At 46.5% G+C, this 144,179-nt stretch overlaps 1 protein-coding gene and 1 long non-coding RNA gene across 3 annotated transcripts; one reads left to right on the plus strand and one right to left on the minus strand.

Moving 5' to 3' along the window:
* The first annotated feature begins 12,046 nt into the window (after positions 1-12,046).
* On the plus strand, positions 12,047-85,627 carry GNGT2 (G protein subunit gamma transducin 2). 2 transcript variants are annotated; one of them, XM_078645289.1, is made up of 3 exons: positions 12,047-12,067; positions 73,642-73,731; positions 83,786-85,627. In XM_078645289.1, exons 2-3 carry the CDS (start codon positions 73,648-73,650, stop codon positions 83,909-83,911), a joined length of 210 nt encoding a protein of 69 aa, XP_078501415.1. In that variant the 5' UTR covers positions 12,047-12,067; positions 73,642-73,647; the 3' UTR covers positions 83,912-85,627. The 2 variants fall into 2 exon arrangements, with proteins under 2 accessions (XP_078501415.1, XP_078501414.1); XM_078645288.1 differs by lacking the exon at positions 12,047-12,067 and adding an exon at positions 65,514-65,648.
* Positions 78,453-110,178, minus strand: LOC144755903 (uncharacterized). The gene is made up of 2 exons (XR_013594993.1): positions 110,043-110,178; positions 78,453-79,029 (listed from the first exon to the last, which is right to left on the minus strand). It is a non-coding gene; the product is annotated as an uncharacterized LOC144755903 (long non-coding RNA).
* Positions 110,179-144,179: the final 34,001 nt, after the last annotated feature.

The raw sequence follows: 144,179 nt of genomic DNA on the forward strand, positions 1-144,179 counted from the left end.
GGAAGACGAACCAACCTGAAGTTGTGCAGGGTAAGCTACCTGTGCAGAGTTACAAAGAGGGGTTGAGAAATCTTCTTCTGAACGAAAATGTCTGATTCAAATGGGAATGGAAGGCCTAGACGCAATTGTTGCAAAACATGCTGCAAAGTATGTATATGTAGTATAGCTATAGTGATAATAATATGGATAGGACTAACAGTTTTTATTCCTTTTATGGTGAGCAAAAATACTAATATTGACCCTACTAAGACTGCGACCACTGACACTGAAGAACTGACAACACGAAGTGTAGAAAGACGTAAAAAGGCACTCAGACAAACAAAACGAGACTTAGAAGCATCAGATGAGGAAGGACTACATTATCATGGAGTTAAAAACCAGACACAATTAAATGTTTTCGCTAATCTTTTAGTGCATTATCTAGAAACCATGGAAATAGAAGACTGCTATGTCTGCATGAAGCTACCTACTTCTGTAGCTGAAGGCGTGACTTATCATCACCTACCCTTGACTTATGGAATTTCCTGTAGTATTTTAGCAAGCTTATTTTACAAAAGAGGACCGTTACAGTACTACTACTCTAACGCAGACGTAATATTTTCGGAACTTCCTATACGTGGAAATCTAAATCCTGTACGTACCAAAAGTGACGTTACACGTTATATGGGAGAATACTTTCTGACTATAGGTACTATAGACTTAAATGAAGCACACAGAGACAACTTGACCTGTTCATTACATGAACAAGAGAAAATATTTTTAAACATGGCAGAGAAAAGAAGGGAGAGTTTCCAAAGAAAGGCAAATGACAAGAGACAGAAAACTCCTAAATGGTCTGAAAACATGGAAAGCACCTCAAATGGTGGGGCTGGTCCTGCTTTGTTGCTAGATTTCGAAAGGAAAGGGAAACTCTGTCTTCACCGCGAAAGAACTAGTTATTATAATAACATTTTCATTGGTTCCAGTCAATGTGAACACAATTACAAGGTAATTGGAGGTTGGGGTTTCAAAAATGGGTCAGAACCTGTGTTTCCCGGAATTTATTATATATGTGGAAACAAGGCTTACTTCAAATTGCCGGATCACTGGTATGGAAGCTGCTACTTTGGCATTGCCTTCCCAAAAATATACCATGTGAATGAAATTGCTGGAAGAAATGAAAACACTAATGGCTTAGTGCGTAGTAAAAGAGAAAGTGTAGGTGAAATAATGGGTAGTATTTTTAGTGCACTGATACCTGGAGTGGGAGTGGTTCTGAACACACACAGAATTTGCAAATTATCCACAATAGTGGATGTGTTGTCTACTGACACAGCTCATGGATTTCTGCTGGTCAATACCGAAATGGTTGCGATCAGATCAATGGTTTTGCAGAACAGACTTGCTCTTGACACCTTATTAGCAAAAGAGGGCGGAGTCTGCCGGATGTTGAAAGCGCAACATTGTTGCACTTACATACCGGACAAAAGTGTACAAATCAAAAAGTATGTGAAGAACATTACTAATTTGGAAAAAGAACTCAAACCACTGGAGGTTGATAGTGCCTGGAAGAGACTTACTGATGGTCTCTCCGCTGTAGGTCATTGGTTTGCTAAGTTAGGTAAAGGTTTAGTGTTTAAGGTACTGATGCCAATTGGAGTGATAGGGTTCGTCATATTCCTCATATTTGTCTGTTGCAAATGTCGCAAACACACAAAGAAGTACACTGTGAATAAGAGAGGTGTGAAACGGAGTCTGGATGAACTTGAATTGGAAGACTTAAATAATCAGATTTACAAAAAGGCGAAAAATTCTCACCCTGATAAAGATGTGAAAGAGAAATTGAATCGAATGTTGGAAGAGATGGAGATGTACAAAGTGTGAGAAAAGTTGGCATCTGGTTCCATTAATTTGTGATGATAGTAAATATCATCAAAGAGGGGATTGATAGAGCAAGATTTTGCATATTTCGCGACTTGCTTGAGTCATGTTTACAACAAGGGGTGGTGAGGGACAGAGTCTCTGAATTAAGCAGAATACTCTCACCCTGTCAAGAGATCAGGGCTAGATCCAACACCGTTTTTTAGCTCACTGCACCATCCCAGTTTCAGAACCTGGCTGTATGCAAATTAGTCTGTTCCTGTCCCAGTGCATGATGGGAACAGGGCAAACCAAACTACAAAAGCCAATTCTTACACTGGGAAGGAAACAAGCTTCCGGGGACCGGTTTCTGGCATTACAGCCGTCTTCGGCCCGGCTTGCTTGAATCCTGATGGTGCAATGAGCAAGGGACTCATGTCTGAGTATACCCTTCCACGCTTAGGGTGGACAAAAATATTTACAACAAGGGGTGGTGAGGGACAGAGTCTCTGAATTAAGCAGAATACTCTCACCCTGTCAAGAGATCAGGGCTAGATCCAACACCGTTTTTTAGCTCACTGCACCATCCCAGTTTCAGAACCTGGCTGTATGCAAATTAGTCTGTTCCTGTCCCAGTGCATGATGGGAACAGGGCAAACCAAACTACAAAAGCCAATTCTTACACTGGGAAGGAAACAAGCTTCCGGGGACCGGTTTCTGGCATTACAGCCGTCTTCGGCCCGGCTTGCTTGAATCCTGATGGTGCAATGAGCAAGGGACTCATGTCTGAGTATACCCTTCCACGCTTAGGGTGGACAAAAATATTTACAACAAGGGGTGGTGAGGGACAGAGTCTCTGAATTAAGCAGAATACTCTCACCCTGTCAAGAGATCAGGGCTAGATCCAACACCGTTTTTTAGCTCACTGCACCATCCCAGTTTCAGAACCTGGCTGTATGCAAATTAGTCTGTTCCTATCCCAGTGCATGATGGGAACAGGGCAAACCAAACTACAAAAGCCAATTCTTACACTGGGAAGGAAACAAGCTTCCGGGGACCGGTTTCTGGCATTACAGCCGTCTTCGGCCCGGCTTGCTTGAATCCTGATGGTGCAATGAGCAAGGGACTCATGTCTGAGTATACCCTTCCACGCTTAGGGTGGACACAAATATTTACAACAAGGGGTGGTGAGGGACAGAGTCTCTGAATTAAGCAGAATACTCTCACCCTGTCAAGAGATCAGGGCTAGATCCAACACCGTTTTTTAGCTCACTGCACCATCCCAGTTTCAGAACCTGGCTGTATGCAAATTAGTCTGTTCCTGTCCCAGTGCATGATGGGAACAGGGCAAACCAAACTACAAAAGCCAATTCTTACACTGGGAAGGAAACAAGCTTCCGGGGACCGGTTTCTGGCATTACAGCCGTCTTCGGCCCGGCTTGCTTGAATCCTGATGGTGCAATGAGCAAGGGACTCATGTCTGAGTATACCCTTCCACGCTTAGGGTGGACAAAAATATTTACAACAAGGGGTGGTGAGGACAGAGTCTCTGAATTAAGCAGAATACTCTCACCCTGTCAAGAGATCAGGGCTAGATCCAACACCGTTTTTTAGCTCACTGCACCATACCAGTTGCCAGAAACCGGTCCCCGGAAGCTTGTTTCCTTTCCAGTGAAGAATTGGCTTGGTAGTTTGGTCTGCCCTGTTCCCATGATGCACTGGGCCAGGGACAGACTAATTTGCATATAGCCAGGTTCTGAACTGGGATGGTGCAGTGAGCTAAAAAACGGTGATGGATCAAGCCCTGATCTGTTGACTGGGTAGGAGTGTTCTGATTAACTCAGATACTCTGTCCATCACCACCCCCTTTTTGTAATTATTTTGGCCACCATGAGTGTGGAAGGGTATGCTCAGACATGAGTCCCTTGCTCATTGCACCATCAGGATTCAAGCAAGCCGGGCCGAAGACGGCTGTAATGCCAGAAACCGGTCCCCGGAAGCTTGTTTCCTTTCCAGTGAAGAATTGGCTTGGTAGTTTGGTCTGCCCTGTTCCCATGATGCACTCGGCCAGGGATAGACTAATTTGCATATAGCCAGGTTCTGAACTGGGATGGTGCAGTGAGCTAAAAAACGGTGATGGATCAAGCCCTGATCTGTTGATTGGGTAGGAGTGTTCTGATTAACTCAGATACTCTGTCCATCACCACCCCCTTTTTGTAATTATTTTGGCCACCATGAGTGTGGAAGGGTATGCTCAGACATGAGTCCCTTGCTCATTGCACCATCAGGATTCAAGCAAGCCGGGCCGAAGACGGCTGTAATGCCAGAAACCGGTCCCCGGAAGCTTGTTTCCTTTCCAGTGAAGAATTGGCTTGGTAGTTTGGTCTGCCCTGTTCCCATGATGCACTGGGCCAGGGACAGACTAATTTGCATATAGCCAGGTTCTGAACTGGGATGGTGCAGTGAGCTAAAAAACGGTGATGGATCAAGCCCTGATCTGTTGACTGGGTAGGAGTGTTCTGATTAACTCAGATACTCTGTCCATCACCACCCCCTTTTTGTAATTATTTTGGCCACCATGAGTGTGGAAGGGTATGCTCAGACATGAGTCCCTTGCTCATTGCACCATCAGGATTCAAGCAAGCCGGGCCGAAGACGGCTGTAATGCCAGAAACCGGTCCCCGGAAGCTTGTTTCCTTTCCAGTGAAGAATTGGCTTGGTAGTTTGGTCTACCCTGTTCCCATGATGCACTGGGCCAGGGACAGACTAATTTGCATATAGCCAGGTTCTGAACTGGGATGGTGCAGTGAGCTAAAAAACGGTGATGGATCAAGCCCTGATCTGTTGACTGGGTAGGAGTGTTTTGATTAACTCAGATACTCTGTCCATCACCACCCCCTTTTTGTAATTATTTTGGCCACCATGAGTGTGGAAGGGTATGCTCAGACATGAGTCCCTTGCTCATTGCACCATCAGGATTCAAGCAAGCCGGGCCGAAGACGGCTGTAATGCCAGAAACCAGTCCCCGGAAGCTTGTTTCCTTTCCAGTGAAGAATTGGCTTGGTAGTTTGGTCTGCCCTGTTCCCATGATGCACTGGGCCAGGGACAGACTAATTTGCATATAGCCAGGTTCTGAACTGGGATGGTGCAGTGAGCTAAAAAACGGTGATGGATCAAGCCCTGATCTGTTGACTGGGTAGGAGTGTTCTGATTAACTCAGATACTCTGTCCATCACCACCCCCTTTTTGTAATTATTTTGGCCACCATGAGTGTGGAAGGGTATGCTCAGACATGAGTCCCTTGCTCATTGCACCATCAGGATTCAAGCAAGCCGGGCCGAAGACGGCTGTAATGCCAGAAACCGGTCCCCGGAAGCTTGTTTCCTTTCCAGTGAAGAATTGGCTTGGTAGTTTGGTCTGCCCTGTTCCCATGATGCACTGGGCCAGGGACAGACTAATTTGCATATAGCCAGGTTATGAACTGGGATGGTGCAGTGAGCTAAAAAACGGTGATGGATCAAGCCCTGATCTGTTGACTGGGTAGGAGTGTTCTGATTAACTCAGATACTCTGTCCATCACCACCCCCTTTTTGTAATTATTTTGGCCACCATGAGTGTGGAAGGGTATGCTCAGACATGAGTCCCTTGCTCATTGCACCATCAGGATTCAAGCAAGCCGGGCCGAAGACGGCTGTAATGCCAGAAACTGGTCCCCGGAAGCTTGTTTCCTTTCCAGTGAAGAATTGGCTTGGTAGTTTGGTCTGCCCTGTTCCCATGATGCACTGGGCCAGGGACAGACTAATTTGCATATAGCCAGGTTCTGAACTGGGATGGTGCAGTGAGCTAAAAAACGGTGATGGATCAAGCCCTGATCTGTTGACTGGGTAGGAGTGTTCTGATTAACTCAGATACTCTGTCCATCACCACCCCCTTTTTGTAATTATTTTGGCCACCATGAGTGTGGAAGGGTATGCTCAGACATGAGTCCCTTGCTCATTGCACCATCAGGATTCAAGCAAGCCGGGCCGAAGACGGCTGTAATGCCAGAAACCGGTCCCCGGAAGATTGTTTCCTTTCCAGTGAAGAATTGGCTTGGTAGTTTGGTCTGCCCTGTTCCCATGATGCACTGGGCCAGGGACAGACTAATTTGCATATAGCCAGGTTCTGAACTGGGATGGTGCAGTGAGCTAAAAAACGGTGATGGATCAAGCCCTGATCTGTTGACTGGGTAGGAGTGTTCTGATCAACTCAGATACTCTGTCCATCACCACCCCCTTTTTGTAATTATTTTGGCCACCATGAGTGTGGAAGGGTATGCTCAGACATGAGTCCCTTGCTCATTGCACCATCAGGATTCAAGCAAGCTGGGCCGAAGACGGCTGTAATGCCAGAAACCGGTCCCCGGATGCTTGTTTCCTTTCCAGTGAAGAATTGGCTTGGTAGTTTGGTCTGCCCTGTTCCCATGATGCACTGGGCCAGGGACAGACTAATTTGCATATAGCCAGGTTCTGAACTGGGATGGTGCAGTGAGCTAAAAAACGATGATGGATCAAGCCTTGATCTGTTGACTGGGTAGGAGTGTTCTGATCAACTCAGATACTCTGTCCATCACCACCCCCTTTTTGTAATTATTTTGGCCACCATGAGTGTGGAAGGGTATGCTCAGACATGAGTCCCTTGCTCATTGCACCATCAGGATTCAAGCAAGCCGGGCCGAAGACGGCTGTAATGCCAGAAACCGGTCCCCGTAAGCTTGTTTCCTTTCCAGTGAAGAATTGGCTTGGTAGTTTGGTCTGCCCTGTTCCCATGATGCACTGGGCCAGGGACAGACTAATTTGCATATAGCCAGGTTCTGAACTGGGATGGTGCAGTGAGCTCAAAAACGGTGATGGATCAAGCCCTGATCTGTTGACTGGGTAGGAGTGTTCTGATTAACTCCGATACTCTGTCCATCACCACCCCCTTTTTGTAATTATTTTGGCCACCATGAGTGTGGAAGGGTATGCTCAGACATGAGTCCCTTGCTCATTGCACCATCAGGATTCAAGCAAGCCGGGCCGAAGACGGCTGTAATGCCAGAAACCGGTCCCCGGAAGCTTGTTTCCTTTCCAGTGAAGAATTGGCTTGGTAGTTTGGTCTGCCCTGTTCCCATGATGCACTGGGCCAGGGACAGACTAATTTGAATATAGCCAGGTTCTGAACTGGGATGGTGCAGTGAGCTAAAAAACGGTGATGGATCAAGCCCTGATCTGTTGACTGGGTAGGAGTGTTCTGATTAACTCAGATACTCTGTCCATCACCACCCCCTTTTTGTAATTATTTTGGCCACCATGAGTGTGGAAGGGTATGCTCAGACATGAGTCCCTTGCTCATTGCACCATCAGGATTCAAGCAAGCCGGGCCGAAGACGGCTGTAATGCCAGAAACCGGTCCCCGGAAGCTTGTTTCCTTTCCAGTGAAGAATTGGCTTGGTAGTTTGGTCTGCCCTGTTCCCATGATGCACTGGGCCAGGGACAGACTAATTTGCATATAGCCAGGTTCTGAACTGGGATGGTGCAGTGAGCTAAAAAACGGTGATGGATCAAGCCCTGATCTGTTGACTGGGTAGGAGTGTTCTGATTAACTCAGATACTCTGTCCATCACCACCCCCTTTTTGTAATTATTTTGGCCACCATGAGTGTGGAAGGGTATGCTCAGACATGAGTCCCTTGCTCATTGCACCATCAGGATTCAAGCAAGCCGGGCCGAAGACGGCTGTAATGCCAGAAACCGGTCCCCGGAAGCTTGTTTCCTTTCCAGTGAAGAATTGGCTTGGTAGTTTGGTCTGCCCTGTTCCCATGATGCACTGGGCCAGGGACAGACTAATTTGCATATAGCCAGGTTCTGAACTGGGATGGTGCAGTGAGCTAAAAAACGGTGATGGATCAAGCCCTGATCTGTTGACTGGGTAGGAGTGTTCTGATTAACTCAGATACTCTGTCCATCACCACCCCCTTTTTGTAATTATTTTGGCCACCATGAGTGTGGAAGGGTATGCTCAGACATGAGTCCCTTGCTCATTGCACCATCAGGATTCAAGCAAGCCGGGCCGAAGACGGCTGTAATGCCAGAAACCGGTCCCCGGAAGCTTGTTTCCTTTCCAGTGAAGAATTGGCTTGGTAGTTTGGTCTGCCCTGTTCCCATGATGCACTGGGCCAGGGACAGACTAATTTGCATATAGCCAGGTTCTGAACTAGGATGGTGCAGTGAGCTAAAAAACGGTGATGGATCAAGCCCTGATCTGTTGACTGGGTAGGAGTGTTCTGATTAACTCAGATACTCTGTCCATCACCACCCCCTTTTTGTAATTATTTTGGCCACCATGGGTGTGGAAGGGTATGCTCAGACATGAGTCCCTTGCTCATTGCACCATCAGGATTCAAGCAAGCTGGGCCGAAGACGGCTTTAATGCCAGAAACCGGTCCCCGGAAGCTTGTTTCCTTTCCAGTGAAGAATTGGCTTGGTAGTTTGGTCTGCCCTGTTCCCATGATGCACTGGGCCAGGGACAGACTAATTTGCATATAGCCAGGTTCTGAACTGGGATGGTGCAGTGAGCTAAAAAACGGTGATGGATCAAGCCCTGATCTGTTGACTGGGTAGGAGTGTTCTGATTAACTCAGATACTCTGTCCATCACCACTCCCCTTTTTGTAATTGCTTGAGTCATGAACCTCGAATTTGTCATAACCCGGTAATCCAATTTGTTCGTTTTACTAATTTAATTTATTTTTGGATGTGTGTGTATCATAGTGACGCTTGCCTATGTGTTCTACTAATATAAATAATCCTTGTTCATAATATGGCCGCCGCTTAGAAATTCTTTTCTGCGCATGCGTTAGTCACACTCACGTGACGTGACGTAGTTGCAATTCTGGTGGGAAAATGTGCGCATGCGTAATAGCCACAAGATGGCTGCTTAATGTATTAAACGTGGTGAGGCTTGCGCAAGATGCTCTCGTGTTATTGTCAGTTGCACTAATACATAATGGCATAGTATATTTTTTTAGTAAGAAGTATAAAGCAAACTACTCATGATATATTGTGAAATCATTTATTTCTATGTTTTAATTTGTTTTTGCTTACTTTTCATGTACCGCGATAATGTGAGGGTCTGAGTAAAACGTGAACCATCTTGAAGGTCCCTAGTGCGCATGTCCAGTATGCTGCTGATGGCATTGACCGAGTGCCAACTGAAGGTCCCTGCCAAGACGTGCCTGGGAAGATGCACCTTCACCCAGCAAGAGAAACTAAAATGTTCTGCATTTGTTACATTTGTATAAATCCTATTGTATTCTGTAGAATAGGTCATGGGAACCCCAAATCTGCTAGGCGGTACCATAAGATGTAAATTGAGACTTGTAGAAGTTTGTTCTGATTGGTGTGTTAACCTATCCTACTTGGGGACCAATCGAAATTGGGGATTCTGACACTTTGCAACATTGGGGGGTGGTACACTGACCCGAAAACGGTATAACTAGCCTAGGTTCAGCTAGAGAAATTGTCCGACTTGTCTGAATAGCTGACCTGTCACTGACCCAACGCACTCAATAGGTGACTGAATAACAGAGCGCTGCGGAGCACTCTGTCCGAATTTGACCATAGACTCTAAAGGTTTTACTAAACCTTAAGTGCTGGCGGAGCACTTGGCTGGGGAGTTCGCTAACCCAATCGGGGTTCTGACTGATAGCTGCAGAGAGGGTGGAGCGCAGGCGTTGCTTCCAAACTGCGGGTGCTGGTCGTGTCCTGGTGGTCCTGTCCTGATCCTAATCTGGTTTTCCTGTCCTGTCCTGGGTTGTCCATTCTGCACCTGCTGTCCCATTGATGACTATCCTTCCTTGGGGTATTACTTGTCCTTGACTGATCCGTGGCCAGGGTTGGTTTTCACACCATTCTAGGTAAATATATCGATGAGAACTCTATACTGCACCTTCTATTTTCTGTCTTTGCTTCAATAAAGACATACTTTTGCATACGTAATTTTCCATGCTTTCCGCAAATCTACTATATGAAGAATCAAAGCATATATTTTCATAGCGTGTTCCTATGTTTCCCTATCTTTAGGGTACAATTTCTCTCCATACTGTTTATGAATCATAGATGTGGTTTATAGTTTTCTCCTGAATTCTGATTTGAAGTAATGATGCTAGAACTATAGCGCTTTCCACTTTTTACCCTTCCTATAGATGTATAGGTTTCCCTAGAATCTCACTCATGAAATACGTTCCAATAGTATAATTCTGGTACTTGCATAAGCTTGCCCATTTATAGGTGTTATCCTTAAGTTCCATTTTTGCTTAGCGTATTCATTTTTGCCAGATTAAAGCCTTAAATGATTGCTCTTATATTCTTCCTGTATGGTTACGTGCTTTTCGTTATTCTAATTATTGATTGCCTTTTAACTGTAAGCCTAATGCTCCCTGAAACTGAATACTAAGATAAACTTCTAAAACTTCCCAGTTGTCCGTGGTTATTTCAATGAATACAAAGTGAGATATAAAATTGGGTATTTGTATTTTTGCCTACCTTTTCCTTTCCCAGCTAGCTCCCTGATCTATCGTGGTCATAGGTACCCGTAGCGGTGGATGGTAAGTCGGGTACCCTAGAATAAAAGAGGAAGGAATTAGGGTTACTGGTAGTAGATTTATGAGGTCATCTGATTAATGTATAGGTTGAACTGAAATTTATGGGCCCGAAAACTATATGGTGAAATTATTGATCGGGTGACCCACGATCTCTATCACCACAATGCCTCCCCCGAAGTCCAGCCACTGCCTTTCTAATCGTAACCATATTTATTGGTAAGTCATTCAGCCAGCAAGTCACCTTGCTGCACTGTTCTGCATGACTGAGAAAGGGAAGGAATGTGCCGTATTTAATAGAATACGACGCATATCCAGCTTTGTCCCTGAACATGCGCCATTTTGTCTGACTAGCGCCAATGCAGGCACTCTTTCACCTTCGTGCAAGGGTGCCTGTGTTGCATTCAGGATTGTTTTTCTACCTAAAGGGGCAGCTTCCTGCACAAACACAATCCTCCGAACCATATTCCTCTTTCTATGTGTGCTGCAGAAAGCATTTTGGCGCATCCCCAGGTTTACCAGTTCTGGTAAATCTGAAAATGTGTCGAAATCCATGGGAATTGCGTGGAAATACCCACACAATGCCCATGGAATACCTTCCCAGGGCAGATTATTGCAAAGCAGCGATTTGCACTGCGTTGTGTTACTCCAAATTCATGAAGCCACTCAGGACCACGCAAAGTAGCAACGCATGGCTTCATAATTTCATGTTTGTGTTGCATTGCGCATGCACCATATTGTATGGTGCAGGTGTGATGCAACTGGGCACATAAATATGGCCCTATGTCTTAAATGTACTGCGAGAGCTTTACAGCAATCATAATATATCATCCTATGCACAATTCAACATAAGCCACCTCAAGGTTTAAGAGTCCAAGAGTGTGAAATTCTTGGACGTTGTGCCAACATTAATGTTTTCAGAGAATAAGTAATATTACCTGGTTTGACAATCAATTTGAGGCATTAGGGCCTATGAGAGAGACCAAAAGCAATGCTCTGCTCCAGTGCTTATGCCTCATACCCAATGTGAGAAGGATACTTCCTGTTTCCAGTTCCCACACTAGATGTTCTCAGTCTACTTCCTCCCAGCAGTATATGGCCTGGCCCCATGTGGCCCCACAACTTCCCTTCTAGGCGCCCGGGACAAGTGAAAGCAGATTGCTCAATGCTGAACCTGCTTCCAACGTTTGTGTTTTTCATTCATATTCTAGGCATCACTGCCTCAAAGTACAATTTCCCTTGGTACACCGCATCGCTTCATCTCTGGAATTACCATGGCAATGGCACATAAAGGTCTTGGATTTACAGAATAAAAAGTGTCTCCCAAATTGTGGGTCACAACTCACTGGTGGATCAAGCCAATTTTTGGTAAGTCGCGAAAGTCCAATCAATAAATGAAGATGTCTTTAAATTCTGCATTCATCTTGTCACATTTCTGGCACTTCAAAGGCAGAAGTCAAATGTCAGCCTATGTCTTCTGACAAATTGCTGCTTAATTTTTTTTAACATGGAGATTGATGTTCTCAGGCTTCGCTCACTTTGCAGTACGAGCAAGAAAAGCAACGTGAACTAGGTGATTATCTTGCTGGAGTACAGAGACTGTGTGAAAGGTAAGGCTGCAAGATGTCATTTTTGTAAATAATTTTTTTAATACCTGTAAATGAACTGTACACATTCAGCAGTTAGGAAAGCAAAAATGAAGCAAATTATTTCGTAATTCTGAAGTGTGATGGAAACAAAGATTTTAATAGGATTAAAACTAATCAAGGCATGGTACTTGGTGATTCACAATTGTTAATAATGATGAAAATGTCAACACATTATTATTTGCTTGCAATATATGGTTTTTTATCAGTAAAACTGTTTGTCAGTACAAATTAAGTGGCCATTTCAAAGGAAAATGTGCTGTCTTTAAATGACAGTGTGCTACTATACCATTGTAGGAATGTGCTCTTTTATGTATGCTCACCCCACACTTTTTGCTCCATTGCTGATGGCTATGACATGTAAGTGCAAACGTATATGTCCCCATAGTGCCCTTTAAAATTAAAGGACACTTTAAGTGGTAGATGGAACATAATATAACATGGGCTGGCACCCGGGCAACTTCGGGGTTGCCTGCTCCATTATGGTACTGCCTAAATATGTGAATTTTGGTATAAACAAATGTCCATCCTCACCACTGGCACACATCTTGTGTCTAGGACAATGTGCCATGCATCCAGGTGTCTTCATTAGAGGTTGCCCACCTGGTTGCCCCAGCCTACCTGTACTCTGACTGCGAGTCTGCATTTGCTGCTGCCAAGACAGGATTCTGACTCCCTGCCAGGAGGTGCAAATTCTCCCATGAGTCAGAAGCAAAGGACTGAACCAGAAGAAGGTAACAATGACCTCCTTGACAGGTTGTCTAGTGAAGTGGCACATCAAGGCAGTGAGCTTCAAAGCTTTCAACACTTCTGAAATGCATCCAGGCTGCCTCCCAAAGGAAAGAACTATGGTCCCCCTGCCCCTAGGCACATTTGCATCCGGAATATGAGAAAATTATGTAGTCAGGAGGTGTACGCCCAGAAGGCTAGACACTCCTCTAGGGTGGATTACCTGGTCTGTACAGCTGAGGAAGAGTTCTGTTATTTTGAAAAGTTGTATATTAGAGGGTTCTGGGTAGAAAAGGTGACCTACACCCATGGATGTGGTCACTTTTGGTGCGTATTAGCTTCTGGGTCTAGTAGCCCATTTGGCACTTGCACCCACTTCCACCTAATGCCCCTAAACCTAGGATTTAAGGGCAACCCCTGACACCAGAACCTCAGTTGTAATATTACTTGCAAGAGGACAAAGAAGAGACCCGCGTCTGCGACAACAAGACCTGCACAAACCAAAGGTGTGATACTATGCACTTGTGGCAACTTTCTTGGAACTGCACGACTGGGACTCATCCTGGACCAAAGTTTGGTTCCCCCAGCCAGAGGGACCTCTTTAAGAGAATAGAATGCATCACCAGACATCACTAGACTAGTGTCATTAGTCCTCTGAAAACTGTTGGTAAAACAAAGCTCCGGATCCTAAGAATAGCTGGCCATCGGGCCCTCTGAGGGATCACCCAAATCCAGATGGTTTAGTCCATTGTGGAAACTATAGTCCTGCCCTCCATGAAGTTTCAGCCAGCTACCGTGTTCCTCAGGAAACCTCAGGACGTTGAGGTAAACATCTGCTGTGCTTACCGCTGCCAAGGCTTGTTGGTCTGCAATCCGGCAACTGACTCCTTCACTCAACTCTGCATCGAGAGGGAGCTCCATACAACTTTCATCTGATGTCAGCAGCTGCCCTGTTGTTGATATTTTGCAGCCTGTTCCCATGCAGCACTGTGTAAGCTGTAAAAGCAACTCCCCCGCGGCTCCCGCTCAGCACTAGGGACAGCCAGGACAACTCTGCACCCGGGCTCTACAGGCCAGATAAAATTGAACTGACTGTCGTGGCTTGGCCCTGGGACCCACATCACCTTTACCCTCCTTGGGTTCCGTGCAACTCGACCTCCACGTGACCGATTGTCACTACTACTTTTTCCCATTAACCGCAATTCAAACGTTCTGCAGTATTGAATTGCTGTGACTTATGTTTCTTTATGAACCCATAACTCAACTCCGGTTATACATATCGGAAAATGTTCCTTTTGATGTCTAAATTAATATAAAAACCAGCTCTTTAATTTTATTAAATTGGTGTTAGATATATTTCGAGTTGTGTCAGTTTTTACCGTCCATGTTGGTATTCTGCAATGCTTAACACATGTTCCTCAGTAAAGCTTGACTGCTCCTTTCCACACTACCAGGATTGAGCTGAGGATTTACTATAGTGAATCCTAGGACCATGTTTGGGGTTTGAAAGAGTATTTCATAGTGAAGCCTAACCAGCATCACTACATAATACTCCACCTTCCTAAAACCATACTTTAGTTATATTAAAAATCTCCCACCTCATGTCCTTTGAAGCTAGGTGGGTTCAAAAGTTTGTTATTCTAAAAAGTGGGTCATGGTTGTAAAAAGTTTGAAAAACACTGGAGTAGAACGACCAACCCTCTTGCACATCCATCAGGTGATAGGGACCAATAGCACAGAATGACAATCAGTATCACGAAACTTCTATATCTATAAATTCAAAATGAAATATAGCCCGAAATATATTCTCTCTAACTGCTTCCTGGCCAAAGTTATTCAGAAATAAAATTACACCTCCTTTATGTTTGCACAATAATTATTGTGTTCTCTCTCTCTGGCACACAAGGTATTGCATTTCCCTTCAGGTGACACAATAGTGAGTGCCTCTTTTTTTCTGGCACTTTAGTAATTGCATGTAATTTGCTCATTTCGTCCAGTTGGTTGCTTTTAAAATACACTCTAAAAATCGAAATGTTGTAAAACACTGCCCTCTAGTGGATGACTTGAGGATAAAAGCCAAGGATAGAGGAGATTATGAGGGAGAGAGGAATCAGAAATATTTTTGTAGAAAAGGGTGAAAAAAAATGGAAACATATTTTTTAGAGTGAATAGAAGGTGAGAAATAATAACATCTGTAACTGAAACAGCAGAAACTCCCTTAAAAGGAAAGAGTTGACAAGTATGCCAGACACTGCGTTAACAGTCCACAACCCAGCTCCCTCGCCTATAACTTGTTGACTTTACACTTGTCTTTCACCCTGTGCATTGCTCTGTTGCCTTTAAAGTAGGTTCGCACTATAAAAATTTCAAATGCATAAATACATATGTACATGACAGGGGATATATTGTTTGTGTATTGCTGTGCTCATTCATTCTCCTATATTTTGACTCCCACACACTCAGGTCCGGGTCAGTAAGCTCCCGAATTCTGTGCACTGTGCAGGGCAGGGATCTGGAAAGCTGCTGTAGAGACACGATGGCAGCACTTCCCTTATTTTATTAAACATAAAGTAGTTCTTTATACATAAAGAAAGAAATGACACATAAAACTGATCATCGAATAAAACCAGAGGCCTCCACCTCCTTACTGGTCAGAGATATGAGCCCAAATCCTTGCACCATAAGATTTAGGCACTCTAAACAGATTTAACAATGCAACTACAAACAGTAGCACCAATCTCAGCAAGCATACTTCAGAGTGAGAAAGTGCAGTGCTTAATTTGAGCAGGTGGCTCAGCACTAGCACCTAATTGTCAATACCGGCATTTGACAGTCTGGCACAAGGTGGCACTGTCTGGCTTATTTTGAGATGACCACAACAACAGTCAATTATTAATTCAATACACATTAAAAATGACTATTGCCTGCCGCCAAAGCCATTCTGATAGCTCGAGGGCCTAAAATTGACCAAAAATGTCACACTTGTAGTTATACAAATTAAGCACTGGGAAAGTGTATCTGTGGGAGGGATTGTGAGAAGGAAGAATGGATAACAGCAGGAGACAAAGTACAGCCTTGGAGAATGTGGCAGAGTTTAAGGTAAAATATCTTTGCAACTGCTTCGTGTAGAAAATTATGCTAATTTTTCTGGACGCAGGGTAATCTCCTCTAGCCACATCTCCAAACCCCCAGGCCAGGAGTGTATCAAGGTTATTCTCAAGACTTCTGGAGTCAAGTGTGCAGGAAAGGAAGGTTCAGGAGCAAAGGAGGCTTACCCTCACCCGCAGCAGGCGAATATTCTTCCCTTGGCCCTGAGTGACATTGCACAGAATTATGGTGGAGTTCTGAGCAGGTATCTGGTTGAATCTTGTGCAGTGGAGCTCATGAGATCCAAGATCAGATGTGTTCTGGCCCTCATGGGCAGGTAGGAACTCCAATCCAATGTGTTCTCCACATGCAGCAGTGTCTTCTTGGACACAACCGTCACAGCAGTGCATCTTCTCAGGTCTTGGCCGAGGCATACTGCTAGCCTGCAAAAGGAGATGGCAACCATCAAGGTATGTAGCCTGTCTCACTCTAGTAAGTAGCTCTATTTGACCGATGATAGATTATGGAACCGAGTTCTGGTCAGAGCTGCCCGTACTCATGGTCAGCAATCTTTAATGTTGAGGGGCCATTCCAATCAATGACCACACCATGATCTGTCCATGCAGGGATCATAGTCAACAGTAGCTTCATCCTGGCTAGTGCCAAGCAGAATATGCATGAGCCCCAAACATGAAGCCAGATTCCTTAAAGACCGTAAGACTTATAGATCCTGGCAGTCAAGAGGAGGAAGAGCTAGTAACACTCTTGCAGAAGCACTGCCCTGGATCACCGGTCTGGAGGGTGCAATCCCCCACCCACAGGAACAACTGTACTGAGGGCTGGATATGGGGTGTTGTTATCAATAGTGCAGTGGAGTGGCACTGTGGCCCAGGTGTCTGCAGGGACATCTGCACTCCAATTATGGCTGTATTTTAGTACTTAACCAGAGGGCAGGGTGGCCCATTTGGCTTGCTTGGGTTAGGGCGCCTGGCATCCTTGCTACGTCATGCAGCTGGAGGGAAAGGAATGAAAAGGTGCAGGCTTCCTGATCCAGCATGGACCTGGGCAGTCTTTTCGCAAAGCAAACCGCCATTTCGAAGGAAACCGCCATGTGGAGTCAGTGGAGAAGTGTGGCTCACTGGTTAGAGGAGGCAGACCCTGAAGCAGAGGTCAGACCCGGGATCAGGGTTCAATTCCCGACGCGGCAGGGTCTTGAGCCCAAAATGTCCACGGACTCGATAATTCTCGCTTCGGTGCCTACTCGAATCACGGGTTCACACTCTGCAGCTCTGGGCAATAGCTTGCTTAATCTCCACTATGGCCCCCCGCAGCGGGATGCCTGGCTTTCACCTTGGGGATGCCCAGTAGGGGTTATTTCACAGGGAAAAAAGCCAGGACGGGTTCCCAAAGCAAAGCGTTTGAGACCTTGCGGTGATAAGGCGCTATATAAGAACAATTGAATTGAATTGAATTGTATTCAAGTGCACACTCATCCAAAACCATCCAAATTTCTCTACATACACTCTCAAAGCATGACCTGTACATGAAGGAGGCAAAGGAACCAGGTTAGGGGAAATGATGGACCTTTACATGTGGAAGGCAGCATGCAAACTCTGGGGCATATTGCCACCAGAACATCACTTTCAGTCACGTTCTGATGGCGATATCCCCGTCTCCTTATTTACAAAGTGGCATTAAGCCACTTGATGTGTCTTAACGCAGCTTTGTAAATAAGGCCCCTTTTCACGCTTCACTTAGCGTGAAAGGGGCATCCAATGGGTGTTGCAGTGAGCGTTCCACCGCAACACCCATCGCTTTTTGATGCTGCCCCATATTTACAAGGATGGGGCATGGCAAAAAACTAAAACTAGGTAAAACCTGGTCTTCATACTTTGCTCTTTCTATGTGTGCTCCATTCTGCAGCACACATAGATCCAGCAAATCTCATTGCACAATTGTTTATGTGCAGGAATGTGTACTTTCCTACACATAAGCAATCGCCCCTGCATCGCAGGCACCCTTGCAACATGGTGCAACGGAGCCTGCACTGATGCTAGGCAGCTTTTTTTTGCGCCAGCGCTAGGGGAAACTCAGGGGTGTTTAAAAATTTTTGAAGTGCGGATTACCAATTTTGAAGTAACACCGTGCTCCAACATTTTATTGTAAATATCCCCCTCTGTCATGATGCTGCAACCACCATCAGTCATGAAATGTCAAATGTCTAAAGAGGGGTTCACTTTGGGTGCCCTCTCAACCTCAGACCCTACTGATGGGATGTCAGTGTCAGTAAACATCACATGATTGTCAAACTCACTGATGAAAAACTAATAGGATCCAAAGGTTTCCTTTTCTTTTTCTCTGGCACAATAGGAATTGCCTCAACATTCAGTAGGAGGCCTGGGTTTGCTTTTCTTCATCTCTGGTCCAATAGAAGCTGCTAAAGCTCTTGTTACTAGTGGTCCTGCTGTGAATACATTATTTATTGGTCTCGATAGATACCAATTCTGAGGTAATCAATATTTATTGGAGCCAATCATTTTTTTGTTCTAGTAACTGGTATAACTTTTCCCCCATTCAAATGAGGAATAACGTTCAGAATGTCCATCTGTATCAGTAGCAGTGTGGTTTTATAATGATAAATTCAAAATGTAATATAGTCTGAAATATAGGGCCTGATTTAGAGTCTGACGGACCGGGCTGCTCCGTCATAAAGTGACGGATATCCGGTCCGCCATATTACGAGTCCATTATATCCTATGGCACTTGAAATATGGCGGATGGGTTATCTGTCACGTTTGTGACGGAGTAACCCATCTGCCAAACTGTAAATTAGGCCCATAGTCTCCAGCTCCTTCCTGAACAGAGTTATTCAGCAATAAAACTACCCCTCCCTTGCACTGGAACAATAACTGTTTTTTCCCCTCTGGCACACGAGGCATTGCCTTTCTTTTCAGGGGACACAATGTTGCATGTCATTAACGTGCAGATTTTGGTGCAATAGCCGAGTTTACTAGGTATTTTTTAACCACTAAAATTCAGGAGTTTGACTAACTTATAATTGTGAATAGGTCTACTAATGAGGACCTAATGTACACTGTTTTAAAATGGTTAATGCACTTTCCTGCTCAGTTGTACAAACTCGTAACATGTACTACTTTATAAAGAGGTACAATTTGGCTCCAAAAGAGACAAAGAGTCCTGATTAAAATTCCTGGCACAAAAAAACTGCTGCAGCACTTCGCACTGTGCACGTTTCTGGTGCAAACTCATGCACAGACTGCACTCAGGTGGATAGATCTTTAGTTCTGACTGAGGCTGATACACCAATCAATACATTTCTAAAATGTGTAGCACATTAAGCCTCAAAAGGACAACAAAGATTGTTAGATTTACAAACCATGAACGTTTATTAAAGATTAGCAGAGTTACAATTTAAATTAGCTGTAAATCAATAACCAATACATGAATGCATTAGTCAATGTATGTCAAAGCAATTCAAAATCATAAACTCAAAGGCAAATGATAATAAAGTTGTCTGAAAATAAATCAAGCAGACTCAATTTGCCCTGAAGGGAAATCCCTACTCAGCTAAATTAGGAAGGTTGGGAAAATTGGGGAGAAACCAGGTAGAAGATGTCACCAGGGAAAGCCTCTAAAAGGCAGTAAATGGGAATCAAAAACGAGATCTAGCGAGTGGGGAAGGAATCTGCCCAAGAGCAGGGAAAGGCACCTGCTCTAAAGGGAGCCGGGAAGGCATGTGAGTGCAAGTCTACATTGGATTGGTGTAAGACGTATGTTTCACCAATTTGCTATACCTGCACATGATTCCCATGAAGTCAATTGTTCAGGTCAAGGTACACCCTGATTAAACAGTCTCATTATTTTCACAAGCTAAAGTACAACGAAACCTCTACTAAGAGTTCTTCAGTATCTGCAAAATAAGATGATTCTCTTGTTCCAAGATGTTCTCTCCCCAGCAGTTCGTTAGCAGATACTTTGAAGATTGCATCAAAATAAACATTCACATGAGAAAACGTCAACAAATGATCAAACATTCTGTAGAGCTTTTTTCCTGAAATAAATAGAAGAAACACAACAACGAAAACCTTTGCCATTTCAATATGAGGCCTATGTTAACTAAAGTCACGTACAATGTGAAATATGCACTGTAAACACAATTGTGTGTGGCAGCTTAATATTGTTATATGTGCAAAACATTTAATTAAAAAACATCTTCCCCTGTTAAAGATGCAATAAATAAGGGCAGTGCATAAACAGGGCAATCCACAGGTCTGAAGTGTGAGTGTTGTGTTATAAAGAGGGGTAGTTGCCTTAACAAACCCTTCGTCCCACCACACCTGCACCTGTTCTCCGGGCTAGTGAGGAGAAGAAAGGAGGAACTACCAGTTCACGTTGGAAGACTGACACTCATTCAGCAATGTACAGATTGTGGCTGCTTTCGCCCTCTGGGGATGACTGTAAGCCACCTGCTGTAAGCCTTAGCTGAGGATGAAGACTAAAGCCTCTGGGCCAAACCAAAGAGGATCGCTGAGCTAAAGAGTACTGTGACTTGTTTGTATTTTCAAATCTCGAAAACATTGTCAGAATTAGAAAACTGAGGAGTATATTCACAACAAAATGGTGCAGCGCGGCGCTACCGCAAATTTTGCGACACTGCACTGCTTCATTTAAATAATGCTGGGATGTGCCGTATTCACAAGAATACAGCACACCTCTGAGTTTCGCAGTGCGCTGGTGCTCAAAATAGCTGCCTAGCGCTAACGCAGATACACTTTCGCCATGGTGCAAGGGTGTCGGTGTTGCAGGGAGTGATTGTTTATGTGCAGGAAGGTATCCCTTTGAATGTAATTTGCTCTTTCTAGGTGTGCTGCTGCAGCATACCTAGAAAGAGCAACAATGAGGAGAAATAAAAATATTTCTCCTCGTTGCGATCATCTAACGCCTGCTATTCATTGGCGAAAGGTTTTGGCACCCCCTCAGATTTACATATCCTTGTAAATCTAGGGCAGTGTCAAAAAGCAATGGGTGTGGAGGTGGAACTCCCACAGCAACATCCATTGCACGCCCCTTTTATGCAGACACCTGCGTGAAAGGGTACAATATTTACAAAGCATCAATAAGCCATGCAAAGTGGCTTAACGCCGCTTTGTAAATATGGTGCAGGGCATTGTGCCACCGGAACATCGAAAAAAGTGACGTTCTGGTGACGCAATCCCTTTGTAAATATGCCCCACAGTGTCCATTTCTGTTCAGGCCATGAGTGATACATTGAGGGGATTTCTAGGTCCACCTGATTCATTCACATGAAGTTCATTCTCACTCTAGGTCAATAGGGACACAGTTTCGAGCCCTGTCCCTTTTGCCCTTGCACTGGGATGCTTTCAGGGTATTACAGTGGTGGATTGTGTCCATTGCTCTAAATAGACTAGCATACTTGATAACAATTATTTGCAGGTGAAAAGTTCATGGCTGTAAACCTTGTACACATTGACATGAAGTGGGTGATCACCCTGTTGTAATGACTTTGGGCCCGATTATGATTGCAGTGAATCCACATCCTCCGGGCCGGCGGAAGCCACTGCCGGCCCGGAGGATGCGGATTCACCGCTGCGGTGATTCACAAGACCCCCGCCAGATTAGGATGGCAGGGGGGGTCGGGAAGACCTTCCGCAGCTTTTCCGCCGCGGTCCCGCGGCAGAAAAGCTCTAATATGGGCGCGGTGTCTATCAGACACCGCCAGCCATATTAGGATGCATGCGTAAACATGCTTTTCCACGGCGACTTTTCTGCCATGGAAAAGCATGTGGTCTTTTCAGTTTGGGGGCCCGTTGCGGGCCCCCAGGTTGTCAGGGGGTGGGGGGTGCACATGGGGGGTACCTATGGTACCCCTCTGCTTTTACATGAACAAAGTGGCAGTCACCGCGCGGTACCTGCCGCTTTGTGCATGTAAATGCTATACATGCATTTTTAACATTGAGGCGGGTGCTGCTTCAAGCAGCACCCGCCGCAATGTTAAAAATACAGGATGTGACCCCCAGGATGGCGGCCACATCCTAATTCGCACGGAGGGACCGACGCTGCCCCTGCGGACAGTCCCTCCACCTCTGGGATGGCGGACGGAAGCAGGTCCGTCCGCCATCCTAATAGGCCCCTTAGTTTGCTCCTTGTTTTCCATGGTGGGCTGGGGTCACAAAACAGCACAGGCAAACATTTTTACATCAGTCCCACATTGTACTGAGTGAGCAAGTGAACCCAATGCTGTGCTTGCAGTCTAGGACAGGGGCGAGGCTCACCATCCAGAACAATATTATGAGTATTTGAGGCCAAATACTGCACCCTATAGCAGAATTATAGAAACACATTAGCTAAAAAGTTGTAGATCTTTCAAGCATTTCTGAAAGTAATCTTGTTAACTCTTGCAGTAACTCTGTCTTCCACAGTAGCGTGGAGCGTTATTTCTCGCTAGTCGAAAAACACTCACTTGATGATGAAAAAATTGTGTGCCGAATACAAAAGAGTGGGAGTATACCAGCTATCCATATATATATGTTTATTTATTATTTATTTTTGCAATTTTATATAGCGCAGACAAGGCCAGAGGGCACCCGAGCGCTTTACAACACACAGGATGCGGGCTACATCGGGTAACATCGGGTTACAGTAATAGTAGATAAACTCTGCCTTTTACATCGGTGGATGTGTACAGGAGTTACCGCAAGAGAAAGCTACAACAGTTGGGTAGAGGGCATTCACAATTAAATGAAGGCAGATCAGGGTGCAGTGGAGAGAGTACTTAAGTCTGGTCGACGATGAATTAAACAGATGTGTCTTAGGAAAAGCAGTACCCAACCGAGCTACACCGGAACCTCAATAATGCCTGATATGTCTCTCATAGTGGAAGTCTGTCTGACCTGGAACAAGAACACCTTCCCCACTGCTAGGATAGCGAGAGCTGTCTCATAATTCACAGGTAAAAGCTGGTGAGCTTTAAAAGCCATAGGGTGTAACACCAACCACATGTTGCATGGAGTAATAAAACAATTGAACCAAGCCAGATTTACTCCAAGATGGTTCTATGGGATAGTTTTGATTAAAAATTGTAGCTAAATGGTGCATTATACAGAGCCACATTCAAATAAAATAAATTGATTAAAATGGCAATGTTTCTGATCAGGCAGTGAAGAAATATTCAGGGCCTTATTTATGAGGCCTTCGAAAACTTTTTTGCCACCGGTGCGTCACTTTTTGTGACGCACCTGCAGCGTAAAAAATGCACCATATTGCACTCTACCTAGGTAAATATGTCACTTTCTAAAGCCCTGCGCTATATTATACCTGCGTCAGGAATAATGTATGCAAGGTGGGCGTTGCCCCGCAAATAGCTCGTAGAAGTGGTGCAGTGAAATCTATCAGATTTCACTGCACTACTTCTAGGATGCCTCTACATCAAAATCTTTCGCCAGCAGGAGTAAGATTGATGCAGCCTCATTTAACAGGGACTTTCCCATGTGTAATGACCCATTGCAGGAGTTGCGTCACTTTTGCAAAACACTCCAGCAATGCGGCATTACTGCGCCTACAGATATGTCAGAAATACTGGCATATCTGTAACTCCTTGCAACATGGAGCGCCGTACATTAAATACGACGCGCCCATCGTTTTGCATGGAGGGAGCAATGAAAACTGTTGCATCGCTGTTTTCACACAGCTATGCAATAGTTTTCATAAATGAGGCCCTCAATTTCTTTTATGCTCTTTGAAGCAAATGCAATCCACCCCAGGGATGCTGTGCCCTACCTTCCACCACAAATCTTTTAAAGAATGGCATTCAAACTGTGACTTTTTTATGAAAATCTTCATAAGAACTGACCAATGCTGTGGAAATTATAGGAAGATTAAATAAATATGGCTATGTAATTTCACGTAGCCCATCATTTTACATATTGTAAACACCATGTTTTTCACTTCTATAAATAAAGATCTTTTTACAGTTCCTTTACGTTTTTCATACTGCTCTAGCCAAATAGATTCTCACTCACAAGTTATCATGAGAACATTCTTGAAAGTGGAAGTTGGAAAAATTTAATTACGCTCATTTCAATATAATGGGCTGCTGACAGAAGAGCTAGGTAGACTGTACAGTCTCTTACTGCAGTGCTGCCACTTCGGTAACTTATACGTTGCACATTACACAAATCTGACAGGCTCAAACCTCTGATATTAATAATGATAACTGTGTAAACATTGTTAACAATATTGATCAGTGGATCTTAAACTGTGGTCCGGGGACCCCTGGGGTCTATTAATCATACTCAGGGGGACCGCAGCAGTTTTACAAATTAAATAATAATCAAATTATTCAGTTAAAATTAATCAAGTATATGCAAATAAGGGAGCAACCTTAATAATTTGAAAATATTTTTTATATTTGAAAGGGAATTTTACAAAATAGTTTATATTTGATCACCTATATGGTGTAGACTTGTTTTTGTACTTTTGTGTATTGTTTTGAGGGCCAAATCATAAAAATTGCTTATTCATGGGGTCCCCATCTTCCAATAATGGCCCAGTGCTGGTCCACGTATTCTAGTAATGATTCAGTGGGGGTCCACAGAGGTCAAACGGTTAAGGACCGCTTATGCAGATAATGAAATGCCTTAACTCAAGTTTAAAAAAACAGAAATCCTAAAATGAAGTGCTCTATGATAATAATTAAACATCAACACTAAGGGGCCGATTCCGATCTGGTAAAATGCGCTCCGAATCGTCGTACGGAGAGTTTTTTCCCCATACGAATCGTACCCGTAGACGTCCCGTACGTACGACGAAGTACGATCCGTACCAGGTGCCAAACTCCGTACGAGTCGTACAGCACTCCGTACGACTCAAATCTCCGTACGAGTCTCACTCGGAACCGGCTGTACGCGACATCACTACGGTTCGCGGCTGGTTTTTACGACCCAGCAAGTACGATTCGTGTCGGGTACGCGCCGTACAACCCTTTTCCTACGGGAGCCGAAAACAGTCATAAACGCAGAGTTCACGCCGAAAAAGGTACGGAACGCCCCCCCCCGGGTACGGCACGTACCCCCCATGATCGCAGGGGTACGCGCCGTACCCCTGTGATCATGCGGGGTACGTGCCGTACACCCAGCGTACATGGGGTACGCACCGTACCCCATGTACGGTGGGTGTACGGCACGTACCCCATGTACGCTGGGTGAACGGCACGTACCCCGCATGATCACAGGGGTACGGCGCGTACCCCTGCGATCATGGGGGGTTCGCGCCGTACGGTGTGTAGGTGATCGTGCGCTTTTCCGTACGAATCGACGTGTACCGTACGAATCGCGTCCGGGTCGGCCGATCGGGATCGGAATCGTCCGGTCGTACGGCGTCCGTACGAGTCGTACGGAAACGGCTCCGGATACGATTCGTACGGACGGGGATTTTACCGGATCGGAATCGGCCCTTAAATCTCCCAAAACAGCAGGAATTATGGCTCAAATATCATCTTTAAATACATTTTAAGAATCAATGATTGTGACCCCAAACACCAGTTTAACGTTTTTTTGTCACTGAAAATGTCACAGGTGTTCCAGTGTTTCTGGGACCACAATTCTTTAATATCTCTTTTACTGGATCTTCTCATTGTTACTGAATTTCTACCTTGGTCCTTCAATGTATCTTTTATAAGGAGCAAAGAGAGGACTGGGTATCGCTAGTCAAGTTCAAGGGTTTTTAATACAAATTAGTAATCAAGTTCAAATAAATCACTCTAAGACCATACTCTAGAGATATAAGATTACACCAGGGAGGCCAAGTCCGGAAGAAATTTAGGCGGATAAGAATCAAACAAACGAGCAGCTTAGTTGCTGCGATATAGAACAATAAAACAAGGACTTGATGCTTGGAAAACAATCTTAATTGGTCTTCTCTATACATTAGCAATCTACGTCTGCCAAGCACAGAACAAGGAACATTAATGACTCAGGTATCTAAAGGGTTCAGAAATCAAAGGGTTCCATGTAAGAAGATAGGGACCAGGCACAGGAGTATAGGTGACACAAACACTAGCATTGCAGAAGTTTGGTCAAAAGTCTTCAGTTGGTCTGGAATAAGTGTCAGTCTAAACCACACTTAGTGAAAAAGGCAACGGGCAGAACAGTAAAACCTCTCAAAGTCCATTAGAGGGGCAGGGTGGAATCAGGAAAGGGTTCAGGTAGGAGTTCAAAGAAGGTTCTGCATAGGGTCTGCAGAAAGAGGTTTGGCACACAAGTCCAGCATACAATCCACAAAAAGTATTTAGTCATATCCTTCCTCAGCAAGGGTAAACGATAAATTATAATCCACAAAGTCCACAGGCAACACCCCTTTGATCACATCATCAATAAAAGTTCATTGTATTTGTTTCATTTTCCATGTGAGTTTACATATTACAGACTCCAACATCCAAGTAAAATCCCACACTAGACATGGGAACTAGATGCTCAGGCTAAAACAGAATAGTCCTTTATTTGTCTGTAGTTTTCCCATGTGCTCGTCGTCAAGGCCTGATTCTCAATCCTTGTATCGATCGCTAGTACAAATGTATGTATTCTAAAATAACAATGCGTGTGAATACCTGCAAGAATTTGTCAAATCAGCAGAACATGAGCACAGCAATGTAATGAAAAAGGCTTCATAAAGGAGTACAGGCCTTTAGAGTCAAGCTAAATTAAACATTTACTTCACTGGTGCACAATTAATATGCATGTGCACAAATAAATATAAAACAAATTAAATTCATTGATGTATTTTAGTTCATGTTGCATAAATCATACTGTAAATTATCTAATTAGTCAAAGGCAAGCATGACTAAGTACTACATTTGAAAAGTACATATGTGTAATGAATACGTACATTACTTTTAATCTATCATTTTACTTCAGATAAGTTCCTACACATATAAAGACGGGCACGTATTAATATCAGATCACAAGGGCTTACACAGACAATATAGCACACAATTAGGATAGTCATGTTTCTTCATCGGTACAATGCCATAGATTCATACGTGGATTGTTCCTACATTAGTCAAACATTTTAAAAACATTTTAATCATCATAGTTAAACATATTCGTGTGAGTAGATTCTCTATTTTCTACAATAAATACACTCTTTAATAAGTCGAGTGTAGCTTTTCCCATGAATCATTTAATGGTGCAGCTCATGTCACTTCTCTGTGAACATAGTCTCATGTCATTAATTGTATTTTGTGACGTGTAAAGAGTGCACAGCTTTGGCGCTGCACCACAGGCGTCACCTCAGACACCCAAAAGAAATACAAATAAGGAACCCGTCTGCCTCTGTCACTGCTCTCATGTCTCACTTCCTGTCCCGGGATTAGCACTATAACCCTCTTCCTCATTACAGTACTCATATTGTAAGCACCAGTCATGACAGGGAAACAAAAAGCGCTTTAACCCTTTAGCTTTAACTTAATAAAAAAGAAACCCCGCCTCCTTGACTTGAGTAATGACTAGCTAACCTTTCACCCAGAGGTTTTGGTTAACTTTTTTTCTTTGTGAGCATTCTGCTTTGGACGCTGTTCTATATATAGTTAAGTTCCTTTTCTTTGCTTTTTTCGTTTTAAAATTTCGTTTTTTTATGATGTGCTGTGGCGTAGTTCTGCTTCTGCATTTCTCCAGTGACCAAAGCCATAAACCGTTTATCGGAGCGGGTCTTGTTGTCACCAAGGCTGATGTCCGGAGTCCGGGTATGTTCTACGCACAAGTCGCACAAGTCTGTGGCTCTTCCAGCTGTGCTGTGCTGCAAGCAGGGCATGCTGTGCAGGGAGGTCTTAGGGTAAAGCGGCACCCAGCTGTTAGATCTCTTCATGTACTGGTCAGGTGCTTTGTCCAGTATCCACAAACAACTAAGTGGTGAAAGAAATGCTTTATTTAATCTCAGCCATGGGGGTCACTCCGAGCTGCAGTTATAGTCCATATGATTTCACCTCCTGGGCCACGTTAGACAGAGACCAGCCATTATCTAATTAGTGCTGGTCCTGGCCTGAGAAGAAGTGTCCAGCCTGAATTGCCAGGCCGTGTCCCCCCAGAGAGGGACTTAAGAAACCCAAGTTTCAGCCTAAGTGAGGTACAGCCTGAGTCCTATGGCACAATGTGCAGGTGGCCGACATCTCGGCATATGCGTCACAGTTAGGGTGTCTACTGCGGCAAGCAAAACATGCTAGAAGAGATGCTTGAATGACTACCAAGCAATGCCCCAGCCAGATGGCAACGCAAGCAATCCCAGAGAAGTCGAACAAAATCTAACATCCATTCATCAAGTATGTGAAGACATTTGTAGGTCTGGCATTAGCCAAGACCTTATGATTTTACTAAAATTGATATCTCAGAATGGAGATAATCAGATAATGCCACATTTCTTCCTATTCTGAGGTGTGCAAGCTTCAGCTTTTGCATGGCAAATTTACGGGGACAAAACCCACCGGGTGCAGTAATGACTGCAAACCACACAACCACAATTCAAATGCAGACGTCAGCCTGCATACAAATCAGGATTCTAAAGAGAATTCACACAATGACCTGAGAGTTAAAACAATAGCAGTACACATCACAGTTTGGAAATGTAGAAATTAAATGATAATACCAAACATTATTACTTAATAGTACGCTTTTGATCTCTCAGCCAGGGAGTCCTTGTGGAAGGTTAGGGCTGATATAGGTGTTCCGAAGTCCCTCTTTGACATTATTATTTGGTTCTAAACTAACAATTTCGCTCAGGGTGAACTGACAGCCCCCGTCCCAGTTAATCGGGGTGTGAGGCAAGGGTGTGTGCTACCCCAACCCTACTTCTTGTATATATTAATGACGTAGTGTTCCAGCTTGGGTTGTGTGAGAATGACACCCACAGTCTAGCCAATTGAAAGGTCCAGGACCTTCTTTTTGCAGGTGATACTCTTTTGATTTCAAAATCTCGATGGGGATACAGAAGCTCCTGGATCAATTTGGGATCTTCTGAAATAGGAGGATTCTGGAGATTAATCTCAGCAAAACTAAGTACATGGTTTTTAACCCCTGCCTATCAGCTTGTTCCCATTCGACTTTAAATGGTGTCCTCCTAGGGAGAGTCCATGCATTTGATTATCTAGGGGTCACGCTCACGGAGCAGTTTCACTGGTTATGCCTCAAAAGTGTAGACTCAAGTTGGAGCAAAATACAGGGGATATTGTGAGGTCACAATGAGGCTCTTCATTTCGTCCTGTATCCACAGCCCTCCAAATATATACTCTACAAGCTTTTGGGGCAACTCTCTATGGAAGTGAACTCTGGGGTCATATATTTGTAAGCAGTCTGGAGATAGTTGAAAATTCTTTTTTTGCAATTCTTAGTAACCACCCCATTAAGGCCCGCTTATTCCCCTACGGCTTGACCTGGGCCTCAGTTCTCTTTGCGGTAAAGTAGGCCTTAGACCAATATTGTATTGGCATAGGATTTGGCCAACCCCAGAACTATTGCCTTACCAACATGTCTGGAAGATGTTCTGGGGTTACCTGGAGCTTCTAAGATGTCCTGGCTCAGGTTTGCAAAACATTGATTGACCAAGATGGGGTGTGGGAACCTTTGGCCCACCCCCGTGCAAGCAATGAGGTCCTGAAAGAATCACTAAAGGGTGTATACTGGCACTATACTGATTATTTGATTATAGAGCATGCTAGAGTGGGTACTTTCACTGCTTCCTTGCTTGAGTTCAAAGATGAATACAGCATAGAAGGATATTTGAATGAGATTGAGCCCCTTGTAGCCATAACATTATGGGCCTCATTTGTGAGGCCCTACTGGCACTATTGCGCTGCCAGAACATCACTTTTTTGATGTTTCGGTGGCGCACTGCACCACTGGCATATTTATACGACCACTAAAAGCCACGCTATGGGGCTTTTCATGGCCTTATAAATATGTGCCCCTTTCACGCAGAAAACTGCATGAAAGCGACGTTCCATGGGTGTTGCTGGGGGCGTTCCCAGCAGCATCCAGGGCTATCTGACATTTCCCCAGATTTACGAGAAATGCTAAGTCTGAGGCAGCACCAAAAACTTACGCCGGCGCAAGGGAGGCACAACGAGAGAAATATCTTTATTTCTCCTCGTTTTTTCCTCTTTCTATGTGTGCTGCATCCTGCAGTACACATAGAAAGAAGAAAAAAGCCTATAGTGATTGTTTTGGTGCAGGAAGGTTTACTTTCCTGCACAAAAATAATCATACCCGCAATGCAGGCACCCTTGCACCTTGGTGCACAGGTGCCTGCACTGGTGCATAGCAGCCCATTGTGCACCAGAACAGGGGAAAAGGACAGGAATTAACCAAATTTGACAGATAGGGCGCATTCCTGTCCTTTTCTTTTGCCTTAGGGCAGTGCAGCAGCAAGGCCTGCTGCGTTGTCCTATGGCAAAAAAAACATAAATGAGACCCTATATATGATGTTTTGGGTGGGGACCCTGCCACTCTGTTCAGTTACAGCAAAATGGCTGCATGCACCCAAAGAGTCTGATGGGTTTTGTCCCTCTGTCCTCGTGAGTTCGAATCCACAGAACATGCTGTAATTTTCTGTCTGATTTACCATGGGTATAGAAGGAACTGTATTCTACTACTATGCCATAAGCTGGGAATCAGGGACTGCAGATCAGTGATTAGAATCCTGAGTAGTAATGCCAGTCTATTCATTGCATTTTCCGTCTCATGTCTTTTGTTGAACTTGTAGAGGCTCAAGCAAAAAAGGTTAGCCACCCGAAGAGTTGCTATAGGGTTTCCCCTGTTGACAGCCTTTGTTTTTAGATCTGTGAACTAGATGGAAATCTCTTCCCCAGATGACATCAAATCACTCAACTCAACCCTTTTGAAAACGCAACACTGGCTGACTTCCTAACAAATTAAGCACAACTCCTCCAAAACGGAATTCCTCCTGATAGCACCAACCAAACAGACTGCCATCATCGCTGAGTACTTGAACCAACTAACAGTTCTCAACTGTACCCCACACATCATTGACTCTGCTAGGTCTCTGGGAATTATACTTGACAGGTCATTGAGCATGCAGGAACAAATTAGCTCAGCCACCAAAGGTGCCATCTTCCACTTGAGTAGTCTAATAAAGATAAAAACCCTTCCTCCCCCCTGACCTCTTAAAGTCTGCAGTTCGAGGGCTAGTAATATCCAGGCTAGACTATGGCTGCCCAACACTCTGTGGGCTACCCAGATACAAGTTGGGGCCGCTCAGGGCTTCCCTGAACTCAGCAGCAAGGCTCATCACAGGTTCCAGAAGAAATAGCCACATCTCGCCGGTACTGAAACCCTTAAACTGGATGCCTTTGGAGACTAAGATTCATCTCAAGATTGCGTGCATGACTCACAAGGTCCTTCCCTTTGACACCCCTCTGTAGCCCAAAAACTGGAGCTCTCTGGTGGGAGCCGATCTTCTAGGAGTTCCAGCACTCTGCTGCTGAAACTTCAAAAATTCCAGAAAAAGAAAACTTTTAATCTGGCGTTCTCGGGTATTGCCCCGAGAATCTGGAACTCCTTGCCTCCGCACATCAGAATGATTCCCTCTACGGCTTAATTAAAAAAAAGAACTGAAAGCCCTATAGATGAATGCTCTTGTTTAACGGCACCTACCATCAGGAGGGGGTACTTTGCTTATGACTATGTCTACGATGCTGGCCTGTGCTCTACCCCTCTATTTGTCTGTTGAACTTACATGCTATATTATTTCCTCTTGCCTGGTCATATTTTACTGCTCCTTTACTTGCTTATCATTGTTATTGTTTTTTACTTGCAACGCTGTTTGTACTTTTGTAGCTCTGTAAGGCGCTCTGATACCCACTTGGGTCATGTCCGCCCTATATAAAACTTTTAATAAATAAATAAAAAGATGTGATGGGATTAGCAGTTTTTTAGAGGGGTCCTACTACCATTTAGGAATATAGCTTGTCAATGTTCATTGCATTGTTATTGAATGAATGTTAGGAAATGTTACTCATTTTATTGCTCTTGCTTTTTAGCGTTTTTATTTTATTTTTTTATTGTATATGCTTTATGCCGAATAAAGATTTAGAAATTAATAGTATACACTTTCAAAATGAAAATATGTGATATATTTATTTTCAGATTTTCAAAGTCATCTTAAAATCTGAATATCCTAGCAGTCAAACAACAAATGTAAAGACTGTTTTAGAATTTACATCTGTGTTAATTAGTTTCAAAGCACAGCAAGGGGTATCTTAAAACAGTTGGACATCTTAACTTTGACACAAGGTTATCACTAAAGGGGTAACTGTGGATCAGAACTTGCCCCTGTGATAATGCAGGAAAGCTCCTCTTGCACTCATTACGTATCTGATAAAAAAAGTACTAAAATATTTCCCATCAACCATCTGCACAGGAACACCACTTAATTTCTCACCATCCATCTGCACAGGAAGTGACATCACTTCCTGCCTTCTCCCTACTTTAAACAACTGTTCAGGGCATCTCATCCCCCTGGTGTTCCCATCTACTGTCAGACACATACAAGGGCATCACCAGTTTAGGCCTCTTAGAGTGAGAAAGGCCCTTGGGCCAAAATTCCTGTCCCATTGAAAATTTCAGTAAGATAAAATCATGTGCAACCCTGTTAGAAATGGGATTTCTGGTTGGCTAAGGCTTGCGCCAAAGCCAGGCAGAAACCACCACTCTGGTCAAGGCAAGGGAGTTACACACCGAAGATAACCCCTGGTCACCCCCTTGGTAGCTTGGCACGAGCAGTCAGGCTTATCCCAGAGGCAATGTGTAAAGCGTTTGCGCAACACACACACACAGCAGCAACACACTAGGCACACCACAAAAGAAACTCCACACAAGGTTAAATAAAAAAAGCCTTTGTATTCTCATAAACACATTAGAAACATAATCACACATTTCCACTGTGCCAACTGGCACAGGCAATATTCACAGGGGAATTATATACAGGACCAGGTCAATCGGGCCACGGTCAGAACCATCAGAACAGGTAAGTATAAACCACAACCAGTAATTACTGGTACCATAATGACCTCAGCATTATCACATTAGACATAAATCCACACTAGGCCCAAACCTCATCAGCATAAACACATTACGCAATGGGCCTCACCAGCATATACACATTATGCACCAACCCCATAAGCATAAATACATTACCCAAACAGGTACTACCCCAAAACATCATAGCATGGCATTAGGTATTAGCACATTAGGCCCAAACCTAATTAGCATAAACACCTCATGCATTAGGTATCACCAGCATAAATCACATTATGCAATAGGCCTCACGAGCCCAGATAAAGTGCACAGAGCACCTTACCTACTGACCCCAGGCCAAATGGCCTCCCTCAGGGGGCCCCAATGCCCTCTGTCCACAATGTCAGGACCGGCTGCCAATGCAGCAGAAGAAAGTGCGCACTGGCCTAACCGTTGCAGCTGCCCACTAATTGCTGGGCAGCTGTGGATCAAGTGAAGGCCCTGGCACCACTGTGCCTCCTCTCTCCTGTCCCACTCAGGGTCTGCTCTGCCAATCAGCCCAAAATGTTGCAGCTGCCCACGCTGGTGCGGTGCAACTGTGACTGCAGTAAAGAGGCCCTGGCACAACCGTGCCCTCGGGACCTCGAAGAGGAATGTCCCCCAAGTCCCACTCCGGGACTTTACATAACAAATGGCCCTCTGCCCCATTCTGGGGCTCTATAGCAAAATCAGCAAGAGGTGTTACCGGAGGCACTAACATTGCTTAAATGTAGTCCCACTCACCGGGGCTCCAGGGGGAGGACTACGCTCCTCTTGCTGGTCTCCTCTCCTCGTTGCTCCTGCCAGCGCGGTCCCTCCACCTCAGAACTCCTCCGGTCTCTCTGGCGGCTCCCTCAAAGCCACTCCTTATGAAGATGATGTCTTACCATTACCATTACCATCAAAGTCCTCTTTGGGGATGCTCTATTATGCCGACTTACAATTGTCAATGACCTTCTCACTCAAGACATCTTCCCAGAACATCTCAGGAGAACCTAGATCCTCCCACTCCTAAAATAAAACTACACTAGACCCCTATGAAATCACCAACTACCCACCCATCTGTAAGATCATTGAAAAATCAGTCATTTTTCAATTACCAAAATCACAACAATGCTAACTATCTCCTGCATGACTCCCAGTCTGGCTTCAGATCACGCTGCAGCATGGAGACCCCTACTTTACACATTGCAGACAATGCCTTTTTATTTTACCACTGATAAAGATGACCTCAGTCTCCTGCTATTACTATATCTCTCAGTTGCTTTCAATACAGTTGATCATCCCACCCTCATATGCACACTAGAGACTGGAGTGGATTCAAAGTCCTTCAATAATTCTCCTCCAACCTTTCCAAATGAGACACTTTCAGGTTACAAAAGATCCCTATCACCTGTGGAGTCCCCCAAGGTTCCATGCTGCCTTGTGTCATCTCCAACCTTTACATGTAGCTGCTCAGTACTCTACTCACAGATAACAGCATCAGGATTCACCAATATACACAGCTCTACTTGAAGTCTCCTCTGTTTCAGACTCTCAAAGCCTCAAACACTGCGTATACATCCTCCAGACTTGGAAGTCCGGGGTCTACCTGAATACTGCGTTATCTCTGCGATAAAATCCAGCGATAGGAGGTGATAAAAAAAATCGCGCTAAGCGCGGTTTGTGATAATTTTCGCAAGTTGATGCTAATATGCCCCTTCCTTCCCTATAAAACTGCCTATAAATTATCACTAGGAATCTACAATAAAAATATCACAGATGCTCATTGGTTCCACATAGCCAACAGGATTAATCATGCCGGAAACACGACTAAGGAATTATATAAACTAAAGATTCTAATAGAGTTTACCAAACCTACTGCCTATGCTTCCTCTATCCCAGCATCTCGGTCTCTGAGCGACGCCTTTGCAGATCACTTCGAGGAAAAAATCTCTAAAATGTACAGGAACTTATCTAGTTGCACTACAAACACAGACATCTCCTCTTATGTCTCCCCAGCCAGCAACCACTTCTCCTCTGTAGAGGTGTTCAAAACCATTACCCCAGAGCAAGTCTCTGTCCATATGAAAAAAAACGAAATCAGGCCCACCTTCTGATCCTTCTCCCCCATACATTATGGTGGCCTTGGCTTCCCTACTTCTTCCAGCCATCACTTGTTTAGTTAATCTCTCTCTTAGCTTTGAAACCAGTCTTTGAGCTGGAAAGCAGGTCAGGTCATGCCAATCTTGAAGAAACCTAATGTGAACATGAGCTTTCCAACTACAGTATCACATCTCTGCTTCCATGTCTTAGTAAAGTCATAGAGACTTTAGTGAATAAACAACTTTTGTCTTACCTGGAGGCCCATTCCCTTCTGGATCCTTCTCAGATTGTCGAGCCTCCTACACACAGAAGCTGCGCGAGTGGCGGTATTAGATACCATCAGACTCTCCCTTGATGAAGGTGTACCAGCTATGCAGGTACTACTCGATTTATCCGCTGCATTCAACACCATCTCACACTCTATCCAGGATCCAGAGACTCACACAGATTGGTGTTGGCGGAAAAGCTTTAGGATGGCTTAAACTTTTTCTTAGTAATTGGACTCAAACTGTGCTTCTAGAATCGTTCAAATCCTGTACCATGACACATGACAAGCGAGTGCCGCAGGGCTCCTCACTGAGCCCTACACTCTTTAATGTCTATATGCCCCCCAGGCTCAAGAGGTATGATCCTGTGGTTTTGAAGTCATCTTTTATGCAGATGACACCCAATAGATCATCTCTAAGGGATTCAACCCCAATCTACTAAAAGCTGATTCAGTAACCGTATGAGGAAATTGGCTCTTGGATTCCTACAACTAAATGGTGATAAGACAAAGATTCTGCTAGTTGGGAAAGCCCATGTACACTGGTCAGATGACTGGTGGCCTCCGGAACTGGGCATGGCCCTTACCCTAACAAGGTAATGAAAAACCTGGGCATCCTAATAGATGAGAATCTCTCCACGAGGGAGCAGGTTAGCTGCACCTACTACGCCTGCTTTGGGATCCTGCGCCTGTTCAGGAAGGCATTCCAATGGCTGCTGCTGCAAACCAGGAAAACCCTTACTCAGGCACTCATTGTAAGCTGTTTGAAATCACAATAGAGAGTGAGGATCTAGAGTGGCTAACTCACTTCCCCAAGGGATGTATAATGATCAAAAGGAGCTAGCTACTACGATAATGTACGTGTTATATGTGCTGGTTGGGAACACCTATTGGTTTTTTAGAAGGCCCTCACCCACCAACCTAGTTGGTGGCATGCTTCATCGTCCGGCCCCACCCGAGGCTCCGAGTGTGCCTCAGGTGTGCTTCGACACCTGATTACAGCGGAGTGGGTTGTGTTAGGTGAGTGTGCAGTGGAGGTGTTTAGAGTGAGGTTTTAAAATGCTGTCCTAGAGGTCCCAAGTGGTTAATGTATTAGTGGGCCCTAGGCAGGGTTAAAAACAAGGCTTTTGGACGTGGTAGGAGAGACTTATTGTCTCCTACGTCCAGTGTGGTCAACTAGTTTAAGCCAGGCCTTTAGTTAAAACTGGCTTTCATCAGGACCTATGTGTGAGAGGGTGGAACAGGGGACTTACGTGTTTTAAGCACCCTATGTGAAGCACACGCTAAGGTGCTGTAATTGGAAGAGGAGGTTTTCCTCTCAGTTTGTACCTGTGAAGAAAAGGAAGGGACAAACACATAGACACATAATATTTAAAACACGCTAGTTTTTAGGCACGTCATTAGTCGTGGCAATGCCTGCTGCCTAAGTGGTGAGCGAGTCAACCGACAGCAAAATGCGGTAGTGTTGGCTGGTGTAATGTCGGCCGAATAGTGATACTATGCGGTAGAGGTGCTAGTACCTAAAGGCGAAAAGGCAAAATGCTTTGGTGACCAAGGCAAACATGGGTTCAGGATTACAAAGTGAGAGCTTTCTTCCTAAATTCAGGGGACAAACTTCATGAGTCTCTGGCGGGGATCCGAGACTCTTGTGCACTCTGAGGGGGTTCAGAGGGAAAAAGGTTTAAATGGCCTGGTGTGGAGAGAAAATGCTCACTGCCAGCGGTAAGGTATGCACACTCAGGAGTAGCCGATGGCTGCATCCTGGTGGCAGTACCGCGAGTGAACTCTAACTCCCCAACTTACTTGGCTTTGTCACCGGATCCTCTGGTTCACCTGATGCGTCCGGCCAGGGACTCCGATGGTGCGGGATCTGGATGCTGCTGATGTTTAAATAGTGAATTTACACCGCAGCTGGTGCTCGTTCTGGCGGGCGTGGCTCCCGCGAGCGTAGCGTCTGTCAAACAAGAAGAGGAACAAACACAGAAGACATATTCGTACTGCCTGAGTGGTATGCCTGTGGTTGGTTGGAAAACGGCAAGGCAAATAGATATGAGAGTGTGGGCTAGAAGGTTCAATAAATTAGTAGTGTCAATGAATACTCGCTGCCCAATGGTAATCAATGTTACAGTAGGCTATTTCACAGAGGAGTTATGTGCACTTGCCACTCTGGAGTTTTGTGAAAATGGCGTACTTGACGGAAAAACACTGCCCAATAGCTGGTAATAAATGTGGGCGTAGGATGTTTCACAGTAATGCTATGTGCACCATTAGCCCGCTAGAAAGAAACAAAAAGGAAGGTTACGCGCTCTAGCCACATGCGGGAGTAATGAGATGGAGTTGTCAGTGGGTACTATCCTAGTGGCTAGTAATGCATATGGCAGTGTGGTATTTCACATGAATGTTACGTGCACCATGTGGCTGCTACTAAGTGGCTAGTAGGGACCTTCGGCTCGGCGCCCAGTGTGGTGCCTGTAGGGTTAGCGGTTGAAGGAGGGATGCGATGTTAGTGACCTCAGCAGCAAGGTTTTGACAGATTAGTCCTTAGTGAGTCATGCTCCTGTCATCTAGGACACGGTGTTGTTATTATTTACTGTACATATAACTGGTGAGTGGCTACAGGGCACGCGCTCATTCGGGGTGATGTAGTACGTTACTTCTTTCCAGCACGTGACTGGTACATCGCTTCGGGGGTATCTAGAGTGTGTGGGAGTTAATTAGGGCTGGCCAGCAAGCAGGACCTAGTGTCCGCGGTCGTGGTTGCGTGTTGGCATGGAGACAGGGGGCCCAGTAGACAGTGGAGACAGGCTAGGGGAACATGGTCAAAAGGTGCGTTATTTCTGCAGAGCATTGTCAGTTGTTCTGGGCCATGCAGAGGTAGTCGGTTTTGAAGGGGGTCAGTGGTTGAGACTGTTCCACGGTATGTTATCGTTTAACCCATGGATATGGGTTGAAAGCCGGTAAATCCAGCGTTGCTCTTTTGTGAGGAGTATTTTTTCATTGTTAACTTGATGGAGCGGTATTTGTTCGATGACCGTCCACAGCATGTAATTGGGCGTGTGTCCTTTCCCAAGTATATCTGCAGTCTATTATTTAGGCAAGACACATTTAGATCATAACCCGCATATATCGGAGGTGTCATGGGAACACCCCCGGCCACCGATTCCAACTTGGCAGCTACAACCGGATCTGTTATTGGATGCACCCTTTCGGAGCCTGCTAGCCACAAACAACATACAATATTTTGAAGAGAATACTGGCACAACCACGACGCCCCAAGTGGAATGGGACGCGTTTAATTTAGTAGTTAGGGGTGAATGCTTCTGTGTAAAAGCGGGCATGCGGAGACAACTGGAGACTGACCTCACACACCTTGAAAAGAGCCTGCTACACAGGGAGGGGGAGGCCGTAGACGGCGACGATGGGTCCCTGGCATGAATTAGAGGGGAACACTCCAGATTGCTAGACTGGCTCCATAATTTGAACTATGCAGCACACTCAGCGCGTACCCATCATATGGGAGATAAACCTGGCCAGCTGCTGTTGGGGCTGATACGCCAGGATGCAGTCACCACACTTGTGATGTCGATGCAGAACGCACAAGGCGACACAGTACATACTCAGAGTGACATACACAATGCATTTGTGGAACACTATTCCACGATGTACAGGTCTTGCTTGCTAGCTACGGACGAGGTCATACGGGAGTTTCTATCCACCCTTGCGCTGCAGCAGCTCGAGGAGCATCAGCAAGGGGAACTGGGTGCTCCTTTGATACCGGAAGAAATACGAGATAGTATTTTCTCCCTATCAAATGGCAAATCTCCGGGTCCGGATGGACTACCGGCTGAATTTCATAAAACCTATTCAGACATAATGATACCGGAACTGTTGCGGGTATATGCGGCAGCCCTAGATTGCCTAGTGTTGTATAATTTTCTCTTTTATGAACAGTTGTTCTCCACAGTACTCGATGTTTGGACCCTGATCTCGATAAAGCGCTTAGAGACCCCTGGGTTATAACGCGCTATATAAATCGAAATAAATAAATAAATAGATGACTCGGCCTTCACACTCACACAAAATGAAGCAACGCTGATCTCACTCTTGAAACCAGGCAATTTCCCTGAAATCCTTGGTTCTAGTCGCCCACTGGCTCTGCTGAACACGGATTATAAGATACTTGCCTCTGCCCTAGCTAAACGTATTGCCCCGTTTGTGCCGGATCTGGTCCATAGCAATCAAAACAGTTTTGTTCCCACCAGGAGCACCTCTCTTAATATCCGTAGATTATTTAGGGTTCAGGAATACGCTATGAAGAACTGGCAACGCTCTGGATGCTTAGTGTTAGACCTAGGGAAGGCCTTTGATTCGTTGGAGTGGCCCTATCTTGCAGCAGTTCTGTGTAACTATGAGCTAGGGACGGATACTTACAACTGGTGCGATTACTGTACCAGCGACCCACAGTACGTGCCCGCACTGCCAGGCTCATCTCTGACACAATCAGGGTCAGGCGAGGTACTAGGCAGGGATGCCCCTTGTCCCCATTGCTTTTCTCCCTTGCCATGGAACCCCTAGCGGCTCTGCACCGGGAGAGCGGCATTGAATGGGGTATCCCCTTGGATGATGGTCTTCACATGGTCTCCCTATATGCTGATGACCTGTTGTTGTACGTAAGGGACTTGCACGCTATCCCGCCGGCCATATCCGCGATATTCTGTAGTTTCGAAGTGTCAGACCTTAAGGTAAATTGGGCTAAATCGGGTGCCTATTCTTTCCACGAAGATGTGGTCGCGACGGACATAGTTATCAATGGGATTGTACTTGCCTGATACCCGACCACGTTCAGATACCTGGGCATATATATTTACAAATCCACAACGGACATACTCGAAGGTAACCTGGTGAGTGCCATCTCCTCTATAAGGGCACAGATAAAATTCTGGAAGACCCTACCGCTCAATGTGATGAGCCGTATCACTTTAACCAAGATGATAGTATTACCTAGACTGTTATACTATTTTGGAAACTTCCTGATTTATGTCCCAGTGCAACTATTTTGGGAACTGCAGGGACTAGTCAGAGGCCTAATCTGGAATGCGGGGCGACCCAGGATAGCACTGCAGAAATTGTATGCGCCACCAGAAGGTGAGGGCTTAGCAGTTCCTCATTATGAATTATACTACTTAGCTGCCCAGCTCCAATGGGTTGCTCTATGTCTGAGTGGCAGGAACCTAATGGATACTGCGACTGAGTCATCTTCCTGGACGCAGACTCAAATCTATAGTTTATTTCATCCACTAGCGAAACTTCCCCGTCGGACACAGATACATATGGAATTGGCCCATAGATGCTACCGGAGAACCCTTCAATTTATGAAAGATGTAATTCCTTATGCTCCAATACTGCCACTTATTGGGACACCCATTGGTAGAGACTCTGTACCAGATGCGGTGCTGACGCCGTGGACTGAGGCAGGAGTGGAGACACTTGGAGATTTATACGCGGATGGTGCCATTTGCAATCCTAATGGCGGATACTGGTCTGCCGGTGGGTCAGTTCCTTCTTCGTGCAGCCATAATGCGGACGCTGACACTACAATAGGGGGACTTGACAATTGAGCCGCCGACGCATCAGTCGTTGCAATATTTGCATGTGATGGGGGAAAGGACGCACGTAGTCCACTGGCTGGTGCAGACCCTGCTCGCTCATGTGTTAAAATCACCACAGAGACTCCAGGCACGTTGGACTGAGGACAGAGGTCGACCCTGGACTGACAGGGCCTGGGAACGTATCTTAGCCGTTGCCACACACATACAACGCAATTCACGTTTTAAACTCATAAAACATTCAAATTGCATAGAGCTATCTTTCGCCGGACAAGATCAAAAAATACTTTAACATCACCTTCTCCGGCTGTCCGAGATGCCATCTCCTAGATGCTGACCTACTGCATATGCTGTGGTCCTGCCCCCTGCTTCTGTCCTACTGGCAAACGATAATAGCAACACTCGCAAGAAGCACAAACACCGAGGTACCGAACACTTGGGAAGTTTGTATTCTAGGATTTTACAAACCAACAAAATCTACCAAAGTAAGCTCTAGGTTTCGTGACTTAGGCCTCATAACCGTGAAACGATTGATAACAAAGAGGTGGAAACATGAAGACCCTCCAGAAGTACCCCACTGATTGAAATCCCTGGAGGCCTGGGCACAGGCGGAGAGCACTATTCTTCATAAAGAAGAAACGGCTGGGTTGCATACATTTCCCATCCCACAAGCCTGGGATGATATTCTGAAAGCCCTTACACAAACTGATACCGCAGTATATACGACTCATACACAGCAGGAGGGGGATGATGCCTAGCGTGTAGCCCGGGTGGGAATGACAGGCCATACTCACAAGATGCTTTGGCCATAGCTGTTGGGACGGGCACTGACCTCGCATTCCATCATGGCACTTCCTGGGAACGTATCTTAGCCAGTGCCACACACATACCACGCAATTCACGTTTTAAACTCATACAAACATTCATATTGCATAGAGCGTATCTTTCGCCGGACAAGATCAATAAATACTTTAATATCACCTCCTCCGGCTGTCTGAGATGCCATCTCCTAGATGCTGACCTACTGCATATGCTGTGGTCCTGCCCCCTGCTTCTGTCCTACTGGCAAACGATAATAGCAACACTCGCAAGAAGCACAAACACCGAGGTACCGAATACTTGGGAAGTTTGTATTCTAGGATTTTACAAACCAACAAAAGCTACCAAAGTAAGCTCTAGGTTTCGTGACTTAGGCCTCATAACCCTGAACCGATTGATAACAAAGAGGTGGAATCATAAAGACCCTCCAGAAGTACCCCACTGGTTTAAATCCCTGGAGGCCTGGGCACAGGCGGAGAGCACTATTCTTCATAGAGAAGAAACGGCTGGGTTGCGTAAGTTTCCCATCCCACAAGCCTGGGATGATATTCTGAAAGCCCTTACACAAACTGATACTGCAGTACATACGACTCATACACAGCAGGAGGGAGATGATGCCTAGCGTGTAGTCCGGGTGGGAATGACAGGCCATACTCACAAGATGCTTTGGCCATAGCTGTTGGGTCGGGCACTGACCTCGCATTCCATCATGGCACTTCATAGACATAACTTCAGGCGTAGGATATTTTAGAGTCCATGCGTCTATGCGCAGTACAGGACAAGTAACTCACATCCACTATGCTCATATGGCCCTTGGCATGAATTCACTCGAAAAGCACATACTACACCAGATACAAGTTCCTTTAAGCACCAGATATCTCCTTTTTCTTTTATTTCAGTTTCACAAGTTGTGGTTAAAATGTGTAAAAATGAAGATGTCTTGTAATTAGTTGTGATATTCATCTCTTATCACCCATGCATTACTGTCTCCTATAACCCTACATTTACAATACATATGGGCCATGTACTTCTACAATAATTGTCATGTCTGCACATGGTTAATTACTGTTGTGAGAAGTCACATGCAATAAACGAGCCCTGCTCCTCAAATGGAGGAAATGGTATGCGTGGGTTGCGGACACCCATGCTAATTTGCAAATGCACGTCAACCTCTGCGACACAGATGCTCCTTCTGCTATGGTTATAGAATGATAACACCTAGAATTATATGTACAGTGATGTGGCAGCATTGATTTTGTAGAAAGTGCGATATGCACCAATGTTCAGTTTGATTGTATCAGGAAAATTATAAAAAAAATGCAATAAAGATATTAAAAAATAATAATAATAATAAAATAAAATTGGGCGTGTGCCCTTCTTGTAGGTAGTGGTCCATGAGTCTGCTGTTTGACTTTTTGCAGCGGATCGTGCTCCTATGTTCTACAATTCTGGTCTGCACTTTTCTAGTGGTCATACCAACGTATCTGAGCTTGCAGGGGTACCCAATGAGGTGTATCAGATTGGTAGAGTTACAGTTGGTGTGATTCAGTTGTTGCCATGTCTTACTTGGCTCCAGGTTAAGGGTTTTGCTGTGCTCTGTAAGGTGGCAGACGCTGCAGTCACCACAAGGGTAGTGCCCGACCACATTGGGTAGGCCCCAAGCTGTCTGGCCTATGGCAGTGTCCTCCTGGTTGCGGCGAGGGAGGCACTTCTGTCCAAGCTTTAGGAGATTCAGAACACAGCTGCCCATCTGTTGTGCAAACTCCATCCTTGCACTTCTTCCGACCCTACATTGAAATCCCTACACTGACTGCCGGTGAGAAAACAATCTTTGTTTAAGCTCCTGGGCTTGGATCACAAAACTCCGTTAGACAAGAGCCCTCTCTACCTTAAAACAAGCATTGGCATAGCCAACAGGTCTCGCCTTTGGGACCTTATAAGTAATTAACTATGCAGCACAATATCCTTGGTGCAACATCAACTGTTGCATGGCTAAACACTTATCATGTTCCAAAGGCGAGACCTATTGGCTATGCCAATGCTTGTTGAATGTTGGTGGCCCCACGATGACACTAAAGTTGGTGTCCTCTACGTCTTTCAACTTGTTCAAAAATAACTACATGTCGCGATATTGTACTAAGTAACTTAAGGTTCTTGACTTTAAGACTTGGAAAAACAGGTGTGAGTCATTCTCTCCAGGCACGAGCTGCTAAGGAAGGAGGAAGGGTCAGTGAACAGGTAGATCAGGATGAAGGGAGGGCGGTCGCTGAAAGCAGAGACACCGGAGAAAAAGCTGAGGGAAAATAGACATATTTACAACAAGGGGTGGTGATGGACAGAGTCTCTGAATTAAGCAGAATACTCTCACCCAGTCAAGAGATCAGGGCTAGATCCAACACCGTTTTTTAGCTCATTGCACCATCCCAGTTTCAGAACCTGGCTGTATGCAAATTAGTCTGTCCCTGGCCCAGTGCATCATGGGAACAGGGCAGACCAGACTACAAAAGCCAATTCTTACACTGGGAAGGAAACAAGCTTCCGGGGACCGGTTTCTGGCATTTCAGCCGTCTTCGGCCCAGCTTGCTTGAATCCTGATGGTGCAATGAGCAAGGGACTCACATCTGAGTATACCCTTCCACGCTTAGGGTGGACAAAAATATTTACAACAAGGGGTGGTGATGGACAGAGTCTCTGAATTAAGCAGAATACTCTCACCTAGTCAAGAGATCAGGGCTAGATCCAACACCGTTTTTTAGCTCATTGCACCATCCCAGTTTCAGAACCTGGCTGTATGCAAATTAGTCTGTCCCTGGCCCAGTGCATCATGGGAACAGGGCAGACCAGACTACAAAAGCCAATTCTTACACTGGGAAGGAAACAAGCTTCCGGGGACCGGTTTCTGGCATTTCAGCCGTCTTCGGCCCAGCTTGCTTGAATCCTGATGGTACAATGAGCAAGGGACTCACATCTCAGTATACCCTTCCACGCTTAGGGTGGACAAAAATATTTACAACAAGGGGTGGTGATGGACAGAGTCTCTGAATTAAGCAGAATACTCTCACCCAGTCAAGAGATCAGGGCTAGATCCAACACCGTTTTTTAGCTCATTGCACCATCCCAGTTTCAGAACCTGGCTGTATGCAAATTAGTCTGTCCCTGGCCCAGTGCATCATGGGAACAGGGCAGACCAGACTACAAAAGCCAATTCTTACACTGGGAAGGAAACAAGCTTCCGGGGACCGGTTTCTGGCATTTCAGCCGTCTTCGGCCCAGCTTGCTTGAATCCTGATGGTGCAATGAGCAAGGGACTCACATCTGAGTATACCCTTCCACGCTTAGGGAGGGAAAATAGACAGCATATGTTCCACACAGAGAGCAGGCAAGAGTGGAATTAAAATAGGTGAAACACTACGGGAGAGAAGGGCTAGAGAAGTGGAGAAGTTAACAATTCTGAAATAGAGAGACAGAAAGAATCAAGGGAAAGGAGAAGAGAAATAGAAGAAAGATAGAAAAGAAAGTGATAAGAAGGAATAGATGAAAAGAAGAGCGTAACGGAAAGACAAGTGCCTAAAAACCGGAACGGGACCCTAAAGATGAAGGAAAAAGAAGAGTCGGAAAAAAGGGACCGGAGAGAAGCTAGAAGGGCAAGAAAAAAATGAGAAAGAGAAGCTGCAAAAAGAGTGACAGGAAGAAGAAAGAGACAGAGAGAACTGAAGACTGACATCGGAAACACAGAGAGGGAAATGGTGATGTAAGAAAGGTGAACATAATCGTAATTAAAGTGAGAAAAGAAAATTAAAAACTAAGAAAAAAGAAAAAAGAAAAGTAAGGGAGGGGAACGAGACACATGGAACTTAGTAAAGTAATGGCAAAGGAATAAAGGGAACGAGAGAAGAGAGGGCAGCAAAAAGTGAGTGGCACAGAGAAGCAGGAGGGTAGAGACAGAGAAGATTGGCTGATGCAAGATAGACTAGAATATAGGAGAAGAAAAGTAAAAGCTGGAAAGTATCAAAGAAAGAAAGACAGAAGAGGAGAAAACAGAGTGAAAAGAAAGATGGGCAGCGAGGAGCAGCTCAGAACTGAGAGCTTGAGATCAAGTAAGGGAGTAAAAAGGAGGATGACGAAGTATTGCGGAGAAAGAAGAGTCTAAGAGGGAGAGCGAAAGATCCCCGGCAGAGAGTGATGTTGAAGCCTTAATTACAGTCGCATTCTCGATTTAACTCCAGTGTGCCCTGCCAGCTCTGTCAGCATGCTAAGGTGCCTGAGTACATCCTGCTGCAGGTAAGTCAGATGTGGCCATGATTCTAATCACCATGGTTTGCTGTACTTTTTTTTTAAACAAAGTAGATTCTTATTTTTCATTTATAATGCTTCCTTTTTCAAAGGATGTAGAGAGGCAGGCGAAAATGTATAAAGTGACTGTTAAATGCTTGTACTGGGCTAATATGTAAGAACGGTATTCACCAGGAAGAAGTATAAAAAAACGACAAAGACCAAATAATGGAAAATAAATAAGTAGAACCATTTCAACTGGTGCTACTACTAGCCTGTAATTAGCTCAGTGGCCGCTAGATGACAGAGTCAATGAGGATAAAATATTGCACTGAGCATTATCTCCAGGTCAAGCTTGAAGTTTAAACGGGAATGGTTAGCAAAAATCTTATTCTGGAAATTTGCTGTTAAAGAAACAAACACTTTGCGAACAGCTCTCCTCGTGCAGAGTTTGAGTGGCTTAACCCCTTCCACGCTCATGACGAGCTGGGCTCGTCATGAGGTAGCCTCCTCGCACGCTCATGACGAGCCCAGCTCGTCACGTAACATGCGATTTTAAAAAACTCAGCGTACGGGCGGAATTCCGCCCGCACGCATGCGGTTAAAGAAAACAGGGTACCTGAATGTATTTACCTGTCTCTACTTTGTGCCGCCCAGCTATGGAAATGCTGCAACAAGGAACAACTAAACAACATTTTACTGACCAGTAACCGCTGTCGCCATTCTTTCCCCATAGAGAATTTAGAAAATTAATAGGGCAGCAGTGAAGGTTCAGACGCAAAACATCATGCATCATTTTGATGGCAAATTAGGATCACAAGTGAGAGCAAACACACGATCCTAAAAAAGACAATCAAATGTAGTTGTGTATGAACAGTGATGAGTGTTTGAGTGACCTCAAGAACAAGCATAAGCATTTGTAATGTAAATAAACAAGGAGGCACGTCTGGTGAGTGGTGTGCGATGTGTGTGCGCTGTAAGGGTGCCCACAAGTGATGCGCTTAATGAGCTATGACGAGAGTGGAAAGCCAGATGGCACCTGTGCGCGTAACCGCACGCTTTAGGCCACACAAAAAGCGTGTGGTGAGCTTTTTGAAGCCTACTTACTAAAAGCCTCGCCAGAGTAGTGCATGCGCTAGGTCAGGCGAGACCTAAAAAACTGCAGCCATACCTGCCTACTCTTAACCTTAGATCCAGAGGGCAAATCTTGCAACACCCATGCCGCGTACACAGGACTTGATATGGTGGGCGATCTTTCTCCTCTCTTGCTCCCCACCACTGGAAGAGACTGCCATTTCACTTATGGTCTTGCTCTGACTTTGCCAGTTTCCAAAAAACTGTTCAGGACTCGTCCCTTCTAACTCCCTCCTCTAATCCTGTCTAATTCATGTGCCAAAATGCCGAGAGATGCCTTCGGGGGTAATTCGTTCTGCACTCTACAAATTCCATTAACATAACAAAACTATGGAGGGGGAAATGCCAAAGTCTAGTTAGTCTACTCAGAGCTCTGCATGGCAAGTTTTCTTGAACACGATGCAAGCAGCAGTTAAAGCAATCAATTACCATTCCTATAAAATGGACATCCAAGTCAACTTGCTTTTTATAGCAGGGGCAGATAACAAGCTGAGACACCTTAATTCACGTATTGGCAAAGCTCAGACAACCAACAGAACAATGCAAGAAATTCCCTGTACATGTTCACCCATACTGGACAATTTAACCACTCTTCCTCCCATCATAAATGGCCTTGTGGAGAGAAGTAAAGATGGGTAGGATCTCATGCCAATGTATAAACTCCACAGAAAAAACAGGCACCAGGCAAAACCTGTGAAATGTCACAAGATTTGCCTGCGAATCAAAAACAAGCAAATGTGGGAATAAATAGCTGGAACAAAATAAGCATCACAGTGGAAGTGCAGCAGGTAGAGAATGAGGAAGATGGGCCAGCCACAAATAAGCCCTCCAGTCAGACAAACAACAAATTCTAGAGGTTGTTGACTGGGAGATACTCCCACAGCTGTAAGCCAAGTTTAGTACATGCAGGAAAAAATCTTGCAGGAGGATAGTTGGGCATCCTGCACCAAGGTGGGACACAAACTAGCTGCCCAGCAAACCCTACTGGGGTTGCACCAAACTAACTAGGTGCAATCAGGATGTGCAAAACCACACCAACATCCTCTGATGGTTCATATCCCGAGTTTAGTATGTATATTCTCGGGAGACATACCCACTATTGAGTTCATACCCCTATGTGAAGTCTCAAAAACTGAGCTTACAGGTGTAACTTTTGCCACAGACCATCTTGCCAAGCTTGTATATGCACATGAAGCCATCCTAAGGAACTAGGACATTAAAGTCAGCCGATTTAACGGGAAGGAATCCCTTTAATCAGTCAAGAGCCATGCCGATGGAGAAGATCCAAGCCTACTTCCATCTTGAAAAGTACAGTGGGGCAATCATCAGTGTTCTCTGTACTTCTAGGTGACAGCGCCCCCGAACCGGTAAGGCCTCACAAATAGGTGATTGAACATAAAGCTGGCTTGAGCCTGCTCTCAACAAATTTCAGCATAGACTGAATAAAAAAAACACCACTCAGCCGCAGCCGTTGTTGAAGGAACTAAAGATCTGCTCATGGAATCTTGGGGGTTCAGTAGCAAAATCCATGATGAAGGTCGTATAACGTACTGGCAGTAATTCTATATATGATTCTCCAAGAAACCTTGGGCCTGATTCACAGAACTAACTTAAGACAAATTCCTATACTTACTACCATTTACTCATTTCGGTATTCACAGAAGTTAGGAGTCCTAACTTTAGGACTACTAAATGCCTTCTGTGAATACCAAAGTCTTAAAGTTAGGATTTGTCTCAGTTTAAGAGTAGTAAAGTTAGGAGTCCTAACTTTACTACTAAAGTTAGGGGTTCTAACTTTACTACTTCTAAACTGAGAAAAATTCTAATTTTCAGCCTTTCGGTATTCACAGAAGGCATTTAGGAGTCCTAAAGTTAGGGGTCCTAACTTTACTACTCCTAAACTGAGAAAAATCCTAACTTTCAGACTTTCGGTATTCGCAGAAGGCATTTAGGAGTCCTAAAGTTAGGAGTCCTAACTTTACCACTCCTATACTGAGAAAAATCCTAACTTTAGGACTTTCGGTATTCACAGAAGGCATTTAGGAGTCCTAAAGTTAGGACTCCTAACTTCTGTGAATACTGAAATGAGTAAGTGCCTTCTGTGAATACCGAATTGAGTAAGTGCCTTCTGTGAATACCAAAATGGTAGTAAGTTTAGGATTTTGTCTTAAGTTAGTTCTGTGAATCGGGCCCCTTGTTACAAGCTTCTCTCCTGCTAACAGGATACATTGAACTCTTTTGTTCAGTCATTAAATGTAAGCACCTTGGCCGACCCAGAGGGGACTTCTCTACCTATATTATTTCCCGCCTGAACGTTCACATTTCCCAGCTTTTGTTAACAGACCCTGGTTTCCTTGCAATACTCATTGAAGGCTGGTTGATGGAAGGGAATACTCCTCTAATCATCATAAACACCTATTTAGACCCCTGACCAAAGGAAAAAAGGATAACAACTGAAAAACTATCCAAAGTCATAATAGATGTGATATTAGTCCATTATGATGCGGATATGATCTTCACAGGGCACTCAAAGTCTCAACCTGTTCCATACTTAAGAAGAAGAAGCAGACCAATGTGAGATTGGCATCCATGGGGTAATTCCCCAAGCAAGTTTTCCACTCAAAAACATACTGACAAATTAGTGAAAATGTTCTTTGACTTCTGCACTGCAGCAGGTTCAGGGTCCTAAATGGCAGGTTCCGCAGTGATACCTTTCTAGCGTAGACTAGGATAACTGAGGAGTGCCTCTCACAACTGGATTACACAGTGGCGAACATCGCCTTTTTCGCCATCTCCAGCAATTTAGGATTGACCAACACCTAGACACTGACTACCTCTCCTAGGTCATCACGCTCTCAGTAAGAACTCCGACCCATCATGACTCAAGGGTTCTCCTGGTTGATGGTCACACCATTAATTTAAAGAGGATAAGATGAGATGAGGAAATAGCACCAGATATCCTTAACAGTTGTAAAGTCAATTCACGGAGTCGCTCAGGTGTCGAGGACCCCATACGTGGCAGGGTGGATTTCACAGAGTATATATTGTATCAAAATACTCCAGGAAACACTCTGATGGCCGGTTTGAAAAAATAATTGCCACGTGACGCGAGATGCACTGGGAAACCCTTGAATAAATATTTGCAGTAGTAATGTCCCAATCAGCTGTGCCCAGATTTAAAATCGGTAGTGAAGAAAAAGGAACAAACTAGAAAAACAACTCTGGGCTCTTAAGAAAGAAAATTATGAGAAGCATTGGGCAAACCTCACCTGCGCCAACAAACATAAAGTTGCTACAAAAATTCTGGTGGATGGTTAATAAAAACAGAGCATGGGTCATGGAAGCCAACAATGGAAACATTATCAAGCAGGTTTGGGTGAGCTACCTAACAATCTACTTCTCAACATCTGGAACTTCGCCATGTACAATAAAATGCAATACAAATAACACATTGGTAATCATGGGTGCCCCGAGTGAAACATTTAAACCCCATGCACAGACTCGCAAAGTGAAGCAGCAATCAATGAAAAAAGGGCCACATTGATCAGATATCGGTCGCGCATGATAACAGTGCCATCGAAACGGTTGACTACACTGGTGCCGATATCCAGAAAATAAGCATCAGATCACGGGCCGATTGTGTGCCAGGTCCAAATGGGTTGCCCCAGACTCTGTTCAATAAGAATCCCATGCTGTGGGCTGACAGGCTTACAAGACTGCACAGGCACATCTTGCAGATTAAGATCTCCCTCAGTCCTGGAGGGGCTCTATACTTCACCCAGTTTCTAAAGGTGGGGAGCCAGCACAACCCAATAAATATCGGCTGATTGCACTAATCAGTATCGAGGCTAAATACGTTGCAGGCTTGCTGGTAAAAGACGTGGGACAATAAACAAGGGATTATTCCCCTGAATCCAACAGGATTGTTTAAAAGCAAGGCTGCCTATCGAACCTGATAGCAATCTCCATGGTCATGGATCACACCACACAAATATATTAATTTTTAATGCATGCTTTATAGACTTTAAGGTAACATTTGATCGGGTCCCATAGAAGTTACTCTGGAAAAAATTGTGTTTTTGAGGTCTCCCACTAAGCTTCTGAGACCCAAAGAACTCCTACACACAGGCATTTGGACAAGGATAAAAGTGGGTGACGGAAGGTCTCTTTCAAGAAGTCAAAGATGCTTTATTCGGTTTGTAAAAGAAATACAACCATATAGCAGCATACACACAAGAGAATTTTAACAACATACTAAATTAAACTATCTCAAAAATAATCATGCATAATAGCACTCATAGTAAAAAGATTTTAACAATATTAAAAATGCATAGTCATAGGATCAACAAATTTGGCAAAAAAAAAAAAATAACTTAACAATCCTACGATCTTTGGTTATGTGCAAATATACAAATTAAAGTGCTAAGTATTATCTCGAGATTAGTATATGTGCAAATTAACAATTCTAAAGTGCATATCCAATTAGCAGCACCTAAACTGACTATTGGATTAAAATAATAATGAATAAACTGCAGGTAATAAAATAATCCTACACAAGAAAATATTGATAGCAGCAATTAGTCCAACAACAATATATGTGCAAAATACAATTATATGATTCAGCAGCATCGAATTCAAAGTGCACCATGGTTTTGTGCAAAATGCAAATACGTAGTTCAGCAGCATCAAGTTTAAAGTGCATAGTACAATTAACAACTAACAAAATTCATACAATAATTGATTTCCTTGCAGAGATGCATTTTAAAATATAAGTAGCCACATAAAAGCATACATCTGAAGACTCTAGATTAAATACTAGTGACATTGCTGTTTGTAGATGATGCATATTATATTTTAAAAAGATGGGTTTCAAGTAATATTTCCTTAAAAAAGTATAAAAAGTACAAGATAGTATAAAGTGACATGTGCTCTGCTTTGATTTACCATCACATGGGCATACACAAGTTCCAGGTTTTTTGGGCACGGGAAAAGCCACAAGATGATGCGCAATTCCTAGGCGGAGACGAGTTAAAACAAAACGGTGGGATGGAATACTAACTGTTGCAAAATAAGTTTGAAAGCCAACATTAATATTATATCGTTGGTAAAAAATGAATGTACTCTGTTTAGTATATTTTTCCAGCCTGGTCTCTTCAGCATATTTCATAAACGAGACCTTCAACTCCCGTTTTGATAAAATAGGGTCCATTGTTAAATCATTATAAATGTCCAGTCCATAAACAGTTTTATACCAATAATGTATATGCTTCAGCCAAGGAATGTTCGATCGGCAATCAAGTTTAATACAATCTGTATTACGTCCTGTGTGAACCTGGTTTCCTCCTTTACCCATATTGAGCGCCACAGGGATAGAGGACGAAGGGCAATTAGATCATTAATGTAGTACATATCTAATTCCTTGTGTATTAACTCTGTTGAAGCCATAACTGGAGCACAAATTAATCTTTTTAAAAACGCATTCTCCCTCACCTGGATAGATTTAGTACACTGTGCATCATACCCCCATACTCCAGCCCCGTAAATAGCAGAGGAGATGCATCTAGCGTTAAAAAGGGTTAGCATTTCACGTATTCTGCGGTCCCCTAGTTTCGCTGCGAATCTAAAAATACAGTTTGTATTCCGGGTCATTTTGAAAAGGACACTATTTTGTTCATTTGTCCATTTCCCATTACCCGAAAAATTGATTCCTAAATAGCAAAAACTATTAACAGACTCTAATTTCTCTCCATCTAAGAAAAAAGGTTTGTGTTTTCTAGATTTCTTACCACAAACCATGGTAACGGTCTTCCCTTTGTTAATTTTCAAATTCCTGTTCTTAATAAAAATTTGAAATTGGTCAATTAGTTGTTGTAGACCATTCTGTGTCCTAGAAAGGAGGACCGTGTCGTCCACATATAAAAGGACAGGGACGGGGTTACCATTTATAGTTGGAGCATCTGCATTAGTCAGTTTAAGAAATGTATCCACATGATTAATAAAAAGTGAAAATAATAAAGGAGCTAAAACGCATCCTTGACGGATGCCTCGCTTGACTTCAAAGAAAGGGGTACACTCTCCATCTACTCCAAACCTTACTTTGCATGATAGATTACTATACAGGCGAGCTAGCAGATGGATAATTTCAGTAGGGGCACCCATAGATATTAATATGGGCCAGAGCAGTGCGTGTTCCACCAGATCGAACGCGGAACTCAAGTCGGCAAAGCATAGATAAAGATTACCTGATTTTGCTTTGGTATACTTGCCAACTATGAGTTCCAGGTTCACGCACTGCTCCAGTGTTCCTAATCCCCTACGAAACCCATACTGCACTGGGGACAGAATGTTGTTCTCCTCGGCCCAGGCTTCCAATCTCACTAAAAGGACTCAACTAAGGATTTTAACTGTCGAGTCCAAAAGAGAGATTGGACGATAGTTCCTAGCCTCTGACCTGGGTCCTTTTTTATAAAGGGGTATAATAATTGATTGGCCCCAGGTTAGTGGTAGATCATCTTCCACCGCAGCATTAAAGTAGCGAGTTAGGATTGGTGCCCATAGTGTTATTTCATGCTTATAAAAGTCAATGGGTACCCCATAGGGCCCTGGGGCTTTACCTCCCTTACTTTTTTTAATTGCATCTATCACTTCATTCATGGTAAAAAAACAACTGCATTTTCTTCCAGTTAAAACATAAAATCGACCCATCAATTTTAAGATCCGAACTAAAAATCTCTGAGAAATGTACAATCCATGCAAGACAACTGACATGGGAACTAACCTCAGGGGTATTTTCATTCTTTAAGAATGGGCCATTTATTGTTTCCCAGAAAAGTTTATGGTTTTTAGTTACAGCGGCCATATCAAGTTTATTCCAGGCCTCGTCCTGTAGCTCCCTTTTCCTAAGTGCCAGGGCCAATTTATAATTGTTACGTTCTTCTCTGACTCTTTCTTTATTTCTAGGTCTAGCATTCAATAAATTTTTTTGTCTTTTCAGAGTCTCCGCACAACCTTTATCAAACCATACAGTTTTGTTTCTTTTAACCCTTCTGTTTCTTTTTAACAGGGAATTTTCAACGGTACATGTAATTTTCATAAAGTTGGAGAGAACATCATGCGCTATCACATTAGGAGCAAGGCAATATTCGACCTCTCTGGTACATTTACAAATAATATCCTTTGTTAATTTATTGGGGTCAATTTTGATCCATTTAATTCTGGTTCCATTTGGTCTCTCAGCGGAAATCCCGTGAACAGCTTTACTACTCACAACACTTTTTTGACCCCAACCCATTAGTTCCATAGAGATGCTGTTATGATCACTCACTGGCTGCTCTATTACCCAAACATTGGTAAAAATTAAACCACTAGACACCAGAATGTGATCTATATTAGTATGGGCATCTCTCCCCCTAAAGGTTGGACAAATTTCATTATTTTTGTTTTTTATACAATCAAGCAGTTCCAAATTAAACTTGGCTATTAGATTATTCAATGCGCTGCCATAGTTACTGTGCGGGAAATGGTTAACATAAACACTGTCACCCCCTACATAATCCTCATGATGACCACATATCCCCTTCCGGGCGTATCTGCAGGCTTGAATATTAAAATCACCTGCCCACAGAACTATATAGTTATTCTTAGAAAGAGAGATTGCAGTTTCAATAGCACGTTCAACTTCTGGGACAATCCTATCACGTTTGGGGCCCACAATGTTATTGTAAAAATTCACAATTATTAAATCCCTACCATGGCTATGTTTTAGGCGCAATATAGACGCATGCTGACAGACTATAGAGTGTTCCCCAGGAATAAATTCTGTCAAGTTAGTTGAAACCATAGTCAGTAAACCTCCCTTAGCTCTACCAGCTTTCGAAGCCACTGCTGCCACATTGTAGGAGCTGTAACCTTCAACTTCTATTAATCCTGTATGCCATGTCTCTTGTAGACAAATAATGTCATAGCCACATGTGATGAAGTTGTCCCAAAATGTAGTACCTAATTTGGAATTAATTCCAGCTATATTTCAACTGTTAAATACAAGCGAGTCAGCATTACTAATCTCTGTACTTTCAATGTGATTAGACAAAACTGAAACTTCTAAACTTGCAATCAGAGGGACATTAGCGTTGTCATTGGTTACAGTTGATTCATTATCTGCAACATTGCCTATACATAACTCAGTACATGATGAAGCTACTTGCATCTCAGTTATATTATTTACCCAGTTATCATCACCCTGCTCTTTACCCTGAGTAGATGCTGATATATCACCTGTTACGGTGCTTCCAGAGCTCGGGGTCGGGGGTAGTTCGCACAGTCAGTCATTCTCATCAAGTGAACTGAGCAGCTGGAATCTATTAAAAGTTGGGACCGCGAAGTTATCATACAGGTTGGGCGCTAGGTTGGGCACTAGTGGGGGACCATTAGGTATGATATTAGGATATTTAGTAGGAACCACTCTTGGATGCTGGAAGTTATATGTAGTGATATGTCTTCCTGACTGGTTCCTATAGAAATAATCAAGTGGGAACAATGTAATATTATATTCGTGATTCGATGGCATAGGTGCATGCAAAATCGAATCTCTTGCCCACTCAGTGGTTCTGAAATGTATAATTATGCAGTCCCCGTCTATTTCCTTTTTGTTTGGCCCTACCCATCCTACCCTCTGTGTAGTTATAATCTCTTCCGCACCTCGTAACGGAAATCCGCAATTTTTCACCAACCAATGCAAGGTCTTATTTTTCAAAGTTTCTTGGTTTTCGAATTGGTTAGGCAACAACTTGGGGACATTCGCAAGTATTGCTACGAATGGTCTGCAATCAGGTGGCAAGTTAATAGTAGCTGGAATAACATTGTTAATATGGCGCCTTAGTGCGGGTAAGCTCTTGTTAGTTGCGGCAAATTCATTGATGTTACTTTGTCCCCCATCTACTTTTTGCCCTCGAGCTACCTTGGGAATGATGGTTGTTGGCCCTTGCCTTCCACTTGTAGAGGGTGCCGGATTTCCCTTCGCATTAGGCGCATTAGGAGCACAATTTACTGCTCTTGGTTTACTATTGCTCTGGTTCCCGGAATTTAAGTTAACTGAATGAGATATAACTTGTGTACCCAGTTGTTCAAGGACATCCAAGTTAGCTATTCCCGTGTTCTCAAGGTTTTCTATTTTTTTACTTAAAATTCCCAGGGATTCCATCACTGGTAGAATGCAAGCCTTGACTATTTTCTCGAGACGTTCTATAACTGCCTCGACGTTAAGAGATTGCAATTCCAGGGACTTTATATCTTTTGCCTGTCTCACTCCACCATTTTGCTGTTTGTCACCTTCTCTTACATTGGGTTCTAAAATTTGTATAACCCTCTTCTTCTTCCGTCTATATATTTTAGTCTGATTATTTATTATTAACCTTTTACGACTTTGGGTTAATTTCCTTTTGGAGGGTACGGACTCACCGTCAGTTTCGCTACTTAACAGACTAGCGTCACTGATTTGTACAGTTGGAGTTACAGAATTAATAGCACAGCAATTCAAATCCCCATTAGTTACAGACACGATACTAGATATTAGGGGCTGTGGTAAAATACTCGCTGATAAGTCAGGTGTTATAGACAATCTACTCTCCCTAGTACAAGGGACAGTGGGTCCCGTAAACTGTGGTACATCAGAGTTAGTTAAATCATACCTTGGCAAACCTACATATGATTCCAATAGAAGTGAATCATGTGACATTATAGTTTCATTTGGAATACTAACATGTACATTTTCTGTATGTGGGGTTTGATTAATTAAGCACATACTCGCTGGTAATGATAATCTTCTTTCTGTGCTTTCGATAGCATTGACAACAACGCCAATCGTTTGCTGCAACATCCTGTCAATGGCAGTTAAAGTAGGTAGAGGGGTCGGCGCCAAAGTTTATTTTCTTGTGGTTGAGCGAGTAAGCATAGGTGTTTTTTTAGCCGCTACCTTATTTTTGCTTTTGGCCTCCATCAGACCTATTACCCACTGTTTGGTATATTAGTGAAAAGGATAACGCAAATGAATACCGTAGGTGGGCATGTGAGAGTGGATGTCAAGGGGATGGCCCAGTCCAGTCTCTTTCAGTCTCTGAGGGCCTCAGAGGGCCCGCCCTTTGCCCTGGCTTAGCCCGGCGCGCCCCGCGCGCTTCCTCGCGGGACGAGGGAGGAGTTCACCCCTTATGCGCCTCCTGGCGCTACGCGGTGATGCTGGGGGAGGCGCTCTCACCTCAGGGCTGCTGGGGATTGTAGTTGGGAGAGCTCCCGACCGGCGGAGCCAAGCCCGGCCAGCCGGAAGTGCTGGACACAGAAGCGCTGGTCACGGAAGCGCTGCAGCAGAGCTAAGCCCGGCCGCCCCTTCCAACCCTGCTGACACTCCTTACACCACAGATGGATGGAGCCTCGGTGACCTGAAGGTAGGCTCACGAACAGGAACTGCCACAGAGTCCTCGGCAGGAGTTCACCCCTTATGCACCTGCTGGCGCTACGCGGTGATGCTGGGGGAGGCGCTCTCACCTCAGGGCTGCTGGGGATTGTAGTTGGGAGAGCTCCCGACCGGCGGAGCCAAGCCCGGCCAGCCAGAAGTGCTGGACACAGAAGCGCTGGTCACGGAAGCGCTGCAGCGGAGCTAAGCCCGGCCGCCCCTTCCAACCCTGCTGACACTCCTTACACCACAGATGGATGGAGCCTCGGTGACCTGAAGGTAGGCTCACGAACAGGAACTGCCACAGAGTCCTCGGCAGGAGTTCACCCCTTATGCGCCTCCTGGCGCTACGCGGTGATGCTGGGGGAGGCGCTCTCACCTCAGGGCTGCTGGGGATTGTAGTTGGGAGAGCTCCCGACCGGCGGAGCCAAGCCCGGCCAGCCGGAAGTTCTGGACACAGAAGCGCTGGTCACGGAAGCGCTGCAGCGGAGCTAAGCCCGGCCGCCCCTTCCAACCCTGCTGACACTCCTTACACCACAGATGGATGGAGCCTCGGTGACCTGAAGGTAGGCTCACGAACAGGAACTGCCACCAGAAGTCAAAAAGTTGTAACCATGGATGGCCTAAAGCAAGGGGGCACACGTGCTTTTTAACCTGTTCATTTCTGATCTCACTGAGGCACTGAATGAGGTCAGTTCCCATCCCCTGAAGCTCGGATAGAAACCTCTTTCTAGCTTGCCATACACAGATGACCTAGCACTGCTGATCCGAACAAGAGTGAGCCTGGAGCGGCTGATAAATGCACTTCACATATAAACTAAGCTGAATAAACTCAAGGTAAACCTAGAAAAAACAACGAAATCATTATCTTTGACTGAATAAACTAGAATCCAGGCAGATGGGCAGCTCCAACCTCAACAAAGTGCCAGAACATAAATATCTAGGCAACTGGCTAGATTCAAGAGGATCCTTCCAGAGTAAAAACCAATATTTTAAGAATAAAGCCCATGCCCTTCAAGCTACCTATTTAACATCAGCAAACGTGAGTGCTTTCTTCTTGCTTTTTTCATGTTCTCACTGCCTTCTCCTTGCTTTTTCCCGTTTGAGTGTGTTCCCCTTGCTGTTCCCTCATTTTCACAGATTCCTCCATGCTTTTCCCCCCGTTTTTTTAGTGCCTTCTCCTTGCTAGGAAAGGACTCAAGACCTGGTTGTTCGAATGAACAGATCACCACAAAGCAGTTAGCAACTCCAGTACCTTGAGGAGCTTCAGCCAGAATGAGTTTAAAAAGTGGGGAACATCAGTGCTCAGTCCATGCGTAGACTTTTGGATAAAAGTAAAAAGCAGGTTTTTGGCCTTTCGATTTGGGGCCCCGCCAATGCTGGATCTCAAACCGAAGTGGAAAAAAATGAGGTAACATGTAGACTGTGTAAAAAGGAAGATAAAGCAATCCTGCATGTTGGGTGCCTGTATCCAGTGTTGTTAGAAGCTCACAGATGCCTGCTCTGAAATTTTGGTCATACTGGCAGGTCATCATAGCGGCCTTAAACCTGATGAATATAGTACTGACTGTCTGACTGGTTAAATTTATGTCCATATTTTTGTACATGCTTAGCCTTCTAGAGAAGCAAAACTGAAAGCTGGCATACCTTTGTAGGTTCAGCAGTGGTTTTATTAATGGTGTTCTTAACTTTTTTCAACAAATGCTCCTGTCTCTATTAGCACTGATTCAAGATTAATTTTTACTACAATGTTGTTTATATTCTGTGAATTCATTTACTATATTATTGTCTTTCTTTTTATGACTATGTAGGAAAGTAGGATCTACTTTCATGGTTACCCCCACTTTTTGCTTCATGTCAGTATGTTTTTGACCTAGCCTGACTGGGATCCTGCTAATCAGGACCCTAGTCACTGTGTTTTCTCCCTAAATTGACCATGTTAAGTATTTCTGTACAACCACAATTGGCTACTGGTGTACCCTTGTAAGTCTCTGGTATATGTTACTAAGGTACACAGGGCATAGGTACACCAGGGGTCTCCCATGGGCTGCAGCATGTATTGTGCCACCCATGGGAGTCCACCTAAACTGTAACTACAGGCCTGCCATTGCCACCTGTGTGGGTTGGTGCTTGCATCTCTCACAACAGATATAAGTTTCCTTATATCTGAGGCCATCAAACTTAGAACCTATAAGTCACCCTTATAACAGGTTCTTCAGTCCTGAGGACAGGGTGCTTGGTTATATGTGTTTGAGTGGCCCCTGCATGAGCAGGACACCCCTACAAATCCTGGATTCGATTCTCCTGACTTTGTAAGTGCGGTCAGCCATTTTAATCCATATTGTGGACATCAGTCATTATGAGATGTCTAACTATATACTGGCTGCATCGAACCCGGTCATGTTTGGTATCAAACATGTTGGAATCATACACCAACACTGATTCCAGTGTTGGAAGTATGATCCCATGTACTGGGGTGGGCTTCCTTGGGGTACCCACTGTACTCCCAGTTACAGCTTTTCAGGGTCTGACAAAAAGCGAGTGCTGCTAACGACCACAGACACGATTCTGCCCTCCTGCTGCTAAGCTGAGCTCGGGAAGGGGAAGGCAGAACAATAGGTTTCCTGTCACAGGGAGGAGTGACAACCTCCCAGACAGGACTTAGTGTATTGGGCTGGGTTGGTGTGCTTGCCAGCGCCACCAGACTGCTTTGAAGGGCACATTTGGTTCCCTCCTTGCATACTCTAGTATGAGCCAGTTCAGGGAGCCCTTAGCTCCAGCTCTGGTGTGAAACTGGACAAAGGACAGGGGAGTATCCTCCCCTATGTCTAATCCCTCCTGTGGGAGGGACCCTTGAGTTGTTCCAACCCTTCCCTTTGGGTACTTAAGGATTGACCTGTGTGTGGGTCCTCAGATTCATTTTGGGAAAAGATTCAAGACTGAAACCATGTCACTCTTCAAACGTCTGCACACTTGGACTTCGCTGGACTTCGCCTGGAACCAAGACTGCACCAATGAAGACTCCTGCTCCACCTGGTCTTGCTGTCTGTAAGTCTTCTTCATCGTCTGTGTCTGTTCTTTTTCCAGGATCTTCAAAAGACCTGTGGGCATCACGGATACCTGAAGTGTGAGACCCGAGCAGTGTTACTAGCTACGTGTACTTATCATGGGGTGCAGGCTTACCCGGGAAAATATTTCCTATGTTTTCCCTTGTCTCATGTTCCCTCAGGACTGTTATTATTATTGATGTAACTTAGCAATCTCACTGCATGCTAATGCAAGCAATTCATGTAAAGTATGGTCTATTGAGCAATGTTAATAAAAAAGAGTTTAAAAAAAATAAAAGGATACTTAAAGTAATCTCCCTTGGAGTGGAGGAGTCACTCCCCTGCATCTGCAGGCACCGCTACAAAGCTGACCGGTTTGCTGCTCCTGATGTTCCATAGACTTCCCAAGGCTCAGCAACACAGGTGGTATTCTGCAACTCCCTTGAAGCCTGACCTCGCCTCCCTGCAATTTTGAGGCAAGTATCCCTCGTCAGAACCTCTGGGACCGCACCCCTGTGCACTGCAACAGCTTGCCATTACAAAGGCTTGTTGGCTCTGCACTCCAGAGAACTTCAGACTACAAGAAGCTCCACCCTCCAGCATCTCTTTCTGCCAAGTACAGCATCCTCACTGCATCCTCTGCACCCTGGGCCTTCCTTCTTGGTGAGCTGCTCAAGGTCCTCTTGCGACTCCTGTGCCTTTGGCCTGTGGGTCCTCCTGGGGGTCTTCTCCTGCTTCCGTGGGCTCCCCTGCTTGCTCGTGGCCTGCTCTGACTCTTTTGCTCTTGGTGATCACCTTGGACCTACTTAATCACTGACATCCAATGTGCAACCGCTCAAACACAACTCCTGGTCTTCCTGAGCATTGCCTGGTCCTCACAGATGCTGCAACAAGGTCACGTCAACTCCTTTGAACCGTCCAACATCGGTGGGCACTGCTCTTCTGGTCTTCCTGGTCACTCCTGAGTGGAATAGACTCTGTCCACTTTGCTTGCAGGTTCTTCACTTCCAGAATCCACCCTTGGATTTCACCAGACTTCTTCACCTTCTTCTCCAGAGGCACTTTTCTTCAAGTCTTCCATTGCTGTCTCTTCACCCCAATGCACCTGGCTTCCCTAGTGTAGTTAACCTGGTCTCCGGGGCATCCATGGGTGGGGTGTCCCTCCAACCTTCCATCCTCCAAGGGACTTCTTCAGGGTCCTGTGGGTAGGGTCCTTCTTCTGCAAAACTCTAACCGTGACTTCTCCATTGACTTCCATTGGGCATGTGACTGTGTTCCCACTCTGCACACAGCCTCTGTGGGGTTCCTGGGCATTTACCTTGGGTGGTTTCTTGTGTCCCAAGCTCCTCTGGGTCTTCTGGTCCAAGTTCCCTCCTCTTCTGCAGTTCACATTCCACTTTCTTAATATATATTTGGTCTCACCCTGGAGACCACTGTATTTTGTGCTACTTACCTTATTGTAATTGAGTATTATAAAGGAAATGACTTTGTTGTGTTGCTCATAACTTTGGCGCCGTTTGACAAATTTCCACAAACCTTTCCAAAAAGTTTTCTTTTGTAACTAGTTTGGGCATTAAAAGTTTGGAGGTGATCTGTCAAGCGGGGGCCGAGAAAAAATGGGGGTTCCAAAAGCAATTTCATCATTCATTTTTCTTTAAGCCCTTTAGATACAGCTGCAGCCCAAATGACTGAACGGATTGACACCAAATTTGGCAGAAAACTAGATCTAGGTCCAAAGACATTGCTTTTGTGATCAGGTGATCTGTTCTGTAGGTTTTGAGCAATTAAGGATCAAAAAATGTGTATATATCACTGAGCGAAGAATCCACGCACCCGACAGATGTCATGCTGAGATCTGATTGGCTGCCACCAAGTTAACAACAATGTGGTGGCAGCCATCTTAGGGCTCTAGGCTCAGTCACGAGTCCTAAAACAACGTGAAAAGTAGATAATGGGGCAGAGTTGAAATACTGTGACACCCTAGTACTGGTGATGGGGTCCCTAAAAACTCTGTCTAGGCCCAAAAGCATTTTATTAAAAACATTTGCTGCAAATTCATGGAGAATCCACAAATCTGTGGCAACATGTGAATATTATTTGTTATGGGGATGTGGGCGCATGGCGTCCCCTTCCTTTGCCTCTGGTGTACCCCAGGGCTTCATAGCCTGGGGCTGATGAGTAAATGAGGGGATTGGGGTACGTGGCCCACAGACTGTGTCCTCCCGGGGAGGCCAATCCTGGTACTTAGTAGTTTCCGAAACATATATTTGCTCATGCCTGGCAAACATGCCCTCCCTACCTGCTGGAGCTTGGGTAGGGAAGGCAACTCTGTTCCCACTCTGTGGGAGATTTATTTAAAAATGCTGCCGCCGCTGAGTGGGAGCAGACTTCAATTTCTCAGCCCCCGCTCTTGTGTGCAGGAAAACAAATATTACTCCTGCCCGGAAAAACAGCTCCTCCCTCCGGATGTGAACAATGACGGCTTCTGCAGTTTGCAGGGAACGGGCTGGAGCCGTGGGTGCCTAGGGGTCCCCCCACATCCCCCAACATGCTGCTTGGTGGGTGTCCCAGGTGGGCACTGGGGCACCCACCGATAATTAAGACAGGCCCGGGGGATAGGGTTCCCCGAACCACAAAAGGCTTGGTGAAGGGGGAGCACACGGCCCCCATCCCCTTAATAGGTCCCGGGGGATGGGATCCCCGGATCTTCTTAAGGCCCGAGATAGCAGGCTGAGTGTCCCTCTCCCATTTTAAATGTCATGCAAAGCCCTAGGGGGGCCTAATAATACTCAGGGAGGGGGCCGTGTGGCCCTCTCTCCTTTTTAGGTCGAGCCAGGGCAGCTCATGCGCTGCTCTGCGAGGCATGCTGTATTTGAGTAAGGACTTGAGGCTCCGCCCACTCTCTGCCCATATTTTTCATTGGCTTGTGTCACTGTCCTTTGTCAATGCTGACTTCTGATTCGTTAATAGGCTTGTTAGTCCCTCCTTAGTACCGCCTTGTCTTCATTTTTAGCCTCCCATAAGGACTGGCACTTTTACTTCTGTTGTTACACGGTATGTCATTTTTAGCCTTTAAGAACTATTTTCTTTAATGAGTTTCTCCTACTGCAGGCAGACATGCTTTCCTGCAACACTCAGCGTGCCATGCCCACTTTCACTTTCCAAGCAGCCCGGTTCAATGGCGGCTGCTTCCTTGAAATGAAATAGGTCTGGCATTTACAGGAGTTTGAGCTATTGTAAATGGCAATGCCTTTTATTAATGTGTTAATTATCAAAACAGATAAATAAAAGGCATTGTCATTTACAATGCCAATAGCTTAAACTCTCACAAATGTGAGACCTATTGCATTGCAAATGCTTGTTAATGTTATGTGGCCCTGGAGGATGGGGTCTCCTGGGCCTCATAAGTCTTGGGGAGTGAGCTGCAAAGACCCCTCCCCTTTTTGATGACATGCAGCCCCAGGGGATGTGGTCACTGGAGCCTAATATGGGTCTGGGAGGGGAGGCCAGTGCCCCATCCTTTTTATAGTCACAAGCCCCAGTGTGGGGTACCCGGGGCCTAGTAGGGCACAGGGAGCGGGGGCCAAGGAGCCCCTCCCCATTTTACTGGTATTCAGCCCTGGAGAATGGGGTCCCTGGGGCCCATATAGGGTCAGAGAGGGAGGTATTCGGCCCGCCCAGGGAACGGGATCCTCGGGTCTATAAAGGCTCTAGGAGGGGATGGCGTGTGCCCCCTCACCTATATTTAAGTAATGTCCCGGGATAGTGTCCTCAGTACCACTATTGGCTCAGAGAGGGGGTCATGTGACCCCTCTTCATAAAGGCCCCGCGGGTTGGTGTCCCTGGGGCCCCTTGTGACTCGGGGAGTGGAGGCACATGCCCCTCTCTGCTTTACAAATATCTTTCGGCCCCGGGGTATGGGGACCTCGGGTTTAAAGCGGCTCGGGGAGGAGAGCCACATAACCCATACCACATGACCAATCCCCTTTAAAAATAAAACACTCTGGGGAAAGGGTCCCTGGGACGCAAATTTGCCTGGGATGGGGGCTGCCCTAATGGGTTGGATGCAGGACCATGAATAGATAGATATACAGACAGACCGACAGACAGACAGACAGACAGACAGACAGACAGACAGACAGACAGACAGACAGACAGACAGACAGACAGACAGACAGACAGACAGACAGACAGACAGACAGACAGACAGACAGACAGACAGACAGACAGACAGATAGATAGATAGATAGATAGATAGATAGATAGATAGATAGATAGATAGATAGATAGATAGATAGATAGATAGATAGATAGATAGATAGATAGATAGATAGATAGATGGATGGATGGATGGATGGATGGATGGATGGATGGATGGATGGATGGATGGATGGATGGATGGATGGATGGATGGATGGATGGATGGATGGATGGATGGATGGATGGATAAACAGACAGACAGATAGATAGATAGATAAACAGACAGACAGACAGACAGACAGACAGACAGACAGACAGACAGACAGATAGACAGATAGACAGATAGATAGATAGATAGATAGATAGATAGATAGATAGATAGATAGATAGATAGATAGATAGATAGATAGATAGATAGATCGCTCGATAGATAGATAGATAGATAGATATTACAAAGCTGTGTACAATATGTCTAAATGACTTGCTCTGCGACTTATCAATCGCTTCTCTTTCTGATCAGCTTTGGCTTTGTCTCTCCTCTCTCCCTCCTTCTGATTTCTTCGGACTCTGAGGTTAATTCCAGGCTACTAAGCCATCTTAAAGCGGCAAGTCTATTATGAGATTAAGGATGGGAGGCATCTGCTGAGGTATCCATCTGGGAGGAGTGCTGAGGTGGGTGGCAAAGCACCTAGGGGATAGAGGCAGATCGGAGAGCAGCCCTGGAGGGTCCCTAGTACAACCTGTAACATACCTAAGAGGTAAGAGGGTGGCTTTAACCTTCTGGAGTACTATGTCTCCTTCTTCCTAAATATTGAATGTTGTGTATGGTGATGCACTATCATACTATAGACAGAAAGCTAAAATGATGTTGAGTGGTTTGTTATTATCCACAGCAAAGCTAGTTACCGGTATAGTCTTATTATGAACGGCAGGGTGTACTTTATCAGGTATACTATATAGATCATCAACGCACAATCTATGTATTTTAATGTCTTTTTTGAGAAACTGCAAAAAGATATATTGCGGTGATATAGTGCAAGAGCTTTTCGAAAACCCACTGACATGACTTCATCAAATGGAAGAGATATATGTAGAAAAGGCGGTGTAGCACTTGGTGTGTAAGCCAATGTATATGCTTAATGCGTCCTTAGCAGTAACCTGCAGTTTCTTGCGATGACGGCTGCTGGGCCAACACTACGTCTTACCCTTTGTTGCACAGAGGTCATGAACCACTGAATAGGTAGCGACTGGTGTTTTACGCTGGTTTAGTTCACATTGTTACGTCGTTTATGGATTTGTGTTTTTATTGATGCTAATATTTACTTTTATGAGACCTTAAGAGCGCCCAGAGACATAGTGAGCATACAGTAATGTAACACTCAATATAATAGTCAAACGGTTTCATATTTCAACAAAAAAAAAGTTTTTGATGCGAGTCCAGTTTTTGTACATAACGTTAACGTCTAGTTTTTTGCAACTTGTGCTTGATATCTGGGATTAGACTGTTTCTTGGCCATTGCCTCGCTCACTCTTCCATTAATTAAACTAATTTTAATTCCTTCCCTTCGTTAGTCTGAGCACCAGACACCCTGCTGGCGCTAATGTTTGCCTCCCTACATAGAAGTACAGAGGGAGTCTAGGGCCAGGGCGGGGACAGGGTGCACCCGAGGAACCAGAACTAGGGGGACATGTGGAATTTTCTGATAAACTGGTGTCTCCCCACATACAGTATGATTGAGGCAGAGCCAAGCACTTATGCAAGGCTCCCCTGGTTAAAATCCTAGCTGACTAGTGATCAACTGTTTTAGCCAGAACCACTTTGCGTAAAATGTATTTTATCAACATTGGACTATATATATTAACCTTTTTATTGCGTCCAAAAGTTTATTGATATTCACAAGCTATTGAGTAAAAAGTCGTAACACAGCGGAGGAGGCACAGACTTCCCTAATTAATAACCAAGGGGCATATTAACAAGGGCTTTATCTCCACTTTTTGCTTTAAAAGCCAAAAAAGCAGAGATAAAACTATCGCCCTATTTATAAGAGGGTGCTAACATGCGATTATGCATGTTAGCAGTCACCCTCTAATGAGATGCAAAGTGGGCGTCACTGGACGTACCCCTGATGGACTACCTTGTAAAATATCGCTGATGTGCTCATCGCGATATTTACAAGGCAGCCCACAGGATTTTAGCACTTGTTAGATTTTGGCGAAAACGGCGGTTTTAGCCGAAAACTAACGTCTGTTAAAATCCTGACTTACCTAAGCTTAACATAGGGGGTGGATTATGCTGATACGACCACTGGGTCGTATCAGCAAGGTTATCGCCGTTTTTCAGGGAACATCGCTGGAAAACCAGCGATGTTCCCTGCGCGATTTCCCCGCTATCGCTAGATTTCTTATGGCCGTCGTGAAAATCATTGTTGATACAGCGCTATCACGGCGATGACATCCAGTGATAGGATAAACATCGCTAAACGCGCGTAGCAATGTTTATTTCTAATCGCGTTGTTGATATGCCCCCAAATCTTCAATGCCTTGCAAAGTCTAAAATAGATGGAGTAGCGAAAGAGACAGAGAATGCCATAAATTGTGATTATATTTAAAAAAGTCCTGGTAAGTAACCTGGACCAGTAACACACAGCACCCAATAAACAATGTATAGAACTTGAGATTCACCCATGCTAAACACTGGTGACCAGAGGAGTGGGATCAGGGTACAGGTAATAAGATCTAATTTTTAACGTTTTAGTTAAAGGGTGAAAACAACCTTTTTTGGATTTATCTGAAGCAGGGAAATAACGTTGATGGTCTCTCCAAATAAACCCTATTCTCAAGCAAAATGGAGAGATAACAAACAGGCCACTTCTTTCATCTTGGTGATGGACTGCTGAGTTGCATGAATGGTTGATTATGAAAAACTTGGTGAAATGCCCAAAGAGGAGTGCCTGGAGTCAAAAATTGGTGCACCGTAGAAAACAGCCATAAGTTACGATAAAGACCTGCCGTATAATGTCGAAAAAATAAGGTGCTGGAAACAGTCTAATCTTGCGGTGTGAGTGACAACCATCGAAATCGAGTAGGTTTGGCAAGTTCTTAACAACTGGAGCAAGAGGCATGGACACAGTTGTAGACCTTAATCCATTGATGGAAGCCAAAGTTACAATATCGACCTGCCATATAAAGTCGACAAAATCAGCTGCTGGAAACAGTCTAATCTTGCGGTGTGAGTAACAATCTTACCGGAGTCGAGAAGGTATGCCAAGTTCATAATACCTAGAGTCAGACGAATGGACACGGTTATAGACCGGAATCCATTGATGGAAACCAAAGTTATTCAAATGATTTTCTAATCTACTCGCTTTGCGTCATATACTATTGTGGACTTCCAGTAGCAACTGAGCAAACAATGGAAACCATAAGACACCAGTAAAACAACAACACCAGAAGACAGATCCAAAATACAACTAGGACCAACTGGATTTTCAGCCAAATTCTGCATAATCCATAGTGTCAATTTTGAATTAGCGAACTGTTATTGATGTCGCTAATCTCACTATAAATGCTCCTACTTCTGGTTGCATCTCACTATCATAATGTGCTGAGCAGACTTGTTTTATAGCAGGGAGATTAGTACAATTCATGAAAAAGACTAATTCCAAATCTCTTAGTCTGGAGCATCGCCTCGTAAAGTGTGGCAGATGGATGGGACCCATTCCTTTCAATATTCCATATAAGCAAAGGATAATATCTCACGGCTCACTGTGATCTAATTATTGTATTCCAACCAATGATATCCTTTACAATAGGGAGGAGCTTGAATCATTGGGTCCGGGACCCCTGGGAAGGAAAGGGCAGGCTTTACAATTATCTTGGATAGCAGCAACAGATGCCCCCTTTAATCTTGTGAATCCTGTATCAATATATTGACGTAACAACCCTAACCTTGCTAGAGTGAAATAAGGGATTAAAATGTCACAGTGGCATCAATTTGCTCAATAATGAATTGGACTCTGATACCCGCTAGGAGGCTTTGATCCCAATATTGTATCCATTTGAGTCTATATTCCGAACCTCTGTGTCTTAAATATATAAACAAGTTGTGTTTTGGCTTTTGCACTAAATGCACAGAGGAAGGAGTTTGGATCTATACAGTGGTTCTCAATGGTTCACTGGATGGGTTGATCAATAAAATATTTGACTCTACTGAAAAAGATTTGTAAAATCTACACAGTTGTTAATTTCTAGAGTAACCTTGGGAAACGATGACCTGGGAACGAATTCTTGAAATAGCACGCACAGCCAAAGTTAGTTTTTTCCAGACTTCCCTATTTATTAACTGTTTTTTAATACAATACGTCCCCACTAAAATATAGAATTATAACATAAACATGAGATGTGAATATTGCTGTTATTCATTTATAAAATGTAACAAACCTTCTGCAAACGGTGTGCCTACTTCTTCCTGCAGAACAATTTTTGTATATCTCTTCATCGGACTCCATATCATTTCATATTTACTTACCCATAAATTTGTATATATATATATATATATATATATATATATATATATATATATATAGAGAGAGAGAGAGAGAGAGAGAGGGGGAGAGAGAGGGTGAGGGGGAGAGAGAGAAAGAGAGAGAGAGAGAAAGAGAGAGTTTTCTGTGTGTGTTGCCCAGTTATGTTGTATTTCTCTTTGCCAGTGACTTATAGTTTTGAAAATATATGTGTCACAAAGAGAGGCCGGGAGGGGGAGGATGAATGGGCTCGGAGATGGCGATAGGTAATGGGGTATAAACAGGGTGGAGACTAACACACAGTGGTGGGGCATGGGCGCCCTTAGTACAATCAATGTCTTTGTCTTTTAGCATTAATCCCCGCTCTTGTGGACTCATTGTCAATCTCCTCCTGGCTTGTATGGCATCATGAACCAATCCCTGCCTGTGTTTTGTGACATGGACTGCACACACCTTGCCAGACCCAAACTGTATTTCTCAGAGTTCAAGCCTGCTTCACATGCCAAAGTCCCAACCCCTGAACCCAGGGCAATGACATCCTGAGCTCCAAAAAAAATGGAATTTGTGGCAGTCACTGGTGATCCTTCACTGTCATTCAAAGCACAGAAAAATAATCTTCACTTTCAAACGTGAAACAACCTTCACAATGCAGTCATTAAATTGCACTACTCTTACAATGCAGTCATTACATCGCAACATCCTTTTAAAAAGCATGTCACTACAACCCAGGCATTACAACGCATACCATTACAACGCATGACACTACATCGCATGTCACTACAACGCAGGCATTACAACGCATACCATTGCAACGCATACCATTACAACGCATACTACCCCTACACTATCCAACACTTACCCTACTGTTGTACCCCCTGGAGTTAGAATAGTAATTTTAATCCCTACACTATCCAACACTTACCCTACTGTTGCACCCCCTGGAGTTAGAATAGTAATTTCTACCCCTACACTATCCAACACTTACCCTACTGTTGTGCCCCTGGAGTTAGAATGGTAATTTTTACCCCTATACTATCCAATACTTACCTTAAATGCAATGTAATGGTATGCGTTGTAATGGTATGCATTGTAAAGGTAGTATGCGATGTAATGGAATGCGTTGTAAAGGTAGTTTTTTAACCGCGTCCGTGCGGCGCGTTAGCCGCGCCCTGTGCTGGACATTCCAGAACAGGGCGGGGTCGTGACGGAACCGTTCCGTCATCAGCACAGCTCAGCCGTAACTGATGACGGAACGGTTCCGTCACCAGCATCGAAGGGGTTAATATGCAATGTAATGTCATGCCATGTAATGGAATGCTTTGTAGTGGATGTTGCGATGTAAAAACTGCATTGTAAGTTCATGCGCTGTAAATGTATGCGTTGTAACGTCATGCATTCCTTTCAAACCTATGTGGACATCAGGCCAGTCCTTTCCCTGCCCAGCATCAGGACAATAACTTAGGAGTAGGTCACTCCTAAATAGAACTCGTGCGAGGCCCACTCGTAGGGAGAGATGTAGCAAACGCAAAACGAGTCCAGGTTTGGAAAAGTTCTGCCGCCAGACTAATCCCAAACGCCACCCTGATGGACCACTTGAACCGCCTGAGTATGGCGGTGTTCTTCATAATGCTGCATTAATGCCTCCCAGTCTCGTGCTTTTGTTATTAACGTGCATGCCTTCTGGAACTGTCTTTAAATATTACCTGTCGAGACATTGTTGTTTGCTATGCATACTAATCACCCAAGCCTCAATTGGGTTTATGGGTACACTCCTGTGGTCTGGTTCCACCCTCCACCGACTGTAAATAGCTACCTCACGCCCCCAGCTCACCACACCAATGCCCCAAACATCTTCACATTCTCTCTCTAAGCCAGCATTGTACTACCTCCCAACCACAGTGCAAAGCCACCACAACAACCACGCTGGTAAGAGCGCCACTGGCTTCCAACAAGAGACTGCCACAGCCTTTAAGAGCTGGTTCTCACACATAAAGTCCTGAATAACAGATTCCTATGATATGGATCTGACCTGAGCCATTTTCGGTTCTCACACCACGATTGGAAGGTATTAACAGTTCCAAAGGTCACTCTTGAATGCTCTCTGGGTCTGAGGCATCACAGAGACATGCTCTTACAGAGCACATGTGAAAACCGGGCTTTTTACTTCTACCTTTTGAGTGGAGAAGTGTGGCTCAATGGTTAGAACGGCAGACCCTGATGCAGAGGTCTAGCCCGGGACCAGGGTTCAATTCCCCGCCTTGGCGGGTCTTGGGCTCAAAACTTCCACAGACCTGATAATTCTCGCCTCAGTGCCTATTCCAATAATGGAGTCCCACTCTGCAACTCTGGGCAATAGCTTTCTTAATCTCAACAACGGCCCCCACAACGCTAACGATGCCTGGCCTCCACCTTGGGGGTGCCCAGCAGTGGACACCTCACAGGGAAAGCCAAGATGGGTTCCACAGTGGTATTCGTACAAGCGCCTTGAGGCCCTTGCGGGTGAGTAGTGCGCTATACAAGTATCAATTTACAATTTATTATCACTCCTACTACTACCCCCAGACAGGCACATGAGGCATTGTGGATATGCTGGCACACATAAACATCTCCAAAACAGAAGCATATGCACTCCCTGGCAGTCTTCTGTGACATCAGTGTCCACTACCTGCCTGTCTAATGGATCCTTCCTGCCCACTTCTAGTAGAAAAACCTCCAAGACTATTGAAAACACCATTGGCAAAGTCAATAGGTATGACTTGTTCAATATGATGTACCTACGATTATGATTTGCCCCATGCAGTAATTAAAAATGTGAAATACAATTTTTAAAATTAATTTGTGTAATCCCGCTTAATATACACGATCTTGTAAGTCATTGTACATCTCTCTGGTGCGTCTTTGCTAAGTCTGCACTGCATAAATACAAATACATACGTATATACATATATATATGTTAGGCACAGGCATACTGTAAAACGGCGCTATTTACAGGAAATGCTTAGTTAGGCCAGATACACAGACTGTCACGGACTGCACTGCTGTTGTTGACCTTAGAACAGTCTGCCATGTAGGAGGTAAATATGGCATCTATTGTATCATAAGCATAAGCTACAGCGGTTATTTCAACTTGGTGTTTGCCCGCATCATCATAGGGCACATTGTGCTCCAACTGTGCCTTTTGCACCAATCACCATTCACTAAAAAATATGAAGGCATATTAACTGGCTGCTCCACACACTCTGGGCCAGGGGTGGAGACTTGTTGGGAATAGCAGATTTCTGTCACTGTGCTATGTGTTTAGGGTTTTAAAAGTGAATACAACTTTTAGTGCAATAGCACTTGTGAAATACAAGCACGATAAGATGGCAAACCACGTAGGAGCCAAGTCTGAGTTGGCAGAAGACAAAGTTCAGTATGAAATGGCTCTGTTGCCCCTGCAGCTGGCCACCAACAAGGACCAGGGGGGTAACACAGGCCCCTGTCATCCTGCGGTGCAGGGGGGGGCTCCTGTCTGAATGGGGGCCCCCTACTCTTCAAGGGCCCCCATTTCAGCCCACGACCAATGAATGTCTGTGAGACATGAGAGACTCAGTGGGCCTCTTCACACTCTTCGTGGGGAGGGGGGAGGGGGGGGTTGGGCATAATTTCCGTTACAAAGATGTCAGGGTCACGTTATCTTTGACATAAAGGTGTTAAATTTGGAAAACTAGGCACTGAGCATAATTCTTTTTGAGACTCATAATCTTGTGCAATTGTCGCAAGATTTCTTACTGAAATGTGTGCCTCCAAAAATGGAATGTTACTTTTTTGGAATTAACATACAGGTAGAAAAGAGTTCTGTATCAGAGTTCTTCTTCCTGGTGTAAATGCTTCCTTTCATGGTTTACTGTCATATGACATGACGCTCATCCGGTGAGTTAGATTCTTATACCTTCAGGCTTGACCATTAGCCTACAAAAACCATGCTTCTTCTAGCCAGACCTAAAATTACACCGTGCAGATTTTTGTATAAATAGTTCCTGAATGTAGAAGTGAGACCTCTGAATGATGTATTTTGTAACACTGAAATTACACTATGTAACATAAAATGTTACACCTCAAAATAATACCTAATGCATGCGGAAATAATATGTTGAATATGAGGATAACCTTTGCTTGAAGGGTACATGGTTTGCTAGCATGCAAAATGTTCATACCTTTCATTATCCAATTTTCGCTTTTATTGCAGGAAGACATGGCTCAGGATCTCACCGAGAAGGAAATTCTGAAAATGGAAGTAGACCAGCTGAGGAAAGAAATCAAGACAGAGAGAACAGTGGTACATACTTATGTCTTTCTAATGAAACTTCATTTACTTTAAGACATGAATTGAAAAACAGTGAAAGTCAGCGATTGGACAGATTGAACAGGCAGACTCTGCCCCACAGCTGGCACGAGGCACTTTGATGGAAAGTAGAGAGTGACAAAATAGCATGTCACAGACGTTTTAAGGCAAATGTAAAGTGGATGCTGGCACAGGGCCATAGCTTTTTAAGGGCCCCCTGATAGAGCCAGCTGTGTTCTGCAGAGAGTCTTGCCCTGATGACTTAGAATAATTCTGAAACTGATTTTGTAAATACGGTTCTCCTTTAATACATTTCTAATGTTGGTGATGTGTGTGAGAAGTTAGCCTGGCATATGATGTCCACTAGTTCTCGTGGGCACCTTGCACCAGTATAATCAACCCTTATTGATGGTGGTTGTAAAGTCAACCTTATAGAAAGCTATCCTAGTGGTAGCATGAACCAGAAGTCTTCAGGCTAAGACTTCAGGAGGCGAGTTAAGCAAGTTGTTTTACTATATATAATCCCTTGAATACCAAATGAAAGGACACCACACAAGGTGTCAAATATATATGTATTGAATCTAAACACAACCCCTCTGCACTCTTTATGAGGTCAGAGGTCAAAATACAATACAAGTCACAGAGTTAATATACGATAAGTTGCACAGTATACGTTATGCCCTAGGGGCCTCACAAACCATATACTAAGAAAGGGGTATAAGTACCACGTGAGAGTTAGAAAGCAGGCCTGGGGCCTGTGGAATCGCTGGGGCTATACTAAACAACCATGCGTTAGGAAGTAGGAGGCCCACGGGAGACGCATGCAGTGTCTAAACACAAACGCGGGTTACCATTGACTTTCTATGGGAAATGAAGAAGTTACAATTATGCAATTTAAGGACCCTTCCGGATGGACTAGGATGGAACCCTTTTAAACTAGGACACTTCGAGAGTCAAGACCCACGGGAGCACCGGAGTACTCGTGTTACCTCACCCAGGGAAGCCGGGTGCATAGGTGTCTTTTCGTGTCGGGTTTCGTCGTCGTTTTCTATGGAGAGCTGCAAAGAAGTGCTGCAGGCGACCAGAGAAAAAGTGTCCAGGTGGATCCAAGGGTGGATCGGCGATGTGGAGGACCTGAAAGCAGAGAGGACAGAGCCTGGGTCACTAGCCAGTGACCAGGAAGGTACCAGGAAGGAACCAGGCGATGTCGGGTGATTGAAGGTGAAGAAGTCAAACTTATCCCTTCAGCCACGAGGTCCAGGAGGCATCGACGATGACCAGGCGCTGGATTCGAGCTGTCCCACAAAGGATCTAGATGACTGCCATTTTGGTATCCAGATTGGAAACAACAAGCCTTTGCAACCGCAACCCACTCAGGATGTTGAGATTGGCTCTGTTGCAAACCAGCAAGATCTGTGGTGCTTCTCCTTTTCAGGGAAGCTGTAGAAAATCTGGAGCGACCAGGAAAGCAAGTTAGATTCAAGATGGCATCTTCAGGGGGCTCACTAGCCAATGGGCAAGGAACCGGGAAGATGCGTCAAGCTCAAATGCAAAGGTGGGGCCCATGAGACACTCACAGAGTGTGGGAGCCTGGGCTTTGGTGTAAATAATGCTTGGGATTGGAGCTTCTTATACCCCAATGCACAACTTACTGAGGCTTCAGAAAAGGGGTGCAGGTAGCAAAATGCAGGATGTCCAAGATGTCCGGTCCCACATCTCCCGTGTCCACCACAGGTCTCAGCTTTGCTGTGGATATGGATCGGGGTCAGAGAAGTCTGAAAGTCTAGTTCTTGAGTTGCAGAGTCTTTGGGTTCCGACGGGAGCCTTGAAACTGTAGACTGGCAAAGTTGCTGTTGGTGCCTGTTTGCACAGGGTGGTCACTCCTTGACCACAAGAGAGATGTCTTCCATCTTCCAGTCAGAATGGAATGTCGAAGTTCCAAGATATGTCTTTCAAAGATTCGTCCAGGATAATCTAAAGTCCCAGGGACACAGCTCATATACTTATACTAAGAAAGGGGGCTGGATTACCTGACTAGATCCCTCCTATGGGTGGACTTGAGAAGGGGGTGGTTACACCCCTTTCCCTTTGTCCACTTTCACGCCAGAGCTGGGGCTGGAGTGCCCCAGCAGCTGGTTTGAACCGGGCTATGCATGGAGCACCTTGTGTGCCCCAGGCAGTGTCTAGAAGCATTCACTGAATCCAGCCCTCCCTGCCCCAATACACAAAACCCCTGTCTGGGGAGGTGCCAGCACCTCCCTGGATGGGAAACCTATTGTCCAGGCCTCCCCTGCCGGAGTTTCGTCCAGCAGCAGGAGGTCAGACTCGTGTCTGTGGCAGCAGCATCCATTTTGTGATGATGAGGCTCTGTTTAACTTTAACCGGGTAAAGTAGTAACTACATGTCTTCTCCCTCTAGAAGGGTGGAATGCTACCCCCGCCAACCAGAATTGGCGGGGGGGGTAGTATTCCAAAGTGTTTGACACCTTACACGACATGTTTTGATGAAGCCAAACCAAAGTTAGCATTAACCGCAAGGATTATAATTTACTTAAGAGTATATGGTATGGCTATATCATAGAACAGCTATAAGGAGATTATTCCGACAGCTGCAGAGGGGCTCAGCTCATGCTAGGGCACCCTCTCACATAAAACCAAGCACTCTGCCTCCAGGATCGTCGAGGCCTACCATAGGAGTTGCTTATAGGTGTATATGTGTCTATATGTCAAGGCAGATATAGGTATACTATATCTTACCCAGGCTGTGTGAACAGGCCTGTGGTGTCAGTTCGGAAGGCAAACCAGGGGTGGCACAATACATGCTGCAGTCCCTGGTAGGCCTAAGGTACACCTATGCCCTGGGTACCTATGGTACACTATACAGGGACTCACAAGAGTGGCCCAGTAACCAGTCTGGTATGTACCTAAAGTATATGGTATCAATTTAGAGAGAACAGCTGGGCTGTGGGTCTGATTAGCAGGCCCACAGCCACATTAAAGTCGAAAAACCAGAGAATCACAGCAAAAAGTGAGGGTGACCATAGGAAGCAAACCCTACTCTCCTACAAGGTGTGACACTCTACTATAGACATTTTACAGAGAAAGGTTGTGTTTGTTTCACGCAACAATCATTAACAAGTTTCTTTTAGATCAAAAGAGCTCCTCACATATGGGAAACGGGAGGCTGTTGATGTGATTATTTGTGGTAATATTACTGAGCTATTGCTGTGTTACAATATTGAAGACACACATCACGATCCCTGAATATCAGATGTAAGCACATTTAGAGTTTGGATGACCTTGCCAAAAAGGGCATAATAAAGCTGAAATTAGGTCATGAATTCAAAGCTGTTCTGAACAGGGGCCCCAAAATACTTTTGGACCAGGGCCCCCAAAAACTTTAAGTTGCATATAGAGCTGCATGTTGCATGTAGGGCTGAAAGCACCACATACTTGGGTGAAAGGTATAGAATGCTGCCGTGGGCTGGGAGGTTATGAGCGACAAGGCCTCTCACCAAATAGTATTGGGCAGTGCCTAGGGGTCAAAAGACAGACAAACTAAGGGGTCTATTATGATGTAGGGCTATTGCCACCACCAGCATTGCGGTGGCGATTCGCCCTACATCATCCCCTGCCCGCCTCCCATTTCTGCCCCGCCATAATAAGATGGCTGGGGGACCGCGGCAGACGGGAAGACCGTCTGTCGTTTTTCCGCCTGGTCAAGGGGTCGACCGGGTGTAAAAGGGTTGCGTACGGCAGCCTTTCTGTGGCGCCACAGAAAGGCATGCGGATTTTTGAGTTGGGGGCCCGTTGCAGGCTCCCAGGTTGTTGGATGGGTGGGGGAGCACATGGGCATTGCATGGACGACGTGGCAGGCACCGCATTTGCCTGCCACGTTGTGCATGCAAATGCATAAATGCCTTTTTTGAATTGCGGCGGGTGCTGCTGACCACCGCGATGCAAAAAATGCGGGATGCGCCCGCAACTGTGGCGGGCGCATCCTAATTGCCCATGTGGGACCGCCGCAACCTTAGCAGCCGGTCCCATTTCCCGGGGCGATGGCAGGCGGACATAGACCCCTAAGTTTCCAGATTCGAGGGCCATGCAAGCGACACTACCACGGAGTGTCTCATCCTACCAGCACCGCTCTTTAACTCTTGCAACATATTTACCACAGTGATGCTGAAGTGCAAACTACACTAAATATTAAATAAAAGATGTAGAAATGAAGCAGCCATGGCACACTCTCCCATAAACCCGACTAATGTATCAGTCTTATAGTTCCACCTTAGGCCTTGCGCAGAAACAAACTCCGGAGGTGCAGTTATTTTGTACAATCTGAAATCAGAAATCGAACACACTATTTTGTAGATTTTTATCAGTGCTCTAAAGTAGGACCCTAAGTGGTGCTGCTAGATTTATGAAAACAAGTAAATATTATTGTTTTTCAGTGATCAAATTCAATGTTGCATCAAGCACTGATAATCCTTAAACAATTTCTCCAATTTCTCAGTCCAGCTGGTAAACACAGAGCATGTATGTATGTGCGATTTCTCATAGATACCGTAGGAAACTGAGTTATTACTTGAGTGGAGTGAAATCATACTCAAGCAGCAGCCACAATTTCTGTCAGGGTGAAAGGCACAGGCAACCCCAAATTAACCTGTGCTTAATTCCCTGGTAGCTTGGCACAAAAGCAGTCAGGCTTGCCTTAGAGACAATGTGTAAAGTATTTATGCAGCATTTCAAACAGTAATAAAGTGAAAACACAATATATGAAAAATCCCACACCAATTTAGGAAAATAGAGTAAAATGTGATAAATTATTTCAGACCAAAACACCTAAAATACAATCAGTAGAACCGGAGATATGCAATGTTAAAGATATGAGTAAAAGTAGTGTTTAGAAGCACAAAGTGCCAACTGTGGTTATATTGTTGCGCCGGACCAGTCAAAGTCACAACTTCATGCCAACTATGATTGAGAGCCAAGTACAGGCACCAAGTTAGGCCCACAGAACAAGGAACCTTAAATTCTGGTTGAGGAGCATTGCGAGATCCCTCATCGAGGATGTGTCGAGCAGCAGCAGTTCCAACAATAGAGATTGTGATGCGTGATCCTGTGTCGTGATCAAGGATGTCATCACCGAAGGCTTACGATGCAAAATCCTGCATTGGAGATGTGTTGGGGATGCGTTGCGCAGCAGTGGTTCTAAGAAGCTGTAGGCTGTGATGTGAGTCCCTGCGCTGGTGATGAGTTAGCACTGGCCAGCAGTGGTAAAGTGCACGGAGTCCTAGGGCAAAAAAACCAATATTAGCAAAATTGTAGGAGTAAGGCGAAAGGTTTAGGGGAAACCCACCCTAAGCCTGACAGATCTAACAGGTGCTATGCATGGCTCACTTTCAGAGTTCTATATGTATACAGTTCTGATAAATCTAACCTGTATCACCAAGGTGCCGCTGCATTTTGCAGGCACCTGGAATGTAGTTTTAGCTACCAAGTCATATCATTTAGACATTAAACATGTTCACTGTTTATGGGGCTAGTTATTGAGACCTCAAAACAGAAAAGGCCCATGTGGGCAAATTCAGAAAACTTTTCAGTGAGAAAATGTTTATAGACCATAGCACGTATTGCACAGGTTACAAATAAGTCAGGAATAAGACAGCACTACTCAAAGAAAAGCCTTTGTATATTGGGTCTGGGGATATCAAGGCATTGCCATCCACTGCCTTTAATGGCCATGAAAGGAAGAGATACTTACCCTGTGTATATGGAGGCCCACTTTGTGCCGGGTTTGCGTTACTTTTTGTAACACAAACCCGATGCAAAATATCATGCTGGGATTTACGATCCAACACAATCAGGATTTGCGTTGGATAGTTTCCCAAAGTATTGCAAAGTTGCTCTATGTGCTGCTGCGCATTACTTTACGCAAATGTTGAATTCGATGGGTGGTACATGGGTGTACCTATACAACCACCAATGGGTTTTGATGCAAATCCTTATCTACAAACATTTATAGACAGGGAATGTACACCTCCTCGAGGCAGGTGTAGAAAGGAAACATTTTTTCATTCTCCATGTTTTTCTTACTTTGCATGTGTGCTGCATTGCACAACACATATACAAAGCAGGAAAAGTGGTAAAGAATCGTTTTTATATTAGGAGGGTCCCCTTCTAGTACTTACCTATTCCTTACAGTGGGCTGTCTGTATCACAGTCTTACCATTCAATAATAACTGCACACTTATATACACGTCAAACGCATTGGAAAATATTACGCATTAATGTTGCCCTTTAGTGCAACAATGTTGTTTTTACTTAAGTGCCAGATAATGACTTATTCCTTGAGGTACTGGAATTGGCATTGCAATTAAGCTATGTCCTAAGGCAGAGTTATTTCTCCCAGCAGTTCCAGAGATGTTTTGACGTGATGTCACAGTTACAGTACAAGGCAATGTATTGGTACAAAGGTACTGTAATTCGAGTATTGTGATATCATCAGGATTAGACCCTTTAATGCACTGTCACTTGCATGACCATAGACTCTGGAAACGTTCTTTGCCAGTGCTAAGAATATTGCCTTATAATAGTGCACTTCAGAAGGTTTTGTTTTTTAAAATATATATTCGTATTTGCAACTGTGTGTCCTGATCTCAAAGTCATTGCTAATAGCAATGACCATGGATGACAAGATGAAACCTTTATTGGCAGAGCCATTGGGTGTCTTAATCTCTGAGTCAGGACATCCAATACGTTTCTGAGTCAAAGTTAGTAATGATTACAAAGGGTTATATGGTGGCACTGCTGAGCAGAAATTCAACAAATTATTTGAACCACCCCACGCAATATTTCATATGATTCTTAGGTGCTTGACTAACAAATTGCTTTGAACACTAGGAAATATAATTATACCTGTGCTAGTATGATAACATATTTTACCTGCATTAATGGCACTCATTGGGATAGAACTTCCATATTTAAAAAATCAAGTTCTATTCTGGAAACTAATCTTCAATTAAATTAACAACATTTTGAATTGAGTATTCAATATTAAAGATCAGCTTTGCTCAGTTCATGCACTGACAATATATAATCTCAATACGCTTTGGGCAATTCAGTTACCCTTAATAAGTAAAATGATTGAATAATCCGGTTAACCACATACATTTAACTCATAATAAATGGCAATTAGTCTTCAAAGCATTGGAATTAAATCACATCTCAACAAAACCCACAAACTGGAGGTCTGAGGCCTTTGCTAAAACATAATGATACCATAAATAGCATGCTGTAGAACTCCACTTTATGAGCAAAACCAACTATTTTGAACTTGGATGTACTCATCCCTGTGTTTCCTTTCATGACCCTAAACAAACAATATGTTTGGTGTGAATAATGTGCCTGATTAAAGCAACATAAATTATTATGTGACAAAAGAAATCAACGATTTAATGGAAACCATAATTCATCAAGCTATTGAAAAAGATAGCATGAAGACTCAGTGTGTGGGTATTTGAAGATTGAACACGTAAGAATTTCTACATTATATTAATCACCCTAAGTTCATTAATGTGCAATCCCCTAGTAGATTCAATCATATCAGAAACAGGATTGATCTTCTTCCAATTGGCAAATGTATTAACATTTACGAAAATTGGTACAATCTATGGCAACATTATTGAAGGACATTACAAAGATTTTGAAGGTGATTTTTTTACCTGCGTTGTAAAATGATCCGCTTGATAACATTCCTCAATAAAATACATTTTCTATAGACAAATCTATTAAATTGAATTTTTAATAAATACATCTACTTTTGTATCATGGCTATTTTCATTTTAAGAGTCATTTTTGTAAGAAACACGAGTAAGCCATTTAGCTCCAGCCTATGGTAACAATCACATTGATATGGTTGAATTAAGTTTGATTTTGATTCTAAGAAAGTCTGAATTGAAAGATCATATGTTGATCTAAGTTTATAGATTATGTTATTGGTGCTTGGAGTAACACAGTAACAGAATTGAAAGCATTATCAAGAGGCTTATCAAAGATGCATCATGTGGTTCAACTTTCACAAGAAATAGTATTTCACATAATACATTTCTTAGATGTCAAAGTACTGTTAAAATAGATGGTTTTAAAGTCGCTTATTGAGAGTTAAACAGATTATTTCAGAACCAGAGATCTATGAGTACAGAAAAGGAGAAAATGGAGTGTCATAGAAACAGAATACAAAAAATATTAGGAGGTTTATTAAATATGTGTCATGCAATTCAACTTTCACAAGAGATGGCATTTCAAAGGATACATTTCTTTGATGTCAAAGTGCTGTTAATAATGATGGTTTTAAACAAGATGTATTCATTAATGAAACAATAAAATTAATGTATTGCTATGTGCACATTTCCACCCAGTAGCAACCAACATGTGTTTTGCATTGAGTTGCTTATTGAGAGATAAACAGATGGTTTCAGAACCAGAAGTCAATGAGATCAGACAATGGGAAAAAGTGGCGACAATTTAGAAACAGAAAATATTTGATAGATAGAATACAACTACAGAGAAGATCAAAATTTTCACAAGTCTTGAAGTATAAGAATTTTCATGAAATAATTAATATTAAGGGTTGGTTGAAATTCAGCATGACTTGCGGCTATTAGCAGAGTCACATTAGAAACGCAATTCTTCATCATTGTAACTTATTAAGTAAAGACTCAATTTTAGAGAAGATAAACCGTTAATAAATCACTGATACTGTTTACCACCAAATTTAAGGAATATAAAAGTTAGGGTAATTCATGTCAAGAAAGATAATGCACTGAGGATCCTATTGACTCCAAAAGGAGGCCCTTTTTCCATTCTTTTTTACAGTGCTTGTGAAAACTTCATAAAATGATGTAATTCATTATCTATTAGGTAGGGGAATATTTTATGAATATATTTCAGAACATGATTCTTAACATTTGATGTACTAAATGAGATATATTTGTGATCATCTTTATTGTGGCTAAATATCCAGTAAGTTAGAAGTGAGGAATAATGATGCAAGTCTACAATAGGACTTAAAGATATGTGTTTGAATTTAGTAAAGCAGTTTATGGAAGAACAATGGAAAAACTATCGGGGTGACATGACAACTTTGTTGTTGCAAAGGGAATCCTGGTGGATAGACCCGTTAGGAACACATAAGCACTGGAGATTAAATGATCAAAAGGATTACACTTGTTTCTTTTTGACAAGATCTTTTGTGCTTATGCACTTACATTGTTTTGAGCATCCACATTAATCTCAACCAGCTTGGCATCCATTTGGAATCTTAAAAGGAAACCCAGTGACAAGTACTTCTGGTATCAAAATAAGAAGTTCATTCCATTTGAATCATTAGGTAGAAATGGGCAGTACATCAGTTAAGTGAAAATAAAACAAAATTGCAACAAATTGCAGACTTAATGTTTGATTGAAAAATGTAAGGAATTTAAGACAAATAAGATGCATCCATTGGTTATTATGTGTATTGTTTTGGGATGTAATTGAACTCAGAATATTGTATTATGAAATTACAATATGAAGTCATAGCATTAGCAGAGTAATTTGATAATCTTCTGTATTAAGAGCAAATTGATTGCCCAGACTGTGTGCAGTATATAAATTGTCGAAGATTAAACTGAGCAACATTGATATTTGATACCGAATAATCAAATCAAAAATCGTTGCTGTTGATTTGAAAATTAATTTCCAGAATTAAAATTGATTATTAGGAATGTGGAAGTATGTTTCCAATGAGTGCTCTTAATGTGGGGAAAATACTTTGTCTGACTTGTGATTTTTGAGAACCAAGTCAGTGGAGATGCTGGTTGTCCGGAACCTCTTCATTTAGATTTAGCAAGACAGTGGTCTGAATGCCACGTGTCTGTGTCAATACAAGTGCATTCAGATAACAAGATCATTCTGATCATAGAATAATGTCACAAATAGATTAGACATGAATTGTCAATTGTTTACTTAGAAACACATTTATATTTATATTATTGTTTACCCTCTAGGTCTCTAAAACTGCAAAAGAAATTAAAGAGTATGTTGAGTCAATGGCAGCAGAAGATCCTCTCTTGAAAGGAGTCCCAGAGGATAAAAACCCTTTTAAGGAGAAGGGTGGATGTTCAGTCTCTTGACCCTGGTGGAATAATTCTGAGTAAAGCTACAAACTGCACGTACTTCTGTGATGCTGGGCTGCTATGCATGGACAATACCGCAAAATGGAACATCCGACTTGACATACTGGAAGAACCCCAACTCTAAATAGAGTTGATCACTGGAAGGAAGAATCAAAACATACTTTTGCTAGTTGTGTACCTTAAAGCAAATAGAAAACATTGAAGCTGCAATTAGAATCATCACTTATTTTCCCTCTACCCTACCATGCCACATTTATCTCTTCTTGCACACTTTTAAAACTCTGCACCTAAAGTAATAGGAGAGTCCTTCTGAAGTGCTTAAAATGTCTAACTGTATCACAACTATGTCTTCATGAACCTTCTTAGAAGGTTCGCATGAACTTCTAAAAGCCTCCTATTAGATCTGTTACAATGACCTAAATGGGTACTAATGCCCTCCTGAACCAACAGCAAAGTTCTTCAGGTGGTTGAAAAGGTCTCTCTGTTTCAACATTTTGCTGGCAGTATGGAACTGAAGTGTTCTTTATCATATGTTAACAGAATAATGTTGACGAAATATTGTGATGCAAAAAACATTGTGGCCAAAACATTGAGTATCAAACTAACATAAATGTAAACATGCATGGATAAGTATCGATTTACTATACTTAATTCTACGGTTATGCACCTTGACAATATATATCTTCAAGGAATGTGAATGTGGGATTAACAATAGTAAATCTATATTTACCTACAAATACTTACCTTCACAATATTTCGGTTCGCTGTATTAGGTCATAATGTCACAATACTTCTGTCCCCCTATATTCTGGCATACAACCACTTTCCACACTTTAGGCCTGTTTTGTCGCAATGAGTTGCCTGCCCACCTTGCAGTGTCTCCAGATGCCTACCTGGATGCAAAGTCAGTCCATTAATGGAATATAAACCCAAATCATTGTGATTGGCTACACCGTGCCCAAATACAATGTTATGAGAAAAGGACTAGCACGCATATACTGCTAATTATGACTACTTCAAATCACTGTACCCTGGACAGAGAGACCAGTTATCAATTGTTGTACTGCAGCAATCACATTGGCTATACATTTAGGTTGCTTCAGTCATTCTGATTGGGTGCCTTTCGAGACAGCCTCTCAGAATGGTTTGGACGCCCTGTTCTGAACAGGATCTGTTTGAGGTCCAAGATGTGGCTTGTCTTCTGGAGGAGCGGGCATGCCTAGTTTTCTGCCTTCAGCGATGCCCTCAGGACAATGCATGCACTGCAAAAGTACAACATTCCAACCTTTTTTTTTAAAAAAATTGGAGGATTTTTGATTCCTTCAGCAAGGACTCCATCTCTGTTCAGTTTTCCTGTCCACTCGTGCAGATCCTGTAAATTGTGGTTGCTTTGGGAGTCTCCACATCAGCAGGTGGTATAATTAGAGATCAGTCTACCTCTACTAGTAACAATAGAATTACAAAGAGTTAACTATGTCCTCGCATCTGCTACCAACGCCCTCTTGAATGGCTATTAATACCTTCCTGAACCAATAATAATGGTCTTTGCACTGTTACTAGTGTCTACCTAAGCTGCTGAAAATGCCCTCTTAAATGACTAACAATGTTCTTCCTAACTAGTAATAGTGTCCTAACAAACCAGTAACTTTTCACCCTGTTGCTTCAGTGCATGCAATTAGAAATAATGATAATAAACCCTGTAATGCACTCCTCGATTCGACTTTTGAGTGATTTGTTCCCTAGGAGCGGAGTTTGGTCAGTAAGTTTGGAGGGGCTGAAGGGGTGAGCTTTAGTTCCCAACAGCCACGCTGGCACATAAACAAAATGTTAAAATACATTATAGGGCAAGCAGGGTGCAGGAGAAGGGCTTAAGGGGCTCCAAGAAAATGTGGGCTGGTAGGCGTACTAAGTGAGAGAAAAGCACATTATTTTGTGAAATAACAAACATTTTTTGAATCTTTCCAAATAGAGAGAAGGAGAGAGTGTGTGTGCATTTTTGTCTTTGTGTAAAACTTCCTGATGTAATCCGACAGACACCTCATCATACCCGACTGAAACCAGATGTACTCAACTATTTCTCACAAAAGACAGTTATTATTCACCCCCATGAAGCTACCCCCCTGTTTGTTCAATTCCATGACTCCTTACGGAGTAGAAAAATAATAATTTGTTCATCAGAGCTCTCAAAGTTTCTTTGAATTCTAGGACCTGTAGTCCTACATTTATGATAGGATAACCAGGTCTATAGATCCCAGAATGCAAAGGGAAATATCTTCACTGGCTGATATGCTCAGGCATGGACCTGGGAAACGTGAGTGTTCAGGGACATGTCCGCTGATGTTTGAAAGGTTTGATGGGCTGATGTAGGGCTGAAATCCCTAGTGAAAGTGTGGAGTATATAATCTCACCTGACCTTTAGGACAAATCTTCCATTGCTGTTCAAGGTCATAGTAGTCACTCTATGTCAGTGATACATCCTGTATCAATGCTCTCCATGTCAGCTCGTGAAGAATAAAAGATTCCAGGTGAGTACTAAGGCAATAAACACTCACCATTTCAGTTCCAAAACAAAATACCCTATTTGTCAGAGCTAGCTCAGGGCACATTCTACCCTATTTTCAGGATTCATGACATACTCTGCATCGATGGTGCACCATGATGTGCACTTCATGTCAGTGCCAGGCCACCATGAGACACAATCCATGTCAGTGTCAGCCATGAGACACACCGTACATCAGAGCCAGGCCACCATGAAAAACACTCCATGTCAGTGTCAGCCAGTAGACACACTCTACATCAGTGCCAGCCACCATGAGACGCACTCCCCCAGTGTCAGCAATGAGACACACCATACATCAGTGCCAGGGCACCATGAGACACACTCCATGTCAGTGTCAGCCATGAGACACACCGTACTTCAGACCCAGGCCGCCATGAGACACACTCCATGTCAGTGTAAGCCATGAGACACACTCTATGTTAATGCCAGGGCACCATGAGACACATTCCTTATAGACCAGCTATCCTAGTAGCATGGATACGAGCAGTCTAAGGCTAAGACTCTAGAGGGCGTGTTAAGCCAGCTGTTTTACCATCACATTACCCCTTGAACACCCAGTGAAAGGACACCACACAAGTGTTATGAAAATAAACAATGTATTTATTAGAATCACAACAGCCCTGTACTCTTTATGAGGACAGGGTGCTAGGCACACAACAAAACTCTTACGAAAATACTTAAGTTAGCACGGTATACACAAATGCCCGAGGGGCACGAAAAACCATATACTTTAAAAGTGGAATGCGAAATTACTAGCAGGTAAGTACAGTACTAATAGGCTTTGGAATCGCTAGGACTTGACTATGGAATCGTTAGATTACTTCTAGGAGGCCTAGGGGACTCGGGTGCAGAGTGTGCACTCTCACGCGGGATGTGGGACAAAGTCTATGGTAGCTAGTAACGCTAAAGTTAGTGTTCACGGGCGAACCCGACCTGGTAGGGAGAAAACGACAGTGGATCCTGACCCTTGGATAGTGAGGCTATGCTGGGGCACCAAAATGCCGAAGTTACCTAGCCCAGGGGCTGCAGCTGCATAGGTCTCAAAAGACGTCGGGAATCCTCGTTGCCGGACCAGGAGCCTGGAAGAAAGATGCTGGCAGGCGACCAGTGAAGATAGTTCGAAGTGATCCAAGCCTGGATCTGGAAGATGGATGACACCTGAAAGCAGAGGGGACCAAGTTCGTGACTACTAGCCAGTAGTCAGTGGGTACCAGGAGGGCACCGGATGGTAGTCACCTCGACTAGGTGAGTGGGCGACGCTGTGCTCTGCAGATCTCACGGACCAGGAGGCGTTGTCGGCGACCAGGATGGAGAGGCGAGCTGTCCCACGATGGATGAAGCTGTCGGCGTCGGAGAACCCAGGATTGGGCAACAAAGCCTTGGCTAATTCAAGCCCACGCGGTGGACTCAAAATGGCGTCTTGAGTGGACCAGGAGGGTCCGGGGTGCTCCTCTTCTGGAAGGGAGCAAGAGCCAGTCTGGAGCAACCAGACTAGCAGCAGTGATGTCGTCGGGCGTCGTTCAGAAGGCCACAAGCCAGCGGGCTAGTAGCCAAACAACGCGGTGAGCAGCAAAAAGCAGAAGGGCCCCACGCCGATCGTGGAGATGCTGGGGGGCTACTCTTCGGTGCTGGAGCTGCTCAGGGTCGGCGCTTCTCGGACCCCAAAGCACTCGCCAGGAAATTACTCGGCGGGCTTGCTGTGCAGAAGTCGTTCAGTCTTGGCAATAGTCGGTCCCTTGAGGTCTCGTCGCACTCACGGTTCTCAGCTTGGCTGTAGAGGTGAGTAGAGGTCGGAGGTGCCAGGGAAGCCGGGTCTTGTTGAGCTGGGCAGTCGGATTCCGGAGGAAGGACTTACAGCAGACCGCAGTGTTCTTGCGATGGTGCCTGCGGATGCAGGGTGACTACTCCTTAGTCACAAGGGAGAATCTTGAAGAAGGAAATCTTGAAGTCCTTTCGCAGAAAGTCGTGTTTTGATTCCAAAGATGATCTAATTTGGAAGGGGGCCTGCTTCTACCTTTATCTGGGAAAAGGGGGCTGGCACGCGACTAGGTCCTGCCCTATGGGTGGGACCAGGAGGGGGGTGGTTACACCCACTTCCTTGGCGGGCTTTTCCCCAGCTCAGGGTCAGGAGTGTCCCTGGAACTGGTTCAAGCCGGCCTATGCATAGTGAGCACCGGGGTGCCACTTGCAGTCACCTTCCTCTGAAGCCCTGCCTACCTAGGATACACAAAATCCTGTCTGGGACGGTGCTGGCACCGCCCCTGGCAGGAAACCCTTTGTCCTTATCTCCTGCTCTGGGAGGACTCTCAGCAGCAGGAGGGCAGACTTGTGTCTCGGTGGCAGCATCCATTTTGTGGAGCTGAGGCTCTGTTTGACTTTAACCGGGGTTAGGGGTTACATACATGTCGTGTCCCTCTAGAAGGGTGGAATGCTAACCCCGTCGCCAGAATTGGCGAGGGGTTAGTATTCCAATTCGTATGACACCTTACTCGACATGTTTTGATAAAGCGATACCAGAGTTGGCATATAACCGCGAGGATTATAATGCACTTAAGAGTATATGGTATGCGATATCATGGAAACGGCTAAGGGATGGATCCCGAAAGCCGCAGACAGGCTCAGCTCATGCCAGAGCACCATCTCACACGATTCCAAGCACTCTGCCTTCAGGATTGTTAAGGCCTGCCATAGGAGTGACTGATAGGAGATCTGTGTGTCCATTTTAGGGTTAGATATAGGTATACTATATCTAAAGCAAAGGGTGAGTACACCACCTTGCCCCAGCTGTCGTGCAGCCAGTTGTGTCAGTTTAGTTAGTCAGCCCAGGGGTGGCATAATACATGCTTCAGCCCCTGGGAGACTTCTGGGTACACCTCAGCCCTGGGTACAGGGACTTGGAGAGGGCCCAGTGCCAATTCAGTACCTGAGTACAATTTGGATAGAGAGAACAGCTAGGCTGTGGGTCTGATTAGCAGGCCCACAGCCAGGGAAAGTCGTAAACCAGTGCAGCAAAAAGCAAAAATCTGGGTGATCATAGGATTGCAGACCCTACTCTCCTACATGACCCCCCCCCAAACTTTGGGACAATAAACTAACCTTGACCAGGTGAGTCTTCTTGCTCTAAGTGGAAATACCTGGAGAGCCCATCAGCATTGCTGTGATCAGTACCAGGTCTATGCTCCACTGTAAAATCCATCCCCTGTAGGGAAATGGACCACCTAAGCAGTTTGGGGTTTTCACCCTTCATCTGATTTAGCCACAAGAGGGGCTTATGGTCGGTCTGAATGGTGAAGTGAGTGCCAAACAAGTAGGCCCTCAGCTTCTTCAGGGCCCAAACCACAGCAAAGGCCTCCCTCTCAATAGCTGACCAATTTTTCTCTCTGGGTGTCAACCTTCTACTAATGAAAGCAATAGGCTGATCATTACCATCAAAATTCAGTTGAGACAGAACAGCCCCCACACCCAACTCAGAAGCATCTGTTTGGACAATGAATGGCTTGGAGTAATCTGGACTCTTTAGGATAGGTGCTGTGCACATGGCCTGCTTTAGGTCATTGAATGCTTTCTGACAGCTTGCTGTCCACTGAACTTTCTTTGGCATCTTTTTGCTTGTCAGGTCATTAAGGGGGGTCACTATGGACCCATAATTTCTGACAAACTTCCTATAGTACCCAGTCAGGCCCAAGAAAGCTTGAACTTGAGTCTGGGTGATTGGAGGAGTCCAGTCCTTGATGGCCTGTATCTTACTCTCCAGTGGCTGAACCTGGCCTCCACCTACAAGGTGGCCCAGGTATACAACCTGTGTCTGCCCTATCTGGCACTTTGTGGCCTTGATAGTGAGGCCTGCCTTTTGCAGAGCCTCTAACACTTTCCTCAGGTGGACCAGGTGATCCTCCCAGGTGGAGCTAAAGACAGCAATATCATCAAGATATGCTGCACAGAAGTCATCCAGCCCAGTGAGGACTTGATTCACCAACCTTTGGAAGGTGGCAGGTGCATTTTTCAGACCAAAGGGCATTACCACAAACTGATAATGCCCACCAGGGGTAGAAAATGCTGTCTTGGGTTTGGCCTCCTCAGCTAACCTGATTTGCCAATACCCAGCTGTCAAATCAAATGTACTTAAGAAGTTGGCAGAAGCCAATTTATCTATAAGTTCATCTGCTCTTGGTATTGGGTGGGCATCAGTCTTAGTGACTGCATTGAGGCCTCTGTAGTCTACGCAAAACCTCATCTCTTTCTTACCACCCTGGGTGTGAGGCTTTGGCACTAGAACTACTGGGCTAGCCCAAGGGCTATCTGAGGGCTCAATGACTCCCAGCTCCAACATTTTCTGCACTTCAGTTTTGATGCAGTCTCTAACATGATCAGGCTGTCTGTAGATTTTACTCTTGACAGGCAGACTGTCTCCAGTGTCAACATCATGGGTACACCAATCAGTTTGGCTGGGTGTCAGAGAGAACATATGTCTGAAGGATTGCAGAACTTGCCTGCAATCCTGTTGCTGATGTTCAGTGAGGCTGCCACAAAAGACAACACCATCAACTGATCCATCATCAGGATTCTGAGTGAGCAGGTCTGGGAGAGGGTCACTCTCTTCTTCCTGTCCCTCATCTGTGGCCATGAGCAAGCTCATGTCCTTCCTGTCAACACATGCCTTGAGCCTGTTAACATGGAGCTCTCTGAGAGGGCTCCTGGGAGTTCCAAGGTCCACCAAGTAGGTAACCCCTCCCTTTTGCTCAATGATGGTGTGGGGCCCAGACCATTTGTCTTTCAGAGCTGCTGGGGCCACTGGCTCCAGCACCCACACCTTCTGTCCTGGCTGGTACACAGTCAGAACAGCCTTTTGGTCATGCCAAGCTTTTTGAAGTTCTTGGCTGGCCTCAAGGTTTTTAGATGCCTTTTCCATGTACTCAGCCATCCTGGAGCGGAGACCAAGTACATAGTCCACTATGTTGGTTGCAGGCTTTTTGAGAGGTCTCTCCCATCCTTCCTTCACCAAACACAGGGGTCCTCTCACAGGATGCCCATACAGAAGCTCAAAAGGGCTGTAGCCAACCCCCTTCTGTGGGACCTCTCTGTAAGCAAACAAGAGGCAGGGGATCAGGACATCCCATCTTCTCCTAAGAGTTTCAGGTAGTCCATGAATCATCCCTTTGAGGGTCCTGTTGAATCTCTCAACAAGCCCATTGCATTGTGGATGATAGGGTGTGGTGAACTTGTAGTTCACACCACACTCCTTCCACATTGCAGTCAGATATCCTGACATGAAGTTTGTACCTCTGTCAGAAACGACCTCCTTAGGGAAACCCACTCTGGAGAACACTCCAACTAGGGCTCTTGCCACTACAGGTGCTGTAGTGGTCCTAAGTGGTATAGCTTCAGGATACCTGGTGGCATGATCCACCACCACCAGTATAAACTTGTGCCCTGATGCTGTCTGGGGTTCCATTGGGCCAACAATGTCAATCCCCACTCTTTCAAAGGGAACCCCCACCACAGGTAGTGGTATGAGGGGGGCCTTTGTTGTGCCACCTGACTTACCACTGGCTTGGCAAGTGACACAGGAGCGACAAAACTCCTTGGTATTCTCATTCATGTGGGGCCAGTGAAAGTGTGAGACAAGCCTGTCCCAAGTCTTTGTCTGGCCTAAGTGACCTGCAAGGGGAATCTCATGGGCCAAGGTGAGAAGGAAACCTCTCAGAGACAAGGGGATGACCAGCCTCCTGGTTGCACCAGGCTTGGGGTCTCTTGACTCAGAGTACAGGAGTCCATCTTCCCAGTATACCCTGTGGGCACCTGTGGCATTCCCTGCAGCCTCAGCAGCAGCCTGATGTCTGAGGGGTTCAAGGGAAGGGCAGTCTAACTGTGCCTTCCCCAGGTCTGCTCTGGAGGGTCCCCCTGAGCCCAGAAACTCAACTTGATCAAGTTCAAGCTCTTTAGGCTCAGTTTCCCTCAGTTCTCTCAGATCAGCCTCCTCAGAGACTTGATCCTCAACCTGGGGCAAGGGGGAAGGCAAAGCCTTAACCCTACTGCTCTTCTTCTTGGGAGGTGTCTGGTCCATAATTTCAGGATCCAGCACCTGTTCAGTGGGGCATTTTCTGGCCTGTGACCTAGTCACAGCAAGCACATGTGCTGGCAAGCCTAACATTTCCATGTGAGTCCTCTGCTCCACTTCTGACCATTGTGATGACTCCAAATCATTGCCCAACAAACAATCAACTGGGAGGTCTGAACTGACTACAACTTTCTTTTGTCCCTTCACTCCACCCCAGGAGAAAGCCACAATCGCCACACTATGACTAGTAGTGACGTTGCTAGCATTGGTCACCAGGAAATCAGTACCTGGCATGATCTGTCCAGGGTCCACAAAGTTAGTTGTCACCATGGTGACACTGGCACAAGTGTCCCTATAGGCCTGAGCCATTTTGCCATTAATCAAAGGTGTCTGCCTGTATTTGCCCAAAGTATTGGGACTTATCTCAGGGGACATATCCATATCCCCTGTACAGACAAGGACAGCCTGAGTGAGTGTGCCAACTAAGTTGTCAGATCCCTCAGTACCCAAGGTTAACCCAACTAATGCCTTGGGAGGTACACTACCACTACTGACTTTACTAGGGGGTGCAGTTGCCTTAGGGGCTGTAGTGGCAGGAGTTTGTCCTCCTCTTTTGGTGCACTCACTAAACCAGTGAGACTTACTTTTGCAGTACTGGCACCACCTTTTTGACTGGCCTTCTTGAGTCTTCTTCTTCTGGGAAGCCTGACCCCCACCCTCTTTGGTTTGTTGGGGACCTGGTGAAGACTTCTGGTCATTTTGTTCACTCTTTGCATTACCCTTCTGGTCTGCTTTCTTCTGACCACCCTGGTTCTGGTTCTGGTTCTGCTTGATCCTTGTCCTGACCCATTTGTCTGCCTTCTTTCCCAATTCTTGGGGAGAGGTCAGATCTGAATCAACATGGTGCTGGTGCAACAACTGGTTCTGACAATTGTTTAAAATCTGTTCTCTCATCATAAGATTATACAATCCTGTGTAATCTGTAACCTTGCTACCCAGCAACCAGCCCTCCAAAGCCTTAGTGGCACAATCCACAAAGTCAGACCAGTCCTGAGACTGAGTTTTCTGGGTGTCTCTGAACAGCAACCTGTACTGCTCAGTGGTTAAACCAAACCCAGCAACCAGTGCATTTTTCAGGACCTGGTAATCATTAGCATCCTCCACTCTTGTAGTGAGGAGCTTATCTCTACCTTTACCATCAAAGGAGAGCCACAGTATAGCTGCCCACTGACTTCGGGGAATGCACTGCACAGTGCAGGCCCTCTCCAAAGCAGCCATCCATTTCTGGATATCATCCCCTTGCTTAAAGGGGGGCACTATCTTAGTCAGGTGTTTAGTATCTAAACCCTTCTCTCTATCTCTTGGGAGATTGCTGCCACCAGTGGGAGCTAGCCCACTCATCTGCTGCTCTCTAGCAAAGGCAAGCTTTTCTTTGGCCAGGGCAAGTTCTTCCCTTTCAATCCTCAGAGCAGCCTGTCTCATTCTAGCTTCATGCTCTATTCTCTGAGGGGAAGTCACTCTCCTCTGTGGAGAGTTCCTCCTCCTCTGGGAAGAGGCATTAGAGTGCAGAGATCTATTGGAGTCCCTAGAAAGAGATCTATCTCTCCTAACTCCAAGGTTAGGCCCACTTCGGGTTAGTACTGGGGGTCCCCCAGATCCTAGCCAAAGTAAGTCTAAGTTGGCCCTGGTTAGCCTTCTGACTACCTCAAGACCTTTGTCTACCTCATCCCCAGAGAGTTCTTCTTGATCCTCCTCCTCAACTGCTGTAGCAGTGTTGGGGAGGTCTGGATCCCCAGAGGTTCCCTCTAAGGCTGGCATATTCTCATGTAACTGAGAAATCTTTCTGGCATCATATGTCTCTAAGAGACCTATCAGAAAGGGAATGGTGGGGTTAGACCCCTGCTTCAGTTTCCTGGAGGTACAGACTTGTCTCATCTCCTGGAAACTGAGAGCTACATATCTGGAAGTGACCTGTGGAGGGTCAACACTTACCAGGGGAGTCTCAGTGGACTCTCCATGGTTAGACATGCTTTTCTAGTGAGGTGTAAGTGGTGCACTTACCTACACTATATGTTTGCCTACTGATCCCTTGCTAGAGTTGTAGTTTAGGGTGTGCTAGGCCCTAGGAGCTACAACAGCTGGTTCAGTAGAACTCAGAGTATTCTAAGCTAAGTTATATGTACCTTTAGTACTTATGTGATCTTTCACAAGATATTCTTAGGATATGTGTGGTAAAACAACAGCAAGCTCAAATCCCAACCGCTGCTCACCAACGTGAGAAGTTGGCCTGATGTGCAGTGTTCACTATTCTAGTGATCACTATATATCAGTCCAAACAACCCTTATTGATGATTGGTTGTAAGTCAACCTTATAGACCAGCTATCCTAGTAGCATGGACACGAGCAGTCTAAGGCTAAGACTCTAGAGGGCGTGTTAAGCCAGCTGTTTTACCATCACATTACCCCTTGAACACCCAGTGAAAGGACACCACACAAGTGTTATGAAAATAAACAATGTATTTATTAGAATCACAACAGCCCTGTACTCTTTATGAGGACAGGGTGCTAGGCACACAACAAAACTCTTACGAAAATACTTAAGTTAGCACGGTATACACAAATGCCCGAGGGGCACGAAAAACCATATACTTTAAAAGTGGAATGCGAAATTACTAGCAGGTAAGTACAGTACTAATAGGCTTTGGAATCGCTAGGACTTGACTATGGAATCGTTAGATTACTTCTAGGAGGCCTAGGGTACTCGGGTGCAGAGTGTGCACTCTCACGCGGGATGCGGGACAAAGTCTATGGTAGCTAGTAACGCTAAAGTTAGTGTTCACGGGCGAACCCGACCTGGTAGGGAGAAAACGACAGTGGATCCTGACCCTTGGATAGTGAGGCTATGCTGGGGCACCAAAATGCCGAAGTTACCTAGCCCAGGGGCTGCAGCTGCATAGGTCTCAAAAGACGTCGGGAATCCTCGTTGCCGGACCAGGAGCCTGGAAGAAAGATGCTGGCAGGCGACCAGTGAAGATAGTTCGAAGTGATCCAAGCCTGGATCTGGAAGATGGATGACACCTGAAAGCAGAGGGGACCAAGTTCGTGACTACTAGCCAGTAGTCAGTGGGTACCAGGAGGGCACCGGATGGTAGTCACCTCGACTAGGTGAGTGGGCGACGCTGTGCTCTGCAGATCTCACGGACCAGGAGGCGTTGTCGGCGACCAAGATGGAGAGGCGAGCTGTCCCACGATGGATGAAGCTGTCGGCGTCGAAGAACCCAGGATTGGGCAACAAAGCCTTGGCTAATTCAAGCCCACGCGGTGGACTCAAAATGGCGTCTTGAGTGGACCAGGAGGGTCCGGGGTGCTCCTCTTCTGGAAGGGAGCAAGAGCCAGTCTGGAGCAACCAGACTAGCAGCAGTGATGTCGTCGGGCGTCGTTCAGAAGGCCACAAGCCAGCGGGCTAGTAGCCAAACAACACGGTGAGCAGCAAAAAGCAGAAGGGCCCCACGCCGATCGTGGAGATGCTGGGGGGCTACTCTTCGGTGCTGGAGCTGCTCAGGGTCGGGGCTTCTCGGACCCCAAAGCACTCGCCAGGAAATTACTCGGCGGGCTTGCTGTGCAGAAGTCGTGCAGTCTTGGCAATAGTCGGTCCCTTGAGGTCTCGTCGCACTCACGGTTCTCAGCTTGGCTGTAGAGGTGAGTAGAGGTCGGAGGTGCCAGGGAAGCCGGGTCTTGTCGAGCTGGGCAGTCGGATTCCGGAGGAAGGACTTACAGCAGACCGCAGTGTTCTTGCAATGGTGCCTGCGGATGCAGGGTGACTACTCCTTAGTCACAAGGGAGAATCTTGAAGAAGGAAATCTTGAAGTCCTTTCGCAGAAAGTCGTGTCTTGATTCCAAAGATGATCTAATTTGGAAGGGGGCCTGCTCCTACCTTTATCTGGGAAAAGGGGGCCTGCACGCGACTAGGTCCTGCCCTATGGGTGGGACCAGGAGGGGGGTGGTTACACCCACTTCCTTGGCGGGCTTTTCCCCAGCTCAGGGTCTGGAGTGTCCCTGGAACTGGTTCAAGCCGGCCTATGCATAGTGAGCACCGGGGTGCCACTTGCAGTCACCTTCCTCTGAAGCCCTGCCTACCTAGGATACACAAAATCCTGTCTGGGATGGTGCTGGCACCGCCCCTGGCAGGAAACGCTTTGTCCTTATCTCCTGCTCTGGGAGGACTCCCAGAAGCAGGAGGGCAGACTTGTGTCTCGGTGGCAGCATCCATTTTGTGGAGCTGAGGCTCTGTTTGACTTTAACCGGGGTTAGGGGTTACATACATGTCGTGTCCCTCTAGAAGGGTGGAAGGCTAACCCCGTCACCAGAATTGGCGAGGGGTTAGTATTCCAATTCGTATGACACCTTACTCGACATGTTTTGATAAAGCGATACCAGAGTTGGCATATAACCGCGAGGATTATAATGCACTTAAGAGTATATGGTATGCGATATCATGGAAACGGCTAAGGGATGGATCCCGAAAGCCGCAGACAGGCTCAGCTCATGCCAGAGCACCATCTCACACGATTCCAAGCACTCTGCCTTCAGGATTGTTAAGGCCTGCCATAGGAGTGACTGATAGGAGATCTGTGTGTCCATTTTAGGGTTAGATATAGGTATACTATATCTAAAGCAAAGGGTGAGTACACCACCTTGCCCCAGCTATCGTGCAGCCAGTTGTGTCAGTTTAGTTAGTCAGCCCAGGGGTGGCATAATACATGCTTCAGCCCCTGGGAGACTTCTGGGTACACCTCAGCCCTGGGTACAGGGACTTGGAGAGGGCCCAGTGCCAATTCAGTACCTGAGTACAATTTGGATAGAGAGAACAGCTAGGCTGTGGGTCTGATTAGCAGGCCCACAGCCAGGGAAAGTCGTAAACCAGTGCAGCAAAAAGCAAAAATCTGGGTGATCATAGGATTGCAGACCCTACTCTCCTACACACTGCGTGGTAAAAGTTGCGTTGTAAAGGATGTTTCCCACTCTACATCAGTGCCAGGCCACCATGGACACACTCCATGTCAGTGTCGGCCATGAGACACACTCTACATCAGTGTGAGGCCACCATGAGACACACTCCACATCAGTGTCAGCCATGAGACACACTCCATGTCAGTGTCAGTCATGAGACACACTCTACATCAGTGCCAGGTCAGCCATGACACACACTCTACATCCATGCCAGGGCACCATGAGACACACTCCATGTCAGTGTCAGCCATGAGACTCACTCTACATCAGTGCCAGGCCACCATGCGACACACTCCATGTCAGTGTCAGCCAGGAGACACACTCTACATCAGTGCCAGGCCACCATGAGACACACTCCATGTCAGTGTCAGCAAGGAGACACACTCTACATGGATGTATGACATTACAACGCATGCTTTTACATCGCATGCTTTTACAACGCTGTTTTTACAACGCATACCATTACAACTCATAGTGCTTTTAGGCGCTGGATAGTGAATTGTTTAATTTACTATTCCAACTCCAGTCCCCGTGGATAGTAGGGAAGGTGTTGGATAGTACATTAAACACATTCCCTATCCTAGAGCGCCCCCCAGCGCAATGCGTTGTAATGGTTTGCGTTGTAAGAGTTGCGTCGTAAAGGCACTGCGTGGTAAAAGTTGCGTTGTAAAGGATGTTTCCCACTCTACATCAGTGCCAGGCCACCATGGACACACTCCATGTCAGTGTCGGCCATGAGATACACTCTACATCAGTGTGAGGCCACCATGAGACACACTCTACATCAGTACCAGGCCACCATGAGACACACTCCATGTCAGTGTCAGTCATGAGACCCACTCTACATCAGTGCCAGGCCACCAAGAGACACACTCCACGTCAGTGTCAGCCATGCGACACACTTTACATCAGTGGCAGGCCACCATGAGACACACTCCCCCAGTGTCAGCCATGAGACACACTCTGCATCAGTGCCAGGGCAACGTGAGACACACTCCACGTCAGTGTCAGCCATGAGACACACTCTACATCAGTGCCAGGGCAACGTGAGACACACCCCATGTCGGTGTCAGCCATAAGACGCACTTTACATCAGTGCAAGGGCACCATGAGACACACTCCATCTCAATATCAGCCATCAGACACACTCTACATCAGAGCCAGACCACCATGAGGCACACTCCATGTCAGTATCAGCCATGAGACACACTCTACATCAGTGCCAGGCCACCATGAGGCACACTCCACGTCAGTGTCAGCCATGAGACACACTCCATGTCAGTGTCAGTCATGAGACACACTCTACATCAGTGCCAGGTCAGCCATGACACACACTCTACATCGATGCCAGGGCACCATGAGACACACTCCATGTCAGTGTCAGCCAGGAGACACACTCTACATCAGTGCCAGGCCACCATGAGACACACTCCATGTCAGTGTCAGCAAGGAGACACACTCTACATCAGTGCCAGGCCACCATGAGACACACTCCATGTCAGTGTCAGCAAGGAGACACACTCAACATCAGTGCCAGGCCACCATGAGACGCACTCCATGTCAGTGTCGGCCATGAGACACACTCTACATCGGTGTGAGGCCACCATGAGACACACTCTACATCAGTACCAGGCCACCATGAGACACACTCCATGTCAGTGTCAGTCATGAGACACACACTACATCAGTGCCAGGGTAACGTGAGACACACTCCACGTCAGTGTCAGCCATGAGACACACTCTACATCAGTGCCAGTCCACCATGAGATACACTCCATGACAGTGTCAGCTATGAGACACACTTTACATCAGTGCCAGGCCACCATGAGACACACTCCATGTCAGTGTCAGCCAGGAGACACACCATACATCAGTGCCAGGCCACCATGGACACACTCCATGTCAGTGTCAGCAAGGAGACACACTCTACATCAGTGCCAGGCCAAAATGAGACACACTCCATGTCAGCCATGAGACACACTCTACATCAGTGTCAGGCCACCATGAGACACACTCCCCCAGTGTCAGCCATGAAACACAGTTTACACCAGTGCCAGGGCAACGTGAGACCCACTCCACGTCAGTGTCAGCCATGAGACGCACTCTACATCCATGCCAGGGCACCATGACACACACTCCATGTCAGTGTCAGCCAGGAGACACACTCTACATCAGTGCCAGGCCACCATGAGACACACTCTACATCAGTGCCAGTCCACCATGAGATACACTCCATGACAGTGTCAGCTATGAGACACACCATACATCAGTGTCAGGCCACCATGAAACACACTCCCCCAGTGTCAGCCATGAAACACAGTTTACACCAGTGCCAGGGCAACGTGAGACCCACTCCACGTCAGTGTCAGCCATGAGACGCACTCTACATCCATGCCAGGGCACCATGACACACACTCCATGTCAGTGTCAGCCAGGAGACACACTCTACATCAGTGCCAGGCCACCATGAGACACACTCCATGTCAGTGTCAGCCAGGAGACACACCATACATCAGTGCCAGGCCACCATGGACACACTCCATGTCAGTGTCGGCCATGAGACACACTCTACATCAGTGCCAGGCCACCATGGACACACTCCATGTCAGTGTCAGCAAGGAGACACACTCTACATCAGTGTCAGGCCACCATGAGACACACTCCATGTTAGTGTCAGCAAGGAGACACACTCTACATCAGTGCCAGGCCACCATGAGACACACTCCATGTCAGTGTCAGCAAGGAGACACACTCTACATCAGTGCCAGGCCACCATGAGACACACTCCATGTCAGTGTCAGCAAGGAGACACACCATACATCAGTGCCAGGCCACCATGGACACACTCCATGTCAGTGTCAGCAAGGAGACACACTCTACATCAGTGCCAGGCCACCATGAGACACACTCCATGTCAGTGTCAGCAAGGAGACACACTTTACATCAGTGCCAGGCCACCATGAGACACACTCCATGTCAGTGTCAGCCAGGAGACACACCATACATCAGTGCCAGGCCACCATGGACACACTCCATGTCAGTGTCAGCAAGGAGACACACTCTACATCAGTGCCAGGCCAAAATGAGACACACTCCATGTCAGCCATGAGACACACTCTACATCAGTGTCAGGCCACCATGAGACACACTCCATGTCAGTGTCAGCCATGAGACACACTCTACATCAGTGCCAGGCCACCATGGACGCACTCCGTGTCAGTGTCGGCCATGAGACATACTCTACATCAGTGTGAGGCCACCATGAGACACACTCCATGTCAGTGTCAGCCAGGAGACACACCATACATCAGTGCCAGGCCACCATGGACACACTCCATGTCAGTGTCGGCCATGAGACACACTCTACATCGGTTTAAGGCCACCATGGACACACTCCATGTCAGTGTCGGCCATGAGACACACTCTACATCAGTGTGAGGCCACCATGAGACGCACTCCATGTCAGTGTCGGCCATGAGACACACTCTACATCGGTGTGAGGCCACCATGAGACACACTCTACATCAGTACCAGGCCACCATGAGACACACTCCATGTCAGTGTCAGTCATGAGACAAACTCTTCATCAGAGCCAGGCCACCATGAGACACACTCCCCCAGTGTCAGCCATGAGACACACACTACATCAGTGCCAGGGCAACGTGAGACACACTCCACGTCAGTGTCAGCCATGAGATACACTCTACATCAGTGCCAGGCCACCATGAGATACACTCCATGTCAGTGTCAGCTATGAGACACACCATACATCAGTGTCAGGCCACCATGAGACACACTCCCCCAGTGTCAGCCATGAAACACAGTTTACACCAGTGCCAGGGCAACGTGAGACCCACTCCACGTCAGTGTCAGCCATGAGACGCACTCTACATCCATGCCAGGGCACCATGAGACACACTCCATGTCAGTGTCAGCCAGGAGACACACTCTACATCAGTGCCAGTCCACCATGAGACACACTCCATGTCAGTGTCAGCCAGGAGACACACCATACATCAGTGCCAGGCCACCATGGACACACTCCATGTCAGTGTCGGCCATGAGACACACTCTACATCAGTGCCAGGCCACCATGGACACACTCCATGTCAGTGTCAGCAAGGAGACACACTCTACATCCGTGCCAGGCCACCATGAGACACACTCCATGTCAGTGTCAGCAAGGAGACACACTCTACATTATTATTATTATTTTATTATGTTTCTTATATAGCGCCTGAATCGACCCCCGAAGGGGTATCTCCGCGCTTGCCTTGGGAACCCGTCCTGGCTTTTTCCCTGTGAGATAGCCCCTACAGGGCATCCCCAAGGTGAAAGCCAGGCATCCCGCCGCAGGGGGGCCGTTGTGGAGATTAAGCAAGCTTAATGCCCAGAGTTGCAGAGTGTGAACCCATGATTAGGTCAGGCACCGAAGCGAGAATTATCGAGTCCATGGACATTTGAGCTCAAGACCCTGCCGCGTCAGGAATTGAACCCTGGTCCCGGGTCTGACCTCTGCTTCAGGGTCTGCCTGCTCTAACCAGTGAGCCACACTTCTCCACATCAGTGCCAGGCCACCATGAGACACACTCCATGTCAGTGTCAGCAAGGAGACACACCATACATCAGTGCCAGGCCACCATGGACACACTCCATGTCAGTGTCAGCAAGGAGACACACTCTAAATCAGTGCCAGGCCACCATGAGACACACTCCATGTCAGTGTCAGCAAGGAGACACACTTTACATCAGTGCCAGGCCACCATGAGACACACTCCATGTCAGTGTCAGCCAGGAGACACACCATACATCAGTTCCAGGCCACCATGGACACACTCCATGTCAGTGTCAGCAAGGAGACACACTCTACATCAGTGCCAGGCCACAATGAGACACACTCCATGTCAGCCATGAGACACACTCTACATCAGTGTCAGGCCACCATGAGACACACTCCATGTCAGTGTCAGCCATGAGACACACTCTACATCAGTGCCAGGCCACCATGAGACGCACTCCGTGTCAGTGTCGGCCATGAGACATACTCTACATCAGTGTGAGGCCACCATGAGACACACTCCATGTCAGTGTCAGCCAGGAGACACACCATACATCAGTGCAAGGGCACCATGAGACACACTCCATCTCAATATCAGCCATCAGACACACTCTACATCAGAGCCAACCACCATGAGGTACACTCCATGTCAGTATCAGCCATGAGACACACTCTACATCAGTGCCAGGCCACCATGAGGCACACTCCACGTCAGTGTCAGCCATGAGACACACTCCATGTCAGTGTCAGTCATGAGACACACTCTACATCAGTGCCAGGTCAGCCATGACACACACTCTACATCCATGCCAGGGCACCATGAGACACACTCCATGTCAGTGTCAGCCAGGAGACACACTCTACATCAGTGCCAGGCCACCATGAGACACACTCCATGTCAGTGTCAGCAAGGAGACACACTCTACATCAGTGCCAGGCCACCATGAGACACACTCCATGTCAGTGTCAGCAAGGAGACACACTCAACATCAGTGCCAGGCCACCATGAGACGCACTCCATGTCAGTGTCGGCCATGAGACACACTCTACATCGGTGTGAGGCCACCATGAGACACACTCTACATCAGTACCAGGCCACCATGAGACACACTCCATGTCAGTGTCAGTCATGAGACACACACTACATCAGTGCCAGGGTAACGTGAGACACACTCCACGTCAGTGTCAGCCATGAGACACACTCTACATCAGTGCCAGTCCACCATGAGATACACTCCATGACAGTGTCAGCTATGAGACACACCATACATCAGTGTCAGGCCACCATGAGACACACTCCCCCAGTGTCAGCCATGAAACACAGTTTACACCAGTGCCAGGGCAACGTGAGACCCACTCCACGTCAGTGTCAGCCATGAGACGCACTCTACATCCATGCCAGGGCACCATGACACACACTCCATGTCAGTGTCAGCCAGGAGACACACTCTACATCAGTGCCAGGCCACCATGAGACACACTCCATGTCAGTGTCAGCCAGGAGACACACCATACATCAGTGCCAGGCCACCATGGACACACTCCATGTCAGTGTCGGCCATGAGACACACTCTACATCAGTGCCAGGCCACCATGGACACACTCCATGTCAGTGTCAGCAAGGAGACACACTCTACATCAGTGCCAGGCCACCATGAGACACACTCCATGTTAGTGTCAGCAAGGAGACACACTCTACATCAGTGCCAGGCCACCATGAGACACACTCCATGTCAGTGTCAGCAAGGAGACACACTCTACATCAGTGCCAGGCCACCATGAGACACACTCCATGTCAGTGTCAGCAAGGAGACACACCATACATCAGTGCCAGGCCACCATGGACACACTCCATGTCAGTGTCAGCAAGGAGACACACTCTACATCAGTGCCAGGCCACCATGAGACACACTCCATGTCAGTGTCAGCAAGGAGACACACTTTACATCAGTGCCAGGCCACCATGAGACACACTCCATGTCAGTGTCAGCCAGGAGACACACCATACATCAGTGCCAGGCCACCATGGACACACTCCATGTCAGTGTCAGCAAGGAGACACACTCTACATCAGTGCCAGGCCAAAATGAGACACACTCCATGTCAGCCATGAGACACACTCTACATCAGTGTCAGGCCACCATGAGACACACTCCATGTCAGTGTCAGCCATGAGACACACTCTACATCAGTGCCAGGCCACCATGGACGCACTCCGTGTCAGTGTCGGCCATGAGACATACTCTACATCAGTGTGAGGCCACCATGAGACACACTCCATGTCAGTGTCAGCCAGGAGACACACCATACATCAGTGCCAGGCCACCATGGACACACTCCATGTCAGTGTCGGCCATGAGACACACTCTACATCGGTTTAAGGCCACCATGGACACACTCCATGTCAGTGTCGGCCATGAGACACACTCTACATCAGTGTGAGGCCACCATGAGATGCACTCCATGTCAGTGTCGGCCATGAGACACACTCTACATCGGTGTGAGGCCACCATGAGACACACTCTACATCAGTACCAGGCCACCATGAGACACACTCCATGTCAGTGTCAGTCATGAGACAAACTCTTCATCAGAGCCAGGCCACCATGAGACACACTCCCCCAGTGTCAGCCATGAGACACACACTACATCAGTGCCAGGGCAACGTGAGACACACTCCACGTCAGTGTCAGCCATGAGACACACTCTACATCAGTGCCAGGCCACCATGAGATACACTCCATGTCAGTGTCAGCTATGAGACACACCATACATCAGTGTCAGGCCACCATGAGACACACTCCCCCAGTGTCAGCCATGAAACACAGTTTACACCAGTGCCAGGGCAACGTGAGACCCACTCCACGTCAGTGTCAGCCATGAGACGCACTCTACATCCATGCCAGGGCACCATGAGACACACTCCATGTCAGTGTCAGCCAGGAGACACACTCTACATCAGTGCCAGTCCACCATGAGACACACTCCATGTCAGTGTCAGCCAGGAGACACACCATACATCAGTGCCAGGCCACCATGGACACACTCCATGTCAGTGTCGGCCATGAGACACACTCTACATCAGTGCCAGGCCACCATGGACACACTCCATGTCAGTGTCAGCAAGGAGACACACTCTACATCAGTGCCAGGCCACCATGAGACACACTCCATGTCAGTGTCAGCAAGGAGACACACTCTACATCAGTGCCAGGCCACCATGAGACACACTCCATGTCAGTGTCAGCAAGGAGACACACCATACATCAGTGCCAGGCCACCATGGACACACTCCATGTCAGTGTCAGCAAGGAGACACACTCTACATCAGTGCCAGGCCACCATGAGACACACTCCATGTCAGTGTCAGCAAGGAGACACACTTTACATCAGTGCCAGGCCACCATGAGACACACTCCATGTCAGTGTCAGCCAGGAGACACACCATACATCAGTGCCAGGCCACCATGGACACACTCCATGTCAGTGTCAGCAAAGAGACACACTCTACATCAGTGCCAGGCCAAAATGAGACACACTCCATGTCAGCCATGAGACACACTCTACATCAGTGTCAGGCCACCATGAGACACACTCCATGTCAGTGTCAGCCAGGAGACACACCATACATCAATGCCAGGCCACCATGGACACACTCCATGTCAGTGTCGGCCATGAGACACACTCTACATCAGTGTGAGGCCACCATGAGACACACTCCATGTCAGTGTCGGCCATGAGACACACTCTACATCGGTGTGAGGCCACCATGAGACACACTCTACATCAGTACCAGGCCACCATGAGACACACTCTACATCAGTGCCAGACCACCATGAGACACACTCCATGTCAGTGTCAGCCTGGAGACACACTCTATGTCAGTGCCAGGCCACCATGAAACACACTCCATGTCAGTGTCAGTCATGAGACCCACTCTACATCAGTGCCAGGCCACCATGAGGCGCACTCCCCCAGTGTCAGCCACGAGACAAACTCTTCATCAGAGCCGGCCACCATGAGACGCACTCCCCCAGTGTCAGCCATGAAACACAGTTTAAACCAGTGCCAGGGCAACGTGAGACCCACTCCACGTCAGTGTCAGCCATGAGACGCACTCTACATCAGTGCCAGGCCACCATGAGGCGCACTCCCCCAGTGTCAGCCACGAGACAAACTCTTCATCAGAGCCGGCCACCATGAGACGCACTCCCCCAGTGTCAGCCATGAAACACAGTTTACACCAGTGCCAGGGCAACGTGAGACCCACTCCACGTCAGTGTCAGCCATGAGACGCACTCTACATCAGAACCAGGCCACCATGAGACACACTCCACGTCAGTGTCAGCCATGAGACACACTCTACGTCAGTGCCAGGCCACCATGAGGCGCACTCCCCCAGTGTCAGCCATGAGACACACTCTACATCAGAGCCAGGCCACCATGAGACACACTCCATGTCAGTGTCAGCCATGAGACACACTCTACATTAGTGCCAGGCTACCATGAGACACACTCTACATCAGAGCCAGGCCACGATGAGGCGCACCCCCCCCAGTGTCAGCCATGAGACACACTCTCATCAGAACCAGGCTACCATGAAACACACTCCATGTCAGTGTCAGCCATGAGACACACTCTACATCAGTGCCAGGCCACCATGAGACACACTCCATGTCAGTGTCAGCCATGAGACACACTCTACATCAGTGCCAGGCCACCATGAGACACACTCCATGTCAGTGTCAGCCATGAGACACACTCTACATCAGTGCTAGGCAACCATGAGACACACTCCATGTCAGTGTCAGCCATGAGACACACTCTACATCAGTGTCAGCCCACCATGAGACACACTCCATGTCAGTGTCAGTCATGAGACACAGTCTACATCAGTGCTAGGCCACCATGAGACACAGTCCATGTCAGTGTCAGCCATGAGATACACTCTACATCAGTGTGAGGCCACCATGAGACATACTCCATGTCAGTGTCAGCCATGAGACACACTCTACATCAGTGTCAGCCCACCATGCGACACACTCCATGTCAGTGTCAGCCATGAGACACACTCTACATCAGTGTCAGGCCACCATGAGACACACTCCATGTCAGTGTCAGCCATGAGACACACTCTACATCAGTGCTAGGTCCACTTCATATTAGTGCTGGGCCATGAGGCATACTTATGTCAGTGACAGGCCATGAGAAACGCACTGGTGAGCATGAGCAAAATTGCTAACTCCACGTCAATGCAGGTCAGAGAGACAACCCCTGTTCAGTGTTATGGAAATAATAGACAGGCTATGAAGACACATGCAATGTCGATGCCTTGGAATACACTCTCTGCAGATGCCAGGCAACTTTTATGGAACGTACAAGACGTTTTTAGAAGAGTACGGGCATTTACTTCGGAACTGTGACAAAGAATAACATTTCAACCCCTTCTTTCAACAGCATCCTGGATTTGAGATTTAAAAAAGCCATAGTTATCTAGAAAAGGATGTCCTGGGGCTACATACCCAGACGGAAGCTGGCCAGCCACTGTCAGTATGCCCTCGTCTGTCTACAATGAGCCTTTGTTGCCCTCGAGGCCTTCTGTGATAGAACCCATTAGATATCAACCTTCAGGAAAGTGACATTTCATTCTTTGAGTGCAGGGGCTTTAAAAAGGTTGGTCTTTGTCTGGAAGTCACTCAAGGTTGCCCCAGAATAGCTTGATTTGGGTGTTCGCAGACACCCGGCTGATATGGACCCCATCAATAGCATTTAAAAACAAGCATTTGCAATGCAATAGGTCTCGCAGCATTAAAGTTTGAGTTATTGGCATTGTAAATGACAATGCTATGCATTAATTTTTTTTTATTTGCAATTGTTATATAAACATTGTTTGTGAATGGTTAGCTGGTGAACTAGTATTACTGCTTATACTAGACATGTTTCTGCAGCGCCCATACGCACTTTGGCATGGCTTCTGTATGCTATAGGCTGTGCAGCCAGCAGCCTCCTTTCCTCCGTCGGCCCCAAAGGAGGTTGAGATGCTGTATTACTGCTACCTCTATTATCACTATTTTTATTTTTATTTATTTATTTAATGCGATTTTATATAGCGCGAACTTTACCCGAAGGTGTCAGAGCGCTTTACATAAGAACCAGCTGCAAAACATAAAGTCTAAGGATTACGTGCGTTACATAAAAGATACAAACAGAAAAAATTGCAAATGTACAAGATGTAAAGTCACACAAAGAAGAGACTGGTGATTAGAGTTATCTCTATATACATGGGGAAGGGCTATGAATGGATATACTCTAAGAGTAACGTAGGAATGGTAGAGAGTACAAAGGTCTACGCATATTAGACGGTGTATATGCGCATTGCGCAGTTTGTCACGGCTTCTGGGCGCTATAGAAGGCCCAGCCTCTTCCCCACCTCAGTACTATGGTTCTGTCTCAGGGCGGGTGACATGCCGCGTGTGACGCTGTATTTCCACTGCGATCACCAACCTCAACACACCTCTGTCTAGGAATCCCGCGCCGTCATCTTGTGGGTTTCGGTTCACCGAGTAGGGCGTCCTTCACGAGGCGCTATATCTTCTCAGATGACACTCACTCTTTCTGCAGCGGACGCACCTCGAGGCATGGTAGGTGGGGCATAGGGAACATACGTGGAACAGCAGCACACCACAGAATCTACGGTGGATTTGTTGCACAAACAGACAAGCATACACAGAACACAAATAGAGACAGGCGCACAACAGACACAAAGACACATTCCCGCAATGGCAAATGACTCAGGCAAACACAGCCAGACACAAATACCCACAAACCCACACAAAAACACAGACTCAGAAACACACAGGGCACAATCACAAAGTCGCGCTCATACGCACACATACATGCAGACACAATCAGAAGCACAAACACCCACAATCAAAATATTACGAGCCAGGAAGGCGCCAGAGACTGAATACACAAGGTGTAGTGCCTGTCTGTGGTGCAGCACCCGGGATGAGTGTTCTCTCGAGTGGGGCGAGGGCTCATTTTGTGGGAGGGCCCCCCCCCCCACCTCCCGTGGTAAGGGCCGAGGTGGGGGCGAGCGGGGCCGCTGGAGATAGAGGTAACAGTTGGCAATGGAAGCCAGAGCCCCTGGCCGGGCGGGAGTCGTCAGACGGGAGTCTCCGTCCCTGCCCGGGAGATTAGTGCGTCTCCCTCGCCACATTCCCCGCAGTCCTGGCGGCTCGCACAGCCCCCCGCCCCCACCCATGAATCATGGGCTTGTCACCCTGCACCAGGCCGGAGACACAGAGACACCTCTGTAGCACGTTTATAGCACTTTAAGTGGCGGGTGGACTGGCCGCTCCATGGAGACGCTCTCGAGGCCCGGGGGTGTTACAGTCGTCCCCCCACCTCACCCCTCCTCCCAGCACTGGTGAGGACTGAACCCTCCCAGCAGCGGGTCTGCGGGGCCGTGGGGAAGGGGTGGGTGGAATTACATCTGCCGTCGCACGTGGACATCCGAATCTGTTTTCATTCCTGGGTTTGGACATGTGTTTGTGCTCTTCTTCCCCCGCGCTGGTTTATGGTCCAGACTTAGCTCAGCGGGTTTAACACCAGCTGCACAGCTGTGAAAACCAACCTTCCGTTGGCGCACGTTCTCTCTTTGTTCTTTGGAAAGTGGGTACAATAAGTGCTATTCTGCCGGGCAAATAAGCTATTCTTTGTACGCTAGGACACAACGTACTTTGTGCTTCGTCCGATTATGTCACTATTGCGCATTGTTAGCAACATATCTTCTTTTTATAGCGCTTCGTGCCAGAGGCCCCCTAGTAATGAGCTGGCACCAATTGTTATAAGGACTCCAAGAAGAAGGGGAAAAAAAAACGAGCCTGTCTGGGGAGATCACTTTGTAGCCTTCGGGAAACAATTCTACCACCTCACCCACCTGTAACCAAGAGGCTCAGTGGGCTGTTGTATCCAAAGCAGAGTTCCCTTCTTTATCTTCACGCACGTATTTCTTCATTGCTTTAACTTGTGCGGCGCCTTTGTCTATGCGCTAGAGAACGAAACCGAGATTTCGAAAGAAGCCAGAGTCGGAAAAAGACTGCTGGTGTCCGGAAGTCAGGCAAAGTCGCCTGTGACGGGGGCGGGGCTTCAGCTGCAACCAAGTGATCGCGAACTACAAAAAACAAGGAAACCCGACACGTCAGCAAAAAAAACGAGCTTCCCAGGAGACAGCGCCTGGCCACAGCGCGCGTTCGCGTGCGCGTGGCACTTTCAAATCGCCATGCGCGCGGCCAGTGCTGTCCTCCTGGAAAGCTCCTGGAAAGCAGACACGCTGACTATAGGTCTTTGGCGAGAGCGAGCTTCGCTCGCTTCACCGAGACCTAAAGAGGCCTGCTTTAACGGGAAATATTTGGAAGTTTCACACGCATCATTTGAAAGACTAAGCAGCCTATTTACAAGCCCCTTGCACCTCCAGTGCGTCACTTTTAAAATGGGAAAAAGTGACGTACGGGCAGGGAAGGGCTTGTAAATAAGCCCCTAATAGTAAACATGTTTTTCATGGCGTGACACAGGAGGCCTCTGTGTATTTATTTGTTAGAGCATTAGTGTGATAATTGGACTGGCGAAAACTAAGCAGCTCGACCATTTTACATCTCTTGGTCACTCATGGGCGCCTAGATGCTCCTTGGAGCGATAGTTGCGCGGTACAAATGAGCCATTACATTACATTACATTACATTTATATCATTACAACTGGACGGGTGATTCTGTTCATAGCACAGGTGAAGGTGGTGGGACTCAAACTGGATGCGAGTCGGGGTTTGCTGTTTTGGGCTTTTCTGATCTGGCTTTAGGAGGGTTGGCGACCAAAGCCAGCATTTCTTCCTGCTGTCCTCAGGGAAGCATTTAGAGATGTGGGAAGACTTTGGGCTAAATTCACAATGAAATGGAGCAGCGCTGTGCCACAAGCAAATCTGCTGCTTCGAGCTGCGTCATTTAAAAAAACACCTGGATGCGCCCTGTTAAGAAGAATACGGCATATCCCTGTGCTCACCCCTGCGCTGGCACTAAAAAAGATACCTAACGGCAACCTAGGCACCCTTGCGCCACGGAGTAGGGGTGCCTACATTGCAGGGATGATTGTTTATGTGCAGGAAGGGGCAGCTTCCTGAACATAATCAACCATTAATGGCAATGTGCTCCTTCTATGTGTGCTACAGAATGCAGCACGCATAGAAAGAGAAAAAAACGAGGCAAAATAAAAAAATTATTCTCCTTGTTGCACCACTCTAATGCTTCCTTTTGAATGGTGTTATTGTTTGGCGCTACCTCAGATTTCACATCATTGTAAATCTTGTGCTGTGGGTGTTGCATGGGTATGCCAACAGCATCACTCATTTGCACGCCCCTTTGACACAGAAAACTGCATCAAAGGGTACGATATTTACAATGCACCATTAAGTTATGCCAAGTGGCTCAAAGCCACAGAGTAAATATGGAGCAGCGCATTGAGCCACCGGAGCGTCATAAAAAGTGACGCTCCTGTGGCACAATGCCCTTGTAAATATGCTCCCTACCTTGACTTTGGTCAAGGAGAAGAGATCTTCTGGACGAATTGTGTGGTCAAAGCAGTTTCAAATGAGTAAGTAAACATTTTGTACAAAACATAATTTAGATGAATGCTTACAGCAGGCAGAAGTGTTGGCTCTTTGCTCATAAATGTTATACAACTGGTGTTGCAAAATATTAAAAGGCCACGTGTACAGATAAGTGGTGGCAGATGAGTGTTGGCAGGTTTGAAACTGACAGAAACATTTACAGTTACTTAATTGAGTACACAGGATAGGTATCAGGTGTATGAGTTAGTAATCCATTAGAAGATAGAGAGTGACATCTCGATACATGGACTGCTTCTGAGGATCTCAACTAACACCTTGAGAATCCTGAGGTGGAACACTTTGACATCACCTGTGCACACTCGCCGGGCACAGCATCAGCACAAAAGAAGGACACTCGTTATGCAGAAGACATCGATAGAAAATCGCTCCTACCTACGACCACTAAATTCAAGAAATGCAGTTGTAATCAAACAACTTCCTGGGTCTGAGAATCAGAGACAGTTCATGCTTTTATCACATCCCAGTGTCACATTTAAATGTGCTAGAATGGGCCCTCTAAGCATGTGAGATTTTTTAGAGTATGTAGGCCTGAGACTAGGGCACGTGCACGCTTCAGGGGTGAGCAGGTCGTACTTCATTAGAAGGTGTTCTCTTTGTGAGCACAGAGGCAGATTGCCAGAAGCTACAAGCACTCTTACAGTGAATGTACTATTGGAACCGAGGGACGCATTTACTAAACTTTTGTGTTGCTGCTCTGCTTTGCGTGAATGAGAGACAGTTAGAAAGGCTCTATATTTACAAAGATGTAGAGCATTTCTGATCTCTCCTTGTGCTGGTGCACTGTGTGCAACCAAGCACCAACCCAAGCACCCTTGCACCAAAGTGCAGGACTGCCTTCGTTACAAGCAGGTTTGTTTTTGTGCAGGATGGAGCACATTCCTGAACAAAAACAGTCTTTTTCTGCAACACACGTGGACAGAGAAAATAACGAGAAGAAATAAAAAAATGTTTTCCTTTTTTACGCTTCATTCATTTCATCTTTATTTCGACAAAGGCAATGTCATAAAAGAGTGCACAATAAAACATCATATATCAATATAATTGTTAAAAGAAAATATGTTCCGGTGTTAAAATTATTTAAAATACATTGTCAAACCACAAATCATAGGACTATCCCCCGAAGAAGGCCTCAGATCATCACAGACCACGGAACTCCTTAAGGAAATTACACAAATGTAGTGCATCTCATTTTTCCAAAATTTTCCTTCTAGTGTTTTATGCTTCACTTGGGACGGTGTAGCAATTTGACACATTCCCACATTTACCAGTCTTTGTAAATCTGGGAATGTGCAATGGGCCTAGATTCACCAAAAGGCCAGGGGTAGTGTATGTGATATATCGTGCCCTTTGACCTCTGATTACATCACAGGAAGTGACATCACATAACCTCACTGCTGTTGGCATGAAAGGAAGTGAGGTGATATGTCCTTTGCCTCTCATCACATCAGAGAAAGTGAAATAAATAAAATAAAAAAGTACAATAAGTGCAAAATTAAACAATATGTTCAGGAATAATAAAACAAATGTTGCTAGAAGAGGTACAAGTATATGCTATGTATTAAATATATGCCAATAGGGCTGCTACTAAGTTAGGGATGTAGCCAGTACACACCCAGGGTTAGCCATCATTTACTAAATGCCCATGTTAAACTGTCCAATTAGAGCCCCCACTGCCCAATTACTGCCCCACATGAATATAACGCTCATCTTCATACTTTTACACACCCGTGAAGATGAAGTGTCATTCAATGTCAAACGTAAGATGTTACATCACACACTGGTACAGTAGAAAGAAACATGAAAATGTCACACTTTCATAGTGAAAACTTGGCAGCTATTGTGGTGCTGAAACACACAGTGATGTAAAGCCACCCTGCCAAGTGCCTGGATCTAATATATTTTATTAATTTGCCCAATTCATCACAACGTCTGAAGAGTGTCATGCAATTCCAACTGTGAAAGCAAAGCTGAGGGTTTTACACGAAAACCCTCTCTCCCAGCCGAGGCCCGTGGAGGGAGTTACGATGGGGCAGGGAGGCGGGGAGGGGGAGGGCCAGGGTGGAGGGTGCGAAAAACTGGCATATGGATAATTGCAGGTAAGTACACAATTTAATTAATAAAACAAATTTCGTAGCGCGCACTGCATCGCAAAATGCGATGCTGTGCACGCTACGAATTTGGTTTATTAATTAAATTGTGTACTTACCTGCAATTATCCATATGCCAGTTTTTCGCACCCTTCACCCTGCCCCTCCCCTTCCCCGCCTCCCTTCCCCATCATAACTCCCTCCACGGGTCGCGGCTGCTCTCTCCGCACCTGGCGTTGGTGCCACGCTTCATTACAAACAGAGTAGTGATACATCATGTCCTATTTGTGGCAGGACTCTGTGCATTTAGTTTGTTGCTTTACTCTATTTGGATAGTGACCATGCAGTCTTAATTCTTCCTTCTGGCTGTAAATAAGTGATAAGTGTTTCCATTGGCCCATCCCCGCAAGTGTGGTGCTAGAATAAATATCTATTGTAGAGTGAAGAATCTGCCTTATTATCAAAGAGATTGTCTGCTTTCTGAAAAGTATGGGCAGTAGATCAAGTTGACAAATGGCACTGCCAGACCACCATACGTAAAGGCCCAGCAAAGTAAGAAAAGGTTTTGTGTGGGTAAGCAGGACTTCTGATTGAGTTTCAGCTGATAGCCACTGCCCACCTTGAACTTCACCATTATCCAGACAACACTCAATCAGCGTTCAGAAAGAAGCACAGCACTGAAACAGCATTCATTGTGACCACCGACGACATTCAAATCATCCTGGACTGAGGAAAAACAGCAGCCCTTTTCCCGTTCGACCTCGCCACGACTTTCAACACTGTCTCCCACAACACCCTATGAGAATACTCCACAAGATGGGTATACAAGGATGCTCTCTCAAATGGATCTGTTCCTTCCTTACACAAAGAACCCAAAGGGTCAGGCTGCCACCCTTCTCATCATTGGCCAAGAAACTGATATGCGAAGTCCCACATGGATCCTCCCTCATCCTTACTTTTTTCAACATATACATGACACTGTGTTATATCCTAAGTATTACAATAATATGTAATCAACCTAGGTCCTCCTAGCTGCTCAGCCAGAGTGAGAGATGGTAACAGGATATTGGTGTGACTGTGATGAATGGAAGGATGTACGTTGTTACCACGCGATGTATTACATCGCGGTACTTTACAACGCGTCTTTTACAACGCAAGTCGTTACCACAATTTGTGCTGTAGGGGCGCTGGACTTAGGAATAGTTAAATTTCCTATTCCAACACCAGCCTACATACAGTAGGGAAGGTGTTGGAACAGTAAATCTACTATTCCTTATCCTAGAGCGCCCTCCAGCGCAAGTCGTGGTTACGACTTGCGTTGTAAAAGACACGTCGTAACTGCACTGCGGGGTAACATCTGCGTTGTAAAGGATGATCCCCACAGGAACGCCTGGGTGCCTGTGTGGATGAGTGGTGACAGTTGGAGATGGGCAAAATACGACATCAAGATATAAGTGCATCAATAGCCCCTATCCTTCCCCATGAAAATTATCAAAATATTATGAAGCGTAAACTTGTGGAATAACAAGTACAAATAGTAATACTTTGAAACAAGCTGCAAAATGATATACTGTAATGCAAAAGGTTAAACACCTGCCACTTGAAAATCAGCACGAATGACACAATGGGCAGCGCAAGAGGGCGCTGCTTCTTTCTGCCACTTGAGTAGAGGTGGTCTGGCGTTGGATTCGCTCGTGCATGCTAACTTAAAGTTGGCGAGTGCAAGCTAGGAACAAACACAGCAGTGAGTTTTTCAGAACTCAGCATGCTCCGCAGAGCACAGAGTGCGGAATACTCCGCAAACTCCACGAACTGATCGGAGTTCACAACCAAGGCTTAGCCATCACCCACATTATTACATTCGCTTGTACTTAGATGATAATGCAACACTGCCCACACTTCCCAGGGAATCTCCCACCATTACTACTTGGCCTTATAGATTAGCAACATTACGTTATGTATGCTGAATGACACACACTTCAAGTTCAGTGTTTCTAAGCCTTTAACCTATGTTAAAAGAAAAACTACAAGACCCAGAAAGCAACATGCTGTTTCAAATTGCATAAAAGGGTGGGGAGGGGCAGGGCTCATTTGTGAACTTTAACACATTACCAATGTATCACTGCTTAATTATACTTGCAGTAAAGTGTCACACACAAGGCAATTGCATGACACACCTAAACACATTTAAAACATGAACATGTCACATATTAATGATCTCAAAACCTAGCCGCTTTTGTAAATGAACAAAATGAAAACACCTACCGTGTCTGTTTGCAGGGTTATTGAAAGCACTGTACACAAGTCCAAATGAACAGCATGGGATGACTGGCACAGACTACTGACAGGAGCCTTGATAACTTCTTTCACTACTGCCCTGTTCAATCCAGATATATATATATATATATATATATATATATATATATATATATATATATATATATATATATATATATATATATATATATATATATATATATATATATATATATATATAAGGATAAGGGGCAACCCAGTAACCCTGGTACCTGGGTAATTAAGTAGTCAAGAGAAACAGTGGTCCCTCAGGGGGGAAGTATCAACCTCTACTTTCTTGGAGCAAATTATTTTGACCATCAAATGATTGGTTCTATTTCTAAACATTACGTTTTATTCAGTTTGTTCAGTAGTTGAAAAAAGCATTGCATTATAATATACTCAAGCCAAATTGAAAGTAAAAAAGGTGATCCCAAAAGGCGCAGTGCAAGTGAAATAAGGGAGTGTAAAGTGCCCTGATGCTATACCATCTTTGTACACGAATAGTGACTGATTCAGGACGTAAATGTGGTTGTTACACACTCTGACACAGAGTAAAAATGCTCCCTCCGGGTCTCAAAACCAGTAGTAATTTAAATGGGTCCCTTTCAGATGCTACATTAATCTCCTTAGCTCTGCTTGCAAATAACAAGGATCGATGTCTGAACAATGAACGTAAAAAAACGTTAAACCAATCCATACCATTGATTTAGCTCCTATTTATTATATTTTACACTGCATATTTAAACATGCATTCCCTAAAGGTGTTTGCTTTTTCCATGATGTTGTTTTTCTGCATATTTTTCTCATTTATCCTATATTCTTGTAAAGAGCATGTTTTGAACTGAGTCTCCTTCGGGTGTTTATAGGGGGTCACGATCGACAGTAATGGAGCAGAGACCGAAGGCAGTGTGAGTTTCTCACTGTGCCTCTCAATTGGTCAGAAGGTGTTCAGAACAAAAGGTTGTTCAATCTTTGGCCACTATGCAGAGCACACAGATCAATGGTCACATATTGCAGTTGCATTTGTGAATCGGTGCAAATGTGTGGGAAGTCAAAATATTGACAAGACGAAAGAAAAAAAAGCAGTGCTTACATGTGAGTAAGTGTGTTGTGTATTTGGGGGGGGTGAAGTGAAGGAGATTGGTTGGGATGCATTCAGGAAAGAGTGAAAAGAGGGTGCAAAAGAGTTAAGAGATGAAGATATGAACATGAAGGCGATGTTGAGAGAAAAGGGTGTACATCTAACAGAGTCTACATACCGTGTGTCACAGTCTCAATAAATTTCAGAATTGAAACATTTTCAAAATTAATTATTTATAACAAAACTATTGTTGTTACTCATTTACCTTGAGCAACTAACAATCTTTGGCAAAGCCCATATTCCAGGCCGGTTGCAGATGTATGCCTGGTGTTGTAGTATTTATCTGAGTGCAGTAATACAAATCTCTGAGAGAAATCCAAATATCGGTTGGCACACTATGAGAATCACAGAAATTATGTTTACCTGTTTAAACCACCCTCCTTAACCCATTCTGTGCTCATGACGGCCCCCGGCTGTCACGCGTCATGGTGGGCGTGTGCGCACAACGGCCGGGGGCCACCCGAATCCCGCCTACGCGTTAATTCTCCCAATAAGCGGGAGAATTAACACCGCGTGGAAGGGGTTAATTACAAAGGTCACGCCCCTTTTCGTTACCCCACCACCATACAATTGGTATTTGGAAAGGGTAACTTTAACAAGCCCCTTCAAAATACGGATACAAAATGATTTCCTAAATCCATGTAATGATTTGGAAAACCTTTTCTAAATTGTTATATACTTGTAAAGCGCACAGCTGCCCTAGCAAAGGGGCGTCCCGGCGCTGTATACCGCTGGGGAACCCATCCTGGCTTTCCCTGTGAGATGGTCCCTCCTGGGCATCTCCAAGGTGAAGACAAGCATCCCCGGCGCTGATGGGGCCGTTAGTAGAGATTAAGCAAGCTATTGCCCAGAGTTGCTGAGTGGGACCCATGGTTGGAGTAGGCACCGAGGCAAGAATTATCGAGTCTGCTGACCATGGCCCAAGACCCTGCCACAACAGGAATCGAACCCTGGTCCCGGGTCGACCTCTGCATCCGGGTCTGCCGCCTCTAACCAGTGAGCCACACCACTCTCTGAGCTTAGTACATTTCTAAAAGGGTTTCAGTGCTCACAAACCCCCTAAGTTACCGAATCAGAGGGCCTGCATATGCTAGACCCCTAATTCATGAAGCCCAAAAATGCTTACGGTATAAATATTTAGTATATTGCAGACCTGTTAGGAATTGGGTTGTCCATTGACTGTAGTTTGAGTTCTAGTCAAACAGCAACCACAATCATAGTCAGGGTAAGAAGCAAGCAAACCCTAAATTAACCTGTGATCACCCTTTGGTAGCTTGGCACAAAGCAGTCAGGCTTAATTTAAAGGCAATGTGTAAAGTATTTGTGCAACACTTCAAACAGTAAAACTGTGAAAACACACAAAAATAAGATTCCATACCAGGTAAGAAAATTAGAACTTAATTTGATAAATAAAACAGACTAAAATGACAAAACTCCAATAAGAATAACTCTAGATAAACATTTTTAAATACTAATCTGTAAAATAGTGCTTACAAGCAATAAGTGCTTGCGTGGGATATCTGGTCGTGCCCTACCAGTAATAGTCAAACTTTCAGACCGACCCCGGTGGAGGGTGGTCCTGATACCGGGACCTTGTGAGGCCCACTTAAAAACATAAATTCATCCTGCCTGCGTCAACTTCAAAGATGTAGTCCAGAGCTGCAGTGATCCATAAGTGTCGATCCACGCTGTGAAGGCGATGTACTGGTCCTGATCCGTGCAGCAGCAAATATGCATCAGCTCTGTAGAGCTGCGATGTGGGGATTCGGTATCAACATTGAGTATGCCGTCGACAGAGATGCAGAGAACTTGTGCAATAGTGGTTCCGAAGGCGATGTGTCTGGGGTAATCCATGCAGTGAAGGCAATGCACCAATTCTGGTTATCCAACAGGCACGATGCACCAGTTCTGATTCATGCAACAGGGTTGATGTGCCAATTCTGATCCATGCAACAGTGCTGATGTGCCTGTTCGACAAATGATGCATGGGTTTTGCTGCAGCCAGCTCCTCCGGCCTCACTTCCAAGGTTCCAGGCCTTGGGTGGCAAGGCACACTCACAGATGGCAGATTCGAGGTGCAGAAGCAGGTATGTTGGAAGACTTTTATGTCCCTGAGACTTCAGATCAGGAGGCCAGCCAGCAAGCCCTTGGATTCACAGTGGTTTCAAGTGATGCAGTTCTAGTCCTTCTCACCCAGGCAGGGGACCAGCAGGCAGCCAGCAGGGCAGCACAGCAAGGCAGGAGTCAAGCAAAGTAGCAATCCAGCAGAGTGGCTTGATTCAGCAGCTCAGCAGTCCTTCTTCCTGGCAGATTATTCACAGGTCCAGAAGTAAACTATGTTGGTGGTGTCAGAGGTCCAGTACTTATACCCAGTTGGGCCTTTGAAGTGGGGAGACTTCAAAGACAGGTCTTTGAAGTGCACAGAAGCCTTGCACTTTCTGCCCTTGATTCAAACTCACTACAGGGAGTTATACAGCCCTTTGTGTGTTGACAGGACACAACGTATTCAGGTGTAAGTGAGGCTGGGCCCAGCTCCTCCCTTCCATCCCTCCACGATGGCCCATCAAGTCACATCAAATCTCTCAATGTGTGTGGCTGTCTAGGGAGAATATAGAAAGCCCAGCTAACACTCACCCCAGACAAGTGATCAGGTACCAAATGGCTAAAGTCCAGAAATGCCAACTTTCTAAAAGTGTAGGCAACTGTTGCACCGTTGTACACTATAGATCCAGCAAACATCCAGTAATCCACTGTTAACCAATTTGTAACAAAATTTTCAGAATTGCAATTTAAAATCCAACATCACCATAAGTTGTGATTTTAAAATGTTATTCCAGAGAAAAATAAAATGTTGTCTCTTCCAGATTGTGAATTACACTTATAAGAAGTAATAAGGCAATCCCAATGTTATCCTATGGGAGAGATAGGCCTTGCTCTAGTAAAAAATGACTTAGGGCATTTTTCATTGCAAGGACATATAAAACTTAACTGTACATGTCCTGTCTTTTAAATACATTGCACCTTGCCCTCTGGGTTGTCCAATGCCTATTTTAGGGATGATATATATGTATAAAAAGGGAAGCTGTGGCACCTGGCAAGAGGTGGTGAAGTGAGCTAAAGAACGATGGTTGATTAAACCCAGATCTGTGACTGGGGGTGGGTGTCTGAAAAGCTCAGCGCTCTGCCCATCATCTCCTTGTGTTCACTTTGTTCGTCCTAAATTGGCAGAGTATGCCCAGACGTGGGTCACTTGCTCACTTTGCCACCGGATTCAAGTTAGCCTGGCTGATGAGGGGTGTGACCCAGACACCGGTACCAGGATGCTTGTTTCCGGTTCAGGGAAGACCTGGCTTGACACTTCGGGCTGGACTGTTCCCATGAGGCACAGGGTCAAGATTGATTTGCATATAGCGGGGTCTGAACTGAGGTGGCGAAGTGAGCTAAAGAACGATGATGGATTAAACCCAGATCTGTGACTGGGGGTAAGTGTCTGTAAAGTTTCATTGCTCTGTCCATTATCTCCTTGTGTTTACTTTGTTTGCCCTAAGTTGGCAGGGTATGCCCAGACGTGAGTCCCTTGCTCACTTTGCCACTGTATTCAAGTTAGCCTGGCTGATGAGGGGTGTGACCTTGAAACCAGTCCTGTATGCTTGTTTCCGGGTCAGGAAAGACCAGGCTTGGCAGTTCGGGCTGGACTGTTCCCATGATGCACAGGGTCAAGACTGATTTGCAGATAGCTGCGTCTGAACTGAGGTGGCGAAGTGAGCTAAAGAATGATGATGGATTAAACCAAGATCTGTGACTGGGGGTGAGTGTCTGAAAAGTTTCAGAGCTCCATCCATCATCTCCTTGTGTTTACCAAGAGGTTTAACTTACCAGATTGATATGGCAGTGTTACCTGCACACACAGGCTCTGCAATGGCATGCCTGAGATATGATTAGAGAGCTACTTAAGAAGGTGGCACAAGCAGTGCTGCAAGCCCACTTGTAGCTTTTAATATACAGACCCTGGGCACATGTAGTACACGTTGTGTGGGCTAATCAGTAAACTAAATATACCAATTGCCTATGAGCCAATATTACCATATTTAGGAGAGAGAGAACATGCACGTTAGCACTGATTAGCAGTGATAAAGTTCTCAGTCCGAGGGCAGCAAAAACGAATTCAGCAAAAAGTGGAGGGTGAAGGCAAAAGGTCTGGGGTGACCCTGCAAAGATGGCCATTTTCCAACATGAGTTTCCTCCAGTATAAATCCAGGGGAGACTAATCAATATCTTGATGGACTTTCCTGCTTAGGTCATAGAACGTGGACAATGGCCCTCTATTCCAGAGGCATTTGCCAGTTCTACACTCTTCTGAATCCAGTTTGACCCCTTGTCTATACTCTCCTGAGCCACTGAACTGCCCCAGGGAGAACCCTTCTCCTCATCTATGTACCCATTCTGTGCAGATCCTAATCTTATTTTGTTCACAGATGCATCCCAGTAGGCAGATAGTACCACCATGGCCAACAAAGTAATGTGGCTGATTCCACCCTTTGGATCAGACTTCTGTCCCCAACGCAAGAAAAACTCTGGCCACAAGGACAGCAAGCAACAGAGGCCATAGATAGCTTTCATTGTCAGGAGCCAGGCCCCAGGCCATCCACTGCTAGTTGGAAGCCTTAAGCAGGGATATGCCTCTCTTCCAGATTTGGGGCTGGAAAGGAGGTCCCTATGGGCTCCCAAGGTTGCTTTGATGTCTGAATTGTCTCAGATTTTAGGGCAGTAGCCCTTCTTCCACTCTACCTCCCACCAGTTCAGGGGTGGTATGCTGACACTGGTGAATCAACCCAGGTCATCTGTACTCTGAGGCTGAATAAGGGACAAGGGTGAGTCCTCCTTCACCCTGCCCCTCCATCGGGGCCTCTGTAGCCTCTGCTGTGGAGTGGTACCCCCAGAAAATAGAACTGTTAGTGCACCTGTGGCGGCCAACCCACCCAGCTCTCCAGACACTGTGGAGCCCCTACCAGTGGGTGGTCTCTTGGAACAGACCAGGTCCCTCTTATTGTGCCACCTTTGGGAGCAATCCAAGCTCTGGGGCTGGAAATAGGGAATCATGGGCCTTTGCATACCAAACCTCCCTGCCTACTCTTAGAAGGTACATGAGACCCCTTTCACCCCTCATCTTACTGGGTCTTTTCTGGGTTACTGTACACCTCCCCCTCACTCTGATGGGGGTGCACCCGAGCCAACCTCCTTACGATCACTCCCCAATGCCTTCTCAGACACTCTGGCACTCACCCAGAGGTCTGCCTCCTTAGCAGGCTCCCTGGGGTCAAAGAGCCTGCAATCAACCAGGTGTTGGTGTAGCTCTGAAACACAGTGACTGAACATGTGCTCTCTGGTGACCAAATTGTACAGCCTCTCCTAAGTGTCGAACTCACTATCCTTCACCCAGCCATCCAGTGCCTTGCAAAAATAACCCATGACATCCCCCCAGGACAGGAGAGACAGTTTCTGACTGCCCCTAAATCTCAACTTGTACTCTTCTGGGGTGAATCCATATCTCTGGACGCGGGTCTCCTTCATGGTGGGATACCTTAGCCTGGCCCCCTTTTCCAGTGCCAGTAGGGCAAACTTCCCATCACCAGTAATATGACTCCAAAGGCCAGATTCCCAATCCTCTAGGATCCTGTGTACCTTTAGAGCTACTTCATGTGCCTGAAACCCCCTGTCTATGTCACCCCCCCTCCTTGAAGTCAGGCCACAAGCCTCTGTGTATGTGGACTCATCCTTTAGCACTGAACACTGTAGTTTTTGCTGCCACCTTTCTTGCTAGACTCTAACAGCTGTTTGGCTTTCAAATAATTAAACTCTTTAAGACTCAATTTTATGAGCCAACAAGATCTTTCTTTCTTCCAAGGCTCTCTCTGCCTCCGTTCTCTTCTCTTTCACCAGGGCTTTGTCAGCCTCAGCTCTTCTCTCCTTTGCAGCCATTTGGGCCAGCTGCAGCCTCGGGTCCCTTTCAGCCTGCCTGTCCCTTAACTCCTCAGGGGATGGGGTTTGGAAGGAGACACTGCTTCTTGCATTTGATCCAGAAGGGGACTCCCTCTCTATGGGCTCCCCTCTCTGCTTTGCAGCCACTGCTAAGTCATTTTTCTCCTCCTCCTCGTCCTTCTCAGGGCCATCACCTTCTTGATCTTCTGGTTTTGAGTGCAAGAGTGCCCAGGACTCTGCATTCTTTAGTTCTAGGGATACAAAGTAGTCCTCCTTAGACTCTTCCTCAGAATCATATACCTCCTAGTCCTCTCGTGAAGCTTCCAACCAACTTTCTTCCTCAAAAGCATACAGGGCTGCTTGAAGGTCCTGTTGTAGGGACCTCTTTTTCATAACCAGCCCGCTCTCCTTGGAGAAACCCTTTAGTTCCTTTCTATTATAAAAGTATAGGTAGTTGAGGTCTAGGATTACTCCAGTTCTGGCAAAGTATCACTGGTGCACAAACAACAAAGAGTCCCAAGTTTATAAAGGTGAGGCAGGAATCTAATTTGGAGAAGTGATACATTGAGAGAATAAAGGAGAATTTAAAATCTTGTAATGGTCTTGGATGCAGCTTTGTAGTGTATACCAAGTTCCTGTAAGGCACTGCACAAACGCAAGTCCTATCCCACCTCTGGTCATCAATGGTAGAAATTAGGCTGTAGGTTGACTTGGTATGAGCACTATGCATGCAGCAACCACAATCCTAATCAGTGTAAGAAGCAGGCACACTTTAAATTAGCATGTGCTCAACTCCTCTGGTAGCTTCGCACAGAGCAGTCAGGCTTAACTTAGAAAACAAAGACAAGGAGAAGATGGATGGAGCACTAAAACTTTTCAGACACTCACCCCCAGTAACTATTAGATCTGGTTAGAATTCATCATTGTTCTTTAGCTCCCTTAGCCACCCCATTTCAGACCAAGCCATAATCAAATCAGTCTTGACCCTGCTCCTAATTGAAACTGTCCAGCCCAAACTGCCAGGCCAGGTCTTTCCTAGAGCAGAAACAAGCAGCCTGGGACTGGGTTCAGAGTAACGCCCTCATCAGCCAGCCTAGCTTGAATCTCATGTTAAAGTGAGCAAGGGACCCACGTCTGGGCAGACGTTGCCAACTTAGGGTGAACAAAGCAAATGCAAGGAGATGATGGACAGAGCTCTGAAACTATTCAGACACTCACCCCGAGTCACTATAAGATCTGGGTTGAATCCATCATTGTTTTTTAGCTCACTTTGCCACCTCAGTTCAGACCCAGCTATATGCAAATCAGTGTTGACCCTGTTCCTCATGGGAACAGTCCAGCCCGAAGTGCAAAGTATTTGTGCAACACTTGAAACAGTAAAACAGTGAAAACACCACATAAAAAGATTCCACACCAGGTTAGGAAAATAGAACTTAGTGTAATAAATAAAATAAGACCACAATGACAAAAATCCAAGAAGTAGAACTTGAGATTTGAATTTTTAAACAATAAACTTAGAAACAAAAAGTGCTTACTTGGAATATCTGGTCACCGGACCGGGACAAAGTCAAAAGTTCAGGCCGACCAAAATGGAGCATGGGCCAGATACAAGGAAATAGTGAGGCCCTCTGAACAAAAGTACCTTAATTCTAGCTGCATCAACATCGAAGATGTTGGCCACACCTGAAGTGATGGAGTGGCGTTGATCCACACATCTTCGATCCATCTGCTCTGATAAGCAACGGGCTGCAACATGGAGATTCAGCTTTGACATCGAGGATGCCATTCACGGAGATGCAGAGACATTGTGCTGTGGTGGGTCCGAAGGAGATGTGTCAGGGCTGATCCAGGCCGTGAAGGCGAGGAGCTGATTCTGGTCACACATCAGGACTGATGAGCTGGTTCTGAGCCATGCAACAGGGGCGATACACTGATTCTGATCCACACAACAGCACCGATGCACCAGTTTGACAGATGCTGCTTGGGCTTTGCTGCAGTTCCAAGGGTACAGGCTTGGGGTGCACCACTTGGCAGGGCAGACTCACAGATGGAAGAGTACAGGTGGAAAAGCAGGTAAGATGGAAGTCTTTTAGGTTTCTGAGACTTTAGATCAGGAAGCCAGCCAACTAGCCCTTGGATTCACTCTAGGTTGAAGTGATGCAGGCCCAGTCCTTCTCACCCAGGCAGGAGACCAGAAGGCAAAAGGGCAGCAGAGCAAGGCAGGAGCAAGGCAGGAGTCCAGCAAAGCAGCAATCCAGCAGTGTGGCAGTTCTTCAGCAGCACAGCAGCACAACAGTACAGCAGTCTTTCTTCCTGGCAGAGTCTTCACAGGTCCAGAAGTGAACTAAGTTGATGGTGTCAGAGGTCCAGTACGAATACACAGTTGGGCCTTTGAAGTGCGACAGACCTCAAAGACAAGCCTTTGAAGTACACAGAGGCCAAACCTTCCTGTTGTAGCTCCAGATTCACCACAGAGGGTCATGCAGGATTTTGTGTCTGGGCAGGACTCAGCCTTTTCAGGTGTGAGTGAGGTATAGTCCAGCTTCTCCATCCCATTCTCCAAAGATGGCATCAATTCACACCTAACCTCCCATTGTGAGTGACAGTGTATGGGGAATCCCCAGGGTACAAATCTGAAATCGTGAGTAGGCCGAGGTGAGCAGCGTGTTTAACCATCCCCGACGACTGGCGCGAGGGGAAAGCGGGGTGGTGGGCAATGGGCATGGTATTCGCCGAGAGCAAATTCAAGCCAGAGAGCTTACGGATGCCATACCAGGCCCATCGCAAGGTCTCGACCGTGTTGACTTCAGTGCGCAGGAGCTTTGCAGGGGCGAAGAGTGCGGTTGAAAGCGGAAATGGAGTTGCCAGGTCCGCCTCCACCCCTACGTGAGGCTGGTACTGGGTAGGGTGGAGCCAGGAAAGGAGAAAACTGGCCTGAGCGCTAAAAGCATAAAGCTTAAAATCCGGTGCTCCCAGCTCACCAGGCGACATTGGAAGGGTTAGAATGTTGTAGGCAACTCTGGTTGTCGTCCCGCCCAAACCAGAGAGATGAGCAACGAGCAGACGCTGCAAAAGAAGTAAGTCGTGAGAGGGATGGGGATGTTGATGAAAAGATATAAAAAATTTAAGAGCACCACTATCTGTGCGATTGCTATGCGCACAGCCATGGACAACGGCTGTCAAATCCAAAGGGGGATCTTGGACTCAAACCAGTCCACAGCGCGACCGAAGTTGGCCCTCCAGAGCTCATCAACATCCCTACTCAACCAAATACCCAGGTATCTGGTTGGCTCCGAGGCCCACACAAAGGGGTAATCAAAGGGGACCGTGGCATCCGTGAGAGGAAACAACACAGATTTGTTCCAGTTAACCTGGATACCGGAATAGCCACCAAAACGTATCACCTCTCAAACCAAAGGAATGAGGTTCTCCTGCCGGTGACGAATGTAAAGTGTGATATCGTCCCCATGCATGGAGACTAGTAAAGCTTGTGCCGCTAAGCCAATACCTTTCTGAGTGTGATGCTGTTGAAGGGGCTCCATAGTGACAGCAAAGAGCATGGGGAAAATGGGCAGCCCTGTCGGGTGCCACTCCCAACGGAAATGGGCTCGGAGATCTGACCATTGATACGGAGGCGGGCAGTGGGAAGTGTGTATAATAGCAGCACCTTTCGAATAAAAATCTGACTGAACCCCAGAAGGGGGAGAAGATAGAACAGGAAAGGCCACTTGTGGCATCGAGCAGAGCCGCAACTGCCGGGAGAGCCGGGTTATTTGATGCACAACAGAGAAGATGGTCCGAAGGTTGTGAGAGATGGCACGACCGGGTATGAAGCTGGATTGGTCCAGGAGGGCGATAAGTGGCATGAGTGGGAGGAGGCGGGAGGCAAGCAGTTTGGCAAAATGTTATTATCCGTGTTAATGAGTGAAAGGGGGCAATATGAATCCCACATCTCGGAGGGTTTGTCCGGTTTAAGAAGCAGTGTTAGTAGTGCCTCACGCAGTGATGGGGGGAATTGACCCGACTCGAAGGAGTCATTATACATAACCGCAAGTTGTGGGATCAATAGAGGAGCGAATGCCTTGTAGAAGGAAGCCAGTAAGCCGTCGGAGCCAGAGGCCTTGTCGCCTGACATACTGTTTATGGCGGCTAGAATCTCCTGCTTAGAGAATGGCTTGTCTAAGTATTCCCGATGCGCATTTGCAAGACAGAGAAGCTCAAATGTATCAAAGTATTGGTCTAGAACATGGCGGGACGGGACGGAATCGGCTGTATAGAGTTGGGTATAAAAGGCGCTAAAGCGCGCCTGGATGTTTTCCGGAGAGGTGGTGCGAGATGGCCCACCATCCTGTAAGGTGGTGATGTACGATGTCGCGTGGCCGACTAAGTAGGTTCGCCAGAGTTTTACTAGGGCGATCGCACTCACCAAAACGATGCGCCCTTGCCTCTCTCCCGAGAAAAGACAATTCCCTGTCTGCCTCATTTGAGAATTCTGTGAGTTTCACCCGTATCTGGGCAAGTGTGTTAGTGCTAGGGCTTTGGGCATAAGAGGCATCTAACTGCTGTATCTCCTTTTCAAACTTATCCAGAGTGCCACGTATGGAGGGCAAGACGCCAGCTTGCTTGGAAATGCATTCCCCATGAATGACTACCTTGAAGCCTTCCTGGAGGGTGGACGGGGAGTCTACCAACCCCTCGTTAAGCTCAAAATAGTTCGAGATTGCGGTCTGTATCTCATCACAAAATATCGAATCCCGAAGTGCGTTGGAGGGGAGCCACCATTGGCAGGCACAACAGGGGGTGTGAGGGAGCCGGAGTGACAGACAGACGGGAGCATGGTCAGAGAGAGTACGCACCATATGGTCCACCGAGGACATCCAGGCCAGTGCGTCAGGGGAGGCAACCCATAAGCCCAGCCAAAACCAGCAGTCGTGGGAGCCCGTGACACATGTGCCCTCACGTTTCACAGGGTGAATATGGCGCCACGCGTCGTATAGGGAGATGTCCTGAATACTAGAGTGAAGGAGTGAGGCCGCGCGTGGGTGGGAGAAGTGGGAGCCAAGGTGCAAGGTGGCGGACAGAGTTACATTAAAATCGCCCCCCCAAAGAAGCACAACGGGTCAAGAGAGGATATGCAGTGCCAAACGTGAGCTAAGAAATTAGGGCCATCACAATTGGGACCATATATTGCCGCAAGTATCAGAGGCTGAGCCCCCAGGATGCCGCAGAGGACTACAAAACGCCCATCAGGGTCAGTGAGAAGTTAGGAGGTTCTGCCATGGAAGACCCCTAAGCAGTAAAATGGACACCCCCCGGGAGAAATTGGAATAGAAGGAGGAATGCATTCCGCCCCAGTGTAGAGAGTGAAGTCTTGTTGTGGTAGACTGCATGAGATGGGTCTCCTGTAAAAAGCATACGTCCACCTTATGTCATGTGAGATGGGCGTGTACCAAGAGCGCCTTGCGGAAATCATTCAGCCACGGGCATTCCAAGTCCAAAGTGTAGTGTCCGTCATGGGGCTGCCAGCAGGAGAGTAGTGTACGGGGATGGAGGCATGGTGGGCAAGAAGTGAGTGGGTGGACAATGAACAAAATAATGAGATGTGCATGAAAGGAGCATGGTGACAATCATGGAGCCAATTTGGCACAGTTTGAATGTACATATCGCACAATCTCTTGAATATGCCAATAACACAAACAATACTGGCACCTTAACGGGAAGGTGCTGAACCTGAAAAAAAGACCTGAGTGAAGACAGAACATAAGCAATTGACTGTGCAGAAACAAATATCAAGGCTGCTGGAAGGAGCCAAGAGACCCCAGGACCCAGAAGCCCAATCCCGGAAGCCCGCCCGAAAAACAAAACCCCCCAGAAACACCCCTAACCCCGCACCCACATCAACCCCCAATCAGGCTGAGGTACCACCCAAACCCACCCCAGGTCCCACAACTTGGTGAGGGAGAAGTAGAGTCCATAATGGGAATCATCCCATGGGGGCATGACGGGGTCCGGCGAACACCCCTGCCAGAAAGACAGGGTGGCCAAGCTACAGGAGTATGCAGACATTAGGAATAACCTGTAGGGGAAAGCAGAGCGATGCATGTAAAATAGACACACAGATATAAGTGCCTCAGAAGGCCGCATGGACCAAAGGCCTGAATCGGTTGTAAAGACCATGAAAACATGTAAAACCTGTGGAGACCATCATATAGGGCAAATGCAAAGTCAGTCATTGTCACTGAGGTTCTCAGCAGCGGCAGCCTGTGAATTTGCGGATGAAGAGCGATGGGATTTGTTGAGTTTCTTGGCGAACGCCAGCGCCTCTCTGGGATCTGGGAAGGTGAGAGTTTTGGTGCCCTGTTTAACGCGCAGTTCGGCCGGGTACGCTAGTGAGTAGGAGATCTTGTGTTTCTGCAGGATCCGTTTGGCTGGCAAGTACTCACGGTGTGCTGCCTGAACTGTGATGGTGTAGTCCGGGTAGAATGAGAGGTTGTTTCCCTGGTGGCGGATGTCCCCTTTTTCTCTGACAGCCCGGAGGATGGCATCTCGCTCTCTGAAGTTCTGAATTTTGGCAATGATGGGACATGCCGGCAACCTGGGGGCCAGCAGGGGCCAAGGGAACAGTGGGTGCGCTCTCCAGTGAAGACCAGTGAGAGCACGTCAGCAAAGAGCTCCCGGACTAGCTGTCCACAAAGTCCTCCATGCGAGAGATGTTGGTGGATTCGGGTACCCCTGTGATGCAGAGGTTACGGCGACGGAAACGTGCCTCCAGGTCCTCATTCTTATCGTGTATGACGGTGAGTAAATTGTCCATCTGCAGAAGCTTTTGGCGGTCCTGGATGGTGGCATCCTCCACGTCAGATACCCTGGTCTCAACATGTAGGAGTCGGGCGTTGTGGGAGTCAACCCGGGTCTTCACCGTGTCCAGGTGAGACGACAATTAATTAATTAATTAATTAATTATGTGCTTATATAGCGCTGGAATCACTCCCGTAGGGGTACCTCCGCGCTTCGACCGCTGCGAAACCCTTCCTGGCTTCCCTGAGAGATGGTCCCTTAATGGGTATCTCCAGGGTGAGACCAGGCATCCCCGGCGGTCTGGTGGGGCCGTTAGTGAAGATGAGGCAAGCTAGTGCCCAGAGTTGCCGAGTGTGATCGCTGATCAGAGTGGGCACCGAGGCGAGAGAATTATCGAGTCCGCTGACCCTGGTCCAGAAACCTGCCGCGTCGGGAATCGAACCCTGGTCCCGGGCCGTCCTCTGCTCTCAGGTCTGCCGCCTCTAACCAGTGAGCCACACTACTCCAGTCCAGCTGCGTCGCTATCGTGGTAACCGTGGACCCGACCTCCAGCATGATGGCTTTTAGATCATCCTCTTGAGATTGTGCCATGTCTTTTGTAGCCATGGGGTCAACGCACTCCGTCCTGGCACCCTCCCAGCGCGTTTGGCGGCGTTGGTCAAACGCTATCTTTGACTGCTTGGGGTCAGTTCTGCCCATGGCCAGCGATGTGGGGGACTGGAGTGGCCAACAGTAGGAGCAAGATCTGCAGGGAGAGAGGCTGCCAAGTATGGATAATATGCAACCAGCCAGTGGAGGCCCTGATGGCCCACCCACGGAGAAAAAGGAAAACCAGTGGCCTGATGTTCAAGAATTGCGCGAGTGTCACAGGCGGGCATCCACCCCACCAACGTAGGGCGCAGCAAACATGTCAGGCCCCAGGTGTGCCGGCCGGCCGCAGCAGTCAACCCCAGACAACAGGAGTAGTGGCAGGGAGTAGCGTGGAAATAAAGGCGGCAGGGCCAGCAGAAAGCGGGGCAGCACAGTCAGGCCCCAAACAGGAGGTTAGCTGGGGATCTTCACCGGTACAAACAGCAGGGGCGAAGTGTAGGTCCAGAGCAGGGAGCACCTAGCATAGCACGGAAAGGGCGCACCTCAGTCAGGTACTGGAGGGTGCATCCGTAGGCCCCCATGGGGTGAGGCAGCGGGTTGCGCAAGCTAACAGGAGGGTGAGGCAGGAGGCGGGAAGCACCGCAGAGTCACTGCAATGAGGGTGCCAGCGACCCCAGGGTGAGTCAGGAGCTGTCCTCCGCTGTCGCTGTTGGGACCCAGGTGTACCGGTCAGTCGCAGCAGTCAGCCCCCAAAAGTGAGCACAGTGGCAAAGGGCAGCCCCAAAATGAGCATAGAAGTACAGGCAGGACGGCCAGCAGGAGGAGAGGCAGCCCGGTCAGGCCCCGGACCAGAGGCACGCTGGGGATCTTCAGTGATGAAGGCCGCAGAGGCGGGTCACAGGCCCAGAGCAGAGAATGTCCAGTGTAGCAAGGAGAGTAGGGGTGGACGGACAACTCCGTTCCACCCACGGAATGTGCGAAGATTTGCCCCTTCCACCTTTCGCAAACAAGGCGGAGAAACGAGGCAAATCTCCGCACATTCGGGAGCGGAACGGAAGTTGGCCCCCCGCCGCCCACCCGCCGCCTGCCGCCCGCCTCCCATCCGCAGTATTACATGATATTTCAAAGCCTAAAATTAAATTTAAATAAAACATACCTTATTGCGGGCGCATCCTTGCCTATTGCAGCTTCTTCTTCGGAACTGCGCATGCGCGGGAGCCTGCGCATGCCCATGCATGCGTAGTTCCAAAGAAGAAGCCGCCATGGGCAAGGATGCATCCGCAATGAGGTAAGTTTTATTTAAATTTAGTTTTAGGCTTGGAAATATCATTTAATACTGCGGGCGGGAGGCGTGTAACGGACTTACGCGGAGAGGCACGGAGATTGGTCCAATCTCCGTACCTCTCCGCGTAAGTCCATTACGCAACTTCTGCCCACCCCTAAAGGAGAGGCCTCGCCTCAGTCAGGCAATGGAGGATGCACTTGTTGGCTCCTGCGGGGGGAGGCGACGGGCTGTGCAAGCAAGCAGGTGGGCGAGGCAGAAGGCGGGAAGCACTGCAGGGCCTCCGCAATGAGATGTGGCGGGTCGAGTCAGGAGCCGCTTGCCACTGTCGTAGGGAAGCCGGAGGAGGCAGCGGGCAGGGGGTCGTTCGCGGCAGGGGGATCAAGGGAGGCGTGCTGTCCACTTTGCCAGGCCCGATGGCAGAGGCCCAGACCCCGAGCGCAAGCAAGGGGGCAAACGCACCCGGGAGGCCATGGGTCAGACCAGGCGGTACGGCGTATTTGCTCCCAACCCCGCCGCAAAACATCCCTGCTGCAGCGAGCCTACCGGTTCAGATGTCCACAGGGTGCAGGCGCCACCTCGGAGAATTCTCCAGTCCTGGTCCGGAGCTCGCGGACGATTCCGGGAAGCCAAGATGTCCGCACTCGCCACAGGGCCCAGGCCTCGCAAACCGCAGATCTCATCCCAACAGCAGCCCCGGGAGGCGGTGGAGGTCTCAAAATGTGCAGCCGGAGCAGGTGAGTAGCGGAGATGCAGATTCTGGAGACGATCAGTCAAATGTGTACAGGATCATGTAGGATGATGAGCTTGGCTGGCAGAGCCCACTTAGAGTGCGGCCATTTTGCTGCCGGCCAAGCCACGCCCCCTCTAATACATACATTTGGACAGAGAAAGATGAATCGTCTTTAGACAGACACAAATTGTGTATGAACATTTTGTATTAAAAATGTCAATATTTGTATTAGTAACTCCCAAAATTTTTAGTAAACCCTGCACTCTAGCTTTCTAGACTTTTTTTTTTTTTTTTTTTTTTTAAAGACCTTTATTTAGCGGATCAAATCAAACATTCCTTGCCTACAACCCTTCGGGCCGGCAAACAGTAAAAAAACCCCTGTAGCTTCGTGGAACAAAGACACAGCCCAGTGCCGTCAACCCGGGGGTACGGCGGCGTCGCAGAGTGCAAATTTATAAGATCCTGAAGGATAATGCGGGATTAGGAAGGTCACATTTTACAGTGTAGCACGTATGATAAGGTCAAAGTGTATAAAAGTTTCCCAAAGAGGAACAAACAGATAACAAACCCCCCTTTAACATGGTTGACAAGTTACATGACTGTCAGGTTAAGAGCATTTACGGTGCATGCATGGTACCCAAGTGCTTTTGAGTGCATGGAGTCAGGTAGCAATGGTCTGCCTTATATTTCCAATGAGCTAGACTGCGTGGTAGGAGGCTCACATATGTTCCCCCTGTACTCGTTCCACCTGGACCATATTTCCACCCATTTTCGAGGACAGCCTCGTGCGACATATACTGTCTTCTCCTGCAGCATGTACCAGTCCATGTCACATTTCTAGTCTCTCAGTTTCGGCGGGCTGGGATCACCCCACAGCCTAGCAATGTTCTGTTTCGCCACCATCAGCCCAAGCGTTACCCAAATCCTCCCTTTATGTGGTAAGTCATTTGGTTCCCAAATGTTGAGCAGACATCTTTTGGCCTCAGGTCGAAGTTCCACCTCCCACACCTCCTGCATGCACCGCACCACTCTCCCCCAGTATATTTGTACGTTGTGACACCCCCAAAGGATATGATAGAAGGTACCCTCTGCACCACACCCCCTTCTGCAGAGTCCGTCCCCACCTCTTCCCATCCTCAGCAGCCTAGTACATGAAAGATAAATTCTATGTAGTATTTTCAGTTGGATTAGGCGCAGTCGGGCTGATATTGCCACCTCGCGGGGAGAGGCAAGAGCATAGGACCATTCCTCCTCATCAATTTCCAACCCATCAGCAGTCCATTTCTCTTTCAAGGGAAGGAGTAGGTCGGGGGAGTTATTGAGCAATTTTTTGTACGTGAGAGATATAGCATGTTCTGGCATAAGGCCATCTAATAGTCTGTCTTCAAGAGGGGAGCATTGGGGCAGTGTGGTGCCAGGTGGAATGTTTGTCTGAAGTGAGTGTCGCACCTGCAGGTATCTGAAGTATTCAGTGTGTGCCAGTTCGTACGTTGCCTGCATGTGGGCGAATGTGTGAACACCTTTAGGGCCCCAGACGTCTTTTAGTTGGGAGATCCCAATGAGGTCCCAATTCCGGAACCCTTTAGTACGACCCAAGTTGCCTAATGTTTCCGAAGCCCAGAGTGGTGTAGCCATGGTGAGGACCCCGGACCAGCCTAGTGTTTTCTGGGCTATGTGCCATATCTGTATCGAGTGTTGTGTAGGTCCAGTGAATTGATGTTTACCCATTTTAGAGTATAGTGCAATTTCATAGTTCCCCCCGGGGAGTTGCCATCTGTCCATCCCATAGGCCGGATCATTGCCATCCCCGTAGGTCCCCTGATTAATCGCCGAGAGGTGGGCCGCCCAGTAGTACTTACGGATGTCGGGGAGGGCTATGCCACCGTCATACCACCCCCGTGTGAGTTTTGACAAGGCAATACGAGGGGCGCCCGCCCAAAGGAGGGTACGCTGAGCCGCCTGAATTGCTGTGAAGTAGGAGTTCGGCACCAGGTCCGGGTAGTTCTGGAGGGCGTAGAGGAACCTAGGCAGCGCCATCATTTTGAATAAGGCAGCTCGGCCTAATAATGACAATGGCAGGTCCTGCCAGGACTTGGCCTCTCGTTGGAGACGCCGGAGGGGAGGTTGAAGATTACGCTCGTAGGATAGGACCTTGTCCGTGGAGATGAACACTCCCAGGGTATTTGAAGCCTTCCTCAGCGACTGTGATGGGACACGTGTCGGGAAGCCTCGGGGGACTCCCTCTGAGGACGTAAAGATACGATTTGCTCCAGTTGACTCTGAAGCCGGAATTACGACCAAAGCTAGCGAAGATATCAAGTGCTGCAAGGATCGACCGTCGTGGCTTGGAGAGGTATAGAAGAATATCGTCAGCGTAGAGGGATATTTTATCTTCCCATCCCTCCGCCCACTCTATTCCGCGAAGATATACGTTGTGTCTGATCCAGGCAGCCAACGGTTCCATGGAGAGGGCGAACAGGAGGGGGGATAAGGGGCAGCCCTGTCTAGTTCCCCGCTCTAAGGTGAAGACCTCCGACACTTTGTTATTCACCAGGACCTGTGCCAGCGGTTCCGAATAAAGGAGACGAACCCACGACGTAAACTGGGGCCCGAAGCCCAGCTTACGCAGGACAGCGAACATGTACGGCCATTCTAGGGTGTCGAACGCCATAGTGGCGTCCAGGGAGACCACCACCGCGTCTTCCTTTAGTTTATGGCGCTGCCCAAGCACTCCGTGTAAGCGTCGGATGTTGAGGGCCGTATTTCGGTGTGGCATAAAGCCTGATTGGTCAGGATGCACCAGCGTACTCAGTACTGGTTTAAGTCTATTGGCGAGCGCTTTTGCCAGTATCTTTGGCTCGGCGTTGAGGAGGGAGATTGGCCTGTATGAGGCACAGGATTCAACGGGTTTCCCCTCCTTTGGGATTGCCACTATAGTGGCAATGCGCTGGTCGCGCGGCAGTATTCCTTCCTTTCTACTGGTCTCAAACATGGCTTTAAGATGCTTACTAATGGTATCGGGTTTAATCTTGTACAATTCTATTGGGAGGCCGTTGGGACCCAGCGCTTTCCCTGGCCGGAGTTCCATTATCGCGCGCTGTATTTCAGCCTCTGTGAGTGGGCTGTCAATGGTCTCTCGATCATCCTCAGATAGACACGGCATTCGGATATCAGCAAGGAGGGCTATAGAGTCTTCCTCGGGACGGTCAGACACGTTCGTATAGACCTGTTTGTAGTGTCTGGCAAACTCATCCACTATATCTCGAGGCTCTGTGAGGATCACTCCGGATTGCGTATGGAGTAACTGGACTATCTTCCTGGCCTGCTGCTTTTTATCTAGCCAGGCGATGAGCTTTCCAGCTTTGTCTCCCTGGTCGTACAGCCTACCCATCCTATGTCTGGCCACCACCTGGGCCTCCTGGGATACCAGCTCTTTGTATTCTGCCAATTTGACCTGCCACTTATGTCTGACCATCCTGGCCCCTTTTTCGAGTGCTTCCGCCTCCAGTTCAGCAAGATCAGCCTCAACTGCAGAGACCTGACATCGCTGTTCCCGTCGTTTACCTGAAATGGCCGACAGCGCCTCCCCTCGTACCACCATTTTAAATGCCTCCCATACCGTGACAGGGGAGTCTACTGATCCCAAATTCTCTTCAAAATAGTGGGCGATAGAGGTGGCAAGTTTCCCCCGCGTGTCTTCGTTTTTAAGGTGCCAGGGGTTTATTGGCGCTACACATCCCTCCCTCCTGGATCCAAACGTGATGTGTGAAGTCACTGGTGAATGGTCCGAAATGCCCCGGGTTAATAGTGTGGTCTCTCGTACTATAGTGTGGTGCTGCAGACGGTGAGGATGTAGTCAATGCGTGAGACGGTGTGATGCGGCCCAGAGAAGAAGGTGAATTGGCTATTCTTGGGATGCAGGTGACGCCAAACGTCAGTAAGTCCAAAGGCCTCAAGAAAGTCAGCTAACCACTGTTGCCCTTGGGGTAGGTCTCTGGAGGGCTGTCTATCAAGGATGCCTGACACTACTGAATTGAAGTCTCCGCCCAAGACCAACTGACCCTCGGGAAGGGAGAGCAGCAGTTTGCCCAGGTCCGCAAATGCTTGAGCCTGCAAGCCCGGCGGGATGTAGGCCGAGAGCAGGTTCAGCGTGTAACCCTCCCACCTTCCTGTGACCACCGTGAAGCGGCCCTGCGGGTCTGAGTTAGTACTATCAATGTGGAGGGGCAAGGAGCAGCGCAAAAGGATCCCCACCCCTCTGGAACCTAAGGTGAAGCCAGAGTGCGAAGCGAGAGTGTAGCCCCACCTGTTGAGAGCGCGGCACGTGTTACCCAGTAGGTGAGTTTCTTGCAGCATTACTATGTCCGGTTGGTGTCGTTTAATGAGTTGGAGGACTATAGTGCGCTTAAGTCTGTCCCCAAGCCCATTTACATTCCAGCTCATGATTTTTAAGCTCTTGTCCCATTGCCTAGCCATAACCATTGCTTTGTAAGCCATTTCCACTTAGCACCACTGAACCCTTAAGGACATCATAGGCAGTCACTCTGTACGACCATAGCAAACCCCCAACTCCCCGTCCCTCCCCGGATCCCCCCCAGCGGCCGTCACCCACCCTGGTTCCCCCCCCAAAGGCTCTAACAGTGCAAACGGTAACATTTACATCCGAAAGTTCCCCTGTTCTCCTCCCTGTATGGACCCCAGCCATCCCACCCACCTCTGCAAAATCAAAAACCCCCCTCCCTGCCCCCTGCTCCGTGGGTTTCAAACTACCCACCACCCCAATTAGCAGAGCGCCTGTCGCCCAACCCTACCCCGGTGATACACCGAGGAACTTCTAACTCGGGATATGCGTGGCCAGCTCCGTCCCGGCCGCCCTCCCGCTGCGTCCCAGGTCCTTCAGTCCCTCAGGCCATGGGTGTTTTAGTAGCTCAGGGGAGCCCGGCCCTTGATCCATGGGCAGGCCCCGTACTACCCCCTCGGGGCGCCCAGGCGTACAAACAAGCACATTTTATACATTACTGTCCGGCTTCTTCCAAGTCCAATGTGCGTCGCTTCATCGCGCTGTGTTTTCTCCAGGCGAGTCCCAGCGGGGACTGTTGGACCTCGAGCGCCAGGATCGTTGACTCTGCCCACCAGCCTCAGCTCCCCCCATCGCCGATCCAGGAGAGGGGTGCCCATTGTCTCTCCACTGTCCGCCATTTTGAAGGGGGTGGGCCACCGCCAGCGTTGCGTCAATCCACTCCTGCACCGTCGCTGGTGAGGTGAAGAAATGGGACTTGCCATCATGTATAATCTTTAGCTTTGCGGGAAAGAACATCATGTATCGAACTCCATGGTCACGGAGTGCCGCCTTGACCCCCTGGAAAGAGCGCCGTTCCTGTTGCACTTGTAGCGTAAAGTCAGGGAAAAAACATACTGTGGACCCTTCGTATTGGAGGTCCCTGTGTTGTCTGGCAGCCTGTAGTATCGCATCCCGGTCTCGGTAGTTGAGAATTTTGGCAATAATTGTTAGCGGTGGGGCTCCAAGCTTGGGTTTAGGAATCGGAGCCCGGTGGGCCCGCTCAACGGTAAATATCTTGGACAGCCTCTTGGGTTTAAGGTGGCGGAGTATCAGGTCCTCGAGAAACAGCTCCGTGCTGTCACCCTCAAGGTCTTCCTCTACACCCACCACGCGTATGTTGCTCCTTCGAGCCCTACCTTCCTGGTCATCGAGCCGCAATGCCATCTGTCTGTGTTGGTGGACAAGTTCGCTGACCCTTCTTTCGAGCTTCTTCTCCGACTCCTGGAGGGCTTTAATGTCCACCTCGTTGGCTTTTGAGCGGTCCGTGGTCTTCCCCAAGTCGGTGCGGAGCAGATTCACTTCGATGGTGATCTTGTCCATCTTTGTTTCAAGGCTAGTGCCAAGAGACTGGATTGCCGCCATGATGGACGTTAGAGAGGGTTCCGCCTTTCCCGTGACTTCCCTCGTCTCCCCCCTGGACTGCGTCTGAGTCTTAGGCACTGTATATTGATCCAGTTTATTCATTTGGGACACTACACCCCCTTTAGGTCTCATGGTCGATCTGGTGCCCCTGGGGTCAGATGGTCCGTCGCCCACCTTCTTCCGGGCCGCCGCCAGTTCAAATCCACTCCCCGGCACCAACCGACCTCAAGCAGAGACAGATACCCTCCTTTTTCTGCCGCTATCTTCCAGGCGCTATAGTGGCGTGGGGCCCGCTGCCAGGGGTGCGCCCCGAGACTCTACTGCGCAATCAGATGCTTCCCGGGTCCGCTTGAACTCACAGTCGGCCCAACTGCCGCCAATGTCCCGGGACCCGCCTCCTCCACAGCCGTGGGTATGTGTCCGGCCTTTAGGGGGTGTCCGAATATAGCGGTCAAGGGCAGCTGCTTCCTGGAAGGCCGTGTGCAGCAAGGCCGGTCGCTTTCACCTCACTGCCCGTGTTGAAACGCTGTGTGTGTGGCAGCCCCCCTTACCGCTTGGGTGAGTGTGTGCAGGAGTCCTCAGGTCCCCTGGGTCCAAGGGGTCACTTTGTCTGCCCTTTCAGACGGTCCCGGCACCTCGATGGTCTCGCGCCGGTGCGGAGGCCACACACCCCCGCTTTCGTGCCTCTCAGCCGCGAGCCGCGGCAGGCCGAAAGCCGGGACCTCAGGTGACGGAGGCGGCCGGGGATGGGGCGCGGGGTCGCCGCTGGCAGTCGTGGCCGTTTTGCGGAGCCGCCGAGGGTCCGTGCAGCCCGGAATTCCCACCGAGGAGTCACTGGACCTGAGGGAGCTGGGGGCTGCCGTCAGAGAGCCTCCCAGCCAGGATTTCGGTCGGATTTCGAAGGGGACACTGACGGTCCCGGCGGAGCTAGGGATTCAGGCGGCCATTTCCTTCGGTGCCTGGCCACGCCCCCGCGCTTTCTAGACTTTTCATTATATAGCTCAGTACTACTTTGTATTTACTTTAATAGATATTATTATTCTGCCAGTCTTCAACACACACCAATCTATGTTTGCATGCCTTATTTATATTTAAATGACTGGTTTAATACATTGTAACAAGTGAAAGCTACTTAGAACACAGGCTGTTTTCCAAGAAATATAATCCAAGTGACTTCAGAAGCCAAAGTTCCCCATGTTTGCTGATACACTTATTATAAATAAAATGAAAAACACTGGCCTGGGATAATGAGAATTCTCTAATCCGTACAAGAGAAATGTAGATCCTCTTCCAAGTTCTCTGATTGTGTTATTAGTCCCTCACGGGATTATCAATTGATTCTACTCTTCAAGCTGCCCTCTTCGTGTAAGACCAGAATCATAATACTCTGAGACACTTTAAATATAGAAGCAAATGCTAAACAGCTGCTTAAGGATGAAAGCAAAACCTGGCAGCTCATTTCTTCTAAGCTGAAATTAAATTATGACCCAGGTACTGCCACGAGCAGAATGACAAAAAAAAAACTGTCTGTTTTGTGTCTTTAGAGAAAATGTGTCTTTTTCTCTGTTGTATCGAGAAAGGTTACTACTGAGCAGGTGTGGACATTGTTTGCCAAAAATGGTACTCATATTAATTAGACAAAAAGCAATTGAGCCGCATATCTTAAGCGGTGTCTCTTCTTAACTGAGAGCGATGCGTCTCCCTGTATCCTACTATTTTTCTGCAGCTCCTTCTGACCAGTCGAGCAAGCCATGAGCTGAAGTAGGACCCCCCTCCCAATTAATTTCTATTTTAGCGACAATGGTTAAAGTGTGGCCAACGCATTATAGCACATTGGCTCATTGACTTGACCTCATTTCTCAAATGCTGGGGTCAAGTCACAAAGGCGTTTACGATTATGTGAAGTATTGACCCTGATACCACTTTATGTACTCTGAAATGCCTTGGTGAATTGATTCCTTATTCTTTAAAGTAACCCTAAATTATTGTTTCAGTTTGTATGGCTTATTTTTCTATAGGTCACTCTGTTGGTACATAGGGCAACCATTTGTCATATAAATCTATATTTCAAACTATGATGCCAAGTCGCAAGGTGTTTATGTGTATGTGAAGTAGTGCAACATGAGTCAAGGGTGAAGAATAAGCAGCAATACGATTTAACATTGTTTACAGTATAACAAATGCTAATGGAAGGTTACTGTCCATGGTGCTGAATGGCTGTCAATTAAATGTCATTAGATTTAAATAGCTTTGGTGCTTACTGTAGAGTAAGACAGTTTAGGGAGATATCTCCCTCTCTCTCCTACCACTAGCACACAGACACACCCGAGTCTTAAAACGATTAATGTTTCCTGCCGCTAAGAAGCAGACATCCACTATTTCTAAGAGACGTGCCTATTGCTGGTAGCATTAAGGATAGAAACATTAATCTTTTGTATGTTTCTCGGAAAGAATTGTGACGCCCTCTTCTGGCAAAGGCACTAAGTAGCCAAACTCCACAGGAACGAACTACAGAAAGCAGGTACGCCCTCCTGCAACTGCAATGGCGCCTGAGCCTGGGCCTTGTGGAAGGTGAATAAGGGCCGGGCACGCCTGCCCCGACGGCTCCCCCAGGGCTTATGGATAAAAGCAGAGCAGGGCCGCTCGGACGGTGGCCTTAAAGTCTTAGCCAAATGTGGATAAATCTGGCGTTTCTCAGACTGGCCGCTAATCGTGCTAATCTGCTTGTCGCCTGCGTCACTGAACTAATCGTTCATGGAAGGGCTGAGCCTCGGACTCCCTCCTCCGTGGTCCGCGGAGGGAGATTCGCCAAGAGGACACACCCTTGTCCTGGAGTAGAGTATGCCGTCGAGGCGAGGGGCAACCGGTCGTAGATCTGGAAATACCTCGATAGTTCTCCTGTGTTTATAAATGCACACAAGAACACGTGGAACAGCAGAAGTCAAAATTGTAAGAATATAGGCATTTTCCATTAGGGGCTGACAGGGTCGGACTGGCACAGGAAATAGTTCCAGGCACCAAGATAAAGGTGGCCCCCATTGTAGGGTATTGGGCCCTACGCCCACATACTCAGAACTAATTGGCAGAGACACAGTGGGTGTGGTACTGGAACTTCCAAGGGCACGACTGCCCAGCCCCTTTTATTTGTAGGGTCACCTGACTGGTGACGCCTGTGATGGGTGTTCAGAGTGGCTGCAGCAGAAGGCTGAACACTAGAACGTATCCAGCAGGTCACTACATACCTCCCAAACGTTATTGGAAACAAAACAAACAAAAGTGCACCTAGGGGAAAAACACACAACAAATGCACAGCACCATAGAGTCCCTTCAGGCCATCCGCCGGGCAGTGCTGAATCTCTGGACTGCATGGTAAGGAGATTTTAGTCCACCTCGGCGATGTTGTTCAGGCCAGCCTGGTCTCACGGTGTTGGAGTCTATTTGAACATTTCAAAAGGGGTGCTCCTGGAGCAGTGATGGAGTCCATTTCACAGACCTTCTTGAGAGTGCTCAGGCTCCAGTGGACTGCACACTGGCAAAGACTGAGGATCACCTTGGTGGATAAGGGCCTTCCTCAGAGAGCCGTTGTGTGGCAAGTCTCCATCTACGACCTCCATGCTTCCCGTTGCCTGTCGTGTAGCTGCTACAGACGCATCTCTCTGGTTGGGATTCCCCTCTCACAGGAAGTATGTTGAGGGCTTTGCCCCTGGATTGCCACATGACTGCATAGGCTGTGCAGGCCTCTTGTAGCCCGTGCTGAGGGGTCGCTGTAGAACTCCCAACAGGGCCAGGGCCAAGTCTCATGCAACCCAAGGGTGGATAGTCCAATGGTCAAGTATGCTGTTTGTTGTCAGGCTACGGAGTTCCGGGGCACACAGAAGGTTCCTGGGTGGCTAGCCTCCCACGGCGCCAGGAGTGTTTTGTTGAACTCCGAATGTCTTGAGCATTTGCATCCACTCTGGTGGTGCGATGCTCCTTAGATGTTCTTGGTGGTGATGCACCCGGATAATGAGCACAATTCTTTTCTTACTCTTAGGCGATCTCTTGCTTGAGGTGACACTGTGGAGTGAGTAGGACTGGAGGGACTTTGTGGCCACATACAGTTATCTTTTGGCAGGTGCACTTGTTAGATGTGATGCCATCGATGCTGAGCAGCCGGTGACAGGTGCCTGGACGGTCACACAGTGAAGCGTAGAGCCTGGACACAGATCGCGCTTGCTAGCGGCTTATGGTAGGTCCTCCCGCAAAGCTGTCTCCAGTGACGTCTCTGCACCTACGGTGGCTGGCTTGTGTTGATGAACACCTTCTTCAGTGCTGGCATGAGTCCTCTGCCTTATTGCTCGTCTCCCATTTCCACTGCGCTCCTGTGATGGTTGTTTGCCCTGTGGCATCGTGCCACTCTCCTTCTCTGCGATGTAGCGTCCTGCCACACTCTTCTCCTTCACGATGTGAGGTCAAGCCACACTCTTCTCCTCCTATGCTATGTGGCGTCCTGCCATGCTCTTCCTTACTACCAACCAGGTTCCTTGTCCTGATGTGGCCTCATGCCACATATGTCTCATGTTCATTCCACATGGACATGTCGCTAGTCGCGCCTGTTCTTAGGACTGTGTCTTATCTTTGCTGCGGACCTGTCACAGTCTGTCCTGTCACTAGGATATGCTTCTTCTATTAGCGAACCTTTCGCGGGCCCCATCCCCTTCTCAGGGATTTTCACTGTGCTCCTCTGCCAGGATGGCAGGTTACCTCTTTGTTCGAGGGTGTCTTGCTTGTGCCTCAAGCCTGCACCATTGTGGCGCTTACTCCTGCTGCCGTTTAGGCATTGCTAGAAATGGGGGTCTATAGATGGCAATGGCTTGTACCGTTGTCCAAGTAGGGACCCTTCTTCCTAGTCAGGGTAGGGGGGATACACTTCTAAAATAGCCCCTTCTCACACCCTTGGTACAAACAGGCCGGCCTATCTCAGAGGCAGTGTGTAAAGCATTTGTGAACACACACAGTAATACAGTGAAAACACTAAAAATGGACCCCACACGAGTTTAGAAACATAAGTAATCTTTATTTAAACCAAACAAGACCAAAATGACAAAAATCCACAATACAGAAATAAAAATATGACTTTCACATGGTAGAAATAGTTCAGTGCAAAGCAAATTGCAGATGCAACACTTTTCACACACTATGTACCTTGAATGTGACGCGCACACAAATAAAAAGGGTCACAGAGAAGGTGATGCATCGGTTCCTCACACTCAGGGAAGGTGATGCGTCGGTTCCTTGCTCCGGGGGAGGTGATGCATTGGTTCCTTATTGCTGCACAGGGGAGGTGAGGCGTTGGTTCTTTACCAGAGAGGAGGTGATGCGTCGGTTTCTTACTGCGTGGGGAGGTGATGCGTCGGTTTCTTACTGCGTCCCCCAACGATGCAACAGACCTGGCACCTCGATGTGATGCGACAATACGGGATGATGCATGGGTTCTTACAGCCGCACAACAGGGCTTCTGTCGGAATCGGTGCAGTGATCTCGGACTTCGGAGACCGGTGCACTCTATGCGGCGTGTGGCGAGT

This window comes from Lissotriton helveticus, chromosome 5_1 (assembly GCF_964261635.1).
Source record: "Lissotriton helveticus chromosome 5_1, aLisHel1.1, whole genome shotgun sequence".
Lineage (NCBI taxonomy): Eukaryota > Metazoa > Chordata > Amphibia > Caudata > Salamandridae > Lissotriton > Lissotriton helveticus.

Coding starts and splice junctions, on each gene's coding strand:
- GNGT2 (XM_078645289.1), top strand. CDS start 73,648: ATGGCTCAGGATCTCACCGAGAAGGAAATTCTGAAAATGGAAGTAGAC. Junction 73,732..83,785: donor TCAAGACAGAGAGAACAGTG/GTACATACTTAT, acceptor TTTACCCTCTAG/GTCTCTAAAACTGCAAAAGA.